Below are 144,179 nucleotides of genomic sequence, written 5' to 3' on the forward strand. Positions count from 1 at the left end.
CCACATTTTCCTGTCTTCTTCTGAACTCTCCAAACTGTTCCAACTCCTGGCCGTACCCTTTTCCAAAGTTGCTGCCACATTTTTGGGCATCTTTCCAGCGGTGCCCCACTCTACTGGTACCAATTTACTGTATTAATCCATTTTCATGCTGCTAATACAGACATATCCAAGACTGGACAATTTACAAAACAAAGAGGTTTATTGGACTCACAGTTCCACCTGGCTGGGGAGGCCTCACAATCATGGTGGAAGGTGAAAGGCATGTCTCACATGGGGACAGACAGGAGAAGAGAGCTTGTGCAGGGAAACTCCCATTATTAAAACCATCATATCTTGTGAGACTTATTCATTATCATGAGAATAGCACAGGAAAGACCCACCCCCATGAGTCAATTATCTCCCACCAGGTCCCTCTTATAACACATGGGAATTGTGGGAGTTACAATTCAAGATGAGATTTGGATGGGGACATAGCCAACCACATTACCTTGGTTGCCAGTGCAGGATTCACATGCTATTTTGGTTCTTCTGGGTAGGAGCCTCCAACTGCTGCTGCTTCTAGCTGGCCATCTTAACCCCACCCCTCTACAGTTTTCTTTAGAAACATAATTTTCCCTCTCCTGCTTCCCATTTCTACCAAATACAAGTCACAATAGGAGCAACTTATTTGTAAAATGTATTTTAGTCTTATTATACTTGGTGTGATTATTTTTATATTAGTGTATGCAAATAATAGTTATTGGCTATATAGACTCTTTTAAAATTGGCTTTGCTGGACTTTTTTTCATAAATAATTTTAAGTTATTTATGTTTTTTCATAAATAATTTTAAGTTAGACTTTTAAAAGCCTCTTGATCCAAGCCAAAAATTTATCTATGCCTGCAGATACCTGTATGAAATGAGTAAATTCCTCTCTTTTTGAGGTTCTAAAATAACTTGGTGTTCCTGGGCCTGTCAGAAAGTGGCATTCTTTACTTACTACAGGAATTTTGTAAAGAAATTATATTATATAAAGGAAGTATCAGAGCAGTCTTTTCAAGGATCCTTTTCTCACCTCTATAAAGTCAACCTTAATTCTTAAAAGTAGTCTGGTCATATCTGGAAAATATGACATTTCAGTCAAAGCCTTGGTAAAATAACCAGTGTTTTGTATTGTGTCCTGTTATAAAAGAGAACAAATACTTATTGAGCTTATTCAAGTAATTCTAATGCCATAAATTAAGAATATTCATACCTGGGTGATGGGATCATGTATACCCCAAACCTCAGGGTTACTCAGGTAAGAAACATGCACATATAACCCCTGAATGTAAAGTCAAAGTTGAAAAAAATACTCAAAAATATTTTATTCTAGAGAACTCAGATGGAGAGAAAAAGATATGCTTTAAATTTTCCTTACAAGAGTAAGTATATTTTGCCCAATTTGTTGTAAGTTATACGCAGCCCAACAGAAAAAAGTTCATCACTCTGGAAAATAAAATATAAAAAGAATCAGTATGTTTCACATTTTAAAATAAAAGTTTAGTTCTCTATTATTTCAATCTCAGGTAATTAAATGTTATTCTGCTTAATATTGGATTAGGAATCCTCATGAACAGATCAGCTTTTTAGTTAAAGTCTTGGAAGATTTTTTCCAAGCCCAAAGGTATAATCTCCAAAGTTATCAGAAACCTGTACTCAACTTGTCAGAGTCCTTTCTACGATTTTCTTTAAAAAAGCAAATTTTTGACTATAATCTATTTTTTGAGAAGAATCAAAGTAAAACAATAATTGCTTTGAATGACATTAGTCTTAGAACAATCATAATTAAAGACAAAATTAACAAGGAAATTTGGTTATTTCTGTGACACACAAGAATTTACCATAATAATCATAATTATTAATCCTAACATACAGTAAGACATCAGAGTTTTAGGAATTTCATGCAACTGTGGGACACATATTAATAACATGTTTTTATAAACATAACCCACAGAAAGTTAAATATCATTTTATATTTGGCACTGCTTCTTGTATAATTTTAATAGGCTGATTATATCTCTCTTGGACTTTCAGGGGCCCTAATATCCAAACTGTTAATTTGAGGTAAAAAAGATTAAATTTATAATTTGAAATACAATTTTGGAAAGTTTGTCAAATATCAAAGGTCTAAAAACTTGATATCACAAAATAGTTTCACAGGTCACTATAAAATAAATCATTCATTTAGCCAATGTGATAATTCAAAGATTTCAAAAAGCAAAGCAAAATCCTTTACTCTTTTATAGAGAGAAGACTTAGTTTCCGAAGCAATCAAAATACATCAGAAGGCAAACTGAATCTATCTCTTCCTCTTTTCCTCTTTTTGTTTGTTGCTTACTCAAAAAGTAAACAAAAATATTTTATTTCTTATTATTATTATATGGAAATCTCTTTCTAAAGAGAAACCCAAATTTCACTTTTACATTATGGTAAAATTTGCAAAATGTCTAGCCTTTCCTTATTTTAATACCTAATGTGCATTTTCAACAGCATATTTATTATCAGGGTCACTGAGATTTGCTCCCTCCAAAGCCCTCTGAAAAACATAGGCTTCTTGTATATGTTAACAACCTGTGTTGGGTTTTTTTTTTTTGTCTCTACGTTTAATGCTGAAGTCTGTTTCTTTGGGACACTTCAAACTCTCTGATTCATAGCCATGTGAACTACCCCTCTGCTTTCTGCTGCAAACAGGAGAAAGTGCTGCAAATAAAAAATTCTTTAAAGTCTGTCTTATAGTGTGAGCTTAAAACAACTTTTTTCCTACTTACACTATCTTCCTCCTCAAATGAATAAAGATACAAACACCGTCACAATTTCTATGTTAAATGCTCTCATTATTTAACTATGTTATACTGCACTTCAGGCTGGGCATGGTAGCTCACGCCTGGAATCCCAACACTTTGGGAGGCCAAGGCGGGACCCAGGAGTTTGAGACCAGCCTGAACAACATAGGGAGATCCCATCTCTAAAAATAACAATAAACAAATCAGCCAGGAGTGATGGTGCACACTAGTGGTCCCAGATACTCAGGAGGCAGAGTTAGGAGGATCACCTGACCCTTGGGGGGAGGGCTGAGGCTACAGAGAGCCATGATTGGGCCACTGCACTCCAGCCTAGGTGACAGAGTGAGACTCTGTCTCTCCATCTCTGTGTGTATGTGTGATACATATGATACATACATATATATACACACACACATATATACTGCACTTCCAAATCAAAAAATAATTTTATTCACTCATTCGAAAGTTAATTGTAATAAAACCTAATAAACAAATACATTCTTAGTCAGTTTGAACACGAGGTAATATGGTTGTTTTATAAGGGGCACTTCCTGCTTCGCTCAGCACTTCTCCCTGCTGCCTGTGAACAAGATGCCTTGCTTCCCTTTCACCGTCTGCCATGATTGTCAGTTTATGGAGGCCTCCCTAGCCATGCTGAACTGTGAGTCAATTAAACCTTTTTCCTTTATAAATTACCCAGTTTCAGGTAGTTCTTTATAGCAGTATAAAAATGAACTAACACACAAGGTAAGATTACTATAAATCTTTCATAATGCTTTACAATATTTTCCATTCTCTTTTTTCAGCTTTCGATACATTGTTTTATTTATCATTCTTTTTGGTTATTTCATTTAAAACAATCCTTAAAGCCTCTAACTTAGGCAAAAATATTTTTCCTTTAACAAAAATCACATCATTATCATGTCTTCTTATAATCTTTTAAATCAAAAACACATCCTGCTTTTCTTATACACTTTGTATATAGAATTGTTTATCTCATGTCTAGTGCTTTTGATTATATACATTAGTTACAGTGTTAACTGTTAGTAGCCCTTGTTTTTAGTGAAAAACTTAGAAGGTAAATACTTTTAAAGATGCAGAACCCAGGACAAAGGCACGGAACTTAGATATAAACAAAGGTAAGATTTATTATGTAAACTTTAAGCCATTTTCTTCTCCATCCTAAAAGTTTGTAAAGGTTTAGGTGCACAGAGGGAGATGCTCTCACAAATGGAGATTTTTGTTTATTGATGTAAATTTATTTTCAAAGAGTTTCATAATAGCTAAATAAATGTCAGAAAGTTGTATTTTGGCTTTTTAACTTAGCTTGTATCTTAATTACATTATTGGCTTCCAGGTGGAGCCCTGATGGAAGGTAGAAAACAGGTCCCTCAAAATCAGGGATCCCATTTTTACGTTAAACTCTGGGTCCCAAAAGTACGGAAACACCATGGGACTAGAGAGTACAATGCTTCCACGGAATATCTATCTGCAAGCACATTCCCGTTCCTTAGAGGCTGGTGGGCAACCCACTGTCAGTCAGCCCACTCTGTAATCACCTAATTCGCCATGAGTCTTATGCCTCAGTGGGGAGTGTTTCCATAGCCTCTAAGGGTCTCCAAGTCAGCCTTTCCTTATCCAAATGCACAAAGAGAGAAGTAGCCCCCTGTGGTGATAATCATTTATTGCCAACAACTGTCATTAGCCATTTCTAACATAGTGAATAGTTCTATTTTCCAAATATTTGTGAAACCAGAACTCTATCCCGTTGACATTCTTTGAGAGTAGAATTTGGAAGAATATATTCTGAAGAAAGTTCCTAAAAGCATAACTTATGCAGGAATGTGTGAAGCAAACTAAGCAGAATACATAATTGTGTTACATATAACATCCTCTTTTGGACACTAAGTAATTGTTCCACCTTACCAGAACGACTGCAGTAGTACACAACATAATGCAATCATTTCTTTCATTTAAAAAAGCAATAGGCCAGGTGTGGTGGCTCATGCCACCACTTTGGCGTGGCTGAGGCAGGCGGATCACGAGGTCAGGAGGTCAAGACCAGCCTGGCCAACATGGTGAAACCCCGTCTCTACTGAAAATACAAAAATCAGCTGGGCGTGGTATCAGGCACCTGTAACCCCAGCTACTCGGGAGGTAGGCTGAGGTAGGAGAATTGCTTTAACACAGGAGGCAGAGGTTGCAGTGAGCTGAGACTTCACTCCAGCCTGGGTGACAGAGCAAGACTCCGTCTCAAAAAATATATATAATAATAAAATAAAATAAATAGAAATCTCTTTATTGACTGCACTCAATTGCCATCCCATTTTCTGACTCCCTGTTCTGCTCATCTCATTTAAAAAGTTGTCTGCATGAGCTGTGTTTTATGCTGAACTGTGTATCCCCTCTAAATTCATACATGGAGTCCCTGACTCCCTAGTACCACAGAATATGACTACATTTGGAGACAGGGCCTTGATTAAGTTAAAGTGAGGCCATTAGGGGAGGCCCTAATCCAATGTGACTAGTGTCCTTAAAGAAGAGGAAATTTGAACCCACAGAGAGACGCTAGGGGCATGGGCACAGAGGAAAGACCACGTGAGGATACCATGAGAAGGCAGCCCTTTGCAAGCCAAGGAGAAAGGCCTCAGGAGAAACCAGACCTGCCAACACCTTGATCTTTGGACTTTCAGCCTCCACAATGGTGAGGAAATATATTTCTGCTGTTTTAACCCAGAAGTCTGTGATGTTTTGTTATAGTAACCCTAGCTGCCTCCAATTCGTCTCTTCCTTTTCCTCTTGAGCCTACTCCACCTGGGTTTTTGCCAACACAGCTCTTCCAAAATGACACGCAGCAAGGATAGCACACTGCATGTGATACAGTTGATTACTCTTTCTTCCTTAAAAACCACTTTTCAATTGGCTTCTAGGACACCAAACTCTACTGGTTTTCCTCCTACTTCCCTGACCATACCTTCTCGGTCTTCATTCAGATTTTTCCTTGTCCCCCTAACCTCTTGAACAACCCTCTCACCCTGGGATTCAGTACTCCACTTTTCTTCTTCTGCTCTCTCAGCCCATTATTATCTAGCTCGCATACTTATTATTATTGTCTAATTCCAACACAGGAAGGTGAGGATTTTTTGTCTGTTTTATCCACTGGTAGATTACCACCTAGAACAGTTCCTGGCACATGTTAAGTGAGCACAACAAATGCTTTTTGAATGAATAAATTAGATGAAGTCAATCGATGCACTTAAGAAAATGGTATTTTGTTTAGTGTAGGGTCCTGCCTTTCTCATTAAGTTCTCTTCTGATGAACTTTTCTTGTGTTTCTTTGTTTGGAGGGAGGAGAGGTTTATTTCAGTAACATTTCTGAAGTTCTAGGATAGTCTAGTGTGAAGAGCATGGGCTTCAGACCGACCAGATGTACTTTCACTGGTTTAACCTTTCTGTGCCTGTTAACTCAAATTTGAACAAAAGCTAATAATTATTTCTCCCCATAGGGTTATCATGAAGGTTAAGTGAGAGAATGACTATGTAACACAGAGCCTCTTGCCTTGCAAGTCCTCAGTGTTATCTTCCATCACTGATATGATCAGAATATCTCTAGCAAAAATACATCAGTTTCTTGAATAGAGGAACCTTGGCTTTTCTTTCTTTTTTTTTCCCCCACCAGTTGCTATTATTGAAATCTGCATAATGAAGACACTCAGAAATTCTCCCCAATAACCTATAAGAAACCTCCTAACTACCTAGGAGTAAGGAGACAACGGAATCCCAAAGGTACAGACATCTCTGTAGAAAAGTGCCAGCACTCATTTTTATTTCTCTATTCAAAGCTTCACATGATGTCCAAAATATCTCTTGTAATTCTGTGCAAAAAGATGGAAGACAATTTGGAATCCTCTTCAAATTTAAGAGTTATGAGTTAATAAAATTATTTTTTGATTTGGAAGTGCAGTATATGTGTGTGTGTATATATATGTATGTATATATGTGTGTATGTGTGTGTGTTTATGTATCACACACACACACAGAGACAGAGAGAGAGAGAGAGAGTCTCACTCTGTCACCTAGGCTGGAGTGTAGTGGCTCAATCATGGCTCTCTGTAGCCTTGGCCCTCCCCACAAGGGTCAGGTGATCCTCCTAACTCTGCCTCCTGAGTATCTGGGACCACTAGTGTGCACCATCACTCTTGGCTAATTTGTTTATTGTTATTTTTAGAGATGGGATCTCCCTATGTTGTTCAGGCTGGTCTCAAGCTCCTGGGTCCCGCCTTGGCCTCCCAAAGTGTTGGGATTCCAGGCATGAGCCACCATGCCCAGTCTGAAGTGCAATATAACATAGTTAAATAATGAGAGCATATAACATAGAAATTGTGACGGTGTTTATATCTTTATTCATTTGAGGGGGAAGATAGTGTAGTAGGAAGGAAGGTGTTTTAAGCTCACACTATAAGACAGACTTTAAAGAATTTTTTATTTGCAGCACTTTCTCCTGTTTGCAGCAGAAAGCAGAGGGGTAGTTCACATGGCTATGAATCAGAGAGTTTGAAGTGTCCCAAAGAAACAGACTTCAGCATTAAACGTAGAGACGAAAAAACCCCAACACAGGTTGTTAACATATGCAAGAGCCCTATGTTTTTCAGAGGGCTTTGGAGGGAGCAAATCTCAGTGACCCTGATAATAAATATGCTGTTGAAAATGCACATTAGGTATTAAAATAAGGAAAGCCTGGACATTTTGCAAATTTTAAAAAGGAAATTACAGGCAAATAGGCAAGCAAATGTAAAGCAGGACCCAGTTAGCATAACAAGTGGTTTAGTACAGTTGGAACATAGTGTGGGAGTGAGGTTTTCAATATGCTTTTGTTTATAAAATGATTTTTAGATTGTTGCAATTACTAGCTCTCCCCAGTCCTGTAAGCCAAAAGTGGACCAGAGTTTTCATTTTCCTGGTATTGCATGAGAGATTTTGGACATTACAGTGCACAACTCTAATAACGGAATGGATTAAAGTTGCAAGAAGGGTTTAAGCTCAGCTTTGGTAAATGGTAGAGTATAAAACTTGACAGATGGGCTTCGAGTTCAGGAAAACCAGGTTCATATTTCAGCTCTGTGACTTGTTAACAGGATGATCTTCAATCCTCAATTCTATTTTACATAATGTAGAGATTATTGCCTTCTTCACAAGATGGTTGTTAGGATTAAATAAAATTATGTATGGAAAGTATTTAGCACAGCACATACCATGTAATTAATGTTTGGTAAGGGTAAATGATGTCATTAATGTGGACAACAGCAATTATTGAAATAGACCTAGAAGGGAGATATTGGGAAAAAAGCTTTTTGCTTCAGAGAATGGACAAAACAGGCTAAAATTTAAATAAACCATCTTAGTTTCTACGTTATGCTGAGCGATAAGAACCTCAAAGCTTCACATGCAAGAATGTGCTAGAGTACCGGAACTTCTTGCATAATAGAAGGGAACTGGAGCTTGGGAGAGTAAGAAAATGTAATCAACTTTCTGCCTTTGTACTTGGCACGTAGCTCACTTAAGAACGCTTTTCTCCAACAGATGGCCAGCTAGTGTCAAAAGATCAGTGCTAATCTCAGTGAACTCCAACAAGCTTGATTCTAGAACTTCAGAAAGCCATAATACTCGCTTACTGGGTGAGGCCAATAACAGAGAGAGAAATAGTCTCAATGGATTGTCAAGAATGAAAAAAGAGAATGTTTATTTTTAAAAGTCCTTTTGGTCTTAAAAAAATGTGTTTCTTTTGCAGTGATATTTCAGTTCTGTAGTGCTAGTCAGGTCTTATACTAGAAAGGATGTACAAATGCTGTCAGAGGAAAATTCCTGCTGCTCTTTGTTCTAAATTTCACAATCACCCTTTAAGACTATGCCCCCCATGGAAATGTTATATAAAGCCATCATTTTTCCTAAATTGTTTATTAAAACAATTTTTGAAATGGTTGAAGATTTTTATCTGTTACCATAATCAATACCATGTCGATAAAATATTTTCCTGCTGATCTTCTCAGACTCTAAAGAAAAGCTTTCTATCCCATAATATCCTCTGATTTCTGAAATGATTACATTTTATGCTGGCTCATGGTATAAACTTTCAAAGCCACCAGCTGAGTTGTCATTATAGTACAGCTGATTCCTTGATTGATATACAGTGTCTGAGATGTCTTTGTTCTCCTGACTTCCCACTGGTTACGAGATTACAGATAAGAATAAAAGAAAAGAGTGTGACAACCAGAGGAACACTGGGGTCTCTAATGATATCAGAGGTTACCTTCTCTTTAAGAGAGGATTTGTTACTTTAAAATTATTGGATCATCCTAATATGTCATGCTGTGCAAGTCAATTCAGCTAAAGACGGAGCATTGGAAAGCTTTCTTCCTGATCCGGAGTTCATCTAATTTTTGGCTGTAGAAAATCTATGTCCTGAGAAATTAGATGTCTGGAATGATCTTTCATCTCAGTGGATGGCTTTTTTGGTTGTTGTTGGAGTGTTGCCCAATTGTGAGGAAAAATACAATTTTCCTTATAACACAGGGAAATAAAGGATTTTAAAAAAATTTTTACTTTATTATGTAAAGGAAAGTATTTAATCTGGCATATTAGTTTGCAGAAAAGAGATAATACTTTCCATTTGCTCTGAGAAAATGGTGGCCTGTTTTGTTTTCTTTTCTTTCACAATGAAAGAAAATTGGCATATTGAGACATTCCTTGGAAAGTGTATAGGACATCTAGAGTCAGCTTCTGTTCTGTGTATACTCAGCCTATCAAAAGATTCAGAACTAAGCCTTGATCGGTTAACTAATTTTTCTGTTTTGGAAACTTCTCTGAATCCATTATTATGTAAAACAAATAAAATTGGTTTTTCTTTCAAAGATAAACATCCACTGTGCTTCAATACTTGTCAGGGTTATGACTTCCTAGCTGCCTATTTACCATTCTTCTACAGAAATGGAAACTCTTCCTCCTCCTTCCCTCTCATCTTCTCCAGAGTGCAATAGCCAGGTGAGTTTGAGAGTTGAACACTTTAGATTTAAAATCAGTTCACTGAATCCCATCTGTGAGCTTTTACTCCTAATGAAATGCACTGATAGATCTCACACACTTGTGTCATGCAACAGCTATTTGGTGAAAGAAGTCAGCATGCAGATGTATCCTCTAACAAGGAAAACTAAGATAAACCATATCATATTGTATTTGAATTGGTGTAGGCTAAGTTCACCACAGAGAAAATGTATAATCTATTTCAAACAGCCTAGAAGGAGAGTTTGAAACAAAAATCATTATGTTGAACAGTATTCTGCTTGACAGTAAAATTTGAGTTGTTGTTTTATATCTATGGAGGATCTTTTTTTTTCTTTTTTTAAGAAAACCTTTAAGGTTCAGGGGTACAAGTGCAGGTTTGTTACATAGGTAAGCTTGTGTCATGGGAGTTTGTTGTACAGATTATTTCATCACCCAGGTATTAGCCCTAGTAACCATTAGTTATTTTTCCTGATCCTCTCCCTTTTCTCACCCTCCACCCTCTAAAAGGCCCCAGTGTGTCTTGTTTCTGTCTGTGTGTCCATGTGTTCTCATCATTTAGCTCCCACTTATAAGTGAGAACATGTGGTATTTGGTTTTCTGTTCTCGTGTTGGTTTGCTAAGGATAATGACCTCCATCTCCATCCATGTCCCTGTAAAGGACATGATCTCCTTCTTTTTTATGGCTGCATAGTGTTCCATGGTGTCTATGTATTACATTATCTTTACCAGGTCTATTATTGATAGACACTCAGGTTGACTCCATGTCTTTGCTATTATGAGTAGTGCTGCAGTGAACATACATTGCATGTGTCTTCACAATAGAACACATGCATGTGTCTTCACAATAGAACACAAATAACAGTCAAGCTGAGAGCCAAATCTGGAATGAACTCCCATTCACAATTCCCACAAATAAAATACCTAGGAATATAGATAACTAGGGAGGTGAAAGATGTCTCCAAGGAGAACAACAAACCACTGCTCAAAGAAATCAGAGATGACAAAAACAAATGGAAAAACATTCCATGATCATGGATAGGAAGAATTAGTATCAGGAAAATGGCCATACTGCCCAAAACAATTTATAGATTCAATGCTATTTCTATTAAACTACTATTGACATTCTTCAAAGAACTAGAGAAAACTATTTTAAAATTCATATAGAATCAATAAAGAGGCTGAATAGCCAAGGTAATCTTAAGCGAAAAGAACAAAGCTGGAGGCATCACAGTACCCAACTTCAAACTACACTACATGGCTACAGTAACCAAAACAGCCTTGTATTGGTACAAAAACAGACACATGGGCCAATGAAACAGAATACAGCATGATCTTATTTCATCAGACAGTTTCACCTTGTTCTATTCAGTCCCATTGTACCAGACTTGGGGGTTCAGTCCCAGTGAAGGAAACTAAAATATGTCACCCCAGAATATATCTCTTTAACATAGATAAGATAACCTCTAATTTTTTAACTAAAGGCAATTAAGAAGCAGCAAAGAGAGAGAAGCTCTCTCTAGCCTCCTTTTCTGCCTAAAGATAGGATAGAAATTCTTTTTTACTGGAGACAGTTCTTATCAGCTCAGAGATGGCACCAGAGGAATATGCAAACAAGCCTTGCTCTATTAGTTGATTTTCATAAATGTACCTTCCCACAGTTTCCCACCTCTGCTTTCCTTTGTCCTGTTACTTCTCTAAAAGTTACTGTTCTTTGTTGAAGGTCCTATATAAGCCAGGGTTTTAAGGCAGTGCTTTGAGTCACCTTTCATTGAAGTTTCTTCTATGTGAAGTACACTGCATGTATTTGTAAACCTACTTGTTTTTCTCCTGTTAATCTGTTTTTGTTACAGGAGTCTGTCTCACCTACAAACTTATGAGGGTCACAGAAAACACCCACAAACTTATGAGGATCATGGAAAACACCCCTACCCCAACTTAGAGCCAATCTATTCAACCTGCATTGTTAGCAGGTAAGACTGTTCAGGGCCTACCTATAATGGTAGAAAACACTTTGTTTTCTTAAAAGCGGACCTAAGAGGCTCTGACTCCTTCAAATATGCTGATCTCCTTCAAATAGGCAATGTACTGGTCTTGTTCGTCACAGTGGGAGAGGCACGCAGCTGATCCCTCTGATCCATTTCACCAACAGTGCGAAAAAAAAAAAAAAAAAAAAATTCATGGCTGGAATTATCTTTTACCTTGGAACCAAAAGTTTCACAGAGCTAGTGGGCATGAGGGCTGTGACAGACAGCTATCGGTAGGATAGTATGGAGCCAGCACATGGATATTTCAGAATAGCCACTCTAGCTAAGGAGGCAGAATAGCAAGGCATAAGATAAAGCAAGCTTGGAGGAAAGTATCTTTAGTAAGAAAAGTTTTTCCTTGGTTCTACTGGCCCCTCTGGGATCAGATTCCTATGATAAACAATATGCTCCGTTAATTCTTTTACCCTGTGTGTCTCATGTAAATAATAGTGTGATTTATAGAATGCCTAATTGTGGTGCCTAAACAGGCACTGCATATATTAACTTAAATTCTCTTCTGTCAGATATTTGTATCACATCCTTCCTATTTACAGATGAAAACTATGAGACTCAAGAGATTAAGTAGCGTTCCCCAATTCACACAGCTAGTGCATATGTATTAGGATTCAAATCCACATGTATCCAATTCTTATATTTTAATTACAATACAAACCTGTCCCATTTCCTTTCTGCTTTGGCTATTCTCTCTCCTAATAATTCTCAGGTTTGATTGTCAAGTTACTATCCAAGAGCAGAATTCTTCCTGGAGCCTCCTCACTAAAGAAGTTCTCTATACTTGTGGGTCATTAAGACAAGGACACCAACTGAGAACTGGTACTAATTGCTTGACCACATGTTCCAATGCAAAGTGGCAATGCCGATGGACCTCTGTAGACATGGATTTTTTTTTAAAGTAACTTTCAGCAAATAAATAGTATCGACTCAGTGACACTGACTGAGCTTAAATTATTCTCAAGCATAATGTTTAATGAAAAACAGAGACACAGAGATACTATCTGATTTTTTTCAGTGGACCCACTGCTGGATCTGTATTAGGTCTAGGCACATGCTTAGGGCTCCAAGAGTTGTAGTTATAAATGTGTTATATTTACAGCATAGCATGATATACTTGCAGTATTCTATACTGAAATAGATCTTAAATTATTGATGTTTGGTGATGATACACATTCCAAGCCTCATAGGCCTTAGGCCAAGACATTGAAGTCATGTGTTCCTATTATGCTGTTTATAATAGAAAATACAGTATTCTTCTGGTTTTAAACTCTCAAAGCAATAATGAGAGGAACCTAAGGAGATGGGCAAGAGAGGAGTTGAAGATGCTAATTAGCTGAGAATAGAGGGTAGCTGTGAAGTCTGTCTCCAGCCATGAATCCCCTGCCTACGGTTCCTTTTTGCTCCAGTACAGCTGAAGCTGCTGAAGAGCAGACCCTATGCCTAGGAAAGCAGGACTTCAGGCCTTTTGAATTTAAAAACACACTCGAGTTGCTTTTACTTGATTAGCAGCATTCTCTTTTGGTTGACGAAGAGCGAGTCATTGATGGAGAGGAGAACATTAAGAAATGTAAGTTATAATCTCTAACCCAAGAAGCCCAGTCAAGGTGGGGAGTCAGACAATGTTTTAGATAGGTATAGTGTTTAACACAAGCACTTGTAAAATGTTGAGTGCCACAGTTGTGGGGTGAAATTTCAGAGGAAGGGTAAAGCATGTGATCTCATATGCTATATTCTAGTCACAACAATAGCTCATAGGTATAAGTGAATTTTTCAGAGGTCCTATGACTGTGTGTGTGTGTGTGTGTGTGTAACTTACATTTTCTTTTTGTGCAACTATCTCCTTATCTATTTTTAAAAAATCATTACTAATTTTAAAAAGCCTTATTGTATTAAACGTGAGGAGTAAATGAAGTAATTTATATAAAGATCTCAGTGCAGAACTTGGCACATGGAAGATTCAGTAAATAATACTGTGGCAGATATTGTTGATTGCTTACTTAATATCCATTCACTCCTTCTTTGCTGACAAAACTCCAGATTGGGGAGCAATGTGCCCAGATAGATGCTCATATTTCAGTTTCCCTTGAGCCAACAGTAGCCACATAGCTTCATTGCTTGGTTCTGTGTCCTTCATTGCTTGGTTCTGTGTGCAGCTGTGCTTAACACGTGGTAGATGGAAGTCTCCTGAATGTTTGGGGAAGGTTTTGCTTTCCTATTAAAAGGGGACACATCTGCCTGGTATCATCCCTGTCTCATTTTTCTTTCCTTGAATGTGGATCTAATGTCAGGAACTGAAGCTACCATATGTGACCCAAGTGTTGGGGCTCAGAAAATGATATCCCAAAGTATGGCACTTTGGCATGCTGAGGACTTAGAACTAAAGGAGATGGGAAGGCCTTAAAAGCAAAATCTTGGCCGGTTGCGGTGGCTCACACCTGTAATCCCAGCACTTGGGGAGGCCGAGGTGGGTGGATCACAAGGTCAGGAGATAGAGACCATCCCAGCTAACACAGTGAAACCCTGTCCTACTAAAAATACAAAAAATTAGCCAGGCTTGGTGGCGGGCGCCTGTAGTCCCAGCTACTCGGGAGGCTGAGGCAGGAGAATGGCGTGAACCCGGGAGGTGGAGCTTGCAGTGAGCCAATGCCACTGTGCTCCAGCCTGGGTGACACAGCGAGACTCTGTCTCAAAAAAAAAAAAAAAAAAAGCGAAATCTCTCTCTGACCTTCTGCTCTCTTTCTCTCCTGAAGTGAGTGGTAGAATTCTCTTGCCTAAGGTGGGTCATAGAAACTAGAACCCTTTCCCCAAAGCAAGCCATAAAGCTTAGAAAGGTCACTCTTTTCTCTTCTCCCTTAAAGAACCTCATTTCAGAGGGGTCCTGACCCATATCTGGAAGAAAGGAATTCTACAGAAACCCAGAAGAATCTGAACAGACAGGCCTTACTAGGTTTTCCTCTCAGTCTTTTACCACTCAATCACCTTTTTTCGTCTAATCACATTTCAACATGGATGTCCACTCTTTATCAAACCTAAGCATAAAAATAGACAGTTTTCGCCAGGCTCAGTGGCTCACGCCTGTAATCCCAGCACTTTGGGAGGCAGAGACGGGTGGATCACCTGAGGTCGGGAGTTCGAGACCAGCCTAACATGGAGAAACCTTGTCTCCATTAAAAATACAAAATTAACCGGGCGTGGTGGCCCATGCCTGTAATCCCAGCAACTTGGGAGGCTGAGGCAGGAGAATCGCTTAAACCTGGGAGGCGGAGGTTGCGGTGAGCCGAGATCCCGCCACTGCACTCCAGCCTGGGCAACAGGAGAGAAACTCTAGCTCAAAAAAAAAAAAAAAAAAAAAAATAGTTTTCCCTGGGTCCTTTGGTCTTCATTTCTGAAGGTTCCTGTGTCACATAATACTTCGATTAAACAAATTTGTCATGCTTTTCTCTTGCTAACCTATCTTTTATTATAGGAGGATCAAACACAGCACTTACGATGGGTGAGTAAGTGCTACGTTTGATCCTCCTACAATATCAAGTTTTCACACCCCTTTCCTGCCCCTACAGTTTCTGGTACCCAGTGTGGGGTCATTGAAACACCTGACTCACAGCAGAGCTTGGGACAACTGACAAAAAATCAACAACAACGACAACAGAACACTTTTCTTTTTTTTTTTTTTTAGCCAAGATCACCTCTCCTGGATCTCTGCCTGTAGTGCCCAGTTAAGAATGGAAGGTAAGCATTTCTTTTTATCCCTTCCTTCCCAAATTCAGATTAGGAGGAAGAAATCATTTGTTTGGATTGTGTCTTTTGTGTAAATTTGGTTTGGAAATACATATTTGTTATTGGTCTTTTCCTTTCCAGAGACAGCCATTTCTTTCCTGTTTGTCTTGTTCTGTGTCCTGAAGGTTTGGTTTTATGATCAGTGAGAATATTCTCTCTGGTCTCTGCCAGCTGGAGGGTGCAAGTATCAGCTTACATCAGGCAGCCAGTCTAAATAGGCTGAGAGTCTGAATGTCTTTTTTGCATGTAGTGCCAGCTCTCAGGGGAATTTGTCTTATTAGAGGTTTCAATTAGTAAGGGGTGTGTTTTTTGTTTGTTTGTTTGTTTTTCTTTTGGTCTCAGCCTTCATTGCTTAGTTCTGTGGCAACAAAGGTCTTTCTTTCGACTATCTTTGGGGGATGATTCTGGATCTTGGGAGGACTACATTTTTTTGCACCCTCTTTTCAGGACATCTCTTTCATCCTTGGTTAAGTCATAAAAGACTTACTGATTTTGGTTCTGAGTCACTTGGTAGGAGCCTCAGTTTAAAAGCATAAAAAAAAAAAAAAAAGCCACAAGTAGTTCAAGCAGTCGCTGTTTGTTCTGGCTGAAATCTGAAAATAAAAGATTCGAAAAGTTTTTTGTTTTGTTTTTTTTCTTCAAAGAGCTCTGTGGTCAGAAGTCTGATTAATTGAAAGCTGATATTTAGGTTTTACTTTTTTTTTAAGGCCTCTCTCTTCTCGCTATTGGATATTGCTTCTTCCATGGGGACTTAGTTGACTGAAACTCCTCTTGTTGAATCCCTGCTAACTATATGCTCAGTCCTTCTGTTTTCTTTCTTGCTGGCATGATTTTTTTGCTGAGGAGAATGTAGAATATCATTGGTTTTTTAGGGGGGTGGGGAAGGGGACTTAAAATCTTCTTAAACTGGCTCCTCTAAAACCTTCTTAGAAGGACTCTGGTTTTTGTGGCCAGACTTTTGTTAGGCTCCTAAACCTTCTCCTAGGTCCATCTGTGTATGTCCTTGTAAAATCCTGTAGTAAATTCCCATAATTTTAAGTTACCTCAGCATTCATTTTGAACTTCCTCTGTCTCTCACTTAATTGACATGCCTGAGCCTAATTATCCTCCCAGTCAGGGCTCTACCATAGAGTAGAGCCTACCATAGGCTGTCTTGATAAGCCCATCTCTCTCACTAGAGAATGTCTATAAACACTCTCCAGTGAGAACTCAGACAAAATTAGAGAAAAATGCAACAAATTCAGTTGTAACAGAAATGGATAACTTGTCCACTCAGATGGGTCTTTGGAGACATTCAAACAGCTGTAAGATGACTCCTCAGTCACCAGCTTACAATCTAGTTCATAGCCTCCATAAGATTGGTCTCTGATAGTAGGCTTTCTCTGTGCCTTTGATATGTAAATTTTCTACACTTTTCTCTAGAACTTGATAGTTACCTTTTGCAATACAAACTTCAGGGAGATGACTTTCATAGGAAAGAGGGAAAAAAAAAACTATTTGGAAACTGGTCAAATGAAAAATTTTAAAAGCCTTCTCCAGAAGAATTGATAAAAAGCTGGAGCCATCTGAGTAGATAACCTTACCTAACCCAATTTACAGATCCAGCTAGTGAGCTTTAAATTATCGAACCTGGCATGTGGCTAAAAGTTATAGAATAGAAACTGTAAAATCTGCTTCTGTCTGTATGTTTATATCATTACATCTAATACAGACATACATTTTTGCCTGGGTTTTCTGTACAGACAGGTTTATATTGTCTCTGTTAGATGTTCAAGGTTATAAAACTAGAACTCTAGCCTAAAAGCAAAATGCACAGTAAAAAAGGAATTGCTTGATGCATGTCAGTTGCAAAAAATAAATAAATAAATAAGAGGAGAGAACATGTTTAACTTTTTAGTTTCTTTGTGTCTGTGATTTTTTGATACTTCTCTGATTTGTCAGCAAAAAAGATAAGATAATGGTTAGCTTTATTTAATGTATCATAAAATTTTCATAAGCATTTCAAGCATAATTCTTAAAGATGAATGAATTAGATGAATGTGAGATAAAAGTCTATAAGTAAAATTTTCAATATAATTATGCTTTATAACATATGTCTCCTTAAGAATAGCTTCAAAAATCTTTTTTGGTAACTTAAAACCTTAATGTGAGATTAAGTAATATGTACTTACTACATGCCTCAGTAAGGTAAAATACTAAAACATTAAGTACTAAGAATAAGTTTAGGTTTAAATATTTTAGCATCCTGTTTTTATATGGCATAGAGAACTACATATATCTGAGCCTGGTAATAAGCATGAAAAATTGAGGAAATATCTTTCTGGAAATTATAAAATGGTAAATGCTGATGTAAGCCAATTTACAATACTTGCTAGTTTTCATTAGAAATTAAGGTTACTAAAGATTATATTTAACATATGTTATTAAGCTACTAGAAATTACAGGCATACCTTGGAGATGTTTCAGGTTTGGTTCCAGATCATTGCAATAAAGTAAGTCGTACATACTTTTGATTTCCCAGGGTAATAGGAGTTATTAAGAAATTATTTTAAGCAAACAAAGAGGAAAGGGAGTCTTTGGGAAGTTTTTGTTTCTTTTAAGCAGCTCCAGAAACATTTTTCCCTAGCAGGAAAGCCCTGGTTCTTAAAGCTCAGTCAGCAAGCTTTGATATGCAAATGAGCCCCTTAGAAACTGGGTCCACCAAAACATGGCAATTCCTGCCATCTTTTTCCTTGCCCCAACATGTGCCAGGCAACATGGCTGCCCCCACATATCCCCACGTGTGTAGAACATCAGGGTGCCCTGCATTTGCATATTAAAAGACTAGGGTGGGATGGCTAAGTTTTTCACAGCTCCGTGAATGTGAATGACCTGCCTAGTTAAAGCAGCCCCTGAGCCCTATGCAAATCAGACACCACCTCCTCCAGCCTCCTCATACAAGCAGCCACTTTTCTGTTTCACACGGGAGTTTCCTCTGTTGGCTTGGGAGCCCCCCTCCCTCTGTCTCTGTATGGGGGAGTTTCTTCCTTCTTTCTTGTCTATTAAACTTCCCGCTCCTTAAAACCACTCCATGTGCGTCTGTGTCATTTTATCAAAATCGGCGTGAGGCTAAGGACGCTGGTGTTCCTCCAGTCATCGGAGTCGTATCACTAGTGCATATAAAAGTCATATTTATACTCTACTGTAGTCCATTAAGTGTTCAATAGCATTATGTTGAAAAAGAAATTGTACATACCTTAGTTTAAAAATACTTCATTGCTAAAAAAATGCTAACAAAAACAAAGTGAGCACATGCTATTGAAAAAATGATGCAAATAGACTCACTCAACTTAGAAGTGCCACAAACTGTCAATTTATTAACAAATGTAATATCTGCAAAGCACAATAAAATGAAGAGCAACAAAATGAGATATGACTGTATAGAGAAACAACTCTGAGGAAAATAAGATGTTTTTGATAAAGAAAGGCACAAAAATATATTTTTTTAAAAAAGCTTGTGAATATAACAAAAAGTTATAAAAGGCTTGTAAACATTTTACCTTGTGTTACCAAAGATGACTGAGATTGGATAAATTTATTTATAAGGTTTTTTTAAAGTTAGATATTTTACACTGATCTAAATAGAATTTCTTTTTCTTAGTTTAAAATCATGAAGTTTTCTTGGAGTATTGGTCTGAGAATGTGACGTTTTTTGTTTTTTGTTGTTTTTTTTTTCCTTTTAAATAACTTGTTAGGAAACAAATATTTTGTGTTTTATCAAGATAATTTCTAGGCCGGGCATGGTGACTCACACCTGTAATCCCAGCACTTTGGGAGGTCCAGGTGGGTGGATCACCTGAGGTCAGGAGTTTGAGACCAGCCTGACCAACATGGAGAAACCGTGTCTCTCCTAAAAATACAAAATTAGCCGGGTGTGGTGGCGCATGCCTGTAATCCCAGCTACTCAGGAACTCGGGAGGGTGAGGCAGGAGAATCACTTGAACCCAGGAGGTGGAGGTTGTGGTGAGCCAAGATCTCCCCATTGCACTCCAGCCTGGTCAGCAAGAGCAAAACTTTGTCTCAAAAAAAAAAGATAATTTCTTATGTTTTATCTTTATGTTATTAGGTCTTTGATAATTTTTTTTTTTTTTTTTTTGAGGCAGGATTTCACTTTGTCACCCAGCCTGGGGTGCAGTGGTGTGATCTCAGCTCACTGCAACCTCCGCCTTCTGGGCTTAATTAATCCTTTCATCTCAGCCTCCAAGTCCCAACCTGGGACCACAAGTGCATGCCACCATGTCTGACTAATTTTTTGTAGTTTTTGTAGAAATGGAGTTTTACCATGTTGCCCAGGCTAGTCTTGAACTCCTGGGATCAAGTGATTTGCACACCTCAGCCTCCCAAAATGTTGGAATTAGAGGCATGAGCCACCACACCCGGCCATGATTATTTTTATTTTATTAATAAAAAGTGAATGTTCTCAGTATTAAAAGAGCTAGGTTGTTGTTCACAATATGTAACCTCTTGCATTTGCCTTTAAAATATGTTGTCTTTTTGAATAGATAGCCAAGCTCATATTTAATCACATGTTTTAAACCATTTGACATTTTTGACAAACTTCCCAAAGTCAAATTCTAAATTAACTCTGTTTGACTTTGAATTAACTGTGGAATTTTTCAGCTGGGTCCCTGGAAAGCTAAAAGGATGTGTCTCTCACTTTATAAAAAAGAGATATTAAACTAATAAGTCTTATCTGATATGTTAAATTATATGGGATGCATTGTCAAATAATATTATAAGTGTTGCTAAACCTTTTAAACTTATATATATGTTAATATTAACAACATCTAAGTATGTTTTTGATAGTGTCCCAAAAATTATATAGGATTCCTAGAAATCTGTTAGTCATAATTTTGATTATTATTTTAAAATACCATATACCACAGAAATAACCAAAAGTTTTTGTAAGTTGCATCATTTTTATAATGAAGTCTCTCACCTGATTTTGTACATGGTCATTCTTTGTCATTCAAATATGGTTATTGTTTTCCTTCTTCTCTAAAAGCACTTTCAGTCAGCTATAGTCCAAACTTGCTTCTTCAGGAAGATTCATGAAAAAGACTCTAAAGTACTCTTGAACATAGGTTTCTGATAACTTAAAGAATTGGACTGGGTAAGAATTTTCAGTACTCTAATGAAGAAACTGATGGCTTCATAAAACTGCTAACCAAAATCAAACAGAATAATAATTAATTACATGGAATTAAATTAACTGATAAGAATGTTTTTGGCAGGGCACAGTGGCTCATGCCTATAATCCCAGCACTTTGGGAGGCTGATGCAGATGGGTCGCTTGAGGCCAGGAGTCAAGATCAGCCTGACCAACATGGTGAAAACCTATCTCTATGAAAAATACAAAAATTAGGTATGGTGACATGCACCTGTAATCACAGCTACTCGGGTGGCTGAGGCATGAGAATCACTTGAATCCAGCAGGTGGAAGTTGCAGTGAACTGGGATCATGCCACTGCAGCCTGGCTGACAAGGTGAGACCCTGTCTCAGAAAAGAAAAAAAAATGTTTTTATGATATTTTCTTTGAAATTTTGTTGTTTTAATATAAGTTTTGTTATTCAGATTTAAGAAATTTATTTTTGTTTAAGCTATCTATAGCTTACAGTCATTTGGTAAACTATAATTTTATGAACAAAAATACAAAAATTTATTTTTTTCCCTTGTCTGATTCCTTCAGAATTTAAAAATATTATTTATGAGTATTCTTATTCTTTTTTCTTTTTTTGTCTTTTTTTGAGACAGAGTCTCACTCTCTGTTGCCCAGGCTCGAGTTCAGCGCATTATCTTGGCTTACTACAACCTCTGCCTCCTGGGTTCAAGTGATTCTCGTGCCTCAACTTCCCAAGTAGCTGGGATTACAGGCACCTGCCACCACACCTGCCTAATTTTTGTACTTTTAGTAGAGATGGGATTTTGCCTGGCTTCAAGTGATCTGCTCACCTTGGCCTTTCAAAGTGCTGGGATTACAGGCATGAGCTGCTGCACCTGGCCTGATTATTCTTATTTTTGTGGCGATATAGTTATTTGCATAAATTCAATACAAATCTGTTATCCTTATAACAGGATACAAATAGAAATATTGGTCTTCTTACCAAAACTTTTTTGGAATGCCTTATTTTCATTTGTGATCAGACAACTTTAAGAAACTAGGGTTGATTTTATAGAGCCAGTAAAGAACTCCTTGGAAAAACTAGCTTGCTACCTTAAATATATGGTCCACACCGTTACCCTTCAAGTAGGTAAAGAATTTCACTTCCTAACAGACCAAGAAACCTCAGGATATTTTGGGGACCTCAAGCAGAAATAAATTTTTCCAAATTTATAGGTCCTACAGGTTAATTTTGATGGTGAGTTCTTGACTTGGCTTCCTCAGTGAGATTTCTTATAAGAAGTACCAGCAAAGCAAATGTAAAGAGAGCTTATTGGTCAATCACTATTCTTGCTGCACTTTTTAAAACAAGCAGGTCAAGTTTAATGAAACTCAACCAATTTTGCAAACAAATCAGTCTTACTCTGATTTATTTTTGGTAGAAATGGGAGTGACTGTATGAAAAAATTCTGTTTCAGAAGAAAATTATAGTGTACCTGTTATTAGATTCTAGCTCATTGTTTCTGAAGGTTTGTCAGTTACCTAAAATCTGGACTGCATTCTTGAATTTTCTAGTTTCCTCCCATTTCTGGCTGCAAGTCTTCAAATAATTAATACTAATTTTTCTCCCACTTTCTGGCTTGGAATCATTGAAAAAAATACAAAAACAAAAAACTGTTCTTTTCCTGAAGCCTAGCAAACTGAAGCTGGATCACTTTATATAGACTTCAGAGAAATTACCACAACAACTTGTATATGAACAACCTTCAAGCCTGTTGCTGTATAGACTATTCAGGAAGTTCACTGGGCCACCCCATGCAAACAGTAAACCAGGAAAATTTGTTCAAATTATCACTGCCTGCCCTTGCTTCAGCTGCAGCTACTCTGAGACTAACATCTAGAAATCTTGACCGGGTGCCCTCTGGACTCAAAAATTGAGTTTAGTTTGTTCTATTAACCTTTGTTTTTACTTTGTTTCTATAAAAATGTGTCTTATTGAATACTCGATTGCTTACACTACATAAAAGCCTAATGTTGGTGAAAGCTCACCTACAACATTGCCTCCTGAAATGAGATACAGCTGTTAACTGTTTAACTGGACTGATCTATTCTTGAGACTGGGAGTCTGGTTTAATGGCAGAGGAGACAACACACCAACCAAATTTCTCCTCCAAAGCAAGCCATAAAACCTAGAAAGTCATTCTTTTAATTTTTCTCTTGAAGACTCTGATTTCAGGGGGCTCTTGCCCCATACTTGGGAGGAAAGAATGCTACCCGGAAACCAAGGACAATCTGAACAGGCAAGCTTTACTGGGCCTCCCCTCCCTTACCAGTCTATTACCCTTTATATTATACCCTTTGTCCAATCACATTTCTATACAGCCATTTATTCTTCATTGAACCTAAGCATAAAAATAGATAGCTTTCCCTGGGTCTTTGGGTGTTCGTTTTTGAAGGCTCCCACGTCACATAAAGCTTTGATTAAGTTTGTTATGCTCTTCTCTTGTTAACCCATCTTTTATGTAGAAGGTATGTAGGCCATGATCCTTATAATGGGTGAGAAAATATATCATACCTTTCTGCCCTTAAAGAAGGAATAAGAATGGAAATTTCAAGAAAATTTCAGAATGTCAGCCCAAACAGCATCCACCTTCTAAATCAATACCAGCAAGCACCTATCTCTGTTTATTTTTATGTCAGAAAAATACCCCCATTTTTTGTTTTTATATTGATTCTGCCAGAAGGTCTTCCTTTATTTGTAGCTGAAAGCATTCCTAATACTTATCTATTTTTTATTTTTACTTTGAGACAAGCATTGCTTTATTTAATTTTTATAAAATTCCAGGAGAGTGGGTAGTTTTTTCTTTTCAGTTGAGATGTTTTAAAAATTGGTATAAAAAAGTTTAAAAGTAAGCTTTTTGATATTAAAAATAATAGTAACAATAATATAAATAATAAAATATAATACAATAGTAATATAATAAGCTGACAGTTTTTGATTGCCTAATATTTTTGCCACTTGAATTATGTGTATTTAATCCTTACGGTAACTCCACAGGAAAAGTACTGTTATGGTCTCTACTTTACAGATGAAAAGTATGAGCCATAGAAAGGTTATATAACTTGCTTAAAGTCACAGAATTGAGATCCAGATCTAGATTATTCTGACCACCAAGCTTATGTGCCTAATCTCATAACTAATCCTACCTGTGTTCCTGCAGTTGCAAAATGCTTTCTGTCTTTTCCAGGTCTTTGTATATGCTGTTTCTTGGGCCTGGAACAGTTTTTTTCCCACTATCTTTTCTTGGCTAAGTCTTGTTCATGTTCTTATACTTCAATTTAAATATATCTTATTCTTGGAAGCCTTCCCTGACATCCCTTCTTCTCTGTATGATTCTTTGCCTCTATCAGCACATGATCCATTCTTTTGAATGTTTTATTTATCTGTCTCACTAAGCCATCAGAATATTGTATTCTTGATCACTGAATTCCTTCCTTGTTTACTACCATTGTTCTAGGCTTTGGCATATAGCATACATTCAATCAAAAGGTGTCAAGAGCTGACTACCCCTTTTGTTTTAGTTTGGGTGCTTGTGGGGAGTCAAGGTTCCTGGGGAGGCAAGAGCAAAAGGACGTTTGAAGGAAAGGAGCACGATAGCCTTCATTCTAGGGTGCCTAACAGGACCTGCATGCAGGTCATTTTATGTCCTTCCAGTGAAATTGTTTGCTGTTTTAGCATTTACTGCAATCAGCTGTAGGAGGGCTCCTTAGTCCATGATTTAAAAAAAAAAAAAGTGCTCTGAAAAGGTAGCAATGTGTGTCTCTGGAAGGCAAGCCTAGACATGTGGTAGGAGTTAAAGAAATGTAGAATTACAAAAAAGAATCCCTCCTACGAATGTCTAAAAATGATGTTCCTAGCAGCTTTAGGTATCACAGTTGTGCAGGCAGAAAAGTAGTTGATTAACTCACTGGCATTAGCTCTGAGGAGTGGGTGTCTTGGAAAACTGCATGTGCAATATTCCTTTCGGATAAGCTACTAGACACTGTTCTACATAGGCTGCACTGTGGCCCTTCAGCTCACTCTGTACATGGCTGAAGGCATACGTTTAAAAACGTTGTCCCTCCCAAGGTGAAGATAGCTGTGCTGTGGCCATTTTGTGCCTGGCATTTAAGAACAAGATACTGAAATTTAAAATTGACTTGGAATAGAATTTCTGAATGTACCAGAATAGGCAACACAGCCCACTCCACCCCCTTCACTCTCTATACTCTACTTTCTCCTGAAGGTTTTCAGATAGCTCTTTTTCATCCACATTTTTCCTCCCGTATTCAAGTATGTGGTGAATCAGATTTCGTTCATTTAGGTGGCAGTTAGTCATACTGTGATATGGAAGCCTGCTAAGGCCACATAGGATAGGATCTCCAGAAACAATGGGATAAGAATGTGGTTTGCCAGTATTCTCTCCACTCTGCCCCCTTTCCGACCCTGAGTCAGAAACACTGAGTGATTCCCATTGTCTTTTCACTTCAAGGTTTAGAAGGAGAAATCCAGGTAAAAGGAAATCTGAATTTCCAAATGTGACTAGGTATTCCTATTACCTTACTTGAGTCCATTGATTTATCAATGATTCCATTCATTTCTCTATTTGATTTAGTAGTAATAATAAACATTTTTAGATCACAGGAATATTCAATAGGTTTATTTCCTTGTCAATTTCAGTCAACCGGTAATGGGTACCAGGAGCAAAATTGCTCCAGATTTGTTGATAACAAATCTGAAACTGTGTCTTAGTTACCAGATAATTATGCTCTAATCCAGAGGTTGGCAAACTTTTTCTCTATAGGGCCAGATAGTAAATATTTTAGGCTTTGCAAGCCATATGATCTCTGTTGCAACTGCTCGATTTTGCTGTTTTTGGTCCAAAAGCAGCCAAGACAATACATAAATAAAATGGTGTGGCTGTGTTCCAAAAAACCTTCCTTTACAAAAACAGTCTGCAGGCTTTGGCCCACTGCTGGGCCAGAGTTTGTTGACCCCTGAAATTAGCAGTGCCGTCAGTGGACAGAGAGGGATTGGTGACACAGATGCCATACATGTCTCATCCCTAATATAGACACTTACTGCATCCAAACATTTTCACTTTTACAGTCTCACTGGTTCTGCTCAACGAATGTGAGGAAGTGCAGCAGCAGGTTATTTTAGGAGAGTGATGTATTCTGGTTAAGAACAGAAGCTTTGGAAAGAGATTGGAATAGGAATTTATTCTGTCACTTATGAGCTGTGTGTGCTTGGGCAGACAATTACCCACTTAGTTCCTCAGCCACCTAATCTGTTAGATGAAGGTAGTAGTATCTCCCTCAAGCATAAAGAGCCCTTCAATAGATGCTTGGGATAAATGCAATTATTATTATCTTCTCTTTGTATAAACTGGGGTTAAGCTACTATGATATTTATGAAGATTAAATAAGGTAGCATATGTAAATCTTATAGCATAATAGTTAATACATAATAAATTTTTAATGAACAGTTATTATTCATATTCCAATTTTACAAATAAGGAAAGTTTTACATGATCAGAAAGTTCTGCCAAAGCTTTATAGTGAATAATAGTAAAAATGGAGTGAAACCTACTCCTTTGGATTCCAGAGATCATTCTGTGCCCACTAAAACTAACAAATGTGTATTAAAACTCCCTGAACAGGTACAAAGTGAAACTCAAATAGATTTTTTTTTTTTGAGACAAGAGTCTCACTCTGTTGCCCAGATTGGAGTGCAGTGGTGCAATCTGGGCTCACTACAACCTCTGCCTCCCGGTTCAAGCAATTTTCGTGTCTCAGCCTCCCAAGTAGCTGGGATGACAGGCGCCTGCCACCACACCTGACTAATTATTGTATTTTTAGCAGAGATGGGATTTTGCCATGTTGGCCAGGTCAGTCTTGAACTCCTGACCTCAAGTGATCCACCTGCCTTGGCCTCCCAAAGTGCTGGGATTACAGGTATGAGCCACCATGCCCAGCAGAAATATTTTTCATTAGAAGTGATAGTACATAGACAAATTCTAACTTTTCACTCATTTCAATTGTTAATTAATTAATTAATTAATTTTAGTCATATATTTCTCTGTAAAATACCTTGAACTGAAACTTTTATTTTTTTTTAAGGGCCTACCAAGAGACAGCTTGGCTCTGGGAATAGAGCACAGGCTTAAGAATTGTTAGAGGGAAGATATTCTATATTGCCTTTTCTACTAGACATGTTTCATCCTTTATGAAACAGAATCAATTGCCCTAAATACCTATGTTTTATTTAACATTGATTCCATCATCTTTGCCCTGGCTGAGTCAAGAAAATGGTAGACACATAAACCAAAGTGAAAGAGAGGCTATAGATATATGACTTGTGTACTTGTGTGGCTCAAAAAGATGATATGGGACAATCAGAACCATTCCTATCATTCTCTCTTTATCTCTCTCTCTCTCTCTCTATCTTGGGAGTTTTTACTTAGGGACCCAGAAAAAGTTGCCAGTTTACAATGGCACACAAAGTTTAAGTAGAATTAGGGCACAGAGCATGGCAATAGGAGCTCTATGAACTATCGGTAAATAGGAAGATAATCAGTAAAGAGAAATGGAATGATTTAGATGGGCAGAGAGGAGGAGTACAATTCCCAGTTAGTCCCCACGGGGTCAGCTGTACTCGATTCCTATTCTTGGATCTGTATGAGAACCTACTGAGCAGCCTTATAATACCACAGGTTCCAGGTTAATTGAACTAGCTTTATGGGCCTTTGTTCTTTGCAAACTAAAGAACTCTGGCTGAAATAGTGATGTCACAGAGGCATTGTCAGTGGGACAGACATTTGAACTATTTCATACCCTTGCTACTTCACATGCAGGGATGGGAAGTAAAAAAGAGAAACATTCACCTTCAAGACTTGTTCTAAATATTTGCTTCAAAGAATAAATCAAAAGTCTTAGTAAATATAACTACATACAGAGGACTAACTGATTGCCAGCAAGAGTTCCTGAAGAAAGCCATATATGGACCCTACCATAGCTGTTCTATGATTGTTGCACATTAGGAAAAAAAAAGCCTTTCTTCCCAATACAAGTTGATACATTGCTCAGTGATATGGTGTGCATTTTATAATTTGGAAAATAAAATGGTTAGACACAATGCATTTGTTGGTGTTTTGCTTAAAGGAGTGATGGATTGGAAGAATGATCAGGTAGGAAATTCCAGGAAATGTTTTAATGGTGGTGGGATGGATGGCAACAGCAGAGATTCAACTGATGGTATGAGAAGGCAGGTTGCAGAGCACTGAATTTCTTGTTGCAGGCTCTTTTATTTCAGACACAATGTGGCCCCTTCCAAAGTAATAAAGCAAAGCCTCCAAAGGCAGTTCAAACTTAATATGTATTTAGCACTTGTGTGCCAGAGATTATACAAGTTATAAGTGATGTATCAAATAAATAAGTAAATAAATGCCCTTGAAAATCCCAATAATGATTCCAGGGAGATCGACAGGCAAATAAAACAATAATTATGGTATAGTGTGATAAGTTTTTGTGATGGACCTATGTGGACAAAGCTATGGGAATTCATAGGAAGAAACAATTCATTCTGCCATGGACTGTGACAGGGTAGGGAAAAGTTTCAGAGAGGAGATGGTACTAAGAAGGGCATAAAGAATGAATAGGAATTGAGAAAGAACAGAAATGCAGGGAGAAAGCACAGACTGAGCAAAGAAGAGCTGGCTGGAAAGAAGAGTGAGCACCTAAGGAGAACTGCCAGGAAGTTTTTGAGATAGTTTCTTGGTAAACACCTAGCACAGTTTGGTGGCTGTAGCAGAATCATTCAAATACTCTTGGCTGCCCAATCCCTTTCCCCACTCCCATTAGGTTGAACATTTTGAGTGAAATCTAATTCAAAATCAGCAGCTGATACAGACGTTAGTGATGGGGAAAAAGTTGTCTCAAGGAAATCTCTTCATAAGTCATTTGGTATGTTCTTGTTTCCTATCCAGAGGCACCGACAGACTCTTTGACCCATGTTCAAACTGGCCCTGGGCTAAGTGGGGTATGGTTAACTCCAGTGAAACTCACCTTTGCAAATACTGTTCCATGAGTAATACCAACCTCTAGAAGAATACATTTACTTAAAATAGAAGGGAAATGAGAAGGAAAATGCCCAGGAGAAGGTACAGATGAGCACCTTTAAACATTTAAAAATAGGAAAGAAAGAAAAGCAAGCACTTTAAAAAGATGGCTCTTTCAGCACTGACACGCAACCGAAAAAGACATTTGTCAAGATCCCATGCGTTTTCTTGATGATATATCTCCTCCCTCTGTGAACAAATTGACAAAATTTCAAGAGCTGTTCTGGGGATAGCAAGCACAAAAGAACTCATAGTAGGTGTTGTACTTTGCAGCAGTGACTGTGTCTATTTGATTCTAGCCAAAACAGTCTCCTACTCTCCTGCAGAGAAGGGTGGAGATTCTGGCCATGACTCATAGAGGAATGGCCAGAAGAAGTGGATAGACAAGCATGGGCATCTCAGGATTTAGTGAGCCTGGTGTACCCTTGTATGCCCGAAGAATTGTGGGGGCGACCTTCCCTCATCTGCCTCCATTTACTTTTCACTCTCTCCATCTCTTTCTCTTTCTACCCCCACAAGTACATGCACACATTGAAGAGAAGAGTCTATTTTGGGAATGCTTGCAAAGAAAGAAATCACATTCAGACATAAAAATGCTAGGAGAAGACACTGCTAAGAAAGCAGATCACATCTGTGAACAACTGAGTTGACAGGAGGACCTTTCATAAGGAAAGAGACCTGCAGGTTACATTTGGTTTTTCCTTTTTGATTGACTTGTTTTACTTCAGTATTTAAAATTTTTCTCAATTTTGGCCATTAACAGCTTCCATAACAGTTTCTGAAAGAATGACAGAGTGACTCCTTCAAGCAGAATTTCTTCCCTACAATTAACTTGAACATTTAACATGAATATCCTTAAATTTTGGAAGAATGGCATTGCCCAACTAGTTCTTGGGGGGTCTGGTCATGTTCTGTTCTCTTTTGATTCATATTTTGGGGAGGAAATGAGTCATACTTGATTTAAGGGGTTGATAACACCTACTCATACAAATTATGTGTGTGGCCAAGGAAAGATGAAGCAGAATGCCATGGGGTAACAATTCTCCTTCCTCTGCTTGAATGTTGACTTTGCAGGCTGCAACTCCCAGCATGTTGATCCATAAGCTGTGAGGTCTGCAGCCAACGCTGCAGAGAAGTAGAATGTGTGTGCGTGTGTGTGTGTATGTGTGTACCAGAACTCTTGTTCATCATGATCATCAAACTATTATTTATGTGATCTTTATTGACTTTATGGAAGAGACTATTTGAATGCCAAATCAAACTGCCAGGAACAGATCGTGGTAATAACAATAATGGTTATTTATTATATGTTTTGAACTTGGCAGTATGCTGTATGCATCTCCTCTTTTAATCCTACCCCATATTCCATAGAAGTAGATATTTATAATGTCTACTCTAATAATCTGAGAGTTTAAATGAGTCATCTTAACCTTAGGTCTTTATCTCTAAAATTTGTGCTATTTTATATCCTTTCCAATCTGATTTTGCAATTGCACTGTGAAACCCACCAACGTTTAAAAACATTCCTATGAAATGTAAGACAGTGAAATTGAATATTTTATTCATAATGTATGACAAAGCCAGAAATTGAAGATGTTTCAATATCTGCACCACTTAATTTAGCACATAATTTTATATTCTCACAAATTGTTCTGTTTCTTTTATGAAGATCAATCCTTGAGGGCAGCTCGGTTTATTTTTTACTTTTTTTAAACTATTCTTTGTATCCTCCTCTGGGCCTCACATAAGGTAAGAAATCCAGCTAGCAAAGACAAGGGAGCAGACAAGATATTATCATATGTATGCTCAACACAGCTTCCTATGGAATCACATTTTATGTGAGGATTAGATTCTAAAGTCAGCACATATGGTGATTACTTTCCCGAGCATCAAGTTGCCTGGAAAGGCATACGCTCACTTCCTAGCCATGTGGAATTTGGATGAGATTGGTCCATCACAGCTTTAGGATGGGCCCTAATTGACTCATATTAGTCAATGAATTCCATATCATTCATCCTCAGCTACAGTTATTGATTCAAGGATGTCACATGACTCCAGCAAAACCAGTTGAGACATAATTTCTGGGTTTTGGCTTGAGGTATAAGAAAAGTTCATTTCCTTTTTCCACAGCTTCAAGTCAAGTCCTTTATGAGGACCAAGAAGGAAATCCTGAGCTATAAAATGGTGAATAAGATCTGGGTCTCAAGAATATTGTTTGAGTCCCAAGTCACTTCTAACCCAAGACTAGGAACTAATAGATTTTTGTTATTGTGTAGGATAGTTTGAGTTGTTTTTCTATTCCTCACAACCACAAATGCTACCTGATTATCCAGGGAAAGTAAAAAGTCTCATGTCATTATGTTAGAGATAGTCACAAAATCTCATAGTAAGACCAATACAACAAGTGTTTTTTCTTTATTATTGAAACAGATTGTTGCTTTTTGAATTGAGCAGGAGGTTGTTTTTTGTTTGTTTTGTTTTTGTTTTGTTTTTTTTTGAGATGGAGTCTCACTCTGTTACCAGGCTAGAGTGCAGTGGCACGATCTCGGCTAACTGCAGTCTCCGCTTCCTGGGTTCAGGTGATTCCCCTGCCTCAGCCTCCAGAGTAGCTAGGACTACAGGCATGCACCACCACACCTGGCTACTTTTTTGTGTTTCAGTAAAGATGGGGTTTCACCATGTTGGTCAGGATGGTCTCGATCTCCCGACCTCGTGATCTGCCTGCCTCAGCCTACCAAAGTGCTGGGATTATAGGCATGAGCCACTGTGCCCTGCCATGCTTGGTTTTTATTAAGGGCCAGGTTAGGAAAAATATACTTTTAAAGCTCTCTAATAATACCCTGTGTAGTGAGATGCACAAAATGTGTAAGGCAAATGGGAACTGAGTTTATTTCAATAAATATTACAGATTCTTGTTCTTGCTCTAGGACATTTGCTTATCGAGAGATTGTCAGATAATACCACAGACATTATTTAAAATTATCTCTCTCTCTCTCTCTGCCAAGTATATATACTTTTGAAATCACATAAGAAAAATAAATATGCCTAGGATATGACTCCACCATATTATCTAATGTTGTCCTCACAGTATCGCTTTAAGGAAGGGTCAGTATTTCAGTTTTTTCCATCTGAAGGACATTGAGACTCAGGATAATTTAGTGCTTTTTTTTTTTAAACATGTTAAAGATCATAACTAAAGCCAGGATATATAGCCAGGTCTGTCAGATACAAGCTACATGACACAGGAAATCGATACTTTCATTTTGATTGATTGGAAAGCTTATTGGATTTTAATTTAATGAAAGTTATAAATGTGATGGCTAAACTGCTATCACCCAGAAAGCAATGAGACTGTTTAATAATGTGATATTCAGAAGTCTTGACCTATATCTTTGACTATTTGAGTTTGAGCCACTACACTTTAGTTTTAGAATCTTAGATACCTCCAAATTACAACATGCATGGGATCTATGTAACATCATGTCCCTCATGTAGATCTATATGGCTAAAAACTGATAATTTCTTATGAAGCTAGGAAGTTATATAATGAAATATCACAGAAAATAGTTACTGGAATTCATAAAAAATACAATTACTCACTGAAAGAAAAGAACTAGAAATAACTTCATGATTATGATTTAAAAAATTAAACTAGTTTTTAACCTCTTTTTCTTTTGAGAAGAGGAGGAAAGCCAGAGGGGGGCCAAGGTCTGCCAAACTCCAATGCAGAAGATGGTGCCATTTGCTCAGCCAGAAAATACCACACAAAACTCAGGACAGAAAATGGCTGCCTGGTATTAGCTGCTGAATTATTACTCCCTGAGGGAGAAAGGTCACTATAAGGAATTGGTCCATGAAAGGCCTGAGTTGACCCTTTCGGTTTACCTGAGGGATGCAATGATTCAAGGGGTAGAATTAGGAGAAGGAGTGACTGATAAGCTTTGAATATTTTATCCTATTTCAGAAATGCTGTAGATTTATATGAGCAGAGAGATACGTCTGAGGCTTGTGAGACCAAATATTTACATTCCCAGGATTGTGTATTCTCTTTTGAGTAGGAAAAAAACAACAGTGGGAGAGGAGCCAGGCTCTGCTCCTAGCTCTTAGAGCTCACTCTGGGTAGAGTTTCTTTTCACATTTTTCTTATTAGCAGAGTGGAGAGAATGAACTAACATTTATTGAGACATATATTATACTAATCTCTTTCTTGATATTATTCATCTTCATCACTTCACATCTCTTTGAGATAGATTTCTGTTTCACAGAGATAAACAAATCATTGGAAATTTAAGAGATTTGCCAAAATTAATTAAATTTTGGAAACCTAAGTCTTTAGACTTACAAATCCAGGTCAGAGTCAACTAGACCACATGTGTTTGCAAGTCTCTTGGTTATCAGAGGTGATCACCACACAGATGTTCTCTAAAGCTTTCTCCAAATCTGCACCCTGATGATTGGGGAGATTTTCAACTTACTTTTTTTTAAGTTAAAGAAATTAGTTCTCAATACTTTGCTTTGAATGTTTCTGCTAGACTGGGACTTTATCCTTTTTCCTGACATTGCATATACTTTCTAGCCTAACTAGTGAGGGGTAATACATATTGAGAGAGAGTAGAAAGTGAGTGAAATGTGTGATCTTGGTAGGTTATCTAACCACTATGAACCTCTATTTTTTTCTCATTCTTAAAATGGGGATAATGACTCTTCATAAGATTGTTCTAATAATGTAAATGTGTAAGTACAGTACCATACACAGTGGTATTTCAATCCACCATGTCCATCTTCCTTCTGTGGTTAACTTTGGCAAAGGAATGGAAATCAAGTGATCATTAGACAAAGACTAATCATTTAATATGTTCCAGCCAATGTACTTCATCTTGGATCCCCATCCTGGTGGAGGGTTATTCAATATTCTGTTGTTATTTAATGCTTATAACAGCTTGTTGTCTTCAATTCTTTCCAGTGATTCTCAGTCATGACTGTTCATAGGAACAGTTGATGAACTTTCTAAAAACCTGCATGCCTCAAGCTGACTCTGACCCTGACTTACAGGCCTTCTGGGCTAGAGATCAGAGGAGGAGCCCAATAATACATACTTTTTACACGCCACACAGGGGATTCTGCTGCACATGCCAGGTTGAGAACTACCAAACTTGGGCCACATGTTCTAGAATGGCTCACTCTTGAAAATGTGAAAAGGTTGCATTCCCAGAAGTCAACTATACTATACCATTTCTTAAATATCTGTAGCTGTGTTTCTTAAAGCACTGTCTCTAAACTACCTGCATCAGTAATACCTGGTGTTCTTGTTGCAAGTGCAGCTTTCTAGGCCTAACCCCAGATTAGAATCCTTGTTTATGCAGTCTCAGTAATTTATGGGGTTTCTGTATTTAACATGTTTCCTAGATGATACTTATGCATATTATATTTTAAAAATTATTGACAGAGAGATTTCCAACCAGAGATACTTTGAGGATAGACTGGAGAGTAAAACAAAAATCTGCCTTCGTTAGTAAAGTCTTTGTTTAGGGTAGAGGCAAAATAATAAGCATCCTTTGGGTTTCTCGATTTTGTATCATTTTGATGAAAGCCTGTAGATATGAGTTTATGTTACATTCGAATGAATCCAGTAAAGAAGGATAAAATATCACTTGGTTTTATAAATCAGAAGGGAAACTACTTGGCAAAGCATGCAGCTCAATGCCCTAGTTTTTGACAGCCTATCTGGGAAAATGTCATGCTGCAATACCAGGGAAATTGCCAATCTCCTACAAAGAAAAGCACTTTTTTTTTGGTAACTAAGGAGGTTTAGGGTGCACTGGAATGTGAAGACTTGAAAGCACTTGAATCCTCTATGAAAATGCCTGAACCACGCTTACCACCACCATGTCCACATCAATCAAATGAAGTTTTTTCCAAAGTTGCTTTCATTTAGCATCTTTCTAATCATGACTTCTGCTGAAATTTCATCATGTGGACAGGGCTTAGGAATAAAAGAGCAACTGTGGTTTTAGAGATTTTCGTTTTATTTTAAATATATCTTGATTAAAAAGAATTAAGCTTCAGTCAATTTAACATCCCTTGCAATACATTCATCAGACCTCTGAAAACATGAGGGCATATGAAATTGCTGCTATATGCATGTATTCAGCTCTGGTCTTTAGTATTCTATGCTTTATCAGTTTAGGTTTTGGCCACCATTTCATGAAGTATCATTTTTTTAGTGTTGGGGAGAAGAAACCAGGAGGAAAAACAATTACTTTATAATTTCCTCAATTGTTCTGATGCAATTTATTTTGGTACAGTGTTTGGTCACAACTTTAGATTTTGTATTTATTGAAAGGGTAAGATGTAGTAATACATTTAGTGTACAGTGTCTGGCCTCACATTTATCTGAATTTTGATCTACAGTTTCTCTAAAGTAGCAAGAGACAAGAAGCATTTTGAGGGCTGCTGCTGGTTATCTGGATGTTGGTGTGATCTCCAGTGGCTTTTGTTCTAACTTAACTAATTTGTTTTTGTCATCACCATCCCAAAATGAGAGGAGAGAGTACAGAATTCACATCTAATACTCAGTCTGATGGTCATCACATTACACTCTAGTGTTATCCTCTTGCATATTTCTTTGCCTTTTTGGGCTTAGATTCCATAGATATGAATCATGCCTTCTGTGAAATCTTTAAATCCCAAGGGAGAGAAAAATTTTGTTGCCCAAAAAGGAAATGCTTCTAAAATAAATGGAGAAACTTTCTTGTAATTTAGAAATAAGGATTCAGATTGTGTTGAATAATTTAACACTATGATGGGTTATCTTAAAAAGGAAACGTAAAAGATAGTATTTGAATTCAATAAATTTTACTTAACAGGATAAATTCCATGCTCCTCAACATGTGTCTGAGGTCCTCTTTCATTTACGTGCTTCCTACCTTTTGGCCCGTCCTGTCAGTCATCAGCTAACACTGAATATTTCAACAACACAGAAGTGTTTAAATTTTTTCATATACACCACACTGTAGGGAAACAAGAAACAGGTGGTTTTTCTGATTCTGGAAGCTGGAATTGTCCTGAAAGAGCTAGAACCATGGTATGAGCTGTCTGGTGGGACCTGAGACTACAAAGAAATGGGTTTTCCCTTGGGAGGTAAATCAAAAAAACACAGCAACTGCTAGAAATTCCACCATACAGAGTGACAGACATGTAAATATTCTGGTTTCTCTTCCGGCCCTTCATTCTTCCAGACTTTCATTGCCTAAACTAGTTACAGGTCAGTTGGCAAGGGATCTCAGGGGATGTCGTTCCCTGAGATACAAAGCAGAGCAGCAAGGAGAGGAGAGCGAATCTTACAGCAAACATGCCAATAAATTCCACAACCTGTCTCAGATTTGGCCTACTCAGAAGCGCTCTGAAACCAGGACTTGATTTCAAGTAGTTTACAGGGGAGGTGAATCCAAGGTATGTAGGAAAAGAAGTAGAAAAATGATACACAGAAAATAAGGAAGTCAATGCATTAATAAGCAGATTGCCATGGTGGGCAACTGGGTAGAGCTCAGTCATGCTGGGGACACTGGAGATATTACAAAGAAAATGCCTCAGATATTCTATCTGAGGGGTGAGGAAGTCTACATATGTATGCACCAACTCTCCTCCATCTTTGGTTGAAAACTGCTTTTGGGAGGAGATGGGCCAATACCTGGGTGGCACTTCCAGCCTGCCTTGGACTTGGGGTTAACATGTTCCTATGGTCACAGAAAGTCCACAGGCAAAGAATCACATGCGTTTGCAGTAAGATCCTGTCAGCATGTGCAGGAATGGTGAGTGACAAGGGGTTATGGCATTATCTGCTGTATTCACAAGACTGAATTAGGTGCTTGTTTTCTGCGTATCTTTAGTACCTTCTTTATATGTCTATCACTACATTTATTACCTATCTGTTTCTAATGCAAACTTTTGCTCCTTAAGGCAGAAGCTATTGCCTATTCTTTATCTAGTCTCCATTAATAGGCCACAGAAATCCTTAATAAATGTAAGACATTAAATAGATATTTATTAACCCTGTCAGACCCAAGTTCTTCCCTTTTTATTAACAATAATTTGATATATTCTATTTACCACCCTGAATTTAAGATATAATATAACCTACTGTGATGGGCTAAATTCTCCCAATATTCATATGGTGCAACCCTAACTGCCAATGTGACTGTATTGGGAGATAGGGCCTTCAGGAAGTACTTAGGTTAAATGAGCTTATAAGATGTGGCTCTAATGTGATAGAACTTTGACCTTATAAGAAGAAGAGATCTCCTTCTCCTCTCTCTTTTTCCTCCTCTCTCTCTCTCTCTTTCTCTCTGCCATGTAAGAACACAATGAGAGGTTGGCAGTCAGGAAGACAGCCCTCACCAGAACTGGACAATGCTGGCACTTTGATCTCAGATAGTAAGCCTCCAGAACTGTTAGAAAACAAGCTTCTGTTGTTATACCACACAGACTATGGTATTTTGTTATGGCAGCCTACTTACCTACATGATTAATGTGGGTATGTCTTAATTCTAATAAAAAGAAGGAATAATAAGCAACTAATATATAATAAAATAATATGAATTTCATTACATAAAAGATCAGGCATGAGTGCCCTAGAAGGCATAATAAGATAAAGTACTTGCACCTACTTATAAAAATATATTTAGTTTTAAGAGAAAACAGAAAACACTCATCTGAATATTGTTGCCATTTAAAAAGTCTTTGTTAATGAAATATGGGCTAATACATAGACTCAATGTATATATAAATAGACTCAGTGTGAATACAATAAAAATATGTAGAATAACAGGCAGTGCTATATTTACAAGTTAAATTTCATGAGATTGTGAGTTACGGCATGCTTTTATCAACCTGAGGGCTTTTAGAAAATACAAAGATGATAAAGATCTAACTTGAAAAATGGAAGACAGAATTAGGGATGTTGAGTGGAGAAGAAAATATTTAGGGAAGACATAGTATATATGTGAGTGAATTGAGACTCAGAGAGATTGAATAACTTGTCCTAGGTATCAAAACTAATACTGATTGTTATTTAATTTATGAAATAGTCATTGCCAGGGTGAGACTATACATCTTTCGCAATATTCACAATCAACATGCTTCTGTGAAGAAATAAAATGAAAGATTTAATTTCATTAAGAAATGAAATGTTAATTCACAGTGAAATTACTTTTTTCATTGATTGACATTATGGCATTTCTGAAAAGTTCTTTGTAATTATAATGGAACAAAATATGTTTATATTTGTGTTTATTTGTAACTCTATGTAGAGAGCTAGAATCTAGGGTCAGTTATATAGAGTTTATTCATCAACATAAATCTCCCACAGGATATTTGATAGTTTCCAGATATAGAACAGTTCTCTGATATATAGGATAGGCCTGGGCATTTCAGGATGGATAGCATCCCTGTTCATCACCTAGACAATCCCTAATCATTGTGACAACCAAAACATACCTAAAATTCAAAAACATCTCTTTGAAAGTGATACTACTCCATTGAGAACTGCTGTGTTCAATGTTTGTTAAGTGCATCTGCTTCTTGAGAAAATAGGCCCTCAGTATTGGGTTAGTTGTGAATAGGTAAAATTTCAAGAGATTTAAATAGTCTAGAAATACAAAAAGTAGAAATTAACCAATGTATTAAAAATCACCTCCTGACTATAAAGATTGATGCTTGGGAAATATGGGTTTAAAAACTTGGATGTTTTTTAGGATATTTAAAACTATCTTTTAGAAGAGAATATGATGGAAGTGACCCTTTCAGTTCAGCATTTTCATAATGGCTTAGAAAAAGATATAGGGGTCATGCGTATGAGATATAGAAATAAAACAATGTTGAGAAGAATAATTAATTTGATGTGTCACACCCATCATAAAACAAGTTAAAATGAATATGATGAAATTCAAACTCAGGTCTTAGAATATGATTGCATCAATATAGAATAAAGACATAGGCTCACTTATACACAGTACCTAATTACTGTCTTAATAAGTAAAGTGACACTGGTTTCACCTATGTCCTTGTGATCTTTAACTACAATAGATGTCTAATATTCAAAACAGGCAAAGATATGGCACTCTTGTATTAGACCTGTCTATGGTAATGCCCTTAATTCTGAGTGCTCTACTTTAAGAGGAGCATTTATCAATCTGAGGGCTTTTAGAAAATACAAGGATGATAAAGATCTAACTTGAAAAATGAAGGACAAAATTAGGGATGTTGAGTGGAGAAGAAAATATTTGGGGATGACATAGTATATATGTGAGTGAATTGAGACTCAGAAAGGTTGAATAACTTGTCCAAGGTATCAACACTAACACTGATTGGCATTTAATTTATGAAATAGTCATTGCCAGGGTGAGACTGTACGTCATTTGCAATGTTCACAATCAGCACATGCATTGGTTGTAGTAATATAAACTGCTATAAATTAATTTTAGTAGCTTAACACAATAAAAGTTTATCCCATACATTTAACTACCCAGTCTTTGATCTTGTTAAATGATATGCTTTATTAACTGCGATGATTCTAGAACTCAGGCTTCCTGCATCTTGTGAGTCTTTTATCACCTAAAGTATATATAGTAGCACAACTCCATCTTAACAGCCACCTAGAAAATGAGTTCTTCTTATTCCATTAGCGAGAATAACTCACAAGACCAAACTTCAAAGCAAGGAAGGTGATGGGGAGAAAGGAGAGACCAAGTCAGAAAGGCCCTGAGAGATATAGGTCCCAAGTGGGTGGTTGTCTCCCAGAGTCCTGGCTAGGAAAGACAGAGTAACTTTGGGAGTGGATGACTAACTGTATTAGTCCATTTTCACACTGCGATAAAGATATACCCAAGACTGGTTAATATATTAAAAAAAAGAGGTTTAATGAATTCACAGTTTGGCAGGGCTGGGAAGGCCTCAGGAAACTTACAGCCATGGTGGAAGTGGAAGAGGCATGTCTTACATGGTGGCAGGCAAGAGAGAGAGAGTGTGAAAAAAGCAAAAGGGGGAAGAATCCCTTTTAAAATCATCAGATCTCATGAGAACTCATTCACTATCATGAGAATGGCATGGGGGAAGCGGCTTCCATTATCCAATCACCTTCTACCAGGTCCTGCCCTCAATATATGGGAATTTGGGGGATTACAATTCAAGATGAAATTTGGGTGGAGACACAGAGCCAAACCACATCACTAAACTTCTCAGCAACGAAAAGAAAGGTGCATTTCTCTTTCACTATTTTACAATTAAGAATACCAAAGATCATGAAGATTCAAAGAACTTTAGGATTCACGACCTTTAAGTGGCTGCTCAATTTTTATCTAATTTTAAAGCCTAGGTGTGCTACACTACACTAAACCATCTACAGTGAGCAACAGTCCTTTCTGTTCTTTCTTTGTGCTCTTTTCCCCAAATGAGGTCAATCTTCCTATTTTTACTGGCTTTTTTATATCAGCCAGTGGTATCTTAGCTAGTTCTAACTTTCTTGAATCAAGAATTACATGTTTTTTCTAAACAAATTCTTTGGTTAGTCCCCTGAGGCATGCCACCAATCATTTTTGTGGTTGAAATATATACATACACATAGACACACACACTCACACATAGACTTGCAAACTCCTTCACTGACCTTTTCGAACTCATGCATTTTTCTCCTTTGGGGGATTAAACTACTCTTGGCTCCACCTCTCTGGTATTTAAATTAGTCTGCATAAAATACTTAAGTCACTTATCTTCCAGGCTTTGCTCAGTCTCCTTAGCAACCTCCTTAGCAACAGATTTCTTTAGAAAGGAATCTCAAAAAAGTTGCACAGGACCATATTCCTTGCAATTGTACTAAAAATTGGAAAAAAAAAAACCCTCTCATAACAACTTATATTCACTTCCCTCTCATTTGTTTATTCAACAACCCTTTGATATCTTGACCTGCCTGGTATTGTTCATTCTTCACACTGCTGTCAGAGTGAGCTCCACACACAAATCAGTTTATATCTTTTTCCTACTAAAATCTCTCTTTGCACTGGTTTCTGCTCCCACCCTGATGATGATACAACCCAAATTTTGATGAGCGCCTACAAAGCCAACTCCAGCTGTCCCTCAGACTTCACTGTCTCTGCCCTCCTTTTCTCCAACTATTCTGTCTTGCTGTTACTCATTTCTCTCTTCAAGGCCTTCACATTTGCTATTTTCTCTCTGCCTGGGTTGCTCTACCCCCAGATTTTTACATGATTCATACTTTCTCACACTCAGTAGGGCACCTTCTCATATTCACAGAGTACCTCAATTAATCTACATTATTTTTTAATAGAATTTGACCCTATTTAAAAATACTAACTCTACTTGTTTATGCATTTATTTTGCATGTAATTTCCATGATGGGAGGGATTTTGCCTTCACTGCTTTACTCCAAACTTGGTACAGGTTTGGGTTAAATAAATTAAATAGCAACCATCAATATTTGTTTAGTGCCTTTCATGTATCAGTCTTCTTTGAGCAATTTGTTTGTTGTTAACAGTATCCATAAAATGTCTGGTATATATAGAAGACAGGGCCTGGTGTCACGCCCATCCTGGAAGCAAGGGTTTGTGTACCAGAGACACCCCACCACAGATTTTGTTCAAGAGCTGAATTGGTATTCTTGGAGGCAAGCAAAGCTGACCGTAATGAGTCTGCAGAAGTAGGAAAGGTGCTGTCTATGTAGTTTTGCTCCCTGTATTCATTTTCCTTCAAGATCATGCATAAAACATGTTTGCTTTAACTTTGGGCAAAGTTCGGCATACTGGAGTTGAAAGGAAATTCATCTTTCAGACAGGTGGTATGTGAGATTCTAAAACTGAGCACAGGTGACAAAAGAGGTTTGCTTAAGAGGAGAGGAAGGATTCCTTAATGTTTTTTATGCATGTCCCTCCCCACCCTTTCTCAGAAACGGTGCTTGATAAGAAAAAAAAATTTGGCTAAGTGGGTGCTTTATAGATGATGCAGATTATTCCAGAGGAAACAAATGCAGCGTATAAGTTAATCAAAAGAATTTCCCCCGCATTGACTTTCCTTCTTAGCTCTTTAATTAGCTATTCAAGAGCAGCACTCCTGCACATGTCTAAAAATAGACAGAAGCCCGGTCAGGAAAAAAATAAAGCAATCTGTTTTCTCTTTATTTCAATAGTGGTTCAGAGTTGCACATTAGTGTCATGAAGCTGATAGGTTTATAACTTTTTTTTTAATTGTGCATCTATAATAGAAAATACATACCTAGAGGTTTTACTCATTTTAAAAGCATAGTATTACATTAATTTTGCATAGGACTTTCTAGCTTGCAAAGCACATTAATATAAATAATGCAACTTTTCTTTCCTGGATACAAATAGGCAATATTAACATTGAAACCAATCATGGTGGCATCTTCTCCCCATTTGTGCATACACTGGCAGTGCCTCTCATCTTTGTGTTTTATAAAGCTTGGAGATGATGTTTGATCTTGTCTCAAAACACTGTGTGTTAGGTACTGCTATCCCAAGATGTTCATTGTTTTCTTTCTCTTCTGTTCTGGTTTGTTTTCTTCATGTTCTCTGTCCTCCAAACTACTTTGAAAATGCCTCATAGGGACTGTAATAATGCTAAAATGACAGTGCTAATATCCACGCTGACCCTTATGCCAGAGAGGTGCTGTGTTCCCCAGGGAAGTGGAGAGAATGCTTCACTTTAACCAGTTTTATGCTACATTTTCCTCCCTTCTTCTTCCGCATAATTGGGTACTTATCACCAAGTACAGATTTTTTGAGCAGGTTCCCCATCAACTCACAAGGCACGCTCAGAAAAACCCTTGCACTGGGCCCAGTTTAGGCTTAAGTGGGAGGTTTTTCTGACAACCTTTTGAGACAGTTGGGGAAAGTCATTGTTTGTTCCATTTAATATATTAGAAACTAAAGTACAAGGTAGTTGATTTAAAAATTTTTTTAAACAATTATTAATAATTATTTAGTTAAACTAGGGAATTAGGTACATTTCTACTTATCTTAACCTGGATCTTTTCTATTATTTCTTTGTCTAAGCAATAGCAGCTCTGTGGTGTAAGGATGTCTAATTGTCCCTAAATGAGAAAAGCTGCCCAGGCAGAGGTGCAGTTCATGTAAGTGGAGGTTTAGAGGCAGACAGAGACTGGCCGCTGGTACATCGGAGTGATTAGATACCAGATGAGGAATATGAGCTAGATAAGCTCTATGATGTCTTCCCAATCTTCTTTTGGTCCGTAATCCCACAGCTAAATTGAAAACTAATCAAACAACAATGTGGTTCTGCTGAAGGGAAGGGAAGGGTCTGGGCTTTTATTAAAAGAGGGGTGAGGGGCACTGGGAGGAATATACAAAGCAAAGTGGTTGATACTATCTCAGAGAAAGGCGGAGGGAATGGCTTCTCAGTTTAGGTAAGGGCAGGGTGGAGAGAAGCAGCTTGTACATTACTAACTCGATCCTAATACAAGGGCAGAGAAGCACTGACCTGACTGTAAGTCTTCCCTGGCTGCAGAAATTTGAAGATAAAATAATGAAACAGGGTAAGGAGGGGACTGCCAGATACAGGTGCAAGAGTTGAGTGAGAGCAAAGTGTTTAGTTCAGAGGCAGCTCCACCAGACAGAGGAGTCTCAGAACACTCTCCAAATTAATTTTGGCTCCCTGTCCATGTCTAGGGGCAGCACCACCTAACAGACACCAGAGCAGTATCATTGGTAATGGTGGAACAAAATTCTCTAATATGTAATAATAGCCAATCAGGGGAATTCAGTCTCACCGGAAAGAAGAAAGACAAATGACAATTGTGACACATCCAGAAACCCCCTCTTCTAAGGCCCTCATTTTGAATAAATATGAATCAAAAAGTTCCAGGGCAAAGAATCGTAACTTGACCAGTGACACAGGTTGGGAGTCTGGGAGAAGTACCTGTTACTCTGTTAAGCTTTCTATAGCTAATTGGCATTTTTCAACAGTTTTCTGTTCATTCCTTTTTCGTTTTGTTTGTTTTTGTTGTTGTTGTTGTTGTTTTTTCAGGCGGAGTCTCACTCTGTCGCTGAGGCTGGAGTGCAGTGGTGCAATCTCGGCTCACTGCAAGCTCCACCTCCTGGGTTCACGCCATTCTCCTGTCTCAGCCTCCCCAGTAGCTGGGACTACCAGCGCCCGCCACCGCACCCGGCTAATTTTTTGTAATTTTAGTAGAGACGGGGTTTCACTGTGTTAGCCAGGATGGTCTCAATCTCTTGACCTCGTGATCCGCCCGCCTCGGCCTCCCAAAGTGCTGGGATTACAGGCGTGAGCCACCTGGCCCAACCTGTTCATTCAGTTTTCTACAGGCTTCACAGCATCTAGGCTTTCTGTAAGCTTGATTCTTCTCACACACTGGGACTTGTTCGTGTGTGTGTGTGTGTAGGTCATGTTAAAGAAAAAAATTATTCAGTGTTCCTGTCATAAGGAACACTTTATTCAACAAGGAACACTTTATTTAGGACTATTTCAGTAGGTGCCAAACTATCTCAATACAGAGAGAGAAAAGGCTCAATCCTTCACACTTCAAAGATAAATGGAGAACTGGGGATTTATAGCCAAGAAGCAAGGAGCAGGGGACAGTGAATAAATAATTACTAAGAGAAGATATCAGTGCTCTGGAGAATTTTTGCTAAACCAACTTAATGAAACCAAGGTTTGAGGATGAGGAATTTGATTAAATGTTGAAGATGATCAGATTCAAAAGGTAGGGAAATTGCTCTAAAGTGACTTAGCAGGATTCTTGCTAAAACTGGACTATGTAAGCCAAAGACAAGGCCCAAGAATAAGGCTTACTTGAAAACAGGGCTTAGAAGAGCCTGTCTAAAATCTCACAGAGGACAGTGTCTTGGTCAGTGGAAGGCAGTAGACTTGTCATGGCACCATCTTTTCTTCTGAAATGGCTGTGTTTCTTAACTTTGACCTATGAAGTGTGAACATTCATACTCCTAAGTCTTTAACCATTAGGACATGATACTCCACCTGACAACTCATACAGGTGCCTTTATTTTGTTTATCTCAGCTGTAGAAACTGAGTGTTGTAATAAACAACACTCTGCTGAATGATGTAACGTTTATATTGAAATCATATTTTTTTACATTTAAAAAATGCGTACAGATAGTTTTAATAATCTAAAACCTGAGTGAAGACCACATCAGAACATAAAAGTAGTTTTTCTTTGCAGTTGGATAAACTGAGACAGGTAAAATGTGTTTCTCCTGGTAACAGCAAAAGTAACAGAAATGGGAATGTAATTCACAGTCTGATTCCTAGGTCCCTGTTCTCATCAATAAAATGCGGTAAACACCCTGCTCTCTTGCTCTGATTGCTGTATTTACATGCCCCAATTCTCCCATTAAATCTAAATTGTATTTGTATTTAAATCTAAATTGTATTTAGCTTCTCCAGCAGAAGCTTTAATTTTTATAGCATGTTTAAGAGTTCTGAGGGGAGGTTATTAGAATTCTGTCTTGAGCGCTCAGGTGAAAAGGTAGTGCAAAGGTTAAATGACTCATCACAGGACATATACAGACCACTATTGCCAGTGTAGACAATGTTTTTCCTTCTACTTTTGTGAATGTTTGAAAATTTTGAAACCAAAGCATTTAAAATAACAATGAAATCAAAATACGACAAATAAAAGGAAAAATGAGTATCCATTTGCCCACTAAGCTTGCTTTCTAATATAATATCTTTAATAGCTAATTATCTTTAATTCCTATGTTTTCCAAACCCCATTCACCTCTAGCATAGGTTTGCATGCATATAATGACTATGATGTGTTGAACAGCTTCAGGAAAAATACTAAGGGTTGAACTTGCACATTGTCTTGGTATATATGTGCTAACTATTGACATTAATATACTCTTGGTTCCTGACTACACGTAAGATCCCTAAAGTGAAAGACACTGGATATAAAGTTGAAAGGAAATGGATATGATGAAATTTCGCAGTAATTCAGAATATTCTTATGTGACAAGGAAACTGAAAATTCTACCAATATTTTCAGAAATTTCTGTTCAATCCAGAATGTAGGTAAAGAATAATGTAAAGCTCTGGTTTTAACACAAAGAAATAAATAAGACTTTATAGATTGTACCAAGTTTTGGTAAGTGGAACTCTTAATTAGAGCTAGGAAAGAGTAGAATTTGTGCAAAATATAGAAGGGAAAATTGGGAAAATCTTTTATATGACTACATATGCTATACAAGATATAGTATTTTAAGAAATTTGAGAAGGGGAATGACATTAATTTGCATATTCTTAAAACAGCATGGCAGTAATTAGAGGGGAAAAAACAGGAGTCAAAAAGCCAATTTGGTGGTTTTACAGAAATGTAGATAAGAAATAATGCATGCCTAAACTAATACACTTACATGGTCAAAAGAAGGGGCCATATTTGAGGGATAAGGAAGTGGTGAAATTAACAGTAAATATGAGACTTAAGTCTTAGAAATTTGGGTAGACAGTGGCTCAATTTACCAGGATAGAGGATGCACAAATCTGTTGAGAAAATGTTGAGATATGGAAATTTTGCTATGAAGTGGTTATGGGATATTTAATTTAAGATGACTAGCAGTCAATGGAAAAATCACACGTGGAGCTCAATCAGGATGTCTAGGGAGAGATACTTATAGTATCCAGGTTATGGAGATATCAGTCAACTGGAAAGACTACTACAAGTAGAAAGAGACCTATAGATTGAACCTTGGAAATGCCACATGTAATTTAGTAACAACTCTGCTATTGGCATTTTAAAGCACTAAATATAGTACTAAAATATATAGATATGTATCTTAATATATTTAATTATGTTTAAATATATTTAATATATTTTAAAATATACATATAAACACATATATTCATATATAAAACACTTTGGAGCACAGAAAAAGAAATATTCTGTTCTGAACTCTTTTCTAGTAAAGTAGAAAACTTTTCCTTAATCTTGGAGGATGTCTTCTGAAAGAGGAAGTAGATTTAGCCTATATAGTTTCAAAGTCATAATAAAGAGCAATTAAATAAGAAAGGACTTTCTAATAAATTGAACTGTGCCAAATAAGATAATTTGGTCAGGCAGAAGCAAATTTCCAGACACTAAAACTATGTCTGACATACACGAGGCACACAATAAACATTTGTTAAATGAATAAGACTGGTCATTTTTCTGAGAGTTGTAAATGACAAAATATTTAATGAGAAGCTCTTTAAAATGCTCCCTAACATTGATTTCTGTCCAGTCTTATGACTCTAAGATTTTACACTGAATAATTCTCTGGTCCATTTTTTGAGACATTAAACATAAGAGCTCATGTGAAGATAAGATTTCCCTGAGATAGCTGCATAAAATTAACTTATCACCTTTCTCAGAGAGAAGGGTGTACCTGAATGTGTCTGAGCCTACTCAGTCAAACATAACCTAAAAACCCAATAAGACATTTGCACAGAACTAATACTTGACCAATATCTTTATCTTGAACATCATTAGTTTCCTTAAAATTTTAAGATTTTGTTCTGTTTTCATTTCAGTTTCTGCTTTACCATTGTGCTATCCATGTATAATTATAGAGCTGAAAGTGGCCAGAAAGATCATTGATTAATCCATCTCCCTGGATTCCGGAAGAATAACAATTAGATAATTTTGGACTAATGAAGTCATAAAAATTGTCATAATTTCATAGCATGTTATTTTCATAATTCATAAGTTTTATATTTAGAAGTGTGAAGTACACAGGAACATGTGTTTGATTTATTCTAAGACCTTTCTCCTAACCTATCTAGCTTTATTATTTTTTAAAAGGTTTAAAAGGTTTTAAAAGGTTTAAAAGTTTTGTTATTATCTAAAAGCTTGCTTTTAGATAGAACTTGAAGCATATGTGCACAATATTTCCTAATATTAACCTGTATGTATCATTTTAAAATTGTTTTCATTTTTCTTACCTTTTTATTACTGGTTATTCAACTGTTTTCATGATATAATTCTATATGAACAGTCAATTCGCATTTTAAATTTTATACTTTTTTCGTTAAGTCTTCAATGGCTTTGCAATGCTTCTGAATTAGGATGATGTTTATTATTCTCAAAGACACGTTTTCATATATTCAACCTCTCTGGGTTTCCTAAATCTTGGTATTAATATATAAGCATGTTATTTTTATTTTTTATTTTTTTGACACAGAGTCTTGCTCTGTCACCCAGGCTGGAGAGCAGTGGTGCAATCTCAGCTCACTGCAACCTCCATCTCCCAGGTTCAAGTGATTCTCCTGTCTCAGCCCCAAGTAACTGGGACTACAGATGTGCGCCACCATGCCCAGGTAATTTTTTGTACTTTTAGTGGAGATGGGGTTTCACCATGTTAACCAGGCTGGTCTTGATCTCTTGACCTTAGGTGATCCACCCGCCTTGCCCTCCCAAAGTGCTGGGATTACAGGCGTGAGCCTCCACTCCAGGGCAAACATGTTATTTTTATTGTAGTACAGAATCCTCTTTACTTTTAAAACATGGTGCAACTTTATGCTTCTGGATGCAATTAGGACCATATATGTATTTTTTAAAGTCAACTAGAATAAAATTGAATTTTAACACCAAATACATGCTATTGTCATTTTAGGGCACAGTCTAAAGTAGAAATTGTAGTGACAAAAAAGCTAGCTTTCCCAAGCAGATGAGTCAATAAAGAAGCACTAGCTTCTTCCGTAATATTGATATTATAGCCAATATATGTAAATCATTTTTTTTCTTTGAGTTCTATATGAAACCTTGTAGTTTAATATCTTACTGAATACACTGGTGGAAAAATATAAATAGTATGTAACTCACTTGACTCTTTACAGCACAAAGTATGTAGGAACTTCATCCCTGTCGTTTAGATTGACGATAGAGATGTGTGGCTTGTTCTGTCCATACGGGTCTAAATATTGACTGAGAAGTTATTACCAAGTATTTATTTTGTGCTTGGGACAACGCACAAAGTCTGATGCCATCAATTAAGATTATAAAGGTAATCTGACCAAATAAAGGAACTAAAGAGATAATCAGTCCAAGTTCGACTCAGCAGATATTTAACACATATGTATCAAGCATTTGCTAGTATGTGCAGGAATAAAATTACTAAGTTAGTGCATCGCAAAGTGTTAGCTGTGGTTTAGATAATGGTTTTAGGAAGTAGATTGAGATGGTATTAAATGGCAGAGCATCATACGATGGGCAAGCTCTTTTCACTTCTCTTCGAAACCTCCTAAGTATTATCAAGGAGAATACTTCAGCTTGATTCTCCTATACCTTAAGCTCCTCTCTAATACAAGTATGTTTACAAAAGGGAGAGGTATCATTCTATATATTTGAGGTACACAACAATATCATTAGAATTTTATATTATGATTTTTATTTTTGTCATTTTATTTTAAGATTTCTCTTTAATTAGAGCTAAGATATCATTTTTCTTTAGAATAAATGTATTTAAACCAATAAGCAAATAATTTAAGTTAAAATAATATTAACAATACAAGTGACACTCCAATATGGCAAACCTGTGGATTGTTACACAAGGCATAAAGTTGGTAACCACTGGACGGTTGTGTTCTTTGCTCTTGAGAACCACCATTTGGGTTATTTTGCATGGGGCAAACTTCTGTTCCTGAGTAGTGTTTTTTCATTAGACTTCAAATCTAAGTGCTCTGTTTTATACTACTGGTAATATGAGGACAAAGATCATGAGCATCCTTGAAGCCTGTGCTATTTTAAAAATGAGATATAAGTGGTAGGGATAAGATTTATATAATAAGACAAAACTTTTTTAAAAGAAAAAATTGAGAGCCACGTCTGCCTCAAATGTGTTTTTCCTCAAACATCATTTTGGTGGGATGCTGGGAGAAAATATAGATAAAAAAGGGAAGAAAGAATGAAAGAGAGGAAGGGAGAGGGGAAGGGAAGGAGGGAGGAAAGGGGGATGGGAAGGAAGAATGAAAAAAGAATGAGCAAATTCTATTATCTAGAAAGGATGGCTTTGCTTTTATTTTCCCTGAATGTAGAGCTGTGAATTTAACCTAGATTTTAGCCCAAAAATATTTAACATGAATATATTCTTTTCTTACATTGTAAGATAACTGCAATAACTGTTGGTCAAAAGTTGTTTCTTCCTTAGTATCCATTTTAACTACAGATTTTTCTTTTGGTTAAAAAAAAAGAATTATCTCTGAAGTAAGTACTGTCTATATGATACGGCAAGCATATATACATGGCAATCTCAAAATGCTTTAGTCAGTTTTTTTTTTTTACTTGTCTATGGGATTATTTTTGTTTTCAGCTCCAAAATGCCAAAAGAAAAGAAACATAATGCATTCTTAAAAAATCTAGATGATTTTGCTTTTGATTTGAGATCTGGGCACTCATCTTATTCTTGTACTGCAATTAGAATCAAGCAAATCATTAAGCATTTCTAAGAGGAAATCCTAGTGAATTTAAACAATTTATATTTTTACTTCACTTTTTCTGTTGTTAATTCACTACATCACACATAAAAAAGCAGATCTAGGTCTAAGGTTTACCTAACAAATTTCTTAACACAACTTTTTTATTGAGATAAAAATGTAATATTTATTTTTTCTCCCCAGGTAGTCACTTTCTAAATCCTTTATGATTATAGACGTAAAATGGAAGGAAGTAGACATAGGAAAAGGCAGAGAGAGAGAAAGGAAAGGAGGGAAAGGACCTTTTACTTTGATTCTTGAAGCCGCAAATAGGTAATGTTTTGAAGGCAAGGCTTCAAAGCTGGGAGAAAAATAGTCAGAGTGGAGAAAATCTTGTACAAACATAGAAAAACTAAGGAAGATATATTTGCTTTTCTGCCATGTTCTGGGAAACTTTAAGAAATGAATCTATGTTTTGTTATTATACAACATTAAACATCATTTCTCTCTATTGCATTTGATGTTTAAAAGTTTCTTATTTTCCTCTTAATATTTTAGTAGAGTTTTATAAAAACTATTCTTACCAACACTGAATGATGCTGTTCATAAGAGAGCTAGCATTGCATAAACACTGATATCTCATTGAGGACAGGTACCAGTATTTTTTGTCTTTGTATCTTAATGCTTAGTAAAGTGGCTGAAATGTAGTAGACACATCATAAAGTATTTGACAAAAAATATATATAGATGATTAAATGTTGTGTAAAATGAGAAAGGTCAAATTTAAAACAAAACAAAATAAAACAATACACCAGCCTGAGTATCTAATTTAGTTGAAAATCACAAATGTTTACTGTGTGACTGCTATAGTTAACACACTGAATTCAGTGCTGTAAATTACAGGAAATTAATAAGCATCTGATCTTCAAAGAACAGTTTTAATATCAGTCACATATTCTGTCATGGTGTTTTTAAGTAATCAGCATCAAGTTTTGTTTAATTGACATAATTGTGACATTATATATTGAATATTAAGTATTCCATGACTATTCTTACTAATTAGTTTTCTGGCCTTTTGTCCATTTTGCAGAAGCTCAGAGGGAAGAGTCTTCATGTGTAACATTTTGTGCCAGGAAGATATAGCAGTCATTCACTGAAACTAGAGAAGCCTTTATAATTTTAAGTTTTACATGAAACTTGAAGGAATTTCATTTTAGTTTGAAAATGATCAATTTTTTAGTCCCTGGACATTGAAGGACCAGGTGTTGAGATGGTCGATCAGGACAATGAGCCAAATTTAAAGTAACAATCAAGCCTTTATTCACTGACTGTGGCATAGCAATCAAGAGGCAAACATTGGCACTGGCTCACCAGCATTTCTTTTTTTCTCTGTGGAACAGCAGAAGGTAAGGGTCAGATGGATCAGTGCAGACAAAGAGGTGGTAAGGGGATGGTGGTTGGAGAGAGTTGTCTTACTGCCCAAAAGATCTGAATAAAAGGATCCTGCCTTTTTTACGGACCAGTGGTCCAGGGATGGAGAGGAGGAGTGGAAAAGCACTGAGTTAAAGTGGAGAAAAATACCTCAGCCAAGGCCCCCAGAGCAGAGATTTTGAATGAAGTCACTTAGGCTAGAATGCAGATATGTACATGAGCATGGCTGACCTGGGAAAGTAGGAGTGGCTTGAGTCCTTGACTGAAACTCCTTTCAGAAAATTTCAGTGCATCAGGGCTTGTGTAGGATGGGCAATTTCCTTCCATGAGTCCTGCCAGGCAAGACTTTATGGTTACCTATAATTGAGCTGGAAATATCACATGTAGTGATATTAGCGTGGAACCACAATGACCTGATTGACCATCATCCCTCAGCTCTTCAGCACTGGAGATTATATTAATGCATCTACATCAACCCTCTTCTGTTAGTGTCATCCTGACTAGAGTTCTCTGGCATTTGACTCAAGAATATTATTTCTTTGTAAGCACTCACTATCTTTCAGATACTTGGTCTAATGGTCAATTACCCTCTTTTTCTGTTAATCTTAATTTCCACTTCATATTGGCCATTTGTCACAAATAACGGAATAAAATACTGTCCCTGAGTTCCTTCAGTACTGTCCAAAAACAAAATTAACTTAATTTGCCATCTCTTGCCATCCTTCTTTTTAGGGACAAAAATTCTTTTCCATCATATTTACATTTTCTAAATATTATTCTCTTAAATTATTAAATGAGTCTTCTCATGGTTGAATGTGATTTTTTTTTCCAGTCCAGGCACCTGAATTCTGTTACCTCAATTGCTTGCTGATATACACCCTTGCTTTGACACGCCCATCTCTTGGCATTTCAGTAGCAAGCCCTGCATTATCCTCACATTTTGCTTTCTCTACTCTGTTCCTACTTCTGGGCTACAGTGTTAGATGTAGCCATCAAGCTTGGCTTACTAGACGCTTGTGCTCTCCAACCACAACTTGGCTGAGGACACTTGCTTGGCAATGCTCTTGTTCATCCGTCATTGGATTTCTGGCTCCCTCCCTTCAGTGGCAGATCTAGGCTTTGGCCTTCCATTCCTTTTCTTTCACCCACCTCTCCTTACAGATGACAACTTTTTCTGTTCCTTCAGTGAGGTGCGAACTCTCCATCCTCTCGCTTAGTACCTCCGTGTTTATCTTTACTATTCCCTGTAGAAGAAAAGATGATACTCTCTTTTTCTCTAAAAGTAGCACAGTAGCATCTGCAATATTGTGGTATGGCATAATAGTTAAGAGCACAGGCTATTTTGGGGAAAATATGAATTCACATGTTGTATTTATAGCTAAATTAAAATATAATATGATGCAATCTCAGAATTTTGATTTTCACTCAATGCCAAGATAATGCAGAAAAATGCAAAAAAGAAGACAGACAAATATATGAAATGCTTGTTTTCAAGACACTAGAATTAGGTACAAAAGATGATAAACCATAAAAGACAGAAAACAAATGAGGTAAGCCTTATAATTACCCAAACTTAGCAGCTTGAGAGAGTTTCTAGGCTGTAGCTCACTGAGAGAAGACTCAGACAGAAACCAACCAACTTCCTTAGTTGAGAAGATGAGAAGCAAGATCACGAAATCCAAAGTGACATGACAGAATACCAGAGAGCTGCATGAAGAAAAAAAAAAAAAAAAAAAAAAACTTGAGATTTGCAGAGGATACCACTCAACTATTCACTTGTGTAGTAATCAGTGTGTGCATGTGAAGAAACAACTTGAGGCTAGGGAAAAAAGGGATTACTGCCTTTGTACTCATGCAGGGTTGGGAGCCATGCCTCTTTCCACCATCCTAAATGGAGAAACTAATTTACAGCATATTAGGTGGAGTAATCAAGAAGGTCTTTTCTCAGGAGTGAAAAATAATTAGCCCTAGTTGGAGCACTGCTGAAAACCCACCTAGCAAAGCATAATATCCATACCCAAAAGAATCAAACTGTTTTCAAGTATTAAACAACTTAAAACTAAATTACTAAATTAAACACAACAAAGCTTAAATTGGGAATACAAAAATATTCACCATTCAACAAGGTAAAATTCAATATGTGTAGCATCCAATCAAATATTTTCAGGTATACCAAAAAAGCAGAAAAACATGACTCACAATGAGAATAATTAGTAAGTTGAGGTGGATCCAGAATGGAAATAGGTGTTAGAATTAGTAGACAAAGATGTTTAATTAGTTACTATAACCATATTCTATATGTTCAAAAAGTTAAGAAAAGATACATAAGATGTAAGAAAGGTCAGAATCTGAATTATGAGGATTAAAACTACAATGACTGTGATTAAAAATGTGCTAGACGATAACCTAGAGAAGATTAAAGGCATATTAGATGTAGCAGAAGAAAAAATTGTGAATTTGAAGACATAATTAGAAAGTATCCAAACTGAAGCAAAAAGGCAAAAGAAGACAAAATAAATAAAACAACATCAATGAGCTGTGGAATAACTTTAAGAAACATAATATATGGATTATCAGAGTCCCCGAGGTAGAGGAAGGAGAAGTAAATCTGTGAATACAAGAAACTATATGAACCCCAAACATAAAAATTGTGAGGAAAACTAAAACAAGGCACATCATGATTAAAATACTCAATGTTTGTGATGAAGTAAAAAATTTTAATGCCAAGCAGAGGGTAAACAAGATGAATTTCATGCAGAAGAACAAATTTAAGGATAACAGCAGATTTCTTTTTGACAGCAATACAAATGAGAAGAAAATATAGCTAAGTCTTTAAAGTATGGAAAGAAAAAAATAATCTGTCAACCTAGAATTCTATACCCAGCACAAATATATTTCAAAAGTGAAGGCTAAATAACATGAACTCACTGTCAGACATATATACAAAAGCTTAAATAATGTATTACCAGTTAATTCATACTACAAAAAAAAAAAAAATAAATAAAATGTCTTCCAGGCAGAACAAAATAAAATGGAGATGGAAATACGACTCTACACAAAATGAAGATGGAAATATGGCTCTACACAAACACCTCACGTTCTCACTCATAATAAGAGCACTAGAAATGATAATCATGTGGGTAAATACAGTATTATTTATTATTACTCCTCTTTAAAAGATATTAAGAGCTTCTTTTACACAGCAGAAGAAACTATCATCAGAGTGAACAGGCAACCTACAGAATGGGAGAAAATTTTTGCAATATATGCATCTGACAAAAGGCTGATATCCAGAATCTACTAAAAACTTAAACAAATTTACAAGAAAAAAACAACCAACCCCATCAAAAAGTGGGTGAAGGATATGAACAGACACTTCTCAAAAGAAGGCATTTATACAGCCAACAAACATATGAAAAAGGCTCATCATCATCACTGGTCATCAGAGAAATGCAAATCAAAACCACAATGAGATACCATCTCATGCCAATTAGAATGGTGATCATTAAAAAGTCAGGAAACAACAGATGTTGTAGAGGATGTGGAAAAATAGAAATGCTTTTACAGTGTTGGTGGGACTGTAAATTAGTTCAACCATTGTGGAAGACAGTGTGGTGATACCCCAAAGATCTAGAACCAGAAATACCATTCGGCCCAGTAATCCCATTACTGGGTATATACCCAAAGGATTATAAGTCATTCTACTATAAAGGCACATGCACATGTATGTTTATTGTGGCACTGTTCACAACAGCAAAGACTTGGAACCAACCCAAATGCCATCAATGATAGACTGGATAAAGAAAATGTGGCACATATACACCATGTAATACTATGTAGCCATAAAAAAGAATGATTTCATGTCTTTTGCAGGGACATGGATGAAGCTGGAAACCATCATTCCCAGCAAACTAACACAGGAATAGAAAACCAAACACCACATGTTCTCACTCATGAGTGGGAGTTGAACAGTGAGAACACATGGACATAGGGAGGGGAACATCACACACCAGGGCCTGTCCAGGGTAGGGTCTAGGGGAGGGATAGTATTATGAGAAATACTTAATGTAGATGATGGGTTGATGGTTGCAACAAACCACCATGGCACGTGTATACCTATGTAACAAACCTACACAATCTGCACATGTATCCCAGTACTTAAAGTATAATAGTAAAAAGATATTAGATATAAAATCAAAACAAATAACAGTACCTTATAGATTTTATTACAGATATAATGGTAAAATGTATGGCATTAAGGTCAACAGGGGAAAAGCAAAAGTATACCAAATGCTGACAAGGACATGGAGCAACAGGAACTCTCATTCATTGCTGGTAGGAATGCAAAATGGTATAGCCACTATGAAAGACAGTTTGGCTGGCAGTTTTTAACAAAACTAAACATACTCTTACTATATATGATCCACCAATCACCCTCCTTGGTATTTATCCAAAGCTGAAAACTTACATCCACACAAAAATTAACATATAAATGTTTATAGCAACTTTATTCATAATTGCCCAAACTTGGAAACAACAAAGATATTCTTCAATAGGTGAATAGAGAAATAAATTGTGGTGCATATAATAAAATATTATTCATCACTCAAAAGAAATGGCTATCAAGCCATGAAAAAAGAGAGAAAACTTATATGCATATTATTAAGCGACAGAAGACAATTTGAAAAGGCAACATATTATATGAGTCTAAGTATATGACATTTGAGGAGAGGGAAAATGATGGAGACATTAAAACAAGTCATGGTTGTCTAGAGGTTGAGGAAAACAAGGATGAACAAGTGGAGTACAGAGAATTTATTTCTTTTTATTTTTTTGAGACAGAGTCTCACTCTGTTGCCTAGCCTGGAGCACAGTGGCATGATCTTGGCTCACTGCAACCTCTCCCTCCCGGGTTCAAATGATTCTCCTGCCTCAGCCTCTCAAGTAGCTGAGACTACAGGCGTGTGCCACCACACCTGACTAATTTTTGTATTCTTAGTAGAGACGAGGTTTTGTCATGTTGGCCAGACTGGTCTCAAACTCCTGACCTCAGGTGCTCCACCTGCCTCAGCCTCCCAAAGTGCTGGGATTACAAGTGTGAGCCACCATCCCCAGCCAAGAAGTTTTAGTGTAGGAAGGCTACTCTGTATGATACTATAAAAATGGACACGTGTCATTATACAATTGTCCAGACCCATAGAATTTACAACACCAAGAGTAAAACCTAATGTAAACTATGGGCTTTCAGTGATAGTGAGGTATCAATATAGGTTCATCAATTCTAACAAATGAACCTCTCTGGTGGGGGATGTTGATAATGGGGAAGGCTATGCATGCATGAGCACAGGAGGTATATGGGGAATCTTTGTAATTTCTGCTCAATTATGCTATGAACATAAAACTTGGCTAAAAAATAAAGTCTATTTTTAAAAGTATACTATTCTAAGACTCATACTATGCATGAAGTAAAATAATATCACTTGGAGGTTTACTAAATGAGTTACAGATGAATGCTATAAATTCTAATGCAACAACTAAAATGATTTATAACTAATAAGACAGTAACAGAAATAAAATAGAATCATAAACATATTCAGTGAACTCAACCAAAGGCAAAAAAGGAAACAAGAGAAAATAAATAAAAAATAAATAGCAAGATGATAGCTTTAAACTTAACTATGTCAATAGTTAAGATCAATATAAATGATCTAAATGCATCAATTTAAAGATAGAGATTGTTATATTAGATTTTAAAAGCCAGACTTAACCATATGCTGTCTCACTTCAAATTAAAATGTTCTGCACATAAAGCTCAGATGGTTGCACTGTTAAATTCTATCAAACATTTTAGGAAAATAATGCCGATTCAATACAAACGTTTTTCCAGAAAAATTGAAGAAGAAATACTTTAAAACTTATTGCATGAACAAGGCCAGTGATAGATGTTATTATTGCAGCACATATGAGGTATTTATAGATCTACCTGAGACGATTAGGAAAGCTTTGACTTTTTTTCCAAACCTTGTTGATTGTACATGTCCATAAGCTGTCATTACAATGCTGTACCTTGAAATAATGGCCAATATCTTTCCTGTTAGTACCAGAGGCAGTAACCAAAGAAATAGCCAGGAAATAAACAAATTTAAAAATGCATCATGAACAGAATGTCAGCTATGAAGCCATTAAATATCTATAATTTTAGAATTTTGATGTATTATTCACTGAGAAGCATTTTAAAGGTTATTGTGGAAATAAAGTAATTTTGCTTGATAGAAATTTTGTATATCATTTCTTTAATGCAAGTTATTCCAATTGCCATTTAGCTAATGAACCCTTCAAATTTCATTTGCATAATGGGTGCCAATTTTGACAAGAGGAATTTATCCTGCTGTGATAAAAGCATCATCGGACTCACCAATGGAGTGATGATTATTTAGTTTTAAATCAGCATGGACACACCATTGAACAGTCGCAATCACTGGCTTGTCATTCTGGGTTTCCAGAGCTCTCACTATCTTTCTGGTTATAGGACCTGGACTCATATCATGATTAACTACACTCAACATTAAGGTTGTAAGTAGCAACGAGGCTTTCATTTGAATGGCTTCTTCAGATCTACTGAACTCTCTGATCTTCAAACTACCCCTTTGTCAAATGTGATGTCATTTTTATATGCTATTATCTGTGTAGTTGGGACTCTCTCAAACCTGTTTCTCTAGCTCCAACTTTGCCCCTGAGCTCCAGAGTCATGTATTAAATTGCATACTAGACATCTTTAGCTGGGTATCCTGTACTATGCTATGCTCTGTGCTAAGCACTTTCCATACATCGTGTCGACCTTATTACAGCCGTTTAAAGGAAATAATATTATCCTTATTTACACATGAGAAAAAAAGAGATTACAAGTAAATTCCCAATTTCACACAGCTGGTAGAAGGAGGATGTAGAATTCAAATCAAATTACTCTGAGTCCTAGGCCATTTTATACTGTCTTGTACCTTATATTACATCTTGGAATTAATTTGACTTAAAATTGAGCTCCTAGACAGATTCGTGTTATTTAAAATCATACGTTTAAAGTTAAAAATAACTTCACCCTCCTGTACTCTCTATATTGATAGATAGCACAGCATCCTTTTGGTCAAACAAAAATGTCAGGTTTATTCTCTGCTTTCCTCCAAGCCAATGGTGGTAAACCGTACCAACCTGTTTACAAAAGCTGTGTCTGGAGATTTTCCTTAAGCAGAATGTAGCCTGATTTCTTGGGGAATAAAGCAGTGGTTTGATGAAGCAGAATACTAGACAAAATTATTCTAAAACTGATCACTCTCTCAGGCCAGAGCATACTTAACAATTAGTACATATGCCCACAATACAACTATGGCAATTCAGAATGATTATACAGATACAAGAAATTGACCCAAACCAATCATCTACTTTTCATTATCTTTATGTATCTTGTATATACACAAGCAGATTCAGGTATTTTATAAAACTCATAGGTCTGTGAAATATCACTGAGTTTGATGATTATGATAAGGAGTGAGAGTATAAAACCAAGCTCGTATTTCTTGTCTCTCATTAAACTCTATGAAACCTAGTGTCCTCCTGGAATCGCTGTGTGGATTAAATCTGATATGATGAAATCAGTGATAACAATGTTTCCCATACAACACAATAAAGCAGGGGTTCACTATTATTTTCATTGATTTAGATAAGTTAATTCAAGAGTACTAACCACTACTGGGTGGAAAATTGCCTTTATTAGAGAATAGAGAAATAGGTAACATAAGAAAAAAACTATGTTTGAAAAAGAATTAGGAACTTACCCAGAAATCAGAGTTCCAGTAGTCAGGGGAGTTTCAGGAATTTAATATTTGTTAAGTACTGATGGTGTGCTGGGAGGAGGGTGCGAAATGCTTAATATGTTTTACTACATTTATTCCACAAGGATTTACTTAGTACATAGAGTCTATGCGTTGTGTTCCAAACATAATGCTAGTAAAGAAACCTGTGGTATCAGTGCTATTTTGTCCTTTTCTCCCTTTGTAAATAAATTTAACATTAGAACTTTAAGTCACTTGCCCAGGATTTCACCTGTGTTAGTTAAAAAATCGAACCTGCATTTATTTGACTCCAAAGTACATGTTCTCAAACACTACATAATGCTGACTTCTATATTCCTAGAAGTTTTTCTTTCCATATAGTAAAATTAGTATATAAAGCCTGGTTCAGAGAGGAAAAAAGAGACTGGAGTTTAAAATCTGGTTCCATGATCTCTAATTTTATGATCATTGATGAGTCTGATGTCATGAGCCTCAGTTTCTTAACCAGTATAATGACTAATAAACTTTCAATTTATCTGGTTTGTAATGAAGATTACATGAAGCAGTGTATGCAAAGTGTGTGATATGTTGTCTTATAAAAAGTATTTATTATATTATTTTAGAAGATTGCTGTCCTTTTCACCCTGCATCTCAGCATTTAGTATACTGTCTACTATGTTACAGACACTTAAGAAACGCCTGTAGAATGAATAATGAATAAATGAGTAAACAATACATACAGTGCCTCCAAAGGTTGCAGACCTCTCACAATATGAGTTCCTCACTGAAATAGTCAAGATATACACCTACACTGTCAGTGTTCTTGCTTACTGTTTACTTGCTTCTGAATGATTTTTGCTGTGAGGTATTATCAATAATGCTTCACCTTGTATTTTAAAAGCATGCAATGCCAGAGGATATGGCTGGAACTGAGTAAGCACAAATCATATCCAAACTAGGGCAAGAGAAAATAATCCATTTATCCAGAATGCAACAACACTGTTACCGGATCAGATTTACCAGACATGGTTGAGTGCAATCTGATTTTATAAAATAGTCCATAGAATAAATATGCTATTAAGAAACTTCCAATGTGTAAAGATGTTTGGAGCTGTACTTAGAGTGAATCTCCTAATTCAGAGATGAAACACTGTAGCTAGAAATAATAAAAAGAAACATTCAGATAACATAGAATTGTTTTAATGCAAATTGGCACAAAATTATGCATGGAGAAATTAAAAGTACTATTACTTTAGGAAATGGGTATTTAAATTTAACTGATATATTATCCGGAAATATTTGTATGTTACTTTTTCTGTAACAGATATGAACAAAGCCACTCAGACTGACTTTGCATTATGGCCTATGAACCTTATTATAATACAATTTTATATTGCTCACAAAAACAGATTTTTCAAATTGAGTAAAATAAAGCAACCATTTTTTTTCAGAAAAAAAATTTAAAACATCTAATTTATGTTATATTGATCCTTTTTACAGGCTTGACAAGTTATGGTAGATTTGATTGTTATTCAAAATATTTATTCCCTCCTTTTCATGACTTGAATGTACCTGACACTTTGGGCTCTGCCATGTAGATTTTTGTGGCCAATGAAATTTGTGTAGAAGCAATGACATTCCACTTCTAAGCTTGACTTAACAGTACGGTGGTCAGTAGCAAATAAAAGAGTGCCTGGTTAAATTTAAAATTCAGATACGTCACAAATATTTTTAACATAAGTATATCCAATGCAATGTTAGGGACATACTTATAGTAAGGTGTATTCTTTCTTATCTGATTTTAAAAATTAACTAAGTACGTTCTTTAAAAAGTACATTACGTCCACTCTTCTTTGAAGACTTGTCTCACAGCTATCCTTACACACTATCCGTAGGCAGCCATGGTAACACCTTCTCTAGTCTTATCTTTATTATCACACTCACCACATAATATTGTAATCATATGCTTTTGCATTTTCTCCTCTTGCTAAATGTTAAAAGCTGCAGTTGATGTATAGGTAGTCCTCAATAGGCGCTTATTGAAATTTTTAGGAAATATTATCTTAAGGAAGCGTGATGAAGCTTTTGCTCACATTGAAAATTTCTAGAAATAAGAATATCTGTATTCTCTTTTGCCTGTATCAGAAGTTCGCATAATGGTCTCTGCAGTAAGTTTATTTATAGTGTTTCTGTTATCTAATATATAACAGAGCATTGTCCTATGTCAGAATATTAGTTAAAAATAATATTGCTTGTAAAGTACATGAAGTATTTCAGTATATGATTAAATTTATAGTTTTTACCTTTGCTCAATGATATAATTCTCCTCAAGAAACATTTTTGTCTTTGAAGAAAACATCAAACTACTTGAATACTTATCTTCATGATCTATGTTTCATTGCCCTTTATAAATAAGATTATAGATTGATAGCTAAATGGATGGAGAGAGAACCTGTGGGGAAAGTGCTGGACATGCCAAATGTTTGGTTCTCTTCAGAGATTTGTTTGAAAGGTCATAGCCAAGGTTACTAAATCTGTAACTTTGTTAAAAAATACCCTATTACTCAAGAAAAATTCTCCATTTTGATGTACTCCTAGTGGAGAGTGGTGGATCGATATTTGTTGAATTGAATTGAAGTGCATTTAAAGTCCATTTCCTATAACTCTTTTATCTAGAGCTCTTGAGTTATTTCTCAGGGAAAGGAAAAAAAGGTCTAAGTTTGAAAATCCCGGTGAATAATAACAATTTTATTTCCAAATGCTTTCTCTATCTTTATTTTTTTGCTCCCCTTTCCACTGTCCTTATAAATACTCTTCTAACTTTTTAAAAATTAATCTCCTGTGTAGAGCATCAGCAAATGGAGCCAACTCACAGATGGAAAGTTAGAATTTGGGCCAGACAGCTAACATATTCATCCACTGTCTTCCAGAGTTAGTCAAGTGTGTCCAGCTGGTTTAGCATAATAGGAGACTTAATACAACATAGCGTCATAATCAGTGAATTGAGACTAAATTTTCTTTCAATAGAATTGAAACTATACAGTCCTGGTGAGTCTTCTACAAACTATGGGGAAAAGCACAAGCCAGTTTAAACTTAGGATTCCTCAGGACCTAACAAAAGGATTTTCATCATGGCAAGCCGAACATATATTTTCCTGGTACTGAATCTTATATCCCGTTTACTATGAAGACATTTCCATCAATAGCTAATAATAGCTACATAGGGTAGATTTTTAGGGCACTTTGTAATAGATAAACTACAGTGTTCAAATCAAAATAGTCTGATAGTGGCTTGAATTCCAGGATGCCACAAGGTAGAAAGCCTGGGACATAAAATTCACAAGTGACATTTTAATAATTTTGCTTTCAACAAGGGCTCATCATTTTGTTACAGATTTTGCAGTGAATATCTTAAGCACTATCATCTAATTATGAGACAAATTTTCCTTCACATCATTCCTACCCAGCAGACATTCTCAGAGAAGGGGAGAAGTCAGACAATTCTAAAGCTGTTATGTAAGTAAACAAAATAATTAGGCTTAAAATATGTAAAGGAGTCCAGAACTTATATAGATAAATTTTTCAACTTTCAAATTTATCTTGTCTGACTTTTACCTCTAACATTATGATATTTATTAACCTTAACTATTTGGAAACATAATGTGTTAGTATAAAAACCTAGAAATGGTCTTAAGATGGTGAAGTCAGCAATGATACTATTATTGTGGTGAATGTTAGAAGGATGTCATATTGTAAAGAGACAGCATGGGGTACTGAAGAGCATGGACACCAGGATTTAAATATTGGCTTCACTAATTACCAGCTTTTACTTGTAACATCAATTATATATTAAACTGTACTTATTATACTCTGTATAGGAGAATTATAATAGTATCTACTTCATAAAATTCTTATGAGGATTTTTTTTTTTTTTTTTGCGACAAGGTTTCACCCTATCACCCAGGCTTGAGTGCACTGGCACGATCTTGGCTCACTGCAGCCTCAACCTCCAGGGCTCAAGCATTCCTCCCACCTCAGCCTCCCGAGTAGCTAGGACTATAGGCACTCATCACTATGCCTGGCTAATGTTTAAAAATTTATTGTAGAGACATGGTTTTGCCATGTTGTCCAGGCTGTTCTTGAACTCCAGGGTTCAAGCAATCCACCTACCTCGGTCACCCTAAAGTTATAGGATTACAGGCATGAGCAACCATGCCCAGCCTTATAAGGATTATCATATAAGATAAAGCACTTAGAATACTGTCATATAATAAAAACTCAATCAGTCATAGACATTATTATTACTATAATTATTTATCAGAAATATTATTACTGAGAGCCAGAAAGAAATGTATTTAGATCACAATTTTGTCACATACTAACTTTGTAAACTTGAAAAACTTGTTTAGCTCCTTGGGTCTGTTTCTTTCTATGTCATAAAAGGATAATATTGTCTGCCTTATAGATACGCTGTGAGGTTTAAACAAAGCCTTTCTGAGCATTTTTTTTTTTTTTTTTTTTTTTTTAAGACGGAGTCTTGCTCTGTGCCCCAGGCTGGAGTGCAGTGGCGCGATCTCGGCTCACTGCAAGCTCTGCCCCCGACCCGGGTTCACGGCATTCTCCTGCCTCAGCCTCCCGAGTAGCTGGGACTACAGGCGCCCGCCACCGCGCCCGGCTAATTTTCTTGTTTTTTAGTAGAGACGGGGTTTCACCGTGTTAGCCAGGATGGTCTCGATCTCCTGACCTCGTGATCCGCCCGCCTCGGCCTCCCAAAGTGCTGGGATGACAGGCTTGAGCCACCGTGCACGGCCGAGAATTTTAAACTATACTGCAAAGCACCCATATAATTTCTGGCATAGCATTCAATAGGCAATAGTAATTGTTATTATCACCTATTATTTTCTATGTTAATATTTTAAAGGCAAATATTGGGAAGTTAAAAAATATATGTTCCAAATCTCTTTCTAAATATAATTAGGAAGTAAAGACATACAGAGTACACTAGGAAATGAATCATCCAAACATTTAAAATTTTTCATAGCTCACAGTAAATTAATTGCACTTTGCCAATATATGGATGTTTATTTACACCTAAAGCAAACTACCATGTGTTATTGTACTAATGTATTATATATACAAACAGACTAAAAGAATGACATAACATGCTATTAACAATGTAAAATCTGACCTGGCGCGGTGGCTCAGGCCTGTAATCCCAGTACTTTGGGAGGCTGAGGCGGACGGTTCACCAGGTCAGCCTGGCCAATACGGTGAAACCCGTCACTACTAAAAATACAAAATTTAGCCGGGCGTGATGGCGCACGTCTGTAATCCCAGCTATTCAGGAAGCTGAGGCAGGCGAATTGCTTGAATCCGGGAGGCAGAGGTTGAAGTGAGCCAAGATTGCGCCACTGCACTCCAGCCTGGGTGACAGGCTCAAAACGAACAAACAAACAAAAAAAGTAAAATCGTTTTTACTCTTGCTAAAACAGTATTAACAATATATACATATATTATTCTTTTGGAAAAGCAATATAATTAAATATGCCTCCTTTATTTTTAATATTGCTTTAGCATTTTGTGACATAGCAATAAAAAAGTCTAATTTTGGCTTCTTTTTTAAATTCCTGATTTTTGACTGTCATAACTGAAAAAAAAAAAATCCAAATTGTAAAAAGGTATTATTGACTGTACTTAAAAAATTACACAAAAAATTAAATTCATTTACCAATTATGCAAAATTTATGTTAAATTTCATCTCATAAAATTTATTCTTCTCTGATTCAATTGATTGTTTGTCAACCTAACTGCAAAATACTACATTTTTATATTTTAAATATAGGATTCAAACCACTCCAAAGATTTTAGGAAGATTAAAAAATGTATATTTCTGAGATGATATAGACTCCAGATATGAATGTTTTTAGGAATGATATACAGCATTTTTGGCAGTAATACACCTAGGAATGGAAACAATTCTAAGCATCTTTTTTTTTTCTCTCTCTCCACAGTAAGAGTTTCTTTCAAACTACGATTATTTTCTAACTTTTTTTAAATTTGTACAAATTTATAGGTACATGTGCAATTTTGTTACATGCATAGACTGTGTACTTGTCAAGTCAGGGCTTTTAGGGTATACATTACCCAAATGATAATACTAATAGATACCCATTGTACGCATTAACTAATTTTTCATCATCTACCTCCTTCCCATGTGCTCTGCCTTCTGAGTCTATATTGTCTACGGTTTCATTCTCTACATTTATGAGTATACATTTTTTACTACCACCCAATTATGAGTGAGAAGATGTGATGTTTGACTTTCTGTGACTGGTCTGTTTCTCTTAAAACAATGACTTCCAGTTCCACTTATGTTGCTGCAAAAGACATAATTTCATTCTTTTTCTTTATGACTGAAGAGTGTTCTATTGTGTATATAGTCTACATTGTATTTACCCTTTCATCCAGTGATGGATACTTACCATGATTTTATATCTTTGCTATTATGAATAGTGCTGTGACAAACATATTAGTGAAGCTATCTTTTTGATATATTGATTTCTTTTCTTTTGGATAAACATCCGGTAGTGGGATTACTGGAAGAAATACATGGTAGTTCTATTTTTATTTCTTTGAGAAATATCCATACTGTTTTCCATGACACTGTACCAATTTACATTCCAACAATGTGTGCGAGTTTCCTTTTATTCACCTCCTCAATGACATCTGTTATTTTTTGTCCTTTTAATAATGACCATTCTGGCCGGGCGCGGTGGCTCAAGCCTGTAATCCCAGCACTTGGGAGGCCGAGACGGGCGGATCACGAGGTCACGAAAGCGAGACCATCCTGGCTAACACAGTGAAACCCCTTCTCTACTAAAAAATACAAAAACACTAGCCGGGCGAGGTGGCGGGGGCCTGTAGTCCCAGTTACTGGGGAGGTTGAGGCAGGAGAATGGCGGTAAACCCGGAAGGTGGAGCTTGCAGTGAGCCGAGATCCGGCCACTGCACTTCAGCTTGGGCCACAGAGCAAGACTCCGTCTCAAAAAAAAAAAAAATAGCCATTCTGACTCAGGTAAGATAAGGTCTCATTGTGGTTTTGATTTGCATTTCCCTAACAATTAGTAATGTTGAGCATATTTTTATATACCTTTTGGCTATTTGTATGTCTTCTTTTGAGAAATGTCTGTTCATATCCTTTGCCCATTTTTAAATGAGATCATTTGTTTTCTTAACGTGGAATTGTTTGAGTTCCTTATATATTCTGGATGTTAGTCCACTGTCAGATCCATAGTTTGCCAATATTTTCTCTCATTCTGCTTGTTGTCTCTTTATTCTGTTGATTGTTTCTTTTGCTGTGCAGAAGTTTTGTAGTTTACGTCTCATTTGTATATTTTTGTTTATCATGCCTGTGCTTTTGAGGCCTTATTCATAACTTCTTTGTCTGGATCAATGTCCAGAAGAGTTTTCCCTAGGTTTTCTTCTAGTATTTCTATAATTTTGAGACTTATATTCAAGTTTTTAATCCATCTTGATTTGAATTTTGTATGTGGTGAGATGGGCTATGGTTTTATTATTCTGCATATGACAATTCAATTTTCCCAGCACCATTTATTGAAAACAGTATTTTTTCCCTAATGTCTTTTCTTGTTGACTTTGTCAAGGACCAGTTGGCTTTAAATATATAACTTTGTTTCTAAGCTCTCTGTTATGTTCAATTGATCTACATGTGAAAAATGACATTGGTACTTTGATAAGGATGGCATTGAATCTGTAGATTGGGAAATACGGTCCTTTTAACAATATTTATTTTTGTGTTTCATGATTATGAAACTTTTTTCCATTTGTTTGTGTCATCTACAATTTCTTTCAACAGCATGTTGTAATTTTTATTGTAGAGATCTTTCACCTCCTTGGTTAAATTTATTCTCAGTTATTTTTGTTGTTGTTGCTTTGTAAGTAGAATTGCCTTCTTGATTTCTTGCTCAGTTACATCATTACTGGTGTATAGAAATGCTACTGATTTTTGTGCTTTACCTTTGTATCTGGCAAATTTACTGAATTAATTTATCACATCTAAGAGGTTTTTGGAGGAGACTAGGTTTTTATAGATATAAGAAAATATCATCAGCAATGAAGAACAGTTTGTCATCTTCTTTTCAAATTTGTATGTCTTTTATTTCTTTTTCTCGCCTGATTGCTCTGGTTAGGACTTCCAGTAATATGTTGAATAGGCATGGTGAAAGTGGGCATCCTTGTCTTGTTCCAGTTCTTAGGAGAAATGCTTTCAACTTTTCCTCAGCTTATATAGCCTTTGTTATTTTGAGATATGTTCCTTCTCTGTCTGCTATATTGAGGGTTTTTATCATGAAGGAATGATGAATTTTATCAAATGCTTTTTGTGTGTCTGTTAAGATGATCACATGGTATTTTGCCTTTGATTCTGTTTGTGTGATGTAGCACATTTATTGATTTGCATGTGTAAACCATTCTTACGTCCCTGAGATAAATACCATTTGATCATGGTGTATTATCTTTTTGATGTGCTGTTGGATTCAGTTTGCTGGTACTTTGTAATGAAGTTTTGCATCAATGTTCATCAGGCATATTGCTCTGTAGTTTTGATTTTGTTGTATCTTTGTCTGGTTTTGGTATCAGAATAATATTGGCTTTGTAGAAAGAGTTAAGAAAAAGTTCCTTCCTGATTTTTTGGAGCAGTTTCTGGAGAATTGATATTCGTTCTTCTTTGTTTATTTGGTAGTACTTGTCTGTGATTTTATTGGTCCTGGGATTTTTTTCCTTGGGAGTTTTTAAAAACTATTATTACAGTTTCAATCTTGCTACTCCTCATTATTGGGCTGTTTAGGTTTTATATCTCTTCATGGCTCAATCTTGGTAGATTTTGTGCTTATGAATTTATTCATTTTCTCTAGGTTTTCTAATTTGTAAGCATACAAATATTCATAATAATTTATGATAATCTTTTGTATTTCTGTGGTATCAGTTGTAATGTCTCCTTTTTCATTCTGAACTTGTTTGGATGTTCTCTCTTCTTATCTTAGTTAGTTTAGCTATCAGTTTATCAATTTTGTTTTTCTTTCATAGGACCAACTTTTGTTTCTTCGATTCTTTGTATTGTTTTCTTAGTCTGTATTTCATTTAGTTCTGCTTTGAGCTTTGTTTCTCTTGTTCTGGTAAACTGGGATTTTATCGGTTCTTGCTTTTCTAATTTCTTGAGATGCATCATTAGATTAATTTGTAGTCTTTCTATTTTTTCGAGGTAGGCATTTAATGCTATAAACTTCCTTCTTAACATTGTTTTTGTTGTCTCCTACAATTTTGGTATGTTGTCATTTTATTTTCACTTGTTTCAAAAAAATGTTTGATTCCTATCTTAATTTCTTCACTGACCCAGTGATCACTCAATGTAATGATGCTTAATTCATATACTTTTATAGGGTCCAAAGTTTTTCTTGGTATTGATTTCTAGTTTGGTTCCACTATGGCCTAAGAAGACACTTGATATAATTTTGATTTTTAGAAAATGTGCTGAGAACTGTTTTGTGGCCTAATCTATAGTCTGTTTTGGAGAAGGTTCCATGTGCTGTTGAAAAGAATGTATATTCTGCAGTTATTGGGTAGAATATTCTGTAAATGTCTATAATGTCCATTTTGTCTAAAGTCCAACTTAAATTCAGTATTTTTCGTTGATTTTTTTTGTCTAGATGATATGTCTAATGCTGTGAGTGGGGTGTTGAAGGCTCCCATTATTACTGTATTTCTATCTCTCTTTTTAGGTCTAGTAATATTTGTTTTATGAATCTGGGTGCTCCACAATTAGGTACATATATATTTAGAATTGTGATTTCATTTCCTTTTGCCAAACTTACTCCTTTATCATTATATAATTTCCTTCTTTTTCTTTTTTACTGTTTTTAAGTCTGTTTTATCCGGTAAAAGTATAGCTCCTGCTTGCTTTTGGTTTCAGTTTGTATGGAGTATCCTTTGTCATTCCCTTACTTTCAGCTGATATGTGTCTTTACTGGTAAAGTGAGTTTCTTGTAAGGAGAATATAATTGGGTGGTTTTTTAACCCATTCAGTCAATCTGTCTTTTTAACTGGAACATCTAATCCATTTGTGTTCAAGGTAAATGTATATATGTAAGGTTTTGTTTCTGTCATATTGTTAATTGTTTTCTAGTTGTTTCATATTTTTTTTTCCTTTTCCTCTGATTGTTTTTTAATGTGGTTGGTGGGATTCTGTGGTGATGCCATTTGATTCCTTTCTTTTTCTCTATTGTTTAATTGGTTCACCAGTGAGATTGATACTCTTGTGTGTTTTCATGATGGTAAAAATTGTGCTTTTGTTTCCACGTTAAGGAATCCCTTAAGCTATTCCTGTAGGACTGGTTTACTGGAGACAAATTTCCTTAGCATTTGCTTGTCTGGAAAAGGCTTTATTTCTCCTTCATTTATGTAGGTTAATTTTGCTGGATATAGAATTCTTGGCTGCCAGTTTTGTTTTTGTTTTTGTTTCTTTTTTTTTTTCAGCACTTTGAATATAGTATTGTATTTTCTCCTGGCCTGTAAGGCTTCTTTTGAAAAATCTACTCTTAGTCTGATGAGATTTCCTTTACTTTTAACTAGGTGGTTTTCCTATGATGTTTTCAGAATTTTCTCTTACACTTTGCCTTTAGACAGTCTGACTATAATGTGACAATGCAAAATCCTTTATGCATTGTATTTTCCTGGAGATTATTGAGCCTTCTATATCTAGATACCTAGATCTCTTGCTAGATTTGGGAAGTTTTCATCTGTTATTTCATTAAATAGGTTTTCTAAACCTTTCAATGTCATTTCAATCTCAAGGATACAAATAATCCATAAATTCTGTCACTCTATATTGTCCCAAACATCTCAAGTACTTTATTTAGTCTTTTAATTCTTTCTTCTTTGTTTTTATCTAATTGAATTATTTCAAAAGACCTGTATTCAAATTCTGAAATTCTTCCTTCTGTTTGTTCTAGTCTATTGTTGAAGCTTTTGAATATGTTTTGTATTTCCTTCAATAAAATCTTTAGTTATATAGAATTTCTGACTTTTTTGTTGTCTTATTTTATTTTTTAAGATATCTATATCCTTCATGAATTTCTCAGTCATATTTTGAATTATTTTTCTGAGATTTTTATATTGGTTTTTGGATTTATCTTGCAGCTCATTTAGCTTCTTTCAAAATCAATTTTTAAATACTTTAGGATTTAGATAATTTCTTTTGGATTAATATTTATTGCTTGATAATTATTGTGTTTCTTTGAGGGTACTGTATTACCTTGCTTTTTTATGTTTCCCATGTCTTTAACTTGATTTCTGCACATCTGGTGTAAATATTGCTTCTTCCTCTTTTAAAATATCCTTTCACTGTGGTGAAAGCTTTTTCTTGAAGGTGCTACTATAATGTTGGTTAAGTAGAATTTGCTTCTGTGTGCATGTAGTAGTGAAGATTCTGTATGATTTCTTTGACTATAAACAGCATTATTGGTATCTGTAGTTTCCTCAGTGTGATAGAGTACAGTTATTTGTGGAGGCTGTGGTGAAGTTGTCCTGGAGATTGCAATGCCAGACAGTATGCCAGACAGGCTAATTCTTGTGCCTCTGGGTGGCTTTCTCAAATGTGAGTTGTAGTAGCAGTGTACCAGGTGGATGAGCAGGATCTCAAGCCCCTGGGTGGCTGGCATAGTATGGCAACAGTGGTAGCGGTGTTGAGAGGCTTTTCTTGGTTTCAAATGCTATGGGCCTGGCAGTGGTTGCAATGGATTTTGCAGGCTGGCCTCCAGACCAGCAGGTAGTGCTTGCAGGTAGGAGGCAGCAGAGGCCATAGTGGTAGGATGTTTATGCCCAACCCTAGTACCATGGAAGGAGTGTTCAGGTGTTTCATGTGGTGAATTGGGTTGTGCATCCTCCAGGACTCTGGATCCTACACTCTGTTTTCTGTTCCACATGGGGGTGAAGCTGGGTAGAGTCTGACTGCGCAGGCTTGCACTCAGCCCCCACCCCAGTGGCAAGTGCATGCACCATCCATGACAGGTAAGGGTATGGTGGTCTAAGGCTTCTGATAGAATGCTTGGGTGAGAGGCAGATGCCACTGCACTTACGTTCTCCCATACTGGGTGGGATCAGGCCCAGAAGCAACAGCCTTTACTGGCAGGTAGGGGACTTACATCCTTCTCATGCCTCAATCCCAGCAGGGCTTGCTTCCCAATCCTAACTGTCACAACTGACCTAGGTATTCCTTCACATGCAGCAATTCACTCCTAGCCCACAACTCATAGGATTGCCATAGGATCCGTCACACAACTCAAGGCCAAGCCTCCGCAGTATCTTGTCCTGCTCAATTTTGGGGGTGGTTCCAACATCCAGTGACGGTAGCTAAATCCCACACGATCCTTGCTTCTCGGTCTTGGTTGCATGATCCCACCCCCTACTTTTGCACTAATTCAGCAAGCAGCAGCCCAAGTTTCCCTAACTCCTAGGACTGCTGTCACTGGTTCCCAGGTCTGTGCATAGTCTATTCAAAACTAGGATCAAGAATGACATCTTGCTGTAGCTGCTTAGGTTTCAGAAAGTATGTGAGACCCAGGATGTGTCCTCTTCCTGAAGCAATTTCTTCTCAGTCTCTCCACCACTACTTAAGTTATATTTACAGCTTTGGAGGTCAAGGCACTCTCCCAAGACCTGAATTGTAAAATTCCCCAGGGGGAAAGTGGAGATCCGAAATACTGTTACTCGTGCTCTCTCGTTCTGGGAAGTCGCTCACAATTCCTGGTCTATCCTGGTAAAACATCTGCCTTTCTTCTCCTTCCTAGTTTTTGCTGTTTCCCATCACTTATCTGTTGAGCTCCCATGTTTCCTTTTGGATACTGTATTCAGCATGCAATTGTCTAGTCAGCCATCTTGAAAAAAATCTCTAATTTATTCTTGAAACATCACTTTTACCTGAAAGAGATGTTTGTAAATTCTTTATTTTTAATGTAATTAACAATATGATAACATCTCATAAATTCCAACTATGATATGCTACAATATTGAAGCCATCCAGTGAGAACACCATTATCAACATCTCCAACTTGTGGAGTTCTTCTGCTTTGCAGGGAAGATTTGAAAGAGTAAGGATGTCATGGTTAGCCCATTTATTGAATATTATAAACCTTAATTTCCTCCTCATATTTATATTAAAAATAAATATCAGGTACTATAACTATATTTTCTTCCTGCCCTCAGTGGATCATCTTGCCCGTTCCTCGTTATGCACCTCCCACTTTGTAGATCACTGTAAAAGCTGCAACCTTTGATGTAATGTATGTGGAAAAATTATCAAAAACTGGAGTGATGAGTAAAGCTGAGTTCTTTAAGTTTGAGTGAGGGGAAACAGCCTTGACTGGACACCCGTTTTTGTGACAAGTCTTTCAGTAAGTACTTTCACACTGATTCTCCTTTTCTGCATGGAAGAAAAATAGTAAATTCATATTCTCAGGAACCTGTATCTGTGGTATCCAATAAAGTAGCTACTATCCACATGTGGCTATTTAAATTTAAGTGAATTAAAATTAAATTATATTAAAATTGTTGGTTCCTTGATTATGCTAGCTACATGTTAAATCACATGGCTAGTGATTACCATATCAGACAGTATATATTTTAGAATATTCCTATCATTTTATTTCTGTTACTGTTGGATAGAACTACTTCGGAATTAGACCTCTTAGAAGGCAGGGGTTTTCAAACAGAGATTTTCAAACAGATATTTTTCCTGATGCCACTGTTACTATTTACAATTCTAAACAAACACTTCATCTGTATATAATATTATAAAATGAAGAATTTTATTTCCTGCATTAATCAAATAAAATTAGAACTCTAGACATAAATACTAACTTATAATTGTTAAGAATTTACTTTGTTCTGAACATCGTACTGTTTCATGACGTTTATTTCATTTAATTCTCATTATAGATTTTAACGATAAATTATGAAATAAATAAACAAAATAATTCAAGGCCATGAGGTTGATAAGCGGTAAAGTTGTGGCATAAATTCTGGAGCCGAGCAGTTAGTTAAGTGGCTCATGTTTGATGTCACACGTTCTATGGGACAGGATGGAATGAAGAACCTCAGGCTCTTGCCACAAGCACAAAATTTAAAGGAACAAAATTTGCCATAAATCTCAGTAATCAAGATTGGTAATATTTTAATGCACTAGTTTATTAAATCTAAAATTAATGCAAAAAAATCTATGTTGAATACAATATCAAAATTTTGAACAAAAATAGGACCATTATTAATGATTTTTTCTTTTCCTTCAGGTTCCAGTATGGCTGTGCCTGACACTTTATTTAAAGTTGTGGCATTTTCTTGATCATACTTTTTTTTGCATTAATTTGGTTTTAACAATACTCTCTTCATATTCTCTTTCAATTACTTCTTTTGATTCATGCTGAAATCATGCCTGATACAACTAATTAATCAGAATCTCTGAAGTTTTAAACTAGAAAGTTTTTTTTGACAGATCTTTAGGCTAGATTTGGTAAATACTGGTCCATGGCTCTTTCCATGCTTTGTTTACTGGTGGTATATTCAGATATATTAACTACCCAGGTACAATGACTTTATTATATTAGCCTTTTGCAATCACACAACCTTAGTTACTTTCCTGATTTTTAGGGAAAATTTCTCTTCCCATGAGACCCTGAGTAACAAAAATAAGTGATACCTTAGATATAGAAATTATTAAATTGAATTTTCTAGGTATATAATTATTGGGGGCACATAGTATGTACTCAGTAAAAGATAGCAATTGTATTAGATGCCTTTTCTCATTCTCCTTTATATGTTTTTTTTTTTTTTTATTTCTGAGAGTTGAATACATTGACACAGAATAATTAAGAATTGAAAAAGTATAATGGAACTTCATAGTACATAAAATGAAGGCAAGAACCTTCTACCATTGTAGTCTACCATGGCCACTAAAAAAACACAGGACACATTCCTTCCAAAGGTGTTTGTTCAATGTTCAATTCCCAGGTTTTATACTTTACAGGGTACTTCAGTTTCTAGAAGGCACTATGACAAAGAGGAAAAGAAAAAGAGACAAGTATGAACTTTTAGCACAGACAGACTTGGACTCAAAATTTCATCTCTGAAAGCTATGCAATCCTGGGCAAGATACTTGATCTCCCTGAAACTCAGTTTCCTCCTAGAAAAAGCAATGATTATCTGAGTATGTTTATATTTACTTTGGCTTGCGGTTTTTATTTTCCTAAGCTAAAGTGTATAGAGCTTGATTAGTTGTATGTCTAAAACATAACCTTTACTAGGTTATTACTAAATACCAGACACCGTATTTTCAGCTAAAAAGACTAGAATCCTACTGTGAAAAGGAAAACTAAATATCAAGAAAGGCAATTTAATTTCAATTTCTCCTAAGCAAATTAATCCAGCCTCCATATGTGAGTACATTATGTGAATAAAAGCGTAACTAGTAGGCACATTATTAGTGTTCCATATTAGTTACCATGACCTTTGGTATGCATTTGTGAGAAACCCAGAACTACCTTATAACAAACATAATATCAAATAATCAATTCCTATGTATTTGTGAAGGTCAAACTTATTTCTTAAGCCTTTTATATTTCTGATTCATCATAATCAAGTATATTTGAAGAAATCACTAAATAATTAGAGAACTAGACTCTGTCATATTATTCAGATACATTTTGGTGGACACAAGCAACTGTCTTTGTGTCAGATTAGTGGCAAATAAGTGGGAGTTGTGTATGAGGGAACCACAGTTTTAACTGAGATGTAACATATTTGTGTTGCAAGTGATTTTATAATCAAGATTTCTATTTTGGATTTCTGCTGCTGCCTTAAAAACACTATAAAACTTAGTGATACAAAACATTATTTATTATTTCTCATAGTTCTATGCATTGATTGGACTAGTTTGGGTAGTTTTTCCATGTGGCTGCAAGAACACATTTGACTGGAAGGTCAGCTGGGGCTGAAGTGACCAAAATGTCATCTTATCCTCTAGGGTGCTTGTACAAATAGCCTGTTGACATACATTAGTCTTATGACTCAGTTCCAAAAGATAGAAAGCAGAACATGCAGCCTTCCTAACACTTAGACCCAGAATGGTAGCCTAGCTGCATTTAAAGGAAGTGAGGAGACTAGGCCAATCTCAAGCAGAGAGGAAATAGACTCCATTTCTTGATGGAGAGAGTGGCAGACATGGACAAGGATGGAAAGAAGTGTTAACAGCCATATTTAGAGACCATCTATCTCTGTACTCTGCCACAAAAATTCACATCTCCCTTCACCTGAAAATGCATTCATATCTCCTCCAAAAGTGACATCCCATTATGGAACCAGCTCCAAGTCCAGGATTCTGTCACTTCAATCAAGCCCAGATATGAATAAAGATCCTCAGGATCTAAAGGATAAACTTGGGTAGAGTTTGCAACATAAAATATAAGCCCTTGCTTGGCATGTGACTGGGTAGCTGGCAGAGACCTGAATGGTAAGTGAAGTGATTTTTTTTTTTATTTTTTTATTTTTTTATTTTTATTTTTTTATTATACTTTAAGTTCTAGGGTACATGTGCATGACGTTTATATCATGTATAACTCCCCAATGCAATCCCTCCCTCCTCCCCCCTCCCCATGATAGGCCCCAGTGTGTGATGTTCCCCTTCCCGAGTCCAAGTGATCTCATTGTTCAGTTCCCACCTATGAGTGAGAACATGCGGTGTTTGGTTTTCTCTTCTTGTGATAGTTTGCTAAGAATGATGGTTTCCAGCTGCATCCATGTCCCTACAAAGGACGCAAACTCATCCTTTTTGATGGCTGCATAGTATTCCATGGTGTATATGTGCCACATTTTCTTAATCCAGTCTGTCACAGATGGACATTTGGGTTGATTCCAAGTCTTTGCTATTGTGAATAGTGCCACAATAAACATACGTGTGCATGTGTCTTTGTAGTAGAGTAATTTATAATCCTTTGGGTATATACCCAGTAGTGGGATGGCTGGGTCATATGGTACATAGGAAAATGGACACTGGAGAAATTGCTATGGAAAAGTGAAGAAAGGGTAGATCATGTCATGTATTGGCAGAAAAGTTTGTGAGATTGTTGCCTAAAGTTACTTGGAAGACAGATAAAAGTATCTAAAGAACTCTGGATCTGGCTGGGTAAGTTTCTAGCCAAATTTTTGAAATTTTAAGCTACCTATGAGAAAGTAATGCAAAAGACAGATGAACTAAAGAAGAAAATTTTCAATTTCCAAGCAGAATTGAGAAGAAATGTTTTCAACCCAGGTATTGCTGGAATGGAAAACAACACTATTTCTCATTCTTAATTTTTCAAATGAACAAAAGGCTTCCAAAGTAAGAAGTAGCTTCAGAGAAAAGATCAAACTGAGGCTCTGACAATAATGTGTGGCCTCAGTGTTAAGAACAAATTAATGGTATAGAATGTTAAAAACTGAAGGATTGAAGGGTAGTGCTTGGTAGAAAATGCAACCAGACAAAAGCCTTCTAGGGCGTTTAAAGATATTATCTTGGGGCATCTTGAATCTCAACTTAAAGTGGAGAGAGGCCTGCCTTAAAGAGATTTGCGATTGTGCCGTTTTTCTAATGTAGTAATTACAATTTGATATCTTGAAAACTCAGTGTTTTTTAAGGTAGTTGAATTACATTGGAACAAAGCAAAGGAACAAAGAAAGTTTAAAATGAAAAGAGGTATTTAAAATCCCAGCTTTCTATGGACAGGATGAAGGATGAGAAAGTTACTCAGCTATAAGTATAGGACATTCCTTATCAAAAGGAAGGATCATTCTGAGGACAGAGCCAAAGGTTGAGGATGGAACTTAGAGTCATGGAGAACCACTTCCAGGAAACAGACTAGAATCAAGGAATATTTTCTGTCCCAGAGTAGCATGCTCTGGGAACATATGCCTTGCCATTGTATACATACATTTGTCTTCTTTGGATTAAAAGTCTCCAATTGACAAGATCCACATGGGAAGAGATTTATCTGATATGAACGTAGATCACATGATACTAAGCTTCAAACTCAATTCCATAATTAGATAAGACTTTTGTGTCTTGAGTGGGAGTGAGTGCCTTTTGCACGTGGGATAGATGTGAACTGTTAAAGCCAGACAGTTTATTGTGGTAAATTACCTGAAAACATTGCATTAACAATTAATTCCATCCAAATATGCTCATGATGCTCCAGCACTAAGAAGTGGAGTCTATTTTCTCTACTCTTGAACCTAAGATGCCGTGTACTCTTCTTAGACTAATTAAATAAGGGAGAAGGAAGGTCTGGGAGTACTGAGTCTAAGCCTTATGAGAATTGACAACTTCCACTTTTTCTCTCTTTTGGAGTTCTGAGCCATCATGTAAGAGTTCAGTTTTCCTGTTTTGGTGGGTGGTGTGGGTGGGATGTGATACTATCTTAGACATTTCCTCTGAGCTCCCAGCTGAAGGTAAGCATGTGATTATTCCAGCTGACCCCACATGAGACCAAGTCAACCCAAAGAAGCGTCAGAAATAGTAAATCATTTTTGCTTCAGCCACTGTATTATTTTTCTGATGGTATATAAGAAATTACCACAAATTTAGTAGCATAAAACAACACACATTTATTATCTTAGAGGTTCCCTGGTCAAAAGTCAGGTCTTAACCTAACTGGGTCCTCTGTTCAGGATCTCACAAGATTGTAATTAAGATGTTACACAAAACTGCCATCTCTGGCTGGACACGGTGGCTCGCACCTGTAATCCCAGCACTTTGGGAGGCCGAGGCAGGCGAATCACGAGGTCAGGAGATCAAGACCATTCTGGCTAACACGGTGAAACCCTGTCTCTACTAAAAAAACAAAAAAAAATTAGCTGGGTGTGGTAGTGGGCACCTGTAGTCCCAGCTACTCAGGAGGCTGAGGCAGGAGAATGGTGTGAACCTGGGAGGCAGAGCTTGCAGTGAGTCGAGATCGTGCCACTGCACTCCAACCTGGACAATAGAGCAAGACTCTGTCTCAAAAACAAACAACAAACAAAACAAAAACAAAAACAAAAAAAACAAAAAAAAAACCCTGCCATCTCACCTAAGTGTTGTCTAGAGAAGAATCCACTTCCAGGCTCATACAGGTTGTTGGCAGAATCCATTTCCTTGCAGCTATATACTTCATGGCCTGTCTTCTTTCTGGCTGTCAGCAAAAGAGCTCTCTCAGGTCCTAGAGGCCATTAGCAGACCCTGCCTCATGGCCTTCTCCATAGGCCATTCACAACGTGGTGTTTGCTCCTTGCTCCAATCAACTGAGACAGGGTCTGGTGTAATACAGCATGATCAAAGATGACATGCCATCACCTTCACCACACAACATAATCTAATCACTCTAGAGACATCTCATCACCTTTGTCATATTCTGATGGTTAGAAGCAAGCCACAGATTCCACTTGAACTTAAGGGCATTTGCACAGATTCCACTTATGCAAGAGCATGACTCATGGGTGGTCACCTTAGAGCAAGTCTCCCACAGCCACCTAAGTTTTAGATGGTTTCTCAAGCACCTATAGATAACTAGAAAACATCTTTCTTCCATCAGCAACTCTTTAGCTGAGTAAAATCTGTAATCTTTAGTCACTCAAATAAGAAATCTATTCAGAAGAGCCACTTCATTAATGTTTACAAAATTAAAGAAGCATCTTTTTAGTATTAATCTTGGACATAGTACTTAGGTAGAGACTGCTTTCCATTTGCGTCAGTTGGTGAGAAGAAGTACCAATTCTAGAAAATCTTTAGCCTATTTCAAACATTGAGCTCAAGCTGAGCAGGATTCTATCCACAGTTTGCTTTTATATTCAACATTCAAGCAAATTTCATTAGAGATGGGGTCACATTGGGTGAATATGCCATTTTAAAGCTCAAGAATAAAGTTCAGAAAAAGTTGCAATAATCCATATCGCCTGACATCATAAAATCTTGAAAGCTGTAGATCAAGAGTTGTGATGTGGAGACCATCCTGACTAACACGGTGAAACCCCGTCTCTACTAAAAAATACAGAAAGCTAGCCGGGCGAGGTGGCGGGCACCTGTAGTCCCAGCTACTCGGGAGGCTGAGGCAGGAGAATGGCGTAAACCTGGGAGGCGGAGCTTGCAGTGAGCTGAGATCCGGCCACTGCACTCCAGCAGGGGCGACAGAGCGAGACTCCGTCTCAAAAACAAAACAAAACAAAACAAAACAAAAAAAGAGTTGTGATGTGTAGGTACAGTAACAAGGGCTTTCGAATGTTCTAACTTCTATACTAACAATCGAACCACCCTAAGTGAAAATGGGAAAAACATCAGATCATGCTGACTCCCTAACTGGAAAGGTAGCTCCCAGGTTAGCTCCTCTCAAAGGACTATTTGTCAAGATTGCCAGGATCAGCATGCATCATTCAGGTTGGGATTATGTAACAGTATAATGTTTTTATATACTCTGCTGCAGATGTTGCTTCATTGTAAACAGGAATGCACATATATAAACTATGATAATAATGTATATAACACTTAATGTCCACTACTCAATTAACACTCAACCTTGTTATAAGTATTGTTGTAAACTTTTTTTTTTTTTTTTTTTTTTTTTTTGAGACGGAGTCTCGCTCTGTCACCCAGGCTGGAGTGCTGTGGCCGGATCTCAGCTCACTGCAAGCTCCGCCTCCCGGATTCATGCCATTCTCCTGCCTCAGCCTCCCGGGTAGCTGGGACTACAGGTGCCGCCACCTCGCCAGGCTAGATTTTTGTAGTTTTTAGTAGAGACGGGGTTTCACCGTGTTCGCCAGGATGGTCTCGATCTCCTGACCTCGTGATCCGCCCGTCTCGGCCTCCCAAAGTGCTGGGATTACAGGCTTGAGCCACCGCCCCCGGCGTTGTAAACTTTTTAAAAAACAAATGAGAAAAGTGAGTCTGAGAGTGTTTATTAAAATGCCAAAGTTTGCACAGCTAGGAATTAATGAAGCCATGACTCCAACTTCATTCACTACCATCAGATTTCCAAAGCCCATGTTGTATCCGTTATGCCAAATTGCTCTTTTATTTATCTTCACAAGTAGGTGATGCCAAAACTTTCTGGGAAGCATTTGAATTGCACCAATGAAACCTAAGCATTCCTCTCATTAGAAATAATAATAGACAGAGGCAAGGATTATCCAGCGTTTTCTTCAAAGAATGAAGGTTGTATATAATAGACAGTATCATTTCAAATACAACAAATCACTGATGTCTAGAAATGTAGTGTTTGTTTGTTTATTAAGTTAAAAAGAAAAGTTTGAATAAGCAAAATAAGATCTTGACCCAGTCAGCATAGCTGGCAGGTTTTACCAATTGTAATGGTAATAAAACCCAGTGGCATTCTAAACACAGAGAGCAGAAAGGAAGAATCAAATAAATAGAGTGTTTAAAAGTAATGTTTATGAAAAATAAAATCAATCAGTTGAAGAAGACATTTTCAATGAAAGAATGAGTGTGTCTAGTCTCATAAATAAAGTGAAAAAGTTTCTTACTGCTGAGCAGAAGAGACTTGCTATACGTCACACCACAGAACTTCACAGAAATGCTAAACTTTGAACAGAGTGGCTACAGACAGCTATGAAAACTCAGGAATGCAGCCATTTTTATAGGGTCACCTCAGAAGCTGGGCTACAGAAGAAAGAATTTGAGACCCATCAGTTTCACTCAGATGGCTTCAAAATGGGCTTAAAATTTTCCTGATTCACTCATTTATTTTATCATGTATAAATACTGCAATTCCTACTATGTGCAGTGGGATTGAGATAAGTAAGACACCTCTGTTTTCTGCTCTCACAAAACTTATAGCGTAATGCAGTGGGAAAGAAGGACAAGAAAACAGGTATTTGTAATACAGTGAAATAGGTCAAATGCTGTGTTAAACGAGCCATAGGAGACACTCCCATAGTTAGTTGGAGTGTGTGTATGAGGATAATGCATATCAGGTAAGACTTTTTGGAGGAAATCAATCACACATATGGTGAAAACTGAATAATGATAGATGACCAGGGTAAGAAGACTTTGGGAGCCTATTTTAGATAAGGAAATGGATTGGGTGAAGACATAATTCTGAGAAAGAGCAAGATAAATTGAAATAATGGAACAGATTGTCACCAGACAGAGCACAGGGTGTAAAGGTAGAAGTGGTGAGGGATGATGGTGGAGTATTAGGCCAGAATAGAGTTTTGTGAGTCTTATGAATCTCTTTTGGGCAATAGGAAGGAGTTTGCTGAATAGGAAGCGCTGAAGGGAATAGAAATGTTCAGATTATTCTGGCAGCTGTTTAGAAAATCAATTAGAGTTGGCGAGACACGATGCAGTGAGACTAGTATGATAACCATTGCATTATAGAAGCAACAGAGTTTGATGATTAGTTGGCTAAAGGAGCTGAGAATGGGAAGGAATAAAGAGGGCCTCCAAAGTTAATTGATTGGCTGGGAGTATGGGTGGTGGTGCTTTTCAGTAGATAGAAAATTCAAGATGGGGTTAGTGAGAATTAGGGAAGGGTGATGCAATGAGTTCAGTTTGAGGCAAGAAAAGATTTGCACGTGTTTACTGAGAACTGCTAGAGTAAAAGATAGTATGCTTTACTGTATGATCTGATGTTTTCCCATTTTCACTTAGAGTGGTTCGATTGTTAGTAGAGAAGTTAGAACATTCGAAGGCCCTTGTTACTGTACATACGGTACACTTGAATTACAGTTTAGCTTTTTTTTCTTCTCAAGTTTTACTAACACTACTTGCATTTCTACTACTACTATTACCATGACCATCACCTAGCATTTATTAAACAGCTTCAAAGTATTAGGCTTGGTACAAATGAATTATATTGCTTAAATTATTATAGTTATTAGGTCAGGTAGATACTGTGGGAAAACTGAGGCTTACTGAGGTTATGTAAACTATCTAATGTCATATAGATAATATATGGCAGAGGAAGGAATTGAATATGGCCTGTTGCTGAACTCTGTGTTATCAATTGATATGGGATATTGAAACTAGTAGTTCACTTGGAAGTTAGAAGAAAAAAAAAAACATCAATTTCTCTCTCTCAAGTTCCAAATACCATTTCTACAGACGTAAGTGCATCAAGTCCACCCACAAAGAGCACACACTTCAGTGAAAGAGAAAAGCAAACATATACGATTGCAATGCAATCTGTGAGAATTTATTTAAGGGGAGCAGGCCAGTGTGGCATTGAGAAAACAATAAAGAGGCTTAAAGGGGCTTAACTCAAAGTGGAGAAGTCAAGGACAACCTTAAAAAAGTCATGAAAGGTCACAGATGCAACATAAAGGACAGGACACTAAATGATGAAAAAAAATTCAGAATAACTGGGTCCCAGTGTAATATGAGAATGGTAAATGATACAGCTGAAAACTATCAGAAGTCAGATAATTAAAGTATTGGATGTCATGGTAACGTGTTTTGATTTCAACCTAGAGTTAAATCTTTGGAAAAATTTTGAGTAGAGGAATTATGTCATTAGATTTACATCTTAAGACATGTAATTTCAGCAGCCAAATAGAAGACTTAGAAAGAACAAGAATTAAGTCACAGAGACCGTGTACATAGAATTCACAAACCAGTAGGGAATTTGGACGCTGTGTTGGTAAATTTTAATCTTTTCAGTAGGAAAAACTCCAAGTAGTGCATCAGATTTCACTTTACTTAGAAGGAGAAATGGCCAGGTGTGAGGCCAATGGCTGGATGGTCAGGGACTTGGAAGATGATTGGCAAATTGATGACAAGGAAATTTTGGGAAAGGTATGCAGATAGAACTCTCTAAATAGGCAAAAAACAAACAAACAAACAAAAAAACATGAAGATATTTGTGTGTCAAATGAATGCTTACCACAGTGTGACCTAAAAAGAGGACAATTTTAAAAATGAAGTTGTTAGGAAGGCACATTCAGTGAATACGAGTCCACTTCTTTCTCCACTCACTCCTGCCATTGCCTAATGGGCTCATGGACAAAGTGGCCATGGTGGCAAGAACAGAGGTTATATATGGGCTCAGCAACATGGTCTTCTACTCACCAAGGTAAGCCTGGCTGTGGCTGCTGCTGAGTGCCCTATGTACCAGCAGCAGAGACCAAGGGATATATTTGTTATGAGTAATTTTATGTGTCAACTTACTGTGGAGTGAACGATATGACATTCCCAAATATACCAGATTGTATTCTGACTATTTCTAGTTGAAAACATTGGAGAAATTGTAGTTTCACAAAGGGCTAACCCACCTGTCTATTCCTGCATGCAGCAAACCATAAAAATTTATCTGAAAGGGGTAGCCTCCCTGTACCAGGGTGAGAAAAGAGCCCTATCACCAGAGACTGAGAATTGGGGGCTGCAATGGACCTGAATAAGTATGCTTACCGAAGTAACCCTTATCTTCCATTAGTTTTACACCCCACCTGCTGTATCTTCTAGTGACTTCCCTAAAAATTTACTGCTCTTAGCCAGATTTTTTTTGTCCTATCATTTCTTCTAAATTTATTATTTTTTGTCTAAAAAATATAGAAGCATTTTGCTTTGGCTACTTTTTTAGACTTCACTGTCTTGTGAAGATCCTCATGTATGTGTAAAACGAATAAAATTTGTATTCTTTTCTCCTGTTAATCTGCCTGGTGTCCGTTTGATTTCTAGATGCAGCTGAAGAGCCCACTCAAAGTCAAAGAGGAGTTGAAGGTTGATATGGTTTGGCTTTGTGTCCCCACCCAAATCTCATCTTGAATTGTACTCCCATAATTCCCATGTGTTGTGGAAGGGGCACAGTGAGAGATAATTTGAATCATGCGGGCAGTTTCCCCTCTACTCTTCTCATGGGAGTAAATAAGTCTCACAGGAGCTGACGGTTTTATCAGGTGTTTCTGTTTTTAAATCTTTTCTCTTGACACTGCCATGTATGAAGTGCCTTTTGCCTCCCACCATGGTTCTGAGGCTTCTCCAGTCATATGCAACTCAAGTCCAATTAAACCTCTTTTACTTCCCAGTTTCCAGTATGTCTTTATCAGCAATGTGAAAACAAACTAATACAGTAAATTGGTACCAATAGAGTGGCGCGTTGCTGATACCTGAAAATGTGGAACCAACTTTGAAACTGGGTAACAGGCAGCGGCTGGAACAGTCTGGAGGACTCGGAAGACAGGAAAATGTGTGAACATTTGGAACCTCTTAGATACTTGTTGAATGGCTTTGACCAAAATGCTGATAATGATATGAGCAATGAAATCCAGGCTGAAGTGGTCTCAGATGGAGATGAGGAACTTTTTGGGAACTGGAGTAAAGGTGACTCTTGTTATGTTTTAGCAAACAGACTAGTGGCATATTGCCACTGCCTTAGAAATTTGTGGAACTCTGAACTTGAGAGAGATGATTTAGGGTATCTGGTGGAAGAAATTTCTAAGCAGCAAAGCATTCAGAAGGTTACTTGGGTGCTGTTAAAGGCATTCAATTTTAAAAGGGAAACAGATCATTGGAAAATTTGTAGACTGACAATGTGATAGAAAAGAAAATCCCATTTTCTGAGGAGAAATTCAAGCAATCTGGATAAACTTGCATAAGTAACAAGGAGTCGAATGTTAATCCCCAAGACAGTGGGGAAAATGTCTCCAGGGCATGTCAGAGGTCTTCATGGCAGCCCCTCCATCACAGGCCTGGAGGCCCAGGAGGAAAAAGTGGTTTCGTGGGCAGAGCCGAGGGTCCCCTTGCTGTGTGCAGCCTAGGGACTTGGTGCCCTGCATTCCAGTCACTCCAACTGTGGCTGAAAGAGACCTGGGTAGAGCTCGGGCCATGGCTTCACAGGATGCAAGTCCCAAGCCTTGGCAGCTTTCATGTGGTGTTGAGACTGAATGCACAGAAGTCAAGAACTGAAGTTTGGGAACCTCCCCCTAGATTTCAAATGATGTATGGAATAGCCTGGATGTCCAGGAATAAGTTTGCTACAGGGGTTTGGGTCTCATGGAGAGCCTCTGCTAGGGCAGGAAGGAAAATCTGGGGTTGGAGCTCCCACACAGAATCTCTACTGGTGCACTGCCTAATGGAGCTGTGAGAAGAGGGCCACCATTTTCCAGACTCCAGAAGAGTGAATCCACCAAGAGCTTGCACCATGTGCCTGGAAAAGGCATAGATACTCAATGCCAGCCCATGAAAGCAGCCAGAAAAAGGGCTATATTCTGCAAAGCCACAGAGGTGGAATTTCCCAAGGCAGTGGGAGCCCACTTCTTGCATTAACATTACCTGAATATGAGACATGGCGTCAGAGGAGATCATTTTGGAGCTTAAGATTTGACTGTCCCCCTGGATATTGGACTTGCATGGGACCTGTAACACCTTTGTTTTGGCCAATTTCTCCCATTTGGAATGGCTGTATTTACCCAATGCCTGTACCCCCATTGTATCTAGAAAGTAACTAACTTGCTTTTGATTTTACAGGCTCATAGGCAGAAGAGACTTGCCTTGTCTCAGATGAGACTTTGGACTGTGAACTTTTGAGTTAATGATGAAATGAGTTAAGGCTTTGAGGGACTGTTGGGAAGGCATGATTGGTTTTGAAATGTAAGGACATGAGATTTGGAATGGGTAGCAGAAGAATGATATGGTTTGACTCTGTGTCCCACCTAAATCTCATCTTGAATTGTACTCCCATTATTCCCATGTGTTGTGGGAGGGACCCGGTGGGAGATAATTTGAATCATGGGGGTGGTTTCCCCCATACCGTTCTCATGGTAGTGAATGAGTCTCATGAGATCTGATGGTTTTATCAGGCTTTGCATCTCTCTCATTTTCTCTTACCACCACCACACAAGAAGTGCCTTTCACCTCCTTTCGTGATTCTGAGGCCTTCACCCAGCCATGTGGAACTGTAATTCCAATTAAACCTCTTTTTCTTCCAAGTATGTCTTTGAGTATGTCTTTATCAGCAGTGTAAAAACAGACTAATACAGAGGTGATCTGGGGCTCCCCTGCAACAGGCCCACAGAATGATGAGATATCTGGCTAAACATTATTTCTGGGTGTGTCTGTGGGGATGTTTCTAGAAGAGATTAGCATTTGAATTAGTAGGCTAAGTAGATGAGTCTTTAAATGTGGGTCGGTACTATCCAATCCATTAAGAGCCTGAATAGAACAAGAAGATGAAGGAAGGCTGAATTTGCTTTTTGACTGGCTGCTTAAACTGATACTTTGACCTTCACTTGCCCTCGGTTCTCCTTGTTCTTGGGCATTCAGACTTAGACTGGGATCTACACCACCAGTTTCCTGGGCCTCCAGCTTGCAGATGGCAGAGTGTGGGGCTTCTCAGCCTCCATAATCATGTGATCCAATACCTAATTATAAATCTCATATGTATATATATTCTATTGGTTCCGTTTTTCTGGAGAATTTTGACTAATACAGCTATAGAAGTATTTAGTCACCATGATGCAAAACAAGATATATAAATAACAAACAAAACTTTGCTTGTGAATGCTTTTAAAAGGGTCAAGAATTATTGCTTCTTGTAGTCCTCACTACTCCTGATTTTCTTACAGCTGTCTGCTTCACTTATTTATGTTACTATCCTAGTCCCTCAATTAACAATTAAGACATTAAGGAATAAAATAACTTAAACCAAGAACGACTGTAGAAACAATTCAGAGCAAAGAGACTAGACAGAGATTAAAAAGATAGAATACAGAAGTTGAAATCGGGGAGCTGGTGCCAAGGAATATAATTTGAGTCACCGTGAGTTACAAAAGATAATCTCAAGGTACATGAGTTCACCCTCTGTGGCTTTGCAGCCTAGTAAGAGAAGCAGAGCAAGGGTGAAAGTTTGAGAAGCATTGATTTAAAAGAATGTAGTTAGGAAGAGTAGTTCATAAAAAGACCTTGAGGGTGAGCTAGTGTGCGATCTCTGCCTATCTCTGCCCTTCTTGAGTGACATTTGACTGTGAATCATGATTAAGAGAAAGAAATGGGGGGAAAATGTCTCGCATACACTAAAAATGTCCTTAGAGTCAGAGAGTTACACTCAGCTCATTTTAAATTCCACTTCCTCAAAAGTTAATAGGAGAGCCCATCATGGCCAAATTAATGCATGGTACTATGCAGAGCCAAGGTCCTTGACACCCTGGAAGCTCAAAGATTACTGACGTGAGGCAGATTAATAGGAAAAAAAGGCATATAAATTTATTTTATGTGTTTATGAGGGAGACTTCAGAATGAAGAGCCAACCACCCACTGAGATTCAGAAGCTTATTTCCCATCTTGGCAAAACAGGTTCTGGGAGGTGGGAGAAGAGGGATTCTCAATAAAGATTCTCTCAATCTTTATTGAGAGACAATAAAGATTGCTAGGGAGAATGAATGGACAGGGAAGAGAGATTAACTGGTAAGTAGATCTCTTTGGAATTTGAATGAGTCTGAGAGACAGCCATGATCTCATGTGTGCTTAGATGTGGTTACGTTCTTGGTCTGCTTTTCTGCAATAGATAATTAGACAACAGGGAGGGGAGAAAAACAGTTGTTCCCATTGGTCATAGAGAAAATTCAGAAAACAACTTTGACCTTTCTTTCTCCTTTTTATCCTATATTTTATCATTTTATCCTATGCTTTGGGAGACATATGTGTGTTGGAGAGGCAGAGGGGAGTGTCAGAGGGACTTTAAGACTTCTTCACTCCAGTATGTCAAAATATCATATTTTGAGGTATTGGTTTCTGAGCTCCAAGAGTACTTCTGGCAACCTAATAATTTGGCTCCCTTTAAACCTAATATTGTTTAGATAATTGTTCACATTATTTAGTGGAAGTGGGGAGAAACTGATTTCATTAAATTGTTATTTAAATCATGCTATGGTCTGAACATATGTGCCTCCCTAAAATTTATATATTGAAATCTAACCTCTCAAATCATGGTAATAAGAGATGGAGTGTTTGGAAAATGACTAAGTAGTGACAGTGGAGCCCTCAGGAAAGCGATTAGTGCCCTTATAACAGAGGCTCAGCAGAGCTTCCTGGTGCCTTTCTGTCATATGAGGGCACAGCAAGAAAGCATCATCTGTGATGCAGACAGCAAACCCTCACAAGACACCAAATCTGCTGGCAACTTGATCTTGAACTTCCCAGCCTCTGGAACTATCAACAGTGAATTTCTGTTGTTTATATATTACCCAGTGTAAGGTAACATGTTATAGCAGTCCAAATGCACTAAGACAAATCGCATAAGATAAATATTAACTAATATTTTTTCCAATTTTTTATTGCAATAAAATAGACATAAAATAGAACTTACCATTTTAAGCAGCTTTAAGTTTGCATTTCAGTGGCATTAAGCATGTCATATTGTGCAACCATCACCATCTTCCATTTCCAGATCTTGCAATAATGAAACTCTATACCCATTACAGACTAACTCCCCATTCCTCCCTCCCCCAGACCCTGGCAACCAGTATTATACTTTGTGTCTTTATGATTTTGACTACTCTAAGGACCTCACATAAGTGAAATCATATAGCATTTACCCCTTCTTTTTGACTGGCTTATTTTACTTAGCAAAATAACCTCAAGTTTCATCCATGTAGCATATGTGAGAAATTCCATTCTTTTTAAGACTGACTGATAAGGAGGAACTTACTTCTGTCATTTTGCTATTTTTTTTTCTATATGCCTTATGGCTGTTTTGTCCTTTATTTCTTATATTACTGTCTTCTTTTGTGCTTAGTTGATTTTTTGTAGTGAAATATTTAAGCTCCTTTCTCATTTCCTTTTGTGTATATTCTACAGCTATTTTCTTTGTGGTTACCATGGGGATTACATTTAACATCCTAAAGTTATAACATTCTAATTTGGATTTATACCAGCTTAACTATAATACCATATAAAAAATGCTCCTTTACATCATTCTCCCCACTTCTTTCAGTTTTTGATGTCACAAAATTATATCTTTATACATTGTGTGTTCAAAAACGTAAACTCATAATTTTTCAAAATGCATTCGTCTTTTAAATTATGTAGAAAGCAAAATGTGCATTTACAAACTGTTGTTACAACAACATTAACTTTTATACTAATAATTGCCATATTTAAAATGTATTAGTCTCTTAATATATTCTAGAGGGGGATGTATAGCTACTGCTACGTTAAGAGCTAAAAATGACCACAATTAACCACAATTTACTATGTAGTCCTTCCCCTGGAAGTTGCAAGTCTTCAGTACTCTCCAGAGTTCCCAAATTATTGTATCTGAAAGATTTTACCAGTGCAATTGTTGTCTAGGTGGGGAGAGAGAATCCTGGTGCTTCCCATTCTGCCTTTTTCCCTGATTCTTACTGTTAAAAAATACCTGAATATTTTAAAAGAACAAAGAGCAGAAAATGAGTGTCTCCTTACATTCCTTGCCTCTGATATTCCTCTGCATCTTCATAGCTTTGATTATATTACAGTTTACTGTTTGCTATATATTTTCCCAGAAAGTTTGTCTATGCTTTTATATGAACATTAGTACATCATTCTTTATTTGGATAAACTGCTACACACTTTTACATTGTATAGTGAAAAATTATCCATACCAAGGAGGAGTCTGAACTTCACCCTTGGCTTTTGGTAAAAGATCTCTAGGCCCTACAATGTCATGACTAATAGGAGTGTCTTTGTTCGTCTTTGGGGGCTTTGGCCACTGGACAGTCTAACAGTGTGATTTATGATGGGGACTTTGGGCTGTGACATAAAGTCCAAACTCCAGAGGAACTGATGACCAAAGGTATCAGCCAAATTTCCAGGAAGGGTTTGAGATTTAAGGTGAGTCATGCAGGTAGTATGTGATTGAGCTCCAATAAAAACTCTGGACACCAAGACTTGGGTGAGGTTCCTTGGTTGACAATACTCGGTGCATATTGTCATATAAGGTGACCAGAAGGAGGCAGTGCCATCTATGACACCACAGAAAGAAGACAATTGAAAGCTCCCTTTTTGGATCCTTCCCGGGTTCTAGCCTATGTGTCTCTTCCCCTTAGCTGACTGTAATCTGTATTCTTTTTCTGTAATAGATTGTATTGTGTATATAATAATTACTTTCAATAAATTCTGTGAGTCCTTTAAGCTAAGTATCAAACTTAAGGGTGGTTGTGGAAACATTTGTAAACTTGTAATTGATGTCAAAAGTGAGGATGGTTTTGTGTGGGAACTGTGCTCTCAAACATTATAGCTTAGATAATTCCAGGTACACATAAATATGGATCTCCTTGTTACATGAAAGGTTACATACAGATTTTTAAAAGTTTCGTTTATTCTCTTTTCCAAAAAATGTATTTACCAGTTCTATTTACGTTTCTTTTCTTTCTTTCTTTTTCCGTTTCCTTTCTTTTTTTTTTTATAAATTGTAGAATTAGCTTGTCAGAGTTGACTAAGAATTGGGTTAGTATCATGTTTGGGACAACAGTGAATTTGTTTATTAACATAGGAACATTTATAGATGTGGCATGATATTTACTTTTTCCATTCATGAATTTTGTATGTCTATTTACTTTAGTCTTCTTTTATGTTCTTTGGTGTATTAAATATGCTAGGTACATTACTAGACATTTTATATTTTTGTTGCTAATTCAAGTGATATTTTCCCTTTACTTTTTCTTATTGTTTATTTCTGTTGTATAGTTAAAGTAGTGGGGGTTTCTTGCATTAATCTTTTGTATGATTTTTTTTGTATGGATGTTTTATATCCAGCAATGATAACAAAAGCCAGTTACTAATGTTGAGAAATTTTCAAGTGAGTTCTCCCAGATTCTCTTTTTTTAGAGACACATATCATTTGTAAATCCTTATACTTTATTTAGTCTTCTCAAATATATGTGCTTTTTATTTATTTTTTCTGATTTACTTCATTGTCTGGGATATCCAGAAAGATAATAAATGACAGTGATAATTGGTACTAGAAAACTAAATGTTTGTGTTCCCCCCAAAATTTGTAAGTTGAAGCCTGATTCCTCATGAAATGATATTTGGAAGTGGGGGTTTGGGGGGTAATTAGGTCATGAGATTGAAGCTCTCGGGAATGAGATTAGTGTCCTTATAAGAAGAGACACAGGAGAGCTTCTTTTTTTCTCTTTTTCTCTACCATTTGAGGAAACCAGGAAGTGGGCCCTCACAAAAATCTGATCATGCATATCCAATCCTCCAGAATTGTGAGAAAAGAATATTTCTTGTTTAAACCACCCAGTCTCTTGTTTTCTTGTTATAGTAGCCTGAACTAAGACAGTTAATATCTATAATTTGTTCCTGAGTTCAATGTAATTTTAAAAACTATTTGCCCTTAAGTTTTGCTGGGAGATTCTGATATACAGATATTATCAAATAAAAAAAATTTTCTTCTGCTGCTATTTGCTAGTATATATTTTTTAATTACATCAATTTTTTTCATCTATTAGTTTTAAAAATTCATGAATGCAGTGATATATATAATTTATATATATTATGTATATATATATAATTTTTTAAATTTAGAACTCTCTTTGTATTCCTTGGAAAGAAGCCCTTCTTGAGCAGAATACATTATTTCTGCTGTCCATTTTTGTTTTTAATGCTTATGCTTGTTTTGTGATATTACTTGAGAAACTTTCCAATCTTTTATATACTCTGAAAAGTTAATGATGTTGAGACATATTGGCATTTTGTCTCTTTTTCAGTTATAACAGTTGTGGAATATTGGAATATATTTATTTGTAGCATGTATCTGTAAAAATGTATGTGTGCAAAAGTAAATACTTTTCTAAGAACAGACATGACCAATTAGGCTGTGTACATACAAAATATTCAAGTATTAGACTCTGACAGTGAGTTGTAAAACCTAAGGTTAGTCAGTAACACATCAGTGTGTCTCTGTTGAACCATAGCTCCTTCTGTGCTAGGCACAGGAGTGAAAATAAACATGAAAGTTATTGCTGCCACATTAACTGACTTCTTACTCAGGAGGGCTGTGCATTACAAATGGAGTAACTTAGCAATAGCCTTGGTAATATGAGATTTGATGTTAATGATCAGAGCCTTCAAATGTCATACTCCTTGATTCTAGTATTTATCATATTTAACTAGAATTTAACATCTCTCCTCTATCTACCCAAAACACTCCTTTCCTGTGTTTTCTAAGTAAATGGCATCCAACAATTATCATTCTTACTGGGAATCATTTGTAACTTCTACCTTTCCCTTATGTCCATATTGCACTGATCTCAATTTCTAGAATTCTACCATTTAATCTCTTGGAAATCCCTTTACTCCACATTAATTTACTCTTAGGTCTTTATAGTTTCATTTCTTACTGTCATAAAAGTTGTTAATTAAATACCACAAAGAAATTGGGGGCAGGGATTTAAATATTATAAAAGAAACCTTATCTGACCCTAAATGTTTGCTACAAATTGCTCGTAAAATTTCTGAGCCTAATATTTGTATAGGCAGATCCTAGGATATCATTTCATATTTTTCTATGGTTATTATTTAATTCAGGTTTTTGAAATGTTGTTGAGTCAACTTTTAACAATTATACGTTATATTTCTAGGTTTCTAATAATTATGTTTGATTTTGAAGCTTAATCTTTTTTTCAACAATGTCTAGGGTTAATTAATATTTGTATTCTCTATCTGATCAAAATCCAATCTGAGAGTCTTTGCAAAGTTTTACTTAATGGGGAACTTCTCTTCCATCTGCCGCTGCACAATTTTCTATGTAATAATCATCTTGGACTTTAGATTCATGTATTATCATTGATATTGCACATCAAAATTTATTAAAACTTCCCTGTTTTTATTGGGATTTTCACTTTGCATCCTCTCTTAAATTTCACATATTATTTTTCTTGATTATATTTCACTTTGCTGCAGAAATTCTTCAGTTTTGTCTTAATATGTAATAATTTGCTCATCTATTTGACCAAAATGTTGGCTCAGTACAGAATTCTTGTTTCAAAAGTATTTTCTAGGTTTTTTTTTTCCCCAAAAGATTGAAGATATTACTCCATTCATTCTAGAATATAGGCACCCCTGAGAAATCTAACACAAATCTCTTTAAAAGTTTTTGTAATTTGATTATTTTAAGGGTGGATTTTAGATTTTTTTTCTTTATTCCTTGAGTTCTTAGGTAAATCAGAATATGTCTATTTTTTTTAAGATTCATGTTATTTGGCACCTAGTGACAATTTAAATATAATATTTGATGTCCTTTTTAGCTCAGTGGAAAGGTTTTCTATTATTTCCTTTATTTGATTATCTGAATTCTTTCATTTGAAACTCCCTTTAGATGGAAAATGGGTATCTTGGATTGCTCTCTATGAAGCTTCATGTATTTACACTTTAAATTTTGTTGTGATGTTGCTCTTTATTAATTGTGACTTACTAGGATTTATTTTATTTTTCAGATCATTAATTTGTTATTTAGCCATTTCCTTTTTCTATTTAATCTTTCTTCTAATTTTTATTTCTAATTTTAGTTGCCTTTTTTATTTTAGCAATTTATTCTATAGTACAGACACTTTATATTTATCATTGCAATTGCAATGAAAATTGTTAATCATATTTAGTTTTTCTCTGAAGCTGTTAATTAAATTATTATGAAAATTTCTGTTTTTCCTTAAATTTTTTTTTTCCAAAGTCAACTCTTCTTATTTGTTTATCTTGATCATTCTATTTTAGTTTATTGCTTTTCTTTTTATTCTTTTTGTTTGTTTGTTTGAGATGGAGTCTTGCTGTGTCACCCAGTCTGGAGTGCAGTAGTGTGATCTCAGCTCACTGCAACCTCCACCTCCTGGATTCAAGCCATTCTCCTGCCTCAGTCTCCCAAGTAACTGGGACTACTAGCATGCACCACGACGCTCAGCTAATTTTTGTATTTTTAGTAGAGACAAGGTTTTGCCATGTAGACCAGACTGATCTCGAACTCTGGACCTCAGGCAATCCACCCACCACGGCCTCCCAAAATGCTGGGATTACAGGTGAGAGCCACCACACCCAGCCTATTGCTTTTCTTTAAAAAGTCTAGTGGCACTTGTCTGCCAATCTGATTTAGGAATGAAGGACTAGGTAGATTAATAAAGGCAATGAAAGGCATTTTATTTCCAGATATGTAAGTCTGTCTGTCACCAACATTCCTCTCTTCTAACTGCTTGGGCTGGCTGTGGTATTTCTATTTTCGTGGGAAGAGCAACAGGCAAGCTTCACTTTAATGTGTGTTGGGGAAAATAGTCATGGAAATACTGAGAACCTTACCCTACACTTCCACCAATTGCCAGAATAAGAAGGTTTGCCTTGGCTCTGAAGCACTTTAGATTATTTTCTTTCTGTCAGGGCCACCTTTCTTTGCTTTCCAACCCTATCCCCACCCTCCACCTTCACTGTAACTCATGTCAGAATCTGAAGTTGACTGAAGCTCTGCTCTGCTCTTCTTTCTGAGTCCCATGCCCACACTAGGAAGAAAGAAGAAATGCTAAGTTTTAAAAAGTATATAGTTGTTTTTAAGTGATTTCTCTGGGATCCTCTCTGGCTTTTTGAGCAACCTGACTCTGAGTCTTGAGAATCATTTATAACTGTTTGAACTTAGATTCCAATTTTCCTCATATTTGTGACATTATTTGGTTTCCAGTCACAGTCTATTATATTTTTATTTCACTTTTCAGGTGGTCCTCAAATTTTCTGTTCTATTAGTGATATCCTATAATTTTATTCCACTGATATTCTATATTTAATCTATTTAAATACTTTTCTATAATTCAAAGAATTTTATGAAGAAAGTAGAATTGATGATTATGCTATGTCTGCATTTTTCATCTACTTTTTATGATTGTACTTCTTTATGTTTAAAATGAAAAATCTTTTATAGGCATTAACCATTCTGTAACTTTGTTGCATTTGTAGTTAACTTCTATTTCATAATTTTTCTGTCATTCATAAATAATGTTGGCCACTGGGTTATTAAGGGCTCTCCAGAGGAATAGAACGAATAAGATATGTGAATATACAAAGAGAAAGGCTTATTTTAGGAATTCCTCATTTTAAGGAATTGGTTCATGTGATTGTTGGGGCCTGGTAAGTATAAAATCTGCAGGGCAGGCTCTCAGGTTGAGACCCAGGAAAGATGTAATGTTGCAGCTAGAGTTCAAAGACACTCTGGAGGCAGAATTCCCTCTTCCTCTGAGGATCTCAGTCTTTTTCTCTTGAGGCCTGCAAAAGATTGGATAAGGTCCATTTACATTATGGAAAGTAACCTGCTTTACTCAAAAGCTATTGTCTTAAGTGATAGTCTTACCTAAAAAGTACCTCCAGAAGAATGTCTAGACTGGCATTTGATTGGATATCCGTATTCCATGGCTTAGCCAAGTTGACACACAGAATTAACCATTAAGTCATAAGTCATACACATTCACTAATGTGTAAATTATAATACATATGTATGATTTCAAAGCCTTGTTCAAAATATATTTTAAAGGTTCCCAAATATTTCTTGAGTTTTGAATTAAGTATTTTAAGAAGATTATTTATTCCTGACAGAAACTCCTATGTCATGTATTAGTCAATTTCAAAATTTCAACCGATTACAACTATTGAATTTAGGCAATTCTTAATGGACTAGTCTCAAGGTTTCTGGCTTAGCTTGTCATGATACCATTCAATTGGATAGATTATAGAATTCTCAACAGATGTAACTAATACCATAGGGGAGAGTTCTGCTGTTTATTGTTGCTTTTAAATTTTGATGAAAAAAATATGTCATTTGGGATAGATGTGTTAGATAGTATTTTTGTCCTAACTCTTTATACTTTCCTTATAATGGAACTTTATATCCAGACACTTAGCCATGTGCTTTGCGGTAGAGTAGATAGAGAATATGTCTCTTCATTGACACTGAGCTGGGAGATGTGCCTTGCTTTGGGCGATGGAATGTGCACTGGTTTGCAGCCAGAAGCTACAGTTGTGTGATTTGGTTTACCCTCTTATGCTCCCCTTATTTGGTATTAGGAGAGAATGCTCTGAATAGTCTCTGTTTCATAATGAGAAGTATGCAGAGAAGAGCTAAACTGGACCTATAGTTTGAAGTAGAGCCCTGTTAGACTCTGATCCACAGACATATGAATAAGAAAATTCATTATTTTTTAAAAAATCATTAATCTTTGGGAGCTATTTCTTACACAATAACTTTACAAGAGCTGCCTAATATTGTAGGGGAAAAAAAAATTTTCATGTCACTGCTACTTGAATTCATTGGTGTCACATTTTATCCACTTATTTCACAAATACATATTGAGTGACTACTGCATGCCTGGGATTTTCCTGGGAAGTATTGGTACTTTCCTACTGCCAGGGATATTTCTTCTCCTTTTTCATATAGGGTACAAGAAATCTACTTTTCTAGCTTCTAATTTGATTTGGATCCAGGTAGAGCTGCTGTTGAAGAAAATAAATAATCATATTACTTTTCCAGTGTAATGTTTTAGTCACTATGTGGCCTAAAGGAAGAAAGCCAGATACAGAATATGATACTTTCTGATTAACAAAGTGACAATGGAATTTTAAACCTTTTATATACAAATGAAATTATAGATTATGGGGAAGGACAGGTCAGAACAGGCCACAGTGACAAATGATTCTAAAATCTCAGTGTTCTACAAAAGCAAAGATTTTTCTCACTGGTGCCGTGGGGACATCACAGGGTGCTTATGGCTCTTCTCCATATTGTCTTTTCTTTGGGCCTCAGACTGGTGAAATATTCATATATAAAACATTGACAAATTCATAACAAAGGGAAACTACATACTTGCTCAAAAAGCTTCTGTTTGAGCTGGAACGTGGTCATTTTAATTCTCATTTCATTGGTCTATTCTGTCATCAGTAGATTATAAAATTATAATCCTCCCCCAGGGAGGGCAGAAAACAATTGTTAATTGTAATAGACTTTTTCCATGAAAAAACAAGTACAATGTTTAACCTTATAATTAATAGTTAGTTTCCATAGGAGGAGATTTTTCAGCTTTTGAAGTCTACATGCCTTCAAGGAAATTCTTCAAAAACAGCCAAGATATTTTATGAGGAGGAGCTACAGAACAGGTATAAATCTGATACAGATCTTAATCTAACAAGAAACAGAGTGTATTTTCATAATAACTCTAGGTCAAATGCCTTCTAAACATTCTTAAATTTTGTCTTTATCAGTGAGCAGTCCAGAATTTTGCTTCCTGCAATGTATCTGAGTCCACAATATTCCACCAATTTTTCATTAACGTTTGCTAATGAGATCCCTTATTAAGATCTCTGGTATAAGCATAATTTTTATTAGATAGGACTGAATTAAGGAATATGGAACTTAGAGGTTTTCTGTTTTGACATTAAAGATTATAAGGATTATGTATTTTTATCTTCTCAATAAAGCAACTAACGAAATACCTGGCATAAAATAGGACTAAGAAAATCCCTCATCTCTGCCTGCAATTGTACTTCCAGCTGCCTTTAAGGATCATTTAACCTTTATAAAACCTAAAGTAAGGCTTTACCATTTATAAAGCACTTTAAAAAAATTCAATTAATTCTCATTACGATCTTGTGCAATATGTATTACTGCTTTCGTTTCTTTATGGATGAATATATTATGGAGACTACAAAAGTTAAATAACTTTTGAAACATCAAATACCTTAGCAACTATTTGCTAAGGGGACCTTTGTTCAAAATCCTATATGCTTCCCAGCGTGCCGCTATAATGCCTACAATTTTGCTTTAAAATACTTCACTCCTGTTATTGTGATAGTAGGTGTGTGACGGTGTTTTACATTTTAGCTCTAGATGTGATTAGGTGATACTATCAGGACTTTAGGTTCAAAGGGTAGTTTGCTAGCAATGTGATAAAAGGCCAGGCTTCTGCCATTCCTGCTATTAATACATAATCAATAACTGATACTTTACTGAATAAAACCTTATGTTATTAATAAAATTAATCTTATTAAATATCATAATTTATTTTTAAAAGGGATCTTATTTATAAAAGTGAAGATATTCAAGGCATGCAATTTGACTACTTGCTTGCTGGTTCTGTGGACTCCTCTGGGATGGGACCTGTGATCTTGATACCCTAACTGGTTCCACTTCTACTTATTAGTTTGGGGAGGATTTCTGGATTGCATAATGCCAGATGGAGCCCTTGTCTCAGGAATTTTTCTGTATCTTCTTCAAAATGAACTTAAGTGGTTGGAATACCCAAAGGGCATAGATTTGGAATTTTTTCCAATGTAGACAACATGGTATGAACCCATTCTGTGCCAGCATTGCTAGTAAATAGTAATCTAATACATGTCTGTGTGAAGAGCAGAATTTAGGAACAATATATGGCATGTTTTATTTATAACCTGACAGCTAAGTTATGGAGCTTAGCAAACACTAGCCCCCTTAGATTTTTCTGGTGGCTACTTTTATCTATGACCAGATTATCCTAGGTCAGCTCTCAATCACACTATGTATCTTCTCAACACTGTGCAGCATTTCTTCCTGAATGCTGTTCTCTGAAATCTGAGTTTACCTGTGTGCTAATATTGAGGACACTGACTCAGTGACTAGGGCATGATTTTTGCACGGCCTTAAAATGCTCTGGATAAGTATCTCAATTCTGAACATAATTGTGTAAGCTGGAAATTAACTCCTTTTAAGTGTTGCTTCAGACATCTCTGCAGCACCCTTATTTTTTTCTGCACAGCTATGGAGAGTGAGAGATTTCTACTGCAGTTTTAAAAATTAATGTTACTTATATGCAGCCAGCATACAAAGAAAATATTGAAACTTGGTAATAAAACAAGTGCTTAGCAATTATACAAAGCCCATCTTTAGACAGCTTTACAAATACCAGCTAATTAAATTTTACTAAAGACAAGTTATTTATAATACAAGAAACATATGTAGAAATAACAAAACAAAACATAGTCATAGAAAATAACACTCAAATCAAATGCTACTAGATTGAATTCTTCCTCCTCATAGGGTACATGCCCCACAGTCTTCAATACTTTTTATTATTGTTTCAAAAAAACTGGATAAATTCATTCTGAACATCACAGACTTGAAAGTCATTCTTACCATGCCTTTGAGAATGCCTATGGTTATCATAGCCATCATTTCAGAGGAAAAGAATTCTTTAACTATTATTGTATATGCAAGTTTGAATAAAAAAAATCAAGTTACATTGTTATTGAAATTAAGGACACAAAGTAATTTTCCTTTGGTTTTTCACCTTCAATGGTTTGATGCTTCAATTACCACCATTTTTGATCTTTCTTGTTGTGCTTTCCAAACTGGCACTATTATTTTTATACTGAGTTTTTGTTAATAGCAGGAAATGATTAGCCAATTGTGCAGCCCAAATCTTTTTTTTTTTTTTTTTTTTTACATTTTTATGCTGCTTTGTGTGTTTGAAATCAGGTCTGTAATAGGAATTTAGAAACTTTGATTTGGCCTTGTAACCTTGATTGCTAATTACTGTGTCAGTAAGTCCCAGGAGCTGTATAGATGGAGTAGGTGGTGAGTAGGTGGTACTATCATATTTTTGGCATTTTATAATAGAGTCTAATAAACTTTTCTTATTTTTCCTTTTTCAGGAGTCTCTGACTTCCTAATATTATTATCCTCTCTTAAAACCTATTGGGGAAGACTGGCCAATATAAATTAAAAGTGGCAAACTTGCCTTATCACCTGTAGGACAAAACTCAAACCTCCTTAGCATGATATAGAAGACGTCTTAGGACTTTCATTTTCTGATTCCTGTTGCTTATTCAGCCTAATCTCTCAGTGCTGTACAACCTGGATCTGGAACTCTAGTTACATAAGGAGTTCTTATGCTATTTTATGTCTTGATTCTTTAGCGCAGCTTGCTTCTATGCATAAGGTAAATTTTTGGCACCTGGTAAACTCCTAATCTTTGAAGATGACCTTGAATGTCTACTTTAACATTACCTGCTCAGGGAGATAATTATAAAACCTATCCAGTAGATTTTATGATGCTCTTCTCTGGGTCACACATATCATCTTGAACAAACAAACATCTTGAACATTATGTTTCTATTTGTCTGGATTATCTTCCTGATTTATCTACTAGTCATTGAGCTCTCTGATGACAAATGTTATATTTTATTTCTCTTCATGTCTTTCATCAACTCTAGCACCTGGGATGGGTCTTTAGAGGGAAAGAAAGCTTACTCTAGTCTCCCAATCCCAGGGATGGCTTCATTGTCCTGCCTCCTTTCTCATTATTCTTGAGGGAAGAGTGTCATTTATCTGATTGGTCAGACACAGCATGATGACCAGCCACATAAGGTAGTGGGCATGGTCATGGTGGGTTCTCTTTTCTGCTTTTTCCTGTCATGCAACTGGAGCAGTAAGTGGACCAGAGCCCTTCTTTGCACTGTAAGCCTGCTTACTTCTCTCAATTTCTGGCCATCCTTTCCACAGTATCAATAATCTGGAGCACAGTGAGACTGGACGTTGGAGGTAGAGATAAGCGGCTTATTAAACTTACAGTTTAGGAGGAGCTGCAAGAATTCCCTTTCTTGAACATTCAGAGCTCTATCAATCTAGGATCTCCACTTAGAGGGGCAGAACACGTTTTGGCTCCCATGATTTGTGAGTCTATTACTAGTTAGGAAATTTCAAAGACCACAAGTTGGCTCTAGAAAGGTGATAAAGAAAAGTCACAGCAACAGGGTGGTGGACCTCATGGCCCACATGGCCTCCAAGGAGTAAGACCCTCAGACCACCAGCCCCAGCAAGAGCATGAGAGGAAAAGAGAGGCTCTTACTGCTGGGGAGTCCCTGCCACACTCAGTCCCCCATGATACTGAGAATCTCCCTTCCTCACAGTTTCCATTCAGACCTCCTGGAGAGGGAGGGCTGAGGGAGCCCTGCCTTGTCGTGTATTATCAGTAGAGTCCCCTGTGCTCAGTCAAAAAAAAAAAAGAAAGTCATAGCATATTAAAGGAATTCTCACAGCTGTAGAGAGAAAAAATAGCTATTGGAGGAAAAAAATGTCAACTTGAATAGAAAAATAATATGAACACTTAATAAGATTCAAATGAAGACTCATAGGAATAACTTTTTTAAATTAAAAAAATAAAAATCATGATTCCAAACTAAACAATTTGATAAGTAAACCAAAGAAAGTATGACCTTGGTTGAGAACTGAATTAGTATCCTAGAAGATCAAAGAAAACTTAGAGCAAACATTTTTAAATGGAGATATTGACGAAAAAGATAAAAGACTCTAAGGATAGATCCGGGATATAACATGCCAATAATAGAATTTCCAGAATATGAAAGAGGAACTGATGTAGGGGTTACGCTAATTTAACATTCATTCAACAAAAATATCCCTGGGATAACAGAGGATTTAATTTTATAAATTTAAAAGATGTACTGATTTCCTGGGATGAGTGATAAAAAAGACCATGGACTTAGGCATAAAAATTTCTGTATTTGAAGATAAAGGGAAGCAGCCCTTAAAGCCTCAAAAAGAAAAATCAAAGTTCTTACAAAAGTAAAATAAACTAGAAAATGGTGGAATTAAATACAAATGAGTAATACATAAGAATTAAAACCCCAGAAACCTATACCTGGTCAATGTATTAACAAGTAAGAGCAAGATAGACAGACAGATGTTGGATGGATGGATGGATGGATAGATAGATAGATAGATAGATAGATAGATAGATAGATAGAATAGATAGATAAATAGATACATACATACATATATAATTGAGAATTTAAAAGGTGTGTCCCCTTACATAGGGCAATAATATATAATTTATCATTCCAACTGATAGTGAAAGATGGCACTCTTAATGATTATACTATAGCAATAAGCATAAATTAGGATTTTCTAGGAAAATTGGACTGGCATATAATTTATCATTCTAACTGAATGTGAAAGATGACACTATCAATAATCCACACCAAAGTAATAGTACTTCCTAGGAAAATGGGGACGAATGACCTCTACTCTTATACCACATTTGAGAAAAATGTTGTAAAACTTGAATTATTAAACAAATATTAGGAGAAACAAGTAAGAACTCAAGACAGAAAAAAATGAATTTTGGGAAGGAAACAAATGATGAGCATAAAGCTTACAGTTAAATGTAAATTAGTGGTGACAGATCATTTGGAAATAACAATGGAATATTAAATAAAGGTTTCTGAAATGTGGGAAACTCATTCCAGATAGCTTCTAATAATAACTCAGAAATAAGAGTAATAAACATTGTCAGAAAGAATTGAGATAAGAGTAGGAAAAAGTGGGGGTGTAAACCATTTTAATCACTTCATTTGGAGGGAGAGATAGTATAAGAGAGAAAGTAGTGAAAGTGTTCTTATGGCCTTAGTTTATTAGGGAGAGTGGAGGAGAAGCAGTGAAATAAATTACAGACAATTAGGCAAATTCACAGGTAAGGCACAGTCCTATAAATCTTCTCAATCTGCCCAGATTTCTGACACCAGCCACAAATTCAGGTGTCCTGCGAGCCATCCTTACTTCAGACCAATTTACTACAAATTTGAGGGTCTCCATGGACTTCTTCATGTTTAACAATTGGGTTGAAAAACTCACAAAACTCAGGAAAGCACTGTACTTAAGATTGCAGTTTTATTATAGCAAAAGGATACAAATCAGAACCAGCCACAGGAAAGGACACATAGGGCAGAAATTAAGACGGCGAGTGTTCTGAACACAAAGATTCCATGTTCTCAGGGATGTGTTATCCTCCCAGAGTTGATGTATGGAGATACATACAGAGGGTACTGGCAACCCAAGTAGCTCACCACAGCTTTGGTGTCCAGAGTTTCAAGCCTGAGGCTTGATCAGGGAGGTATTGTTGAGTGTGTTGCTGTTCATGTGGTTGAATTGAGTCTCCACTACTACTGCCCTTCCCTGGAGGAGAATGGGCTGATACCATGTGGCTGCAGGTGCCAGACCTCTAATCACATGGTTGCTCTTTCTAGTGTGGCCAGCTCCTATCTTGAGCCATCTTAGTTGCATACATTATGTAAGGGACCTGACAGAAGTCATCTCAATAGCATAAATGATTAAATGTGGTCAAAAGAGCCCACTGAATTACAAAGTCATTTCTATTATTGACAAATTACAAGGTTTTCAGGTTACCCCCAAAGAAGCTGGGTGCAAAGGCCAGGTCTCTCTTTGGGCAGAAACATTTTATTTTTTATTTTTTTTATTTTATTACAAAAGAGCATCTTTGTGTAGGAATTAAGCTAATTTTTTTTTTTTTTTTTTTTTTTTTTTTTTAGTTTATATTTTAGAGGTTATGTACCTAAAAAAGGAGTAGAAATATCTAGAATCACTTGTAAATTATCCAGGGAGAAAATTTTTTTTTTATTACACTTTAAGTTCTAGGGTACATGTGTACAACGTGCAGGTTTGTCACATATGTATACATGTGCCATGTCGGTGTGCTGCACCCATTAACTCGTCATTTACATTAGATATATCTCCTAATGCTATCCCTCCCCTCTCCCCCGACCCCTTGACAGACCCCAGTGTGTGATGTTCCCCAACCTATGTCCAAGTGTTCTCATTGTTCAATTTCCACCTATGAGTAAGAGCATGTGGTGTTTGGTTTTCTGTCCTTGCGATAGTTTGCTGAGGATGATGGTTTCCAGCTTCATCCATGTCCCTACAAAGGAAGTGAACTCATCCTTTTTGATGACTGCATAGTATTCCATGGCATAAAATAGTTAAATTGCTTAGCTACATCAGCAGAAATAAGGAAATGTTAGAATATAAACTATTGGCTAATGGACAAAAAAGACAGTCATATTTTCACCTTGCAAGTCGTTCCCTTGAAAGTGAGGGTCCTATCTACCCATTTGTTCTTTTTTCCATGCTGCTAGCTGAAATGTGGATGTGATAGAAGATGAACTATTTCTGAATGCAAGATGAACTCTGAATTGAGAAGATAGATGCCCTGGACTTTAACATTATTGAGCTATCAACTAAACTGCAGACCACTTACTTTCATATTTGTGAGATGAAAATAACTGTCTAGTTTTAGAGGAGCCCAACCTGTGTCCTAACTAGTCTAGCTAGGCAAAGTGATACTAACGAATTACTATAAATAGATAACCATAATGGAAATAATAATGCCTGAAAAGGTGGTGTTTAATGTTGCAAGGACAAAAAAATGGCTAAGATAGATCATCGTGTGATGATAAGAAGCAAAATTCAATATGATGGCCTAATAGTCATAAACTATGTATTTCAAACAATATGGCATCTAACTACCTAAGGAAACACTGTTAAAAATATAAAGTTTTAAAAAATAATTGTGAATTTATAACAGAAGACTTTAATGGTGCAATCAACAAGTTTGGTTTAAGGAATATACGTACATATATATTATATAATATTACAGCCATCAAACAAAGAATATTCAGAATTGTATTTGATGTTTGCCTTCATTAAAAAACTATACTTTTAAAAACATTTTGACTTTTTTTTCAGGGTAGATTTCCTGATTTTGAACCAATCAAATTAGAAATAGGTAATTTAAGGGTGTTAAAAAAATCCTAGCAGTTTGAAAGATGCTAATAAATAACTTAGATTAAAAAGAAAAATCAAAACTGATATTAAGAATTATGTAGCAAGAAAGAAAAGGAGAATATCTTATATCAAAACATACAAGAAATACACTTGAGGAAATGGATAGCCTTGAGTGTCTTTGTTTTCCAAACAAGATGAAAAATAAAAGAACTTGGTATTTATCTTAAGGAATTAGACATACACAATAAACAAAAATAATTTGGAGGGATGTACTTAAGAGGAAAAATGACAATATAATGAAAAAATAGTGGAAAATAAATTTTAAATCTAAAAACTGATATGCAAAAAAAGATTTTTATTAATTTATACATACTATATGATCTTAGAGACTTTATAGTAGATAAACCTTAATGTGGGTTAAATGTTGTTTCCATGACAGAATGGTTTAAATTTTATTTGAAATTTTCTAAGTTTTTATTGTGATAACTTAAAAAAAATCACAATGAAAATAAACCTTATGATACGCAAAAGCCATCTGCAAGTTGAATTCAGTCTGTCTGTCACCGGTTTGTGACTTGTAATATATAAGATTCCTTGGTGTGACATTCTCAGTGTTTAGCATGCTGTCTGTCAAATATGTCAGGTAAACTATGAAAAACACTTTTATGAAAAACAATCAGCCTCTTTTGAGTCCGTTATTTTTCTTCTTGGTATGCCTCTATTAATAGTACTGAGAGCTCAGTTACTCTATTTTTATCTCAGGGAGAACAGCGTTACACCGACTTCAGAAGTGAAGGAAATAAAATTCTTAAAAAAATAGTCATTTCATAATTAAACTGATGAACAAAGACAATTTTACTTGATGATTGTCAGATCTATGCACTCTTAATTATATTTTCCAATCATTTTTGTGGTGTTAGCAAGCCACAATCTACTCTGTGCATGTCATAAGATGCTCAATAGTTTAATTCAACTATCCTTTCTCTTTTTAACCAAAGATAATCATGGAAAAACAGATTAGTATATATTCTGATTTATTTCAGACAGGCAGGATACAGTCAGCCTTCACTTTTCATGGCTTTCAAGCCAACAACATTCATCTTCCTCATGAATTCTGGATAAATTCAGAATTGCCAAGGATTAGACCATAACAGATTATTTAGAAATGTGGATTAGTCATACAAATCTTTTTGAATCAGTTCCATAAAGATGATAAGTGGCTAAAGCTGTGGTGCCAAAGAAAAGAACAATGTACAATCTGTGAACAAAAATGCAGGCCATTTGGCTTTACTGTAGCAGTATCCCAGTGTTTTGCCAGAGGAGAGGAAGGGCTTGGAAGGTAAATAATGAGTCTGGAGATTGAAGCCCCATCTGTTCAGACAGGCTGAAGCTTGCTGAGCTGACAGTACTTATGCTGGGCATTGATTGATATCATCTCAATTGCCTCTTGACATGAGAGGCAGTTGAGGATGTCTGAATTAGAAATTGGTCCTAGAATCCTGAACGTGAGCCAAGAGTCGTAGTTACAAAAAACAAAAACAAAAACAAAAACTATAATAAAACAAAGTAAGTGTCCTCTCATTACTGCCTATACCCCTTTGAAAAGAAAAGAAGAGAAGAAAAAAAGCAAGAAAAAGAAAAGAAGAAAAAAGGAAAAGATAAAGAAAAAGCAGAAAAAGAAAAAAGAAAAAATGTACAATGGAATTTGAGGCTCGGAAATGACAAATTACCACCTGCCTATTTACAATGAATAATCATTTACATATGCTTCTTTCATATGTTCCTTTCTGTCTCACGTATTTCTTTTATTTCTATTGTTCTTAAATGTTAATTTTCTTTGACATCATAAAGAAATTTATATTCAATATTGACAGGTTCTGATAATTTATGAAATTTTCTTTATTTCATGTTTATGTTGTTAAAGCCTTCTTTGTAACCCTGCTATTTAATATATACTACAGTTACTTTCTGTGTTAATTTGTAATGTATTTCCACATTTATAATATTTTAAAGACATTATTTTAACAATTGTATAATTTTCACTACATTAATACGCAGTAATTTAATCAATTATTTTTTTGTTATATAGAAGGTTTCCAACCTTTCAGTATTTTAAATAAATTTGTGATGAATGTGTGTTTACGTGTATGTGTAAAATTCTTTATGTCATTCAGATTGTTTTCTTTGACTGAATCCTTTAGAGAAATCTCTAGCAAAATACAGGCACTTTAAATTATTTAGATGTATGTTGCTCATTTGCTTCTCCCAAATATCCGTAATATCTGACATGACAATGGAAGAATCTAATCACACCCAGCAACTATGAGTAATCTCATTGGGTTTTGTTGCTGTTGTTGTTTTTATTGCTCTTGTTCTTGTTTTATTGGTTATAATGTGACAGACAACATAGTATCTCATTCTTATCTTAGTTTACATTTGTGTAATTACTTGTGAGATCAAATAAGGTATAATACAGTTTCATACATTTCTTTTCTTTTTTTTTTTTGAGGCGAAGTCTTGCTCTATTGCTCAGGCTGGAGTACATTGGCACGATCTTTCATAATTAAACTGATGAACAAAGACAGTTTCACTGGATGATTGTCAGATCTATACACCCTAATTATATTTTCCAATCATTTTTGCAGGGTTAGCAAGCCACGATCTACTCTGTACATGTCATAAATGGTCAAATGCAACCTCTGCCTCCCAGGTTAAAGTGACTCTCCTGCTTCAGCCTCCCGAGTGGCTGGGACTAGAGGTGCCTGCCACCACGCCCAGCTAATTTTATATTTTTAGTAGAAATGGGGTTTCACTATCTTGGTCAGGCTGGTCATGAACCCCTGACCTCATGATCTGCCCGCCTCAGCCTCCCAAAGTGCTGGGATTATGGGCGTGAGCCACCGTGCCCAGCCCAGTTCCACACATTTCTTAATCAGTGGTTAACTGTTTGATGATGTGTTTGTCCAAGTTTTATTTCGTGTGTGTCTTAGTGTATCAGGCACTGTAATCAGACCTATCCAATATCTGCCTGCTATAAATTGTATGATCTTTGACAGTTTTCTTAATTACTCTTATCTCGATTTGTTTACCAATTAAATGGGAACAATATTGGTATGGTATTTATCTCTTGATTCATAATTTTATATTTCTCATCTGAATTCTACATCATTATATTCAATTATTTCATGGAGTATTCTCTTTTATGTCTCAAAGTTTTCACAAGTTCAAAATAGCTAACATTAAGTTCATGTTTTTAATCCTTACACTCTTCTATATATTTCTCTCTCTCTTTTTTTTTTTTTTTTTTTTTGATGATTTGCATTCCCATTCAACCATTTTTTTCTCCCATTCAACCATTTGAACAGGCCAGGAACTTAACAGTCATCATTCTCTTTTATTTTCCATAGTCAATACTTAACTATATTCTTTGACAATTTAACTTCCCAATATCTTTGTCACGTTTCATTGAATCTAAAATCCAATCAAGTGTAACATGCCACATTATTTTCAGTACCTCTAAGAAAGAAGAAATGCCACCAATTGACACATTGCTTGACTCAAGGGTCCTAAATGACCAAGGCTTTTTACAAAATATTGTCATCTGTGCCTTCAAGAATTTTGGCTATGTACCTTTTCTAAGAATGTTGTTCTATTATCTTGTGAATTGTGCAAATTTTCATGCACTTGCATAGGCAATGATGATTGAAAGGCTAAATAAAGCACGGAGACTTAAGAAGCATCCTAATTTCAGAGATGTTAAACACGTTTTAAATGCATCTTAGAATTTTGAATTATGGTGTTTATCTTTTCCTCCGCTGCCATCCCAATAGTCGAAGCTTTACTCATTTATTGCTTAGATAACTGCAGTAGTTATTGAAGTAGTCTATCTGCATTCAGCTTTCCCATTTTCTACCCAATCCCATCTTTACCTAGCAGCTACACAGTTTGAAAATATGATAATATCACTTGCACTGACTCTTTCTTCTCTATTCTTCAATGGCTTCTCATTATTTTTAGAATAAAGACAAAAACTTTCTTATCTACCATCCAGGACTTGCATGGTCTTCCATCTCTTCTCCAGCTTCATTCTTCTCTGCCTTTCTTCAAACTCCACTCTAGAGGTCACAGCTCCTCGTCTTCTCTGTTGAGTCTTTGCACACATGTAGCTTTCCCTGACCAAATGTTCTTCTTCCCCATAATTAAATTATCTTTGTACTTCAGATTTCAATTCCAATTACTTTCTCAGGGAGCGTTTCCTGACCTCTTTAGCCAGGTATCATTACCCACTAACTTCATTTGTATAGCACTTAATACAGTTACAGTCTTATAATTATTTCTGTGATTATTTGGTTAGACCATAAGCTCTACAAGGACAAGGATTATGCTTGCATTTGTTCACCACTGTATTGTCAGCAATTAGCACAGATTCTGGGAAAGAATAGATGATTATGATGTATTTATTTAATGTATGAAAGAATAAATTGTTGTTACTAGAAATAAATGTAATCATGCAGATTTGAGTAGTGCAGTATTAACTGTTTCATAGTAAGCACTTGATAAATGTTAACTTTTATTGTTGTGGTTATTGACTCATTCTTCAGATGGCATCTATTCTGGCTTCTCACCCACTTTTTAAGAGTTAACATCCCTATATATTGTCACTAATTTCTATGTGTTTGAAGTGCGATGAACCCAAAAGATCTCTCTTAGTTGTAGAATGATTGTGTCTTCCCTGCAACACTGGTTTTCTTGGCATCGATTGTAATGAAACTTATTGAATTGAGAGCACATCAAGCTAACACCATCTGGAATAAGCCTCAGATTTACATTTCTAGAAGAATGAGAAATCAAGATCCAAGTTTGCCCCTATTTGAGAATCTCAAGTCTATAATCATGATTTATCTTGTCTTTGGTTTGTTTGTTTTGTATTTTTTTAGTAAAAACAAAGAAGAAAAACAGGTTTGCTTTAAGTTGCTTATTATAACAATTCTACTTAAGGAATGCTAGCATTTCATTTTAATTATCTATCCTTAAATCCCTTAAAACTATGGATTTTTTTTGTTCCAAGGCCAACTCTACTTCTGCATTACTTATTAAAATTCCTTTTATATAAACTCCATTAGTATAGAAAAGAAGCCCACAGAAACATCCCATTCAACACTATCATTTCTGTGCATTTGCTTCTGGTTTAATTGGAGCCCTTGATGGCTATTTCATGATCATTATACGTTTATTGACCATGTACTGTGGATAGGAACAAGATTAGCTATTGCAAAGGACATGGATAAAATTTAGAGGCATATATGATAAGCTCTTTCAAGTTCTTTCTTTGTTTCTTAACAGCTTTTAATACTGGAAAGCTCTTCTTCTTTGAGAATAGGCAGAAAAAGCTTGCTGCTTCAGTTAAGAGCAAACTTACTAAAATCAAGTTTCATAAGACACATCAATCTCTAATTCCTCATCTGTAATACTATAGCTATCTGTGATAGATTGCATCATTGTCACCAAATCTTTATCTTTCTTGTATCCATGTCCTTTGCCTTCATAATTGCTCTCACTAAGGGCAGATATATTTCCTCGCTCCAGTGATATTGGACTTGGCCATGTAACTTACTTTGGCCAAAGGAATTTTATTAGACCTGATGAGAACAAAGGCTAGCTCTCCTATGTTTCTGTCACAATCGTGAGAAACACATACTCAAGGTAGCCAAATTGTACAAAGAAAAGGAAAGTCATATAAAGCATATCTAGATGACTCATGCCTTGGAGCCAACCCAAACTGAACCCAAAGTATATCAGCTGACTCTCAGCCTGACTGGCAAACCTATGAGCAAGAAAATAAGCTCTTAAAATTGTTTGCCACTGACTTTTGGAATGTCTTGTTATCTACCAATAGCTTGACTAATATATATTATCATTTTTTTACATAATTATGAAAGGCACTATATTTAAGGTGCTTAATACACTGAGATTCTAAATAAATGATAGAATGAGTAGTGAAGAAAAACCTCCAGTAAGATCAGAAGGCTTTGGCAAAGCACCTTAGAGTCTAAAATAAACTGAACAGTATTTGACATTCACCTCTACCAACTATGTGTCCTGGGGAGAATATTGAACTTCTGTAAGTCTTGATTTGCTCATCTTTAAATTGAAGATAGTAATGATGTACAACCGATAGTGTTTTAAGAATTCATTGAGATTATGCTTAGCAACAATGTGACACGTAGTAAGCTTTCAATAAATGTTAGCTATTTTTATTACAACTACTTTTATTATTTATAAATATTCATAATAATTTTTGTTGCTTTTGTCAATACTATTTTGATAATTTCCTTAGAGGAAAAAAGAGTGCTCAGTTTTAGAAATATTGGCAGATTATATTTTTTTCTCAACCTACTTCAAAAAATCTGCCAAATGAAAAATTAACAATTTCGCCTTTATAGGTCCAATATATCAGTTGCTCAGAGTGCTTGTTTTGACAAAGGTTTCAAAACTGACAACATTTGAAACACCAAGTAGTTTGACTTCCACTGTTGTCTTCAAGACTTTTTATTTTTCTGCATCTAGTTTGTTAATGGGGCAAGATCATGAGTGAAGACTATAAGGATCATTCTATTCCATCATCTAAGCCTGGTAATTCCTCCTGGCCAGCACTTCCTGTTAATATTATATGGCGTTTATGTAAGGAGCTTTACTTAAATGAATGTCTTTCTTGATGTAAAAGGTCACTTCCAACCATTACAGCATGTATTTATTTATTCATATATAACATTTGTCTCTCTCAGTAGTAAGTAAGCTTTCTGAGGGAATAGATCTTGTCTTGCTCACTGAAGCATCCTTAAAGCCTAAAATATTACCTGGCACATAGGGCTCAATCAGCAAATACTTGCTGAGTGAGTAAATGAACTAACATAATTAAAAATGGTTAAAACTCCTTGCATTTTTACATGAATTGTTAATAGCATTCTTACACTATCAGTAAGAAACCAGTTAGTTGCCAAATATTGCACAGCTTTTGGAAATGAAATCAGGTCAACCCCAAAGGTCTACTTCTAAAAACTACTCACTAGTTACAGTGCTGGAGTACCTATCATTTTATTATCATTTAATCTACCTATTAGAGAAGTCAACTAGATTAGATCCATTTGCAAAGAATCAAAAGAGAAAACAAAACAAAACAAAAAAATCACTAGTATATATAAAGAAAACCTATCAATTTGAATTTCTCATTCAAAAAATATTTTTAGTGCAGACAAAATTGTAGAGGCAGCAATAGAAAAAATATTTTATAAATATTAATTTTCAGTAGACACCTTTCTCTTCATTCACATGAAGGTTTTCTTTCTGTTACTTTTTTTTTTTTACATTTATCTCTTGGAGTTATGAAGTCATAGCTGTTAGAGATAAAAATAGCTTGAAGAGTCTGTTTCTGGTTCCTTTACAGTCATGTATTGCTTTGCTTTTGTTTTAAGATGTCTCTTAAATTTAGAAAAGAAATTGGCTTTCCCTGGATCACTCAACCACGCATGAGCTTTTTACTTGCCTGGGTAGCATTGCCCGAAATTCAAGGGTTATGATTCCAAAATATGATTTATTCAAGGAAGGTAAGGCAATGAAGTAAGAAAGTATGCATTGATTTATTTTAGGATAGAAACATAGACTCAAAAATTACAAATCTCCCAAGTAAGTTACCTGTTTGCTTTTGTTTCCTGAACGAGATCACACAGCAGTCCACATACACAGTCACACTTAAAATGATTGAACTGAATTAATGGATAGCAGCTGATGTTAGAGACAAATTACTGAATTATTTTGTTCAAGGCATGAGATTTTGCAGAAATGCATGTAAGGTTTTTAGAGTATGTTTAATTAATTCTGAGAAGTTATTTTCCATAGTCTAATGGGCCGTTGTGGAGATGCACCCTATGCTGCTTAAAAGATTTGTGTCTCTAGCTGCTCAGAGCACCCACGGGCAATGTAGCCCTAAAATAATCAAACAGATTTTCTGGAGAAGCTGAATTTTTTATCTTAGGGCAAATGCACCCTTTCACCATTTCTCCTCTCTCCCAAAGCTGGAAATTTAATGCTTAAAAAAGAGAATATATATTTCTTCAAAGGTTACATATGAATTGGTTACTCTAGTCTTTTATTAGCACTCTGGTTTCAAGTGAAATAAACACACTTGAACTACTTTAAGCAAAGCAGGAGGATTTATTATGAGATTCCAGAGATCACAGACACTGAGAACATACAGCCTGCTGGACCTCAATAGTAACTTGGATGGTAATGCAGATAGTTTATAAGCTGATCCAAACATGTATGCCTTGTTGAACTTCCTGAGCTTGACCAATTCTCTTAGCTGGTCACCACTTACAGTAGTTCTTAGCGTCATGCTGCAATTATTTTTCTACCATTCTAACACCTTTGTTTTCCCTCAGTTCGAAGTGTCTGAAGCTTTCTTGAAAGAGAGGTAGCAAAGGAAGCTCACCTCCTTCAGCTCTACTGGTTAATAAGAACTTTTCCTCTCTTTCCTATAAGCTTCAGAGAGTATGATATTTGCTTTCTTCAAATTATGGACAATTATGTTTGCAAGTAATTAGACTAGTTAACTCTTCCATTAACTGCCTCTCAGACAGAAAGGGAAGATCAGCTTCAGGCTCAAAGCAGATTCTCTGGGAGCAGAAAATACTTCAGCAGGTTAAACTTATGACACAACTCAATTCCAGAAGCTATAAACCTTCTGTCACTTAAAGTGATTTGTTATTTGCGCTATCTATAATTATCCCAGATTGACGTTTTATGGATTTTGAAAAGATTAAGAAAAAATAATATGCCATGAATTTACATCTTTTGAAATAATGGCGTATGTAAACAATCAGTAAGTGCCAATAAAATTTAAGTTATTAAAAAATTGCAGGATATTGAACCTACACTAACAGTCAATACTGATTGCTGACCCTTTATGATGAAGCTGTTGAAAAATAAATTATATCATTGCTTCTTCTTACTAACCTGACTGGAAATATGTATTGCTTAAATCAATGGTTATTTGAAACTCTCTTAAATATTCCTGTATATCTAATTCTAATGAAAGTCTCAAAAGTGGGTGGTACCTGGAAAAAATGATTCAGCTTAAAAACCACCGCTTTATCAGTTCTAAGAAATACTTCCAGAAAGATATTTTTTACTGTAACTCTCTAGATGTATATGATCATATAATATCACAAAATGACTTTCAGACATTCTTCAGAGTTCTGGGTTACAGACCACAGAATTCACTTATATAGAATAAACAGAAAGGTATTTGTTAGATGGGTTACAAAATTTCCAGGAAGGCCAGAAGCCAAGAGCGTATCGTACAGAGCCAAGAATAAAGCATCCAGGAGATACCAAATATACCACTAAATGCTACTGTTGGCCACACTGCTACCACTACTACCTGGCACTCTGAATCTGTGTTTCTAGGAGGTGGAGTGTAGAACCTCCACCATCATATTTCTGGAAGACATGGTTTCCCCACATTGATCATGTCCACTTTTCTCACCAGTGCATAGGTATGACAAAACTTAGATCATTTCCTAGAGGGAGCCTGGGGAGTATACATTTTACCTTTTTATTCTTTGTCCTATAGGACTAGGTCAGGGATTTTGAAGTACAAACTAATGAACCAATCAGCAATGTCTGCCACACCATGAGACCCTAATTTAGTGAAACACATTTTGAATGATGTTGATTCAATTTTTTTTTACAAATTTTTTACAAATTAATTTTTTACAAATTTACAATTTTTTACAAATAAAAATGCCTGTTAATTCTACCAAACATACCCCAAATATCTCCTGCTTTATGTCTTCCCAAGCCTCATCAAGACACAGAACTTTATGCCTCCAGACTAGCATTTTAATTCACAAGTTTATTTTTTCATTATTATTACTGAACTGTGAACTCCACAAGCACAGAGAAAGTTTACCTCTGAAGCAATGTTATGTTGGTGGCTAAATCAGATTCTGATTATGGGCCATTTTAGAACCTCCTTGCTTTGTTTAATTCTCCTTCTTCCAATGCTGTAGCCTGCTTTCCTCTCAAAGCAGCACTCCCAATGGCTCACACAGTTTGCTTGGTCTTCAGCCAACCTCCTGGGGAGCTGCCTGCTGGTTTGAAAGAGCACTCATCGATCTGGAAGACTGTCTGCTTTAACGGTACATGGTTGCACTAGATCCACAGAGCCCTTGCATTGCCCCTTGGCAACCTTAAGGACCTAGAAGTATGAAAAAATCATCAATGTCACTTGGGATGGACTTTGCACAAGGTAGGAGACAGCCAGTGGATACGTTTGTTTCTTTTCTCCCCTTGATAAACTGTTCAAAGATATGATACTTCACAGTCACTCTGAAGACACTCTCCATGAGTGAGCATTCATCTGCCCTTAGTGGGAAGCTGTGGTCAGTTCAGTAATGCACACTTTTTTATTCCCTTCTTCTCTGTCTCACTTCTCTTCTCCCTCACTTCAGTTTTTATGTGATTTCATACCCCAGTGATGTGTTAACTCAGAGCTTTGGCCTCAATACTATTTTCTAGGGGGACCAAGCTAAGACAATATTTACTGAATGAATACATGAAAGAATAAAGAAAATATAGCTAAGAGTATAGTATTGACCTGCTTAAGGTCCAAAGACAGCTAGGGCAAAGGCAGAACATAGTCTCCATTCAATTTTAAGACCATTGAAGAGGGAGACATTGGTTATGATTTTATGTTCAACATTTTACACAGGGCCTGGCAGATAGCAAGAACTTGAAAACAGTTGACTAGTAAAGAAAGAAAGGCAGGGAGTCAGGAAGGAAAGAAGGGCAAAGAAAGGGAATAGATAATCAAAGTAAGAGTTAAAAATGAAGCCCAGCAAACACCAGGATTTGAGAGGTGGGATCTAAGTAGCAGGCTGAAGTGGGCTTCAGCTTAGGGCTGGATCAGGCTACGGTTTAGAGTTTCAGGGCCAATGCTCAGGCTTATAGGGGATGTAATACATCTCTAAACTTTGAGAATATAAAAAAGGATTCCAGACACTAGCAATCTCATGAGAACAAAATGCCCAAGTGTGGAATTACAGAATAATATGGGCTGAAAGGGCTTAAAAAATGCATGGAGCCTCCATCCTACTCCTCCTTTCCCCAGCACATCTCCAATACAGCCCAGATTCTAATTCCATCTCCTTATTCTTTCTACTGAACTCCTAGGGATCCTCAGAATCTTTCACATAGTACTCAAGGCAATCATGTCCACAATCATTTGGCGTTTGTACATAACAAGAATTTTATCTGTCTTCCTGAATCTTACATAATTTACTCATTTACAGAAGTCAAGAATGTAGACCAGAGATGGGAGGAAAAATTCCCAGTGTCACACCACACACATCCTAGTTTAATATCAGTCCCTTCTCTTAGTCATCTGAAATATTTTAGGTTTATGATTTCAGCCACTTAGAATTTTGTGATAACTGACTTATCTTTCATTGATGATCTCCTTAAAATATAGGCTATCATCTTAACCTATTCTGAATTTAGAGTTCTCTTCCATCAGTTATTTTTTTCTAAAGGTCTATTCCACTTGAAGTATAGAGATGAATCTGTTCAGCCTTTCAGATTTTCATAATTTGACATTAGTTTACGTTTTTAATAATCTTGTTTCAAGGAGAGATAGGTGATTCTGGATCTTCAATCTGCTGTTTTTGTTTTGTTTGAGTCTCATGCTAGAATTCTTTTTTTTAGATTTACTATGTTTTATTTTATTGATGCATACTATTTCACATATTTATGGGGTATATGTGAGTGCTTTTTAATACATGGCATGTGAAATTATCAAGTCAATCGGGTATTTGCGTATTTATCATTTCTATGTGTTGGTATCATTTAATGCTAGAATGCTTGAGCTATTTGCAATGGGGATTACTAGACTTCTGGTCAATTGGCAACTAAGGGTCAGATGTAGTTTTAAATGTATTAGGGAATTATATTCATATTATTACATTTATATAATACATATAGCATATTGGAGTTATTTCTTTATTACATATATTATATATATATACAATATATATTACACATACTGTATATATGTGTGTGTTTATAGATACACACACACCAATAAAAACAAGGAAGAAGGAAGGAAGGAAAGAAGGAAGGAAGGAAGGAAGGAAAGAAAAGGAAAAGGAAAAGGGAAGGGAAGGGAAAGAAGAAAAGGATAAAGCCAGGATGTGGTAAAGACCATCACCATCTCAAATTCATCCGTGCTCCTCTACGTTTCTCACCCTCATTGAAATTATGTTCAAGTAACTTGTGATTGGGTTCAGCCTGATGAGATGCGGATACAATTGATATCAGCTGCATACAGACCAGGACTTTCTAAAACCACAGAAAATATCCAGCCTCTTTTGCAATGATTTTGTAATGATATGATTGAGAACTAAACTTTCAGTTTGATAAACCACTGAAATTTCAAGGCTAATCTGTTGCAGAAGCTAATGTTAATTGCCCTAACTGACATAGAAATTGCTTTCTGGAAATCGGTGCTGGCATAGAAAGACCCAAAATATTTGTCAGTGGCTTTGCAGTCATGGGACAGGTGGCAATGAAATTGATTTTGGAATCTGAAAGGTAATGATATAAGTCAGACACAAAATATTTAGTGAAGCCATTGCCTGTGATAACTCAAAGGCAGGCTCTATATCTGTTGAATTTTTATCTCTGGAGGGCTAGCATGGAAAACAAAATGCTAGGAATGTGCTCTGGTTACTTATGATTTCATTCAGGAAGGACTGAGGAGAAAGATATGAGCTCAGGAAAGAATTAGCTGGTTTGCAAGTATAATCAAAATGAATAACAAGAGACCAAATTTGAGATCTTGCCCAGTTGGAAAATCTATTCGGCATGTTTTCTGAATTTTAAAAAATGTCTTATATTGAACATGAACAGGCATACCTTGGAGATAGTGGGTTTATTTCCAGGCCACTGCAATAAAATGAATATTGCAATAAAGTGAGTCACACAAATTTTTGGCTCCCAAGTACATGCAAAAGTTATATTCACACTATACTGTAGTCTATTAAGTGTGCAATAGCAGTAGGCCTTTAATAACAATGTATATACCTTAATTGAAAATGCATTATTGCTAAAAAAAAAAATAAAAAGTAACAATTATCTGAGCCTTCAGTAAGTCATCATCTTTTTGCTGGTGGAGGGTCTTGCCTTGATGCTGATAGCTGCTGACTGACTAGGATGGTGGTTGCTGAAGATTTGGGTTGTTGTGGAAATTTTTAGAAATAATATAGTAATAAAGTTTGTGGCATCAATCAAATCTTTCTTTCATGAAACATTTCTCAAGAGCATGCAATGCTGTTTGATAGCTTTTTTTTTTTAACATTAGAACTTCTTTTAAGATTGGAGTCAATCCTCATAAACCGTGCTACTGCTTTATTAACTAAATTTATGTAATATTCTAAATCTTTTGTTGTTGTTTCAGCAAATATTATGACATCTTCAATAGCAGTATATTCCATCTAAAAGAACCACTTGTTCACCCATAAGAAGTAATTCTTCATGCATTCAAGTTTTATCATGAGATGACAGCAATTCAGTCACTTCTTCAGACTCCACATCTAATGATAGTTCCTTTACTATTTCTACTACATCTGCAGTAACTTCTTCCACTGAAGTCTCGACCCCTCAAAATTATTCATGATGATTGGAATCAAGTTATTCAAAACTCCTGTTAATGTTGATATTTTTTATCTCCTCCCATGCCATGAACCATAAATATTCCTAATGGTATCTAGAACGGTGAACCATTTCCAGTGGGTTTTCAAATTACTTTTCCCAGATCCATCAGAGGAATCATTATCTATGGCAGTTATAGCTTTAAAATTTTTTTTTAAAATAATAAGACTCGATCAAAAGCACTCCTTGATCTTATGGGCTACAGAATGGATTTTGTGTTAACAGGCATGAAAATAGCATTAATTTCCTTGTACATATCCATCAGGCTCTTAGGTGCCTCAGTGCATTGTCAATGAGTAGTACTATCTGGAAAGGAATCTTTTATATTCTGAGCAGTAGGTCTCAACAATGGGCTTAAAACTTTTAGTAAACTACACTGCCAACAGATGTGCTGTCATCCAGGCTTTGTTGTTCCATTGATAAAACTCCAGCAGAGTAGATACAGCATAATTCTTAAGAGTCTTAGGGTTTTTGAAGTGGTAAGTCAGCATTGGCTTCCCCATAAAGTTACCAGATGCATTAGTCCTTAATGAGAAAGTTAACTTGTCCTTTGAAGCTTTGAAGCCAGTCATTGACTTCTCCTCTCTAGCTATGAAAGTCATAAATGCCATCTTCTTCCAAAAGAAGGCTGTTTCATCTACATTGAAAATCTGTTTATTGTAGCCACCCTCATCAGTGATGTCAGTTAGCTCATCTGGACAACTTGCTGCAGCTTCTCCATTAGCACTTGCTACTTCACCTTACACTTTTATGTTATGGAGATGACTTTCCTCCTTTAACCTCATGAATCAATCTTTGCTAGATCCAACTTTTCTTCTGAAACTTTCTTGTCTCTCTCATGCTTTATAGATTTGAAGAGGTCCAGACTTGCTCTAATTATGCTTTGGCTTAAGAGAATGTTGTAGCTAGTTTGATCTTCTATCCAGACCACTAAAAATTTATCCTCATCAGCCAAAAGGCTATTTTGCTTTCTTATCATTCATGTGTTCAATGGAGTGGCAATTTTAATTGGCCAAATTTCAATATTGTTGTGTCTCACGGAAAAGAAAGGCCCTATCAGAGGGAGAGACAAGGTGGGGACATCTAGTCAGTGGAGCAGTCAGAACATACAACACTTATGAATTAAGTTGACTTCCTTATATGGGTGCAGTTTATGGCACTCCATAAGAATTACAATAGTAACATCGAAGATTGTTGATCACAGGTCATCATAACAGATAATAATAATGAAAAAGTTTGAAAAATTGTGAGAATTATCAAAATGTAACACAGAGACACAAAGTGAGCATATGCTGTTGGAGAAATGGCACCAATAGACTTGTTTAATGCAGGGTTGTCACAAACCATCAATTTGTAAGAAAAAAATAATACCTGCACACTGCAATAAAACAAAGCACAATAAAATGAGGTATGCCTGTATTGCTTTTATGATATAGAAAAATATTTGTAAATTAAGGAAAGTTTATTCACAACAAAATGAGTAGTTTCCAGAGCACAGAAATGGTGAAGTAGAAGTAAGATTGAACAAAGTAAGGTGAAAAAGAGAAGAAATAATAAGGCAACAAGAATATTAGGTGCAGGTCATTGGGAAATGAGCTGGAATAATAATGGACAATACACTGTTAATACTGAATAAAAGGGAGGTATGCAGACCTGATCAGTACTAGCTACAATGACTGGTGGGCTATGTCAGGAAATGATCTTCTTTAACTCATCTTTACAAACTAGAGTCCTTGAGAGCATGGTAGTCAGTCCAACTGGACCCTAGTTCAGATACTAAAATTTCAAAAATGGCTCATAGGGCTGGGACCAGTGGCTCAATCCCATAATCCCAGCATTTTGGGAGGCCAAAGTAGGCAGATCACTTGAGGTCAGGAGTTCATGACTAGCCTGACCAACATGGTGAAACCCAGCCTCTACAAAAATATACAAAAATTTGCCAGGCTTGGTGGCGTGTGCCTGTAATCCCAGCTACTTGGCGGGCTGAGGCAGGAGAATTGCTTGAATCAGGAGGTTGCTGTGAGCCGAGATTATGTCACTGCACTCCAGCCTGGGTGACAAAATCAGATCTTGTCTCAAAAAAAAAAAAAAAAAAAAAGAGTATAGGAAACTGTTACCAAATTCAAGCTTCTGGCAAGGATTTGTCCTCTGTCTCTAAGGGGAAGAAGTGCAAAGACATTTGTTAAAGGCTCTGTAGAAAAGGTAGGTTGAAGAATAGGGAAAAATAATGCAATCTACCACATCTGCCTCATTTTTCTCTCTCTCCCCAACACTAGAATGTAAACACCATTAACAGGACTGGGTGTGCTATATACATTGCCATTTCCCCAGCATCTATAACAGAATCCATTACAACCATCAAACAATATTTTCAAAGGCATGATATGATCTTGCAAGTGAGCTGGATTATCAACCTGTGAAAATGAATCAAAACTTAAACTTGTAGTTTTAAAAGTACAACAGTTAAATAAACCTCAATTTTTGGATTACTTTGAAAAGTAGGATTTTAGGGTAAAATGTCCATTGGTTAACATGGAAGAGAGTCTAAAAATTGAAGTTTTGATATTGAACACAGACGAGTTTCTATAGCAATGAAGCAGCCTCAATTCAAGGTTTTATGATTTCAAATTAAAAAAGGCAAACATCATATTGTCATATGTTACATATAAGTGGTCAGCACCAAACACATAAAAAGATAAATAAACACATCCACAACTTATGAGCATTTATAACATATTAACCAGAAGAAGCAGCTTTCTGCTCATGCCCTTGGTATTAATCATTATGGCCATTGTCTTACATTTTATTGATTACATTTTATAGCCTTCTTATGAGGGAAGGATTTTATGGTTTTCACTGCTCTTGGAAAATAATACAGCTTATGTCCACAGTGACAAGAGCAACATAAATCTACCAGATGCTTGGTTGTGGTTTTAAGAGGTGGGTTTAAAGAATCTATATAGTTTTAATTTAGCATGCCTCTTCAATACAGTCTCTGTGAAACACAGAAGTATAGAAAAGTGCTTTTTTGTTGCTCTTATACATAGATTTTATGTGTAGTTCTGTTATAATAATAACAACTGACATTTATTAAGTGTTTGCTATATGATGGGCATGCTTTTAAGTATGCTATATATATGTTTTGTAAATTTTCATGCTGACACTGAAAAAGTGCTATACTTTCCTCTTTTAATAGATATAGACACTGTAGGAGAGGGTTTAATTAAGTTGCAAATGATTTACATGTCCATCATTTATTCACTCATTTAACAAGGATTATTGAATATCCCTTTTTGTTAGGTATTTTGATAGAGATTGGGAAGAAAGATGTAAATAAGCAGACAAGTTTCTGTATCTTGGAATACTTAAATATTTGTGATAAAGAAAATACATGAAAACAAACAGCAACAATAAAGAAGATAACTTTCTCTACTGATATCTCTATGAAAAACAAATTAAATTTAATGATAAATATAGTAAATATGGCTATAGATTGTGGCTTTAGATAGGAGACTCAAGGAATGTTTAACAAAATGAAAGTTGAGTTGAAGCTAAGTGGAACTGAATCTGCTAAGACAAATTAGGCATAGAAGTTGTAGGGAAAGAGACTTCCAGCCAGGGTGAAGAGTGAGCAGGAACAGAAAGGAGACCAGGATATATACTTGCAGCATAGTGCATGAGAGACAACAACAAAAAGAGGGCAATCAAGTAAACCCAAGTCCTCTCGCTATGGAGCCTGCTTTCTTATATAATAATTAAGATTTTGAATACTTTTAGCCATAGAGTATTCCCAGATTGGGAATGAACTGCAAGGCCAAGGTAGCTGTCCCAAAGTGTGAAATCTCTGAGAACTCTCCAGCATTCTTAAAACTCACATACATTTTACATTCTATTTCCAATATAGATTTAATTTATCATGAGAATAATACCCCCTTCCTCTTAAAAATTTGGATTTCTTGGAAGATGAGTCATATTTCTTCTAAGACTCTGCAGGGAACTACCTGGAGCACTTCTGAGCATACCTGAATGTATATAGTGTGGGGAAAAGAAAGATCAGACTGTTACTATGTCTATATAGAAAGAAGTAGACCTAAGAGACTCCGTTTTGTTCTGTATTTGAGATGCTGTTAATCTGTGACCCTACCCCAACCTTGTCCTTGCAAGAGACATGTGCTGTGGTGACTCAAGGTTTAAAGGATTTTGGGCTGTGCAGGGTGTGCTTTGTTAAACAAGTGCCTGAAGGCAGCTTGCTGGTTAAAAGTCATCACCATTCTCTTAATTTCAAGTACCCAGGGACACGTACACTGTCAAAGGTCGCAGGGACCTCTGCCTAGGAAAGCTAGGTATTGTCCAAGGTTTCTCCCCATGTGCTAGTCTAGTCTGAAATATGGCCTCATGGGAAGGGAAAGACCTGATCGTCCCCCAGCCTGACACCCGTGAAGGGTCTGTGCTGAGGAGGACCAGTACTAGAGGAAGGAAGGCTTCTTGGCGGTTGTTGGTGGTTGAGATAGAGAAAAGCATCTGTCTCCTGCCCGTCCCTGGGCAATGGAACATCTCGGTGTAAAACCTGATTGTATGTTCTGTTTATCGAGAAAGGAGAAAACTGCCTTAGGGTGAAAGGTGGGACTTGCTAGCACAATGCTGCTCTTTAGGCACTAAAAAGGTTTATGAAGATGTTTGCATATGCATATCAAGGCACAGCACTTTTCCTTAAACTTATGTCACAGAGATCTTTATTCCTATGTCTTACTGCTGACCTTCTCCCTACAACGATCCTATTATCCTGCTACTTCCTTTTTTTCTAAGATGGTAAAGATAATTATCAATAAATACTGTGGGAACTCAGAGACAGGTGCCGGCGTGGGTCCTCTGTATGCTGAGCACCGGTCCCCTGGGCCCACTTTTTCTTTCTCGATACTTTGTCTCTGTGTCTCATTTCTTCTCTCAAGTCTCTCATTCCACCTAACGAGAAATGCCCACAGGTGTGGAGGGGCAGGCCACCCCTTCATATAGGATACATGTTGAGAAGCACGATTACCATAGCTCATGGTAAGAACTGGGTAAATGCTTAATGAACAAATGAATGAACTTAGTCCGTGTGTTACTCTCTTCTGAGCACATGAAGTGTCACACCATAGCCTTAAAAGTCTTGTTGGGAGGTAGCAAAGAATAGTGTTAAATATGCATATGAATTTTTTATTTAGGTTTGTTTAGGTTTGAATTTTGACTAGCATTTGCTAGTATGTGGTCTAGGACAGATTATTTAAATTCTATGTGCCTAAATTTCCTCACCCATAATAGTTGGGATAATAAAATACTGTAGTACCTTTGAGGAATGAGGATTGTGTAAGGAACTTAGCATGGCACATAAGATATTGTATGAAGCAATGTTAGGTGCTACAGATGGAATTGGAAAATCTCATCATCTGCTAGTAACCAGAGAGGAGCTGCTTTCAAGGACACATGGATGAGTATTTGGAGACTGAAAAGAGTAAAACTCAGACAATGCTTACATCTGGGAGTGATATCAGGGGACAATATTAAACTATAGTGTCTTAATATAGCAGAGCCTGGTCATAGTAGGCTTTTGAACATGTATTGAATTAGTTAACCAGCAAGTAAAGGAATGACCCGTAGCGTGGTGTGTCACATGTAACTGGAACATGAAATAGTTGTTACAATAATATTTTAATTCATTCTGTTTTTTGTAACATATAGGGATTTCAATTTTATCTTAACATAGCATCACTGCCAAAAGTATTTCATAGCCAAATATTTTAAAGATATCATGGATATGTATGGATATACTAAAATCTGTGATGACAATACTCTCACCCTGCGTATTTCAAACTATCTGTGTAATATCACTGAATACAGAGATGGAAAAAGACAAACAGAATTAGCTCTTTTGAGCTGTTGTGAACCAACTACAGCAAACCACCACTTTATTCTATCAGGATTTTCTACATGTATATGGTGACCTAAACTCCTCCCATCTTTTGTTACACAGGCTGCCTGTTAGCAAAGTGTGAAAATGTTTTGCAAGGTATCTGCCTTATGATGTATTGCTTTTTATACACTTTCTTGAGTGGGCAACAAGGGAAAATGTTATGGTGCATGCACACTTCCTGGGGACAGTATTTCAGGTCCATGAAATTGTTCTATCATGTGTATCACACATAAAATGCATTGAAACCTGATGGTGTAAGAGGAGGCCAATCTAATTTGATCCTCTTTTTTGAAGACACAGAGACTTGCTCATGCCAGTGCCCAGAGAAGATGAAGTCCTAAGAGTTTGACTAACTTGTCCTAATTGAAGTTTCTATGACACTGAGACAGACAGAAAACTGCCATGTCTGCATGACTAGAATAGAAAATATCCTTTCACTAGAAAGCAAAAATGAACCATAAGCTACCAACTAACACTATAAAATTAAGCAATAGATGCTGAAAGTCCATTGATCTTTTTTTTTTTTTTTTTTGAGTTAATAACTCTATACTTGAACTGGATCAAAACAAGACTTGATGATTCCATTTCACTTTAGGGATGGTCTTACCAATGACACTGTTGGTTAAAGTTGTCTTTACCCATGCAACTAACAGTGGAATGGATCCTGCCAGAAATTGCTTCAGTTTTCTTTTTCAGTGATCCCATAACTGATCACACTCATTCCCCAAACATCACTGCACTATTTATTTATGTCTTTTTATATTTTTAGTCAACTTATAATCTAATCCTAGGTGCTAAAGTATTCTCTCTCATAATTACTGAATATCTCTGTTACCTGGGGGTCCTTGCTCCCAGATCATCCCAAGATGATCACTGGCCACTTCCAAAATGGCAGCAGGCCACTTCCAAGATGGTGGCAAGCCTCGTGTTCTCTGACCTGGGGTTCTTGGCCTCATGGATTCCAAGGAATGGAATCTTGGGCCATGCGGTCAGTGTTATAGCTCTATTAGAAGCCATGGGTCATGGAAGAGAATCGTGGAACCCAGTGACTAGTGTTCAGCTTGATTAGGAAAAACCCAGGCACTTAGCCATGCAGGAACAATGGCAAGCCTTTAGCCTGATCAGGAGTGGCAATGGGCACCTCACGGGATCAGGAGCACAGCAGGCACCCTGCGGGATCTGGAGGGATGGAAGTCAGTGGTGGGTCTATGATGGCAGCAAACAGCAGTGGTGGACAGCTAGCAAAAGCTCAGCTCGAGCCTTAACAAACACGGACCAGAAGAGAGTGCAGTTGCAAGATTTAGTAGAGTGAAAACAGAGCTCCCATACAGAGGGAGGGGACCCAAAGAGGGTAGCCATTGCTGGCTTGAATGCCTGGATTTATATCCTGATCATTGTCCCTCCTGTTGTGCTCTCAGGCAATAGATGATTGGCTGTTTCTTTACCTCCTGTTTTAGCCTAAGTAGCATTTTAGTGAGCTCTCTTTACTATCTGACTGGTCTGGTGTGAGCTAAGTTGCAAGCCCCGTGTTTAAAGGTGTATGCGATCACCTTCCCAGCTAGGCTTAGGAATTCTTAGCCTAGGAAATCCAGCTAGTACTGTCTATCATCTCCGTTCTGATCCATTACATTATACAAGTTGGCCCTTGAACAACACAGGTGCAAATAGTGCAGGTTCACTTACACACAGATTTTCTCCTGCCTCTGCCACTCCTGAGACACCAAAACCAACTCCTCTTTCTTCTCTTCCTCAGCCCACTCAATATGAAAATTATGAGGATGAATACCTTTAGGATGATTCACTTAAATATATTTTTGCTGGGCACAGTGACTCACACCCATAATCCCAGCTACTCAGGAGGCTGAGTCAGGAGGATCTCTTGAGTTCAACACCAGTCTGGGCAACATAGTGAGAATGCATCTCTCTAAAAAAAACAAAAAAGAAAACAAAACACACATACACACAAAAAACAAAAACAAAAACAAAAAAGAACTGACTTGTTTTTCTAAGACCACCAGAGCGGGCACAAAAGAACCAGCGACTAGGCAAGTGTAGGAGCAAAACTGCAAGTTTATTTTGGTCACCTAAGGTGTGGGGAAGAGGTCTGTCGGCCTCCGGCAAAGAAGGCCGACAGAGTCCCCCCGTGGGGCTCTCGGACGGCGTTCCTGGAGTCCTGACATCCCGACAGGAGTGAAGGACTGAGGAAGGCCGTGCGTGGCGTCCCTCCGGAGCGGCTTTTCTAGGAGTGGGAGGGCAATAGGCGGGGCACGGGCGTGTCGGGGGGCGTTCCACAGGTGCGACCAGATAAATCTTGGTCTCTTCGGATTGACATCACCTGGCACATGCCTAGTTGGTCTGCACCTTCCCGGGTCGCCGGCTGCATTTTCGCGCGCGCGCGGGAAAAGTTGGGGGGTGGGGATGAAGAACCCGGAAGTGCACCATCTTGCCTCCGTTCATCCAAACATTCCAACCTTTTATTGGTAATAGTGATAAGGGGCGCCGTGGTCTGTCTGGCTACTTCCTGCTGTTAAGGGGCGTCATTAAGGTCGGGGCCCATGGTTGGCATTTGGACGCACTGATGAAAAATAAAATAAGGCACAGTATTAGTATAGGAACGAGGAATGGAAGCATTTGTTGGAATAGGGGAAAAACCCAGAAGGAAGGTCCCAGCAAGGTTGAGGAGTATGAGATAGTTAAGAAAATTTAGTAAGTTTGAGGCGAGTGGGGGAAAGCCAAACTGATTTCCACTGATTGCTTTCAGTAGGGGCCCTTTTTAGCTGGGAATGAGGAACGAGTGCGCAGAGTAGTTGTTGGCCAGGCAGCAATTAAGGAGTGGAGTTTTTGTGGAGTGGATGGCTTTCCGCTTACTCCTACTACAGATATTGGATGGAAGGCTAGGTCCAGAGAAGGACGGCAAAACAGAATAGGTAGCCTCGCTGTTGATTAAAAAATTGATTGTCTTACCCGCTACCAGGAGGGTTACCTGCGGCTCGGCGAGGGTGATGGGGGTCCCCAAGTCTTGGCACCTTCAGTTGTAGTTGTCGTCCAGATGTAGGAGCTGGAAGGAGCTCCCAGGATCCTGGGAAAGGGGGTCACGTGGAGATGCAGCACCTGTTCTCAGGGTGGGGCAATCAGACTTCCAATGTCCTCCCTGCTGGCAAGCAGGGCAGGGGGCTGCTGGTGGACGAGGGTTAGGACATTCACTGGCCCAATGTCCTGACACCTTGCACTTATAGCAAGGCTGCGTTGGGACTCGGGGACCTTGCGGACACCTGTTGGCATAGTGTCCTGCCTTGCCGCACTTATAGCAGGCTCCTTTCGTAGCCTTGGAGTCTGCGGAGTGTGTACTCTCTGGCCTGGGGTTACGACTGGGCTGTAAAGCCGCTGCTAGGAGCTATAACTTCTGTTCAAGGTGAGCTTGCCGTCTCCTCTCTGGAGTTATAGACCTTAAAGGCTAATTTAACCAGGTCTTGTATTGGTGCCTGTGGACCATCCTCTACCTTTTGAAGTTTCTTACGAATGTCAGGAGCTGATTGAGAAATGAAATAAGACGCCAAAATGGTGGCCCCTGTGGGGGAGGCCGGATCCAACCGGGTATATTGGGTTAGAACCTCAGTCAGTTTAGGGTAGAGGTTAGGATAACCTGGAGGTTATGCCAAGTTAAGTCATAGGCCTGACAAAAGTATCTAAATTCCTTTATGTATATGGTAGGATTAGCTGAGAAATCACCTAAACGCTTCTCAATTTTGGAAAGATTGGCCAGTGAAAAGGGGACATGTACTCTGACTACCCCTCCGCCCCAGCCATCTCTCGCAAAGGTGCTAACACTGTAGGAGGGTGTGGGCAGAGATAGGGGACTCAAGGCAGCCAGTTGGGGGCCCGGAAGGAGGCATGGGACCGAGTGGATTACTAGTAGATAAGGAGGAGGAAGGAGGAGTCTGGGCAGGAAGGGAGGGGGTGGAGAGAGCGGGGAGAGAAGGAGGAGTATAGGGCAGGTCGGGACGAGAGCGTAAGGCCCAAAAGCCTTGTATGTAATTAATTTCAGACCACTTGCCTAGCCACTGGCAGAAATTGCTGAGGTCGATCACGCCACAGTGGAAAGGAAAATTAACTGCTTCCTCCTAAGGTCTTGTTCAAGCTGTAAGGTTTTTAAATTGGCTAGGAGGCACCCTAAGGGGGTGCTCTTTGGAAATTTGGACTGGGGGGTTTCCCGTTTGTTTCCTCTTTACTTACACAATGGACACAATGGAAATGGAAATGGATCCCTGCCTGGCTTCAAAGCATCCTTTGGAACCAGCAGAGACAGACTGGAGGCTCATGGAGCCAAAGTGGAGATTACCTTCAGGCGGACGTCTCCATTCTGAACGGGTCTCCCGGGCCACCTGGTGGCTCCAAATGGACCTCAGACCTGCACAGGATTTCTGGCTGAGGGAGGTAAAGAGGAGACAAGGGCACTTACCCCAGAGAGGCTGGTGCTCTTTGGAATTTGGACTGGGGGGTTTCCCGTTTGTTTCCTCTTTACTTACACAATGGACACAATGGAAATGGAAATGGATCCCTGCCTGGCTTCAAAGCATCCTTTGGAACCAGCAGAGACAGACTGGAGGCTCATGGAGCCAAAGTGGAGATTACCTTCAGGCGGACGTCTCCATTCTGAACGGGTCTCCCGGGCCACCTGGTGGCTCCAAATGGACCTCAGACCTGCACAGGATTTCTGGCTGAGGGAGGTAAAGAGGAGACAAGGGCACTTACCCCAGAGAGGCTGGTGCTCTTTGGAAATTTGGACTGGGGTGTTTCCCATTTGTTTCCTCTTTACTGACACAATGGACACAATGGAAATGGAAATGGATCCCTGCCTGGCTTCAAAGCGTCCTTTGGAACCAGCAGAGACAGACTGGAGGCTCATGGAGCCAAAGTGGAGATTACCTTCAGGCAGACGTCTCCGTTCTGAACGGGTCTCCCGAGCCACTTGGTGGCTCCAAATGGACCTCGGACCTGCACAGGATTTCTGGCTGAGGGAGGTAAAGAGGAGACAAGGGCACTTACCCCAGAGAGGCTGGTGCTCTTTGGAAATTTGGACTGGGGGTTTCCCATTTGTTTCCTCTTTACTGACACAATGGACACAATGGAAATGGAAATGGATCCCTGCCTGGCTTCAAAGCGTCCTTTGGAACCAGCAGAGACAGACTGGAGGCTCATGGAGCCAAAGTGGAGATCACCTTCAGGCGGACGTCTCCATCCTGAACGGGTCTCCCGAGCCACTTGGTGGCTCCAAATGGACCTCGGACCTGTGCAGGATTTTGGCCGAGGGAGGTAAAGAGGAGACAAGGGCACTTACCCCAGGGAGGCCGTGAGAGTGAGGGAAGCGGGTCTCAGGTCCTGGTCCCTCTGCTGCCTGGGAGCAGGAGGAGGTTCCTCAACCCTTAGAGGCCTGAGGAGGGGTCTCCTCCCGGGTCTTCGGCACCAACTGACTTGTTTTTCTAAGACCACTAGAGCGGGCACAAAAGAACCAGCGACTAGGCAAGTGTAGGAGCAAAACTGCAAGTTTATTTTGGTCACCTAAGGTGTGGGGAAGAGGTCTGTCGGCCTCCGGCAAAGAAGGCCGACAGAGTCCCCCCGTGGGGCTCTCAGATGGCGTTCCTGGAGTCCTGACATCCCGACAGGAGTGAAGGACTGAGGAAGGCCGTGCGTGGCGTCCCTCCGGAGCGGCTTTTCTAGGAGTGGGAGGGCAATAGGCGGGGCACGGGCGTGTGTGTGGGGGGGGGGGGCGTTCCACAGGTGCGACCAGGTAAATCTTGGTCTCTTCGGATTGGCATCACCTGGCACATGCCTAGTTGGTCTGCACCTTCCCTGGTCGCCGGCTGCATTTTCGCGCGCGCGGGAAAAGTTGGAGGGTGGGGGGATGAAGAACCCGGAAGTGCACCATCTTGCCTCCGTTCATCCAAACAAGAACCTTTAAAAATTAACTGGAAATGATGATGTGTGTCTGTGTCCCAGCTGCTTAGGAGGCTGAGGCAGGAGAATCCCTTGAGCCCAAGAATTTGAGGTTGCAGTGAACTGTGATTACACCACTGCACTATAGCCTGGGCAACAGAGTGAAAAACCTGTCTCTTAAATTTTTTTTCTTTTTCTTATGATTTTCTTAATATTTTTTTTACTCTAGCTTACTTTATTATAAAAATACAATATATAATACATATAACATACAAAATATGTGTTGATTGACTGTTTTCATTGTCAATAAAGCTTCTGATCAACAGTAGGCTATAAGTAGCTAACATTTTTGAGAAGTCGAAAGTTATACATGAATTTTCAACTGCATAGGGTGTCAGCCCCCTTGACTCTCATGTTATTTAAAGGTCAAATTTATTTTATTTCCACAAATTCACTGTCAGATGATTATCTTTTCCCCCAATTTCCAAGCTGTTGTGGGCAACTCGCTGTTGCTAAATTTGTAGCAATGTAGAGTTGCTACAAAGTTAGTAACAAATATAATATTGGAAGGAGTTTGGTTCAGGGTTTTATTTATGCATCCCAAAATACTAACTGTTCCTTTACTATATGCCATATTTTGTGTGGGATATGGGGAATACAATTATCAGCAAGACAAATGATCCCAGATCTCATGCACATATAGACCCACTAGTTTTACAACTTACTAGCTGTCTAAATGTGCAAATCAGTTCATCTGTTTAAGCCTTGGTTTCCTAGGCTGTAAAAATGAGTATAATATTTACCTTGCAAAGTATATTGGGGAAATAATAAACAAAATCTTCCCTCAACCCAAAGATCCTCTGTACAAAGGTAGTACAGAAAGAAAATAGTTTTATTATTAATTGAACATTAATCCAGAATGTGATTATTCTTCATAAGAAATCCACTGAGAAGCTACAAAGACAGGAAGAACTCTCACCGTTTTCTATAGCCAAGCAGATACAGCCTATTACATACATGTTCACATGATAAAGAACTCGTTCTCAAAGAAGAGGATTTGACAGTACCATTTGTCACACATAGTTCATCTTAATTTTACCTAATAATTGAGGTGATCGTCTGAGTTAGTTAATTGGCTTTGGCCATAGCAAAAACAAACTTCTCCTAACTTTCTGAGATGAACTAGTTTTACAACTTGAAGCAAGGTGCCCAGGGAATTTAGGCTGTTATTCTCTCGTGGAAACTGGGAGATAAGGGTTCTATTTCTCTTGATGGTTACATTTCAAAGAGATAGTTTTCAGGTCTTTGAGAAAGACATTCCTGGGTCATTAAGTTGACAAAAGCCTATCTAGTTTTTAAAATAATTTATGTGCATTTTAAAGAGAGGAGAAAGGTACTTATAATTTTAAGTATTCTAAAGTAAATGCTCCAAGAAAAAGAAGCGGGGGGTCTCTTCCTTTGTTTGCAATATGGAATATCAATCCTGTTGTTTTAACTTTTGTTTGTCCTTACAGTTGTTGTCAGAATTGACTAATGTATGTAGAAATGCAAAGGCACTTTGTCAGCTCTTAAATGCTTTTACAAACTGAAAGTGTAATTAACTGGAGTGGACATTTTGGTTCAGACATCTAGAAGGCAGATGGGTGAAGAGGGGCACTGTTGGAGAGGACCTAAATTGAGATAGGGAAGTGGGAAGGAGCAAGCCTCTTGAGGACATGGCAGAGCACTTTGCACCATTAGAACATGGTGCGAAGAGTGGAGAATAATATTGTAATCATGGGAAAGAGTGGAGAATAATATTGTACCCAGAGTACGTTGGAATTTGAATGTCACTAGGGTAATGCAATATTTTTCTGATAGTCAAGAGACATGAAGCAATGATAATTTTCTCAAGGAGGAATGACGTGAAATTCTCTCTGTTACAATTTGGATGGTTTGACTTATGGAATGACTGACAGTTGAGAGCCCAGGTGTTATCATCTGATGGATCTGGTTTTAAATTCAAGGTTCAATACTTACCAGCAAGACAAATTCGGACTGATCTCTTAATCTCTCTGCATCTCATTTTCCTTATCACTCTGTACCTTGGTTTGTTTCCTCATTTGTAAAACTGGGATAATACCCACTCAGAATCACTGTAAGATTTCTAAGTGTTTAGTCAGTGTCTGAAATACAATAAATGTCAGTAATGATGACTACTATGACCACCATCTTCATTATGAATAAAAATAATAAATGAGTTTAGAAGGTTTTGGAACACTTACCTGATCTATACAAAGGCTGTTGAGTGTCTGGTTTGGTTTCTAGTTTTCTACGTTATATAGGAAGGTAGCAAATATTGCTGATAAGTCGTAAGTTTAATTAACAGAAATTGGACAATAATTTGGTGAAATAAATAGAGAAGATTATCATCTGTGGTATATGGGATGCTTTATTGGGCCCAGTTCTTCACCCTTTGTTGTGGAAACTTGAAACTTCTTTTTGTAAGAGGCAGAGTATATTTTCTATATGCATTGTTGTGTCCGATGAGGTGTTGATAGAAATGAGCTAACAGAGACTTGCAAAAGCAACTGCGCATTTCTACTCTCTTACAACTTTGCTATTCCAATGAGAAGAATGTGTCTGGAGCAACCTGTGACAGTTTGAGAGATGAGTAGAACAAAGTCAAATTGCTCCAGTCATCCCAGCTGGCAACCAGGAAATCTCCAGATCTGTGAGAAAGCCCAGCTAAGAACAGGAGAGCTAATTTCACATGCATAAGCTGTCAACTTTTTGTTGCATATCACTGAGATTTGTGGTTGCTTGTTACACAACAACAGCTAACCGATACATCAACAGACAAATATAGTATCAAAACTTCATCAGAAAGAAAAGAAAAAAAAAAAAGGAGCAGCTATCTTAAAAGGTAATTTATTGTATATATTAAAACAGAAAAAGTATACAAAGTCCCTGACACTTAGGAGACATTTAGTAAGGTCTAGTTTCTGAGACTAAAGGAGTCAACCTCCAATAAATATCTATAAAATTTTCACAAAGCATTGCATTTTAGAGTTTGTGATTAGTCTTTATTAGACCCAACAAAGAAAAATATGGATACGCTATTTTAGCACCCTTAATGCTGGATTTCTGTATGTTTATAACTTTGAAATAGACCTCTTTTCTGAATTTTTGTGTATTGCTTTAGAATATCCATTTTCTATGACAGACATTAAAATAAGTCTCTCTTTAAACAATGCAGTGCTCAAGATGAGACTTTATTTTCCCCCATTAACGCAGTGGCCTTATTTTCCATTCCCACAATGGACTCAAGCAGTCAGTGATTGGTTAAATTGCTCATTCTGCCTCTTGCCTGGGAGGCTTTTGCTGTGAGCAAGCATCAAGCACAAAATCTGACTGCCATGGAACATTAAACAGGTATTCTCCTTTTTAAACTTTGTGATCTCAATTTCCTGGAGTTATCCAATAGAAAACAGATGCAAATTAAGAGCTCAATTCACAAAAATAATAGGTAGCATTTATATTGGCTTCCTATGGAGATACTGCAAAAAAAAAGTGCGGAAAGCACAGTTAGCACATCCAAATGAAATGTGTGTTCCTGCAGTTTCATAAATAATCTTGTTCTCTTCCAAATATTGACCTTTCTGGGCTGAATGCAAGGTAAGCGTAAGTCCAAACAGGGTGGAATCATAACAGAAAGCCACCTCTCTTTAGAACATGTCAATGCTTTTATGTGCTCTACTGCTTCTTTTCTAGACATACTGGAGAAGAGGAGTATTTTATTCAGTCTGACTCATGACTACTGAATAGTGAATTAAAGGGCTAGGAAGCTGAGCAGTTTCTGACTCTCTCTCAACTGATAAAAAGACTCTAGCACTAGAGAGTCCATTAAGAAGGAGATTCTTTGGCTTGCTCTGTGTTTGTGTGTGTGTGTGTGTGTGTGTGTTCAATTTTGTTTTCTATTTGGTTGTTCACTAGCTTTAGTTTTGCTTTATGAAAGAAAGAAAGAAAAAGTCCTGAAAAAGATAGACTACGCTGCTCTGCGATGACGCATTTATGTCGCTCCTTAAGAAAGCTGCGATCATATATTACCCTACATTAATTAGTGAGAGTTGACACATAGACTTTGATTTTCCCTAGAAATTTTGTAAACTTTGGTGGCAATAATGGAAAGAGAAATAGATACCTGAACCCAAAATGTTGCCTATTATTTAGGAAACTGGAAAAGCAACACGAGGATTGAATATAGCACTAACTTCCACATGGAACTTGTTTTAGATGATCATTTGGCCTGAACAATTTATACAGTCACATCAATTTTATTGAGAACTTTCATCAGGAAAATCTGTTACACATGTAACACAGCTAGGCACTCAGTACTTACTTATGGAGATGAAGTGAGACTGAGTTGGGGAGATACTAGAGCAAAGTATTGGTCACTTGAATGGTAGGACAAGATGGACATAAACAGTTGGATTCTTTGACATATCCAAGTATTTGTCTTACAGTAGGTAGAATGGCTACTGATTGTTCATTTTTCTTATAATTGTTTTGGGAAGAGAAAATCATTAATAAAGAGATCTTGGGTATAAGGAAGGTGTCAACTTCTACTCCAGCTCTCTCATCTTAGATGTCAGCTGGTATCTTATGCCAAAGTGGACTCAATTTGTAAATGCAAGAAACAGACTTCAGTACCTGTTCTGTCAAATTCCCCCTGACCAGATTTTATTTATTTTCAATGCTTCTTTTCTGCTCTCATTTCCACAGCTCTCATATCCCAGGCTCAAAATTTTGCTGTTGTTGAGAACTGGCCTATGCCAAGATGTCTGTGTACAATTATTAGGTTATTTGTAGTAGATTTTGGTAGCACCTAAAATTAGATGGAAATGAGGGTTAGCTACTTTCTTTCAACATGAGTACTTGGATATCAGATTATCATAAATGCAAGTGTCAGCAAATTCAGCCATACTTAGAGATATTTCTTAGAAATGATATTTATTTTAGAGTGAGAACATGTGGTATTTGGTTTTCTCTCCCTGTGTTAGTTTGCTGACAATGATGGTTTCCAAATTCATCCATGTCCCTGAAAAGGACATGAACTCATCCTTTTTTATGGCTGCATAGTATTCTGTGGTGTATATGTGCCACATCTTCTTTATCCAGTTTATCTTTGATGGGCATTTGGGTTGGTTCCAAGTCTTTGCTATTTTGAATAGTACTGCAACAAACATACATGTGCATATGTCTTTATAGTGGAATGATTTATAATCCTTTGGGTATCTACCCAGTAATGGGATTGCTGGGTCAAATGATATTTCTGGTTCTAGATCCTTGGAGTTGAACAGTGAAAACACATGGACACAGAGAGGGAAACATCACTCACTGGGGCTTGTTGTGGGGTGGAGAGCTAGGGGAGGAATTAGCATTAGGAGAAATACCTAATGTAGATGACAGGTTGATGGGTGCAGCAAACCACCATGGCACATGTAAACATATGTAACAAACATGCATGTTCTGCACATGTATTCCAGAACTTAAAGTATTAAAAAAACCCAAGAGGGAAAAAAAGAAATGATATTTATTTTAAATGCAGTTCGACAATAACAGCTCAATAGCCTATTTTATACATTCAGAGATGTACCAATCCTCTGTCCTTTAGGTGCTATGAACGTAACATACCAAAGAGGTTGATACAGAACATGCAACAATATAGAAACAAGATACAGCTAGCCTTTTGGCATCATTAGGCAAAGAGAATACTCAGGTGTCATAGTTGGATGCAGATCCATTTCAGAATCCAGCCCTCAGTACTGTCCTGGGGAGTGATGGGCAAATATCTCACTGAACATTTTCTTCATACTAGGGAGAGGGGTGCCTTCAAATATCTTGAGCAATGCAAGGATCTTGAATACTACTAATTCATCACCATTGGGAACCTATTTTAATATTTACATTAATTAGCAAAGCCTTTTCTATTAATTGGTGATAAATATGGCTGACTCATAACTGCCTCTGAAGACACCTATGAATTCCTAAGTTAACAACTACTCCTAGATTATGAATTGAAACACACACACATCCATATTGTCTGCAAGTTCATAAATTAAATAACAGAATTATATACAATACATATTATCGGGAGATCCCACTCCCGAGAGTTACCTGGTTTTTTTTCTATTTCCTAGGTGTCTCAGCCAGTTTGAGAAATAAATGGAAAGAGTACAAGAGAGAGAAATTTAAAGCTGGGTGCCCGGGGAAGACATCACATGTTGTCAGGATCCATGATGTTGCCCGAGCCATAAAACCAGCAAGTTTTTATTAGTGATTTTCAAAAGTGGAGGGAGTGCACAAATAGGGTGTGGGTCACAGAGATCACATACTTCACAAGGTAATAAAATATCACAAAGCAAGTGGAGGCAGGGCGAGATCACAGGACCACAGGATGGGGCAAAATTAAAATTGCTTATGAATTTTCCGGCACGCGTTGTCATTGATAACATTTTATTAGAAAACGGGGTTTGAGAGCAGACAACCTGTCTGACCACAGTTTATTAAGTGGGAATTTTCCTCATCCTAATAAGCCTGGGAGTGCAACAGGAGACCAGGGCTTATTTCATCCCTTTGGCTTCGACCATAAAAGACAGCACACCTTAAGGGGGCCGTCTATAAACCTACCCTCAGGGTGCATTCTCTTTCTCAGGGATGTTCCTTGCTGAGAAAAAGAATTCAGCAATATTTCTCCTATTTGCTTTTGAAAGAGGAGAAATATGACTCTGTTCCATCCGGCTCACTGGCAGCCAGAAGTCTTTTCTCTGGTGTTCCCTGAACATTGCTGCTATCCTGTTCTTTTTTCAGGATGCCCAGATTTCATATTGTTCAAACACACATGCTCTACAAATGCTCTGTGTAGTTGACGCAATCATCACAGTGTCCTGAGGCAACATTTATCCTCCTCAGTTTACGAAGAATATGATGGGATTAAGAGATTAAAGTAAAGACAGGCATAGGAAATCACAAGGATATTGACTGGGGAAGTGATAAGTGTCCACGAAATCTTCACAATTTATGTTCAGAGATTGCAGTAAAGACAGGCATAAGAAATTATAAAAGTATTAATTTAGGGAACTAATAAATGTCCATGAAATCTTCACAATTTATGTTCTTCTGCTGTGGCTTCAGCCAGTCCCTCCATTCGGGGTCCCTGACTCCCTGCAACAACATATATACAATATAATAGTTACCAAACCTTTTTCTGGCCCTCTCAGCCTTTTTAACACTCACAACGTTTTGAGCCTGACTGTTTTGATTAATGAATGTTGGTGTTCAATTTGGGATCTGCTGTGGTATACAATGTGATTTCAGCAAGCATACCCCTATTTGTACCCCTCACCCAAAGTCTTCTGTATCTCTAACCACAAAAAGCCCCTAGGCAATGCCAACTCTCAGTAGAGGAGGGGAGGCTAACAGACGAGGGGAGGCTGGAGAGAGTAATACTTTCAATTATTTCCAGAATGTTGAAGAGTGAAGTAGATATGATTAAGTAGCAATGAGAAGTGGTATTGAACAACAACAAAAATTATTTCTGATTGAGTACAGTACAAATAATATGCGGTGGTTTTGGATTGAGTTTTCTTTGTATTTGAAATCTGACTTCATCTTTTACTCTACATGGCCTAGTATATATTGCTTAACCTCTTTGAATCTTAGTTTTCTTACCTGTGAAATGGGGATAATTTTTACTACATTATGACACATATGAAGTGCTTAGGTATTGCCTAAGCATATATTACTTTAATAAATGGTATTAGTGGCACTGTTAGTAGTAGTCTGTTATTATTGTTGCTGTTGTTGATATTACTGTACATAAGTTCCTAAAAACTATATGTGAATTTGTAAGAAATCATTGAAAGCCATAAAGTGAATAAGGTTTTTAAGGAGCACGTGGAGTGAATTGGTATGTGAATTGGTTACCTATAAACACTAGACACTACTAGTAATTCATATAAATGAGCACTTCTATGTGCACAGATTGCTCATCACATATGGGTCTTTAAAACCCTACCTGTATGTTGCATTATCTTCAGTGGTGCTGTTTCCATTCATAAAAGACAGCGAATGGAGATTTATATGTGCATATAAAGTATAATATATTTTACACATGCGTTTGACCCCAAAGAGAGGAATGCCAAAGGGGATCTTAAGAATCTGAATTTTAATCCTAAAAGGAAACAATTCTTTATTTTCACAGTAAGTACTCTAGCACAGCGGTTACTAATTTTAAGCTTTGTATAGACCAGATCTTTGTTGTAATCTAAAGTCTGCCTCTTACAGGCCATGAAACCTCAGTTGTAGCATCAATGCAATGGGAAGAACAAAAAAGTTGCTGTGAAGATAAAATGAGGTAATGCATGGAAAGCATTTAATATAGAACCTGGCATAAAGTAAATGTTAGCTATATCAACTTGACAGCTAAGTAGAAAAATAGAAAATCTCTCAAATGTGCCACTGATATGTTAAATCTGATTTTAAAAAACTATTGCTACATGGTATATTTGGGTCCATCAAAAAATTATTAATATTTTGGCTATTGGGAAAATTTTTGACTATGAACACACACTTTCAAAAGGCACAATGAAGTTTTGTGATTAATCTCAGATCACTGTTTAGGAGAAGCACAGTGCCATCCATAATCTAAAGATGATCTCAATGGGAACTGAGCTAAAGAACATCTGACCCCACTTAAACACAGCCTCCACCTTAGACTGTCATGTCACCATGAACCAAAGCTTAATTTTTCTTCTCAGGCAGGTCCTAACAACTGATTGTGGAAGGAAATTGAGAATTTCAGATGCCTGCTGAGATCTGTGGATGGAGTGCTGTGTCCACAGGGCACTGAGCTCTGGCCAAACCAAAAGCATGTACTGCATAGGTGCTCTTCAATCTCTATAGCTGGGAACTCTCTTCTTTTTGTAGTGCTTGCCCATTGTAGATGTTTAATAAGTTTGCATTACATACAGGAAAAACTATGAAAGTCCCTTATAAATATAACAACCATAATAATACAAGGAAATGTGTTTGCTTTTCCAGATACATTCTAGGCCCTGGGCTAAACACTCTTTTAATCTCCACAATGACTATACAAAATAAGCACTATTATTTTCTTCAGTTTTACAGATGAAGATGCTAAGTCTTAAGAAATTAAATATCTGGCCGGGCGCGGTGGCTCAAGCCTGTAATCCCAGCACTTTGGGAGGCCGAGACGGGCGGATCACGAGGTCAGGAGATCGAGACCATCCTGGCTAACACAGTGAAACCCCATCTCTACTAAAAATACAAAAACTAGCTGAGCGAGGTGGCGGGCGCCTGTAGTCCCAGCTACTCGGGAGGCTGAGGCAGGAGAATGGCGTAAACCCAGGAGGCGGAGCTTGCAGTGAGCTGAGATCCGGCCACTGCACTCCAGTCCGGGCGACAGAGCGAGACTCCGCCTCAAAAAAAAAAAAAAAAAAAAAAGAAATTAAATATCTGCTCACAGTTGCATATCTAACAGACATATGGATTCAGGCAATATGACTCCAGAAAGTAGATTGTTAACCTTTAATCTACAGTACTTCTTTTTGCAAGTGTCCCTAACCATTAAGTTATAGGGGAACACCAACGACAAATCCTAGAGAAAGTTGCCGTTTAAGACCTGAACAAATGTGTTGTAAGGTCAAAGCGTCTCTATGCATTAAGGTCAAAGCATTGCTTACCCTCAACGAATAATTAAGACAATCCTTTACTACCTTTAAAACTGACTGGAAACCTTTCACAGTCTCATGCCTATTTTACATTTTTGTCCCATCTCTCTCCACTAGCTCCTCACACCTTTTCTCCAAGTCTAAGCTCCAAACACATTACATTACTTTAATTTCCCAGAACAAGCCTACATTTACTCCTGTCAAGGCTCTGCACTGTCCTTCCCACTGGCCAGAATACAGTCTTTTCCTTTTCTCTGATCAGTATTCCACTGTTCTGTTTAGTGTAAGCTGGACTTGGAAAGCCAATGGCCTGACCAGAGGATGAGTGATTCTCTCTGACAACCTAGCTTTGGTGTTTGCCCATGACATTAGGGGTGCACATCCTTCCAATTACATTTCCCAGGATTTTACATCTTTTTGAAATAGCACATTTGTCAAGGAAGCAGGAGCAGAAAGTGTTTGGTGCATGCAAAGGTAGAAAAACTCTTGAATTTAAAAGCACTAAACTAGAAGTCAGGCTCCTAGACCCTGGGGTGTGACATTAGTCTGTTTTTGAGCACCTAAGTCCTAGCTGAAGAATCACTGGTATGCATTTGTCACAGTCAATATTGAAGATCCTATAGTTGGAGATTGTGAGAATAATAACATTTAAGGCTCATGCACATTTTCTTTACAGTTATTCATTGTTCATTTTGTGCGTCTGTCATCATGGAAGCTACAAAATACCATGTAGATGGCACCTACCGAGCAATAACACTTTGAACAAATGGCCTAAAAGTAGCTGAGAAAAGAAGGACAAGAAAAGATAGAACAATAATGTATCCTGGAAGCCAGATCCTCATTGCATGTATGCTTGTTTAAACATTTACAATTAAGAATGGCTTTAGCATTTCATGGGGGAAAATGAGCAACAAAAGAAAAATGCAAATATATCTTTTAAGGTTAGCCTTTACATTTCAACACACTGAATAGCTTATTTATCATTTAGGAAAATCTCAAGAAGAGATTATTTAATAATTTACTCACATATAATATTTATTTAAATAAATTTAAAATAAATTTATTTAAATATTAAATAATATTTAATAATATTATTTAACAATATATGTTTTTAACTTCTCTCTTTCTCTCTTTTTTTTTCTTTTGAGATAGGGTATACTTGTGTCACTCAGGCTGGAGGACAGTGGCATGATCATAGCTCACTATAATTTCAGTCTCCTAGGCTGAAGAGATCCTCCCAACTTAGCCTCCCGAATAGCTGGGACTATAAGTGCGGGCCACCGCACCTGGCTGATTAAAAAACAAAAATGTTGTAGCGATAGTGTCTATATTGCCCAGGCTGGTCTCAAACTTCTGGCCTCAAGCTATCCTCCAGCCTTGGCTTCCCAAAGCACTGCGATTGCAGTTGTGAGCCAACATGTGGGGCCAACCTCTTTCTCAAATTTCCCACATTGATGACTGACAAGGTAGGGCTTATCATCACCACCTTTTGTACTTTACAAATGGGAAAAATGAAATAGGGAGGATGAGTGATTTAGAACATTGAACCTTCAAATTCTTTATCTTCTAATTTCAGTGATGTTCTCCAAATTTCTCTCTGTGCTCTCCCATGTATCATTAGGCTTTAGAACTAATGCATCAAATATCTGGTCTTTATTATGAAAAAAAATAGCCACTTGTCAATGGGTCTTACATTGTGGAAACTTAGCCTTTGTAGTCAGAAAATTATTCTGCCAATTCTTCTCTATCCCTCTCCCTTGTAAGTCTTTGTTCACAATCATCCTTCTATAAAAGGATAGCAGGCTTCAGAAGCCAGGAGGAGCAAAGAGTGAGAACATTCTCACTGGGTCTTGGCCTGCTTCCAGCCCCAAGAAGGGTATCATTTTCAGTCTCATGCTTCCAGTTTCCCTGGAAAAGTCTCACCTCTTTTCCCATACCCCCAGCCATCCCTAATCTTGCCAGCTTGTGTCTGAATTGTCTCTGTTCATCTCCGCCTTTTCAAAAAACCTAGATGCTTATCTTAGCTATACCATTACAAGCTCCTCTTCTTATCTTCTCTAAGTTTTGTCACTGATACCAACCCCTGTTGTCAGGGCTGATTATTGAGATTTTAATCATATATATATATATATATGCCTCTGTTTTCTGAATGAAAGAAAGCCTGGATGCTGACTTTGAAGGACGGTACTTATTTGCTCTTCTTGTTTCCTCCAAGGGACACAGAGGCAACATGTTTATGTTTACTATGATTCTATAATTGCAACAGGATTTGCATAACAGAATACATTTCACTATCATCACCTTATATCAGACCCCCATTACCTTGTTACCTGTATTATGACAATTGCCTCCTAACTGGCTTCCTTGTGTCTTTCCAAACAGCGTTTCTCAGTAGTGGCAAATAGAATTATCTTTCCCAAATGGAAATCCTCTTTCTCTTCTCTTGCTTAAAATCTCTCACTCAGAGTCTCCCAACAGTCTTCAGGACTAGAATCCACATGCTGTAGAGCCACTTCTCAAGCCTTCCACCCTGTGGCCCCTGGTTGTCTCTTGGCCTCCCTCCTCTTGTTTCATTCTTTTTGTCATCTGTATTTCTTGCAATTTCCTAACCATGCTGGCCTCTCTCGTGACTCTGGAGTTTGGCACATGTTGTCTCATTGTTTAGGATGCCCTTACTTCTGCCTGGCCACCCAATTCTGCAGAACTTACTCAAGCATTATCATCTTAATGACACAAACACCATGGACCTAGGAAAAGAATTCTTTGCCTGGACTCCGACAGTACAATTTCCTGAGAATTTTTGTAGTCTGAGAATATGTGTTCTGCATTATTCATTCTGTGCCTCAGTGCCTCCCACGAAGTGAACAATCAGCAAATAATAATCAAATGAACTGTTGATATTCTATGCTCTGTATAGGAACATGCACAATACTCCTATAATCCCATCTGCTTAGAAATCCATCTATTAGTGGTCAAGCAGGATACCACCAAACTGGGAGGCAGAATTCCATCTCTTTTACTGACTCTTCAGGCCACTCCAGGCCACTGTCTAAGTCTCCATTTTATTCATATATTTTAAACTATTTATTTATTGAGTTCCCACTAGGTTCTGGCATTGTTCTAGGTGCTGAGGGCAGTGGTAAACGAAACAGGTAGAGTCTCTTTCTCCTGGAATTCAAATAGTATTTGAAGAGATAAAAAACAGACAGACAAATGAATAGATACATGTAAATGTATATGTCAAGTTCTTCTAAGAGTTACAAAAAATGAAACAGGATAAAGAGGTTAAAGAAGCAGGTGGGTAAAATTTCAAATAACATGGTCAGTAGAGGCATTTCTGCTAAGGTGATATTTGAACAGAGACCTAAAGGAAATAAAGGAACGAGCACATACACATTTTTAGGGAAAGAGCATTCGAGGCAGAAGGAAC

At 37.0% G+C, this 144,179-nt stretch overlaps 1 long non-coding RNA gene across 1 annotated transcript; it reads left to right on the plus strand.

Annotated features, from left to right (window-relative positions):
- The first annotated feature begins 10,973 nt into the window (after nt 1-10,973).
- LOC117093821 lies at nt 10,974-100,023 on the plus strand. Its single transcript, XR_004441257.1, has 4 exons — nt 10,974-11,833; nt 15,584-15,631; nt 97,799-97,890; nt 99,806-100,023. It is a non-coding gene; the product is annotated as an uncharacterized LOC117093821 (long non-coding RNA).
- Nucleotides 100,024-144,179: the final 44,156 nt, after the last annotated feature.

This window comes from Trachypithecus francoisi, unplaced genomic scaffold (genome assembly GCF_009764315.1).
Source record: "Trachypithecus francoisi isolate TF-2019V2 unplaced genomic scaffold, Tfra_2.0 Lachesis_group12, whole genome shotgun sequence".
NCBI lineage: Eukaryota > Metazoa > Chordata > Mammalia > Primates > Cercopithecidae > Trachypithecus > Trachypithecus francoisi.